Below are 144,179 nucleotides of genomic sequence, written 5' to 3'. Positions count from 1 at the left end.
AAACATGTATGCATTTATTTGCTTTTGATTGATTTAGGAAAGGTTTGCAACTAATTGAAGCTGAAATATTACTATACGGGTACATATTTGGCCTAGAGATTAACATAGCTGCATCCCATTTTGGAGTGACTAAGTTTGGACCTTGGCTCTGGTTCCTCGCTGCAGCTTCTTGCTGATGCAGGTGCTGGGAGTCATGAGTGATGACTAAAGTAACTGAGTTTTCAAGTAATTGAGTTACTCAAGTAATTGTGTTTCCAGCTCCTGGCTTCAGCTTGGCCCACCCTCAGCCGCTCCTGGGGAGTGATTCAGGAGATGAGAGGTCTGTGTCTTCCTGTCTCTCTGTTTCTGCCTCTCAGGCAACAAACAAAGCAAATAATATCCGTTAAAAACATCAAATACATCCAACACTTGGTGACAAATCAAATGCAAGATGTGCAAAACCTCAACACAGAAAAGTACACACCAAACATTACGGAAAACATGGAAAATGAATAAAAAAATGCCATGATGTACCACGTTTATGTATTGGAAGTCTTATTATTTAAAGATATCAGCCACATCCCTCACAATAGTAGATGCAATCAAAATCCTCACAATGTATGTGTGTGTGTGTATAGATTGAAAATTGATTCTAAAATTTATGTGGGAATTCAAAGGGTCAAGAATAGCAAAAACCAATCTTGAGAACAAATCTGGGGGACTTGCACTACAGTATGTCAAGGTTACTAGAGTAAAACTGTGTGCCATTGACACAAATAGTCCAGCAGAACATCAGAATTCATCCAGAATGATACACACATATAAACAATCACATAATTTATAACATAATTTATAACAAAGATTCCAAAGCAATGTTTTGTAGAAAGAGTCATATTTTCAGTATATGGTGCTGGATAAATTGCATATTTGCATGAAAAAAGGTGAAATTTGCAAAATTCTTTAGATTTTGCTGCATCAAGCAGAAATTCAAATTAAATAAAAACAGAGATAAATCTTTTCTCATATCTGACACCATACATAGAAATTAATTAGAGGTGGATTGAAGACTCCTGCCTGCCTGAAGGTAGGTAAAATGGTAAAATAATAAATGTCTTCCCATTCATTGGAGACAATTTTCATGGTTGCAGCATGGATGAGACATCACAGAACGTCTACTTTGTGATTCCATTTATGCAGAGGAGTTCCACCCCCCAATCCCTGCGAAGTAGAACTAATAAATGATGCTAAGAATCACACTAATGATTATTGTGGCTAGGCAATTGCATATTTTCTTAGGTGCTACTCATGTTTTTAATCTCATTGACAATATCATCAAAAAGCCCCCAGATGCCTATGAATAAATCAAATGAAAAAGGTGAGAAATCTCACTAAGTGATTCCAATGTAAAATTTATTAAGAGAAATAAGAAATAGATGGATAAATGAATGCATACAATTTTCAGGAGCTGGAAGATTTACTATTGTGTTTATGTAACGATGAAGACACAGGTAAGCAAAAAAAATAAAGAAATTGGAGTCAAGAGATGTTGTATTTTAATATAAGATGTTTATGTTCTTTGGATCCCCTATCCTATCATCTGCAAAGAGGGATAGTTTGAATTCTTCCTTCCCAATTTGTATCCCTTTAATTTCTTTTTCTTGCCTAATAGCTCTGGCTAAAACTTCCAGAACTATGTTGAATAGCAGTGGTGAGTGTGGGCATCCCTGTCTGGTACCAGATCTCAGTGGAAAAGCTTCCAGCTTTTCCCCATTCAATAGGATGTTGGCCGTGGGTTTTTCATAAATTGCTTTGATTGTATTGAGGAATGTTCCTTCCATACCCAGTTTGCTTAGAGTTTTCATCATGAAAGGGTGTTGTATTTTATCAAATGCTTTCTCGGCATCTATTGAGATAATCATATGGTTTTTCTTCTGCAGTCTGTTAATGTGGTGTATCACATTGATTGTCTTGCGCACATTAAACCATCCCTGCATACCAGGGATAAATCCCACTTGGTCTGGGTGGATGATCTTTCTGATGTGTTGTTGCATTCTATTGGCGAGAATTTTATTGAGGATTTTTGCATCTATGTTCATCAGGGATATTGGTCTGTAATTCTCTTTCAGTGCTGCATCTTTCTCTGGCTTAGGAATTAAGGTGATGCTGGCTTCATAGAAAGAATTTGGGAGGACTCCCTCTTCTTCGATTGTTCTGAATAGTTTGAGAAGAATTGGAGTTAGTTCTTCTTTAAATGTCTGGTAAAATTCAGCAGTGAATCCATCTGGTCCTGGGCTTTTCTTTGTTGGGAGGGCCTTTATTACTGTATATAAAGATAATTGAAAATGAATCTTGATGTGAATGGAATGGGAGAGGGAGTGGGAGATGGGAGGGGTGCGAGTGGGAGGGAAGTTATCGGGGGGAGCCATTGTAATCCATAAACTGTACTTTGGAAATTTATATTTACTAAATAAAAAAAGAATATAAAAAGATGTTTATGTTATATCTAAATAAAAGTAGCACCAAAAAGTAAACATAAATTGTAATTATTCAAAATAAGGAAAAAGAAAAGTATGTTGTACTTGTAGTACATTCTTTTTTTTAAGATTTATTTATTTTTCACTTGAGAGTCAGAGTTACACAGGGAGAGGAGAGGCGGAGAGAGAGAGAGTCTTCCATTCGATGGTTCACTTCCCAATTGGCTGCAATGGCCAGAACAGCACCGAGCTGAAGCCAGGGGCCAGGAGCTTCCCCCAGGTCTTCCATGGGGATGCAGGAGCCCAAGGACTTGGGCCATCCTCCACTGCTATCCCAGGCCATAGCAGAGAGCTGGATTGGAAGTGGAGCAGCCAGGACTAGAACTAGTGCCCATGTGAGTTGTTGGCTCTTCAGGCCAGGGCATTAACCCACTGTGCCACAGTGCCAGCCCCTGCAGTACATTCTTAGTCACCCACGTTGTAAAACATGAGGATGCATGACTATCTGTGGTGCTAATCATTCAATTGCTGGTGTCAAATTTCTCACCTTCTCAAATTGTATAAGCACAGACCTTTTGAGCTTTTATACCAATGACATTCTGGGACATTGTCTTCCTGCTTCTCAGTAATATTTTCAAGTGAACCAGGTGTGTAAAGGATAACTGGCCTGAAATGTACTTGTTTGGTAGTAGAACTGGTAGCAATCTCAATGACAATAGATCACAATGATATGTATACATAGATATCCTCAGGCCTATTGTAATCTGCACCATTACAGTATAAGGTTGGAATGACTGTAGGACATTATTATAGTTTTATTTCAACTAAAATTACACAGCATATGCAGGTCCACATGTGAAGAATTTACCCAATTAGAACAAATGACATCCTAACATAACAATTTAATATTTTTATAATTCCGTGTGATATTTTTTAGAGTTATTGAACAGAAGATTGTGAATCTTCAGTGATAAATAATTCAACTGTTACTTGACACAGAATTCCTCTGACATGTACCTCTAAATGCTGTTTGAACATCTCTAGCTACAGGAATTTAAATATTTTATGGAGAATTTTATTAAACTTATAGACTTCTATTAAATTATGTAATGACTCATGTCATCATGAAAAGTGTTTTGTTATAATTTATATTTAATTTTTAATTCTTTCTTATATGACCACATAGGATGAAAGTTTAATTTCAGGCAAAGTTCTATATATTTTAGATGATTTACATAATAAAATCAAATTGAAAAATAAGCGGATATATTTTGAACTAAGCAATATATTATGTTAAATTACTATTTCTTACATATGTAATTTGATTTATTCATAAGTAAATTTCAAATTGATTTCCATTCTGCACCTTTTTATGCTTTTTCATCCAAAAGTATGTTATCATTATCAATTCAGTTACTAAAGCCAGAAATTCTCGAATCTTCTCTTCCTCTAACCTCCACGTCTACTTCATTAGCAAATCTATTAGCTGTACCTAACTGGTCTGACTGCACATTGGCTTCCTATACTCTATTCTTCACATAGAACTAGTAATTCTTCTGAGTTACAAAATCATGAGATTCTTCAGTAGGCAGTCTTTCAAGATGGCCCACAGGTAATATCCATCTCCTGATATTCATGCTATTTGCAATTTCCTTTCTTTGAGAAGTACATGAACATACTGATTTCTTTATGAATACAACATAGCAAAAATAATGAGATGCCATTTCTGAGCTTATGTTGCAAAAGATGGATTTCCGTCTTGTTCTCTTTCTTTTGCTTGCTCTCTCTCTGCCTCTGCCTCTGTCTCTTTCTCTTTGGCTCTTCCCGTTCCATCCTCTGAAGAAGCAAGCTTCTGTGCTATGAATTGCCTGCCTAATGGAGGGTCCGTGTGGATGGATGACCTCCAGTCAACAGCCAGTGAGACACTGAGGCCCTCAGGTCACTGATACGCAAAGAACTGTACACTGTCAATGCTTACGCAAGTGAGAACGAAAATCCTTCTCAGTTCAAGCCTTAACATGCCTGTCTCCCAAGCCAAACTTGATGGTAACCTCACGAGAAACATTGAACCAGAGGTCTTCAGTAAGCAGGAGTGGATTCCTGAATTTAAAAAAACGTGCAGCAACAAATTTTGTTTTCTTAAGCCTCTAGGATTTGAGGTCATTTGTTAACAGAAACAGAAATCCCTAAAAACTGAAAGCTCTTCAGTCACTTTGAATGGACAACCCACCACCTACTGATCTGCTGCACCTGGTGTGTCCCTGTTGTCTAATCTATTGTGTTCTATCCAGACGGGATTTTTTTCCAGTTCTTGGAATGAGTGCAACTCTTGCCCACGTGAGGCTTCTGTGTGTGTTGCTCTCTCTGGGTTTTGCTTTCATCTCTGCTTCCCATGGCTGCTCTGTTGTTTTTCTTGGGTCCTCCTGGATTGTCTGTATCATAAAGCTCTTCTGCATCCTCTCGTTAGATACATTATCCTTTTTCTGTGTACAGAGTGCTTTTCTAACTTCAGATAATCTCAATTTTTGGCTGTTTCCATGTTTTGCTATGACTTTCTCACTGAGTCCCAGGGAAGCCAAGATTCCTACCAAGATCTTGAGCATCACAAGGTCATGCATTAACACAGTGCCATGTTGTTAACCATATTGGACTATGCTGATTTGTAACATTGTGTAAGATAATGTGCTTGCTATCCAATTTGCTTTATAAGAGATAATCTGAATAGAAAAAAAATGTTTAATAGCATTTAAGGAATAATAAAGAATTGCAATAAAAATACGTCATGGATGGGCTTTTGTCCTAGCACTTAAGACATGCACATCCCATGTCAAGTACCAGGGTTTGAGTCTTAGCTCCACTCCAGGTTCCAGTGTCCTCCTAATGTGCATGCTGGGAGGCAGCAGATGATGACTCACGTGGTTGAGTCCTTGTCATCCACATGAGAGACCTAGATTGAGGTCCTAACTCCTGCTGTTGGCTTCACCCAGCCATTGTGGGGAGTGAACCAGCATATGAGAACTCTCTACCTCTGCCTCAATAATAGTAACAGTAATAATACATCAAAGTCAGTATCGGATGCTAATCCTTTAATTTTCATTATAGAATCTTCATTGTGTCCATATATTGTCTTTGGTATAGTTTTTGTTTCCTTTGAAACTATATTATTAAGAAATGATTTGGGGGCCGGCACTGTGGCTTACTTGGTTAATCCTCCACCTATGGCACCGGCATCTCATATGGGTGCTGGGTTCTAGTCCTAGTTGCCCCTCTTCCAGTCCAGCTCTCTGCTGTGGCCAGGGAGTGCAGTGGAGGATGGCCCAAGTGCTTGGGCCCTGCACCGCATGGGAGATCAGGAAGAAACACCTGGCTCCTGGCTTCAGATCAGCGCAGCGCTGGCCGTGGTGGCCATTTGGGGAGTGAACCAATGGAAGGAAGACCTTTCTCTCTGTCTCTCTCTCTCTCACTGTATATAACTCTACCTGTCAAATAAATTAAAAAAATAAAAAAAGAAATGATTTGGAAAACTGATTTGTTTGAGGGTGAGCTTTGTGGTGTAGCAGCTCAAGCTGCTGTTTGGGACATTAGCATCCTATATCAGTCTTTGGTTTGAGTCCTGACTTCTCTGCACTTCTGATCCAGCTTCCTGCTAATGTACATCCTGGGAGGCAGCAGATGATGGCTCAAGCACTCGAGCCCCTGCCACCCATCTCGGAGACATGGATGGGATTCTGAGCCTCTGGCTTCAGCCTGGCCCAGTCCCAGCTGGGGTGGGCATTTGGGTAGTGACTCCAGCAGGTGGAAGATATCTCTCTCACTCTCCATCTCTGTCATCCCATCTTTCAAAAATAATTAATTAAAAATATAAATAAAGCCATTAAAAAGGCAACTGATTTGTTTTGTGATAGGAAATATGCACTACATTTAAAACTGATCAAAAGATTGAATTATTAAATAATAAAAAGAATATTTTTGTCTGTCATGAGAAATTATGCTTAAAATACATTAGTATCAGCCTTTTTTTTGACAGGCAGAGTGGATAGTGAGAGAGAGAGACAGAGAGAAAGGTCTTCCTTTTGCCGTTGGTTCACCCACCAATGGCTGCCACGGCTGGCGTGCTGCGGCCAGCGCACCGTGCTGATCCGAAGCCAGGAGCCATGTGCTTCTCCTGGTCTCCCATGGGATGCAGAGCCCAAGCACTTGGGCCATCCTCCACTGCCTTCCCGGGCTGCAGCAGAGAGCTGGCCTGGAAGAGGGGCAACCGGGAAAGAATCCGGCGCCCCGACCGGGACTAGAACCGGGTGTGCCGGCGCCACTAAGTGGAGGATTAGCCTATTGAGCTACGGTGCCGGCCAGTATCAATTTTTTTAAAAGAAGTATTTCCATAGTAATATAAATTAAGGAGAGGGGCATCTGGAATGAATAAATATTGAGAAAATATATGAGAGAGTGTATTTTAGGATTGTTTTATCTCTATTTCTTTAACAGTGGTGCACACTGCTCAGACTCAGTGAATATTATATCAAAGTATTTAAAACCCAGGACCAGGAAGATTTCAGTATAATAATTTACAGAAATCTTTTAAAGTAGAAAGATATACTTATTTCTAACTTTTAAAATTCTTTTTTAAAAAATTATTAGATAATGTTGTTTTCGTGTATTGAAGTATGTGGACATTGTGGAAAGGGTAAATTTAGCTAATTTACAAATGCATTACTTCACATAGTTATCACCTTTTTTCCTGGTGAGAGCACTTAATATGTACTCTACATTTCTAAAGAATTGTTACACAACGTTTCAAATTTTTCATTGCTTTCCACTTCAGTGAAACTGAGTAGTACCGAAGACAAGATTCTATCACTTAAGTCTTTACCATGTTGGGTACCCAAGAACCTAGTGCCACTTTCAATGTGGTTTATTAACATGACTGATATTTTAAAATCAGTTCATTCTCAGTTGGTCAGTTTTATTGCCTGATTTATTGAATGGCTTTCCAATCTATAAGGAAGGACAGTCGGTCCTTTCTTTTCTTTGAAAACATTCAAGCTTCTCTCTTTCCTTCTGCTGCTTGCCTCAGGGCCATTTCATGCTTAAGAGCTTTGGATAGATTTCTGTGCCCATTGGTGCTTCCATTTGCCATCTGTTACTTGATAAATTTATGTATTTAGAAACACAGAAAAGATGAACACATGAGAAATTGGGGAAATTTGAATGGATAGGACATGGCAGTTTCTAAACACCTTGTATGAACAATGACCAATTCACAATATGTGGAGAGTTGCAATATGATGTGAGGTTTCAAGATAATTGACTACCTGAAAAAGCACTAAAAAAAGGAAAAAAAAATAGGGTTTTGATAATTTCTGATATCAGAATTTGTAAAGAATGTTACTATGTTCCCTATAAGCTAGAGAGAAAAAAATTATAACCCTTTTTAGTCTCTTGATGTATTTGTTGCTGCCTTGTCAGCAAATGGAACTCCTTAACGGGGTATAATATTCAAGAAAGCAATGAGATTAACTTAGTGAAAATGTTGTGATTTTAAATGCAATTTATGAACTGTGTAAATTAATACTTAGGAAATTTAAAAACACCTATCTGAGAATATCATGAAATTATCTTTCTAGGGTCTTGAAACCTACAAGAAAGTAAGTTGTAGACTCTTATCCTATAAATTATTCTCTGGAGCTTTTAAGACACACACAGACACACACACACAGACACACACACACACAGTTGAACAACCAATGAAAAACATTACTCATTTGTTTCTGTGCCTGGATTTCTTAGCATTCTCTCTCTCTTTTCCTCCTGTCACTGCTTCATAAGCTTGCCTTGTTTTTCTACACTTCCTCTTGGTGGTCCTGTGACTCTGTGCACCTCCTTATGATGGAGCCCAGCCAATATTAACCATTGTTTCCATGATGTTTACTACCTCAATTAAATTAGGCTGCAACTGGACCGTGCTTCCAAGATTTCTCTTCCCACAGAAGTCACCACTCCCACAGAGAATACACTTTCCCAACATGTCAACATCTGGAAAATCTGTGGATGTTTGATCCCCAGCTAGAGTTCTGACATCAGCGAGTACATGAAGCAATGCAGAGGAAGGAACTCAGAACACCAAAAACAATACAGAGTGAGGCTTTGACTCACCCCACCCCTGAATCCCTTGAAGGAATGCCACAAAAGATTAGTCTTTACTTAAGGATCAGTATTTTAAAAGAGGAAAATCAAAATAGAATTATGGGGATTTAAAGCCAAAGGGAACCTTAGAGGTCATGTAACTTATCTGCCCATTGCCACAAGAACAAACACACTTGAGGACTTTTCATTATCTAAATTTTTGTACATGTTTGAAACATGAGTTGGGCTAGGTTTTTACTAACTAGTGTATCTACAAATTGGAAAAATTATGTCTGTAAGTATATGTACAGTATGTATGTGTACATAAATATTTTTACAAACAATGGTTTTGATAATTTTTTTCTATCTACTTACACAGCAGGAACAGGATTGTTTCATGGCTTTTGTAAGCCTTACTCTAACAATAATAATAATAGTATCTTGTGATTGTTATTATTATTAATATATAAATATATGAGATTATGCAATTCATACTGTGACTGGTATTTGACATAAATTTATGGTTTATAGGTGTTTAATGATATATTTATGAATTACAGTTTTGTAATTTTCTTATTTATTTTGATACTAATAAATGTTCCCCAAATCTTAAGCATTATGTCCTTGGAAAATCAGTAAACCTTAGGTAACGTAACTCTATTGTTTCATAAATAAAATAGTTTCAGATATAATATATTAGAAAGTGATCCTAACTAAGAAAGAGAGCTGGATTTATATTTTTCCATTAAATTAAATGTATGTTCTTTGGAAATTACTTTATTTGTATCAATCTTAAAATGATGGAATTAGACCACTTATCTTTATTTTAGCCCCAACTCTAAGATACAGAGTATTTTGAAAACAAAAATATTCAAGTCTTATTTCTTCATGGAGCTATTTGGTCAACTTGCAGTAGACAAAATATTAAATCTGAATAATATCCTACAATTTTTATTGTCCATCTTTTTTTTAAAGATATATTTATTTATTTGAGAGGCAGAGTTACAGACATCGAAAGAGGCAGAGAGAGTTCTCCCATCCACTGGTTCACTCCCCAAATGGCCACAAGACTAGATCTGAGCTATCTGAAGCTAGGAGCCAGGAGTTTCTTCTGTGTTTCTCTTGTGGGTGCAGGGGCCCAAGGAGTTGGGCCATCTTCCCAAGTCTGTCCCAGGCCATCAGCAGGGACCTGGATTGGAAGTGGAGCAACCAGGACTAGAATGGGCACCTATATGGAGTGACAGTGTCACAGGCAGATGTTTATCTTACTAATACACGGAGCCAACCCCTGTCCATCTGTTTTGACTTGTGAGGTTTAACACACAGATTATCTGAAAGATAATCTAATTTTCATTTACAGTTGTATCAATTATTTTCAAAATCTCCCAACCGTAAATGAAAATTAGTGATTTATTATTTATTTATTATCTAATTATTTATTATTTGAATAAATTTAAATGATTTTTAATTTAAATAATTTTAATTTAAATAATTTAAAATAAATATATTTAAAATAATTATAAAATACCCTTATTATTTTAATTTTTTGAAACTTAGATGGTCATTCATTATTGTCAGTTCAAATTCCTAAATATATATATCATGCTCCTTAAGACACTGCCTTTTCTAATCCCATTCTCTTTCTCTAACACCCTCCTCCCACTCAGCTCCTAGCTAACTGCCTGACACTGTGGGCTTCTATTTGTGCTGCAAACACTTTATTCTGCACCCCATCTTAGGACTTTTTAAAAATGTCTACTTGGCCAGCATTGCAGTGTGGCAGGTAAAGCCACCTCCTGTGATGCTGGCATCTCATACGGATGTTGGTTCCTGATCTGGCAGCTTTACTTCCAAATCAGCTCCCTGCTAATGGCCCGGGAAAAGCTGTGCTGGATGATCCAAGTGTTTAGGCCCCTGCCACCCATGTGGGAGACTCAGATAAAGCTCTTGACTCCTGGCTTTGGCCTGGTTCAGCTCTGACTGTTGTGGCCATCTTGGGAATGAACCAATAGATGGAATCTCTCTTTCTCAGTCTCTCTCTCTCTTTGTCTCTCTCTATAACTCTGATTTTCACATAAACAAATAAATATTTTTTTTAAATCTACTTAATCTAGGGTTTTAGAAAAAGTTAAAAATATGCACAGTTCTTTCCTATTTGTAATCAAAAGAAGTTTTGAAAATTATGAAAAAAATTCCTCTACTTAAGGCTTGATCCCCTCCAGAAGTAGACATTATCCTGTATTATATTTCTTCTAATATCATATCCCATATTTAAATACAGCATGATTACACTGTTATTTCTTTAAATTTCTTTTTTAAGGTGGTGTTATTGATTTCCTAATCTGGAAAACAGCTCTCATTAACCTACCTTGTCTCCAATAGTCACACACACACACACACACACACACACACGTACACACAGACCTTATCTCCACTCCTCATCCCAGCAAATGATATCACAATTTGAAAGGTCCAAACTTGATGATTCTGTCTGTACACTCTGTCTACAGTGATGGTTGCATTTTCTGTTAGCTTTTCATTATTTTCTTGTTTTGTGTGTGACTGTGCGTAATGTAGTCCCACATTCTTGTATTAGAAATACAAATTTCCAAAGAGTGTGCTACCATACGTCAGGGAGAATTTTTAAAATTTTGCTTGGAGATTGACCTCCTAGAGGTGCTGCCTTTCCGCTCCAGTGTGGATGGACTGTGCTTGGGGTGTGCCTGCATCATATCCACAGAGCAGCTTCCTTATTCTCAGGTGTATCCTCTACTTCTTAGAGTACACATCTCCTCACCCTACATTTCCTTCTTTGACTTCTGGAACATACACTCGCAGATCTCTGAACAGAATTTTGAGATCTTATTTGTCCAAAATTATCTTTCTTGTGCCTTCATTCATGAGGCATAGTGAAGCTGGATAAGTAGTTCTAGATTACAAGTACTAGTACAAGTATTTCTCCTGAGAGTATAAGTTTCCAGAACTTCTTGTGTACTTTTTACATGTTTCCATTATTTTCATAGTTTTCCCTTCTTATCCCAAGATTCTCTCTCTGGATCTCAGTTATAATTTCTTATTTTCTTGAAAATACTTTTTCTGCTATATTTGATGTTCTTGCTTCTTTAATATTTAAAGCTCTTATTTAAAAACAGGGCTTCAATATAACTATTGCTTATTCTGTTCACTGGAAATTTTTCCTAGGAGGTGGCCTTTATCAGCTGCTTCATTACTGGACCAAAGAAGTTTCTTAAACTAGCTGGTTTTTCCAGAGAGGAATCCTGTCACTTCTCTTCAACTTATAAACCTGCAAGCTTGGGGAAGTGTGTTTAAAAAGATCTAATGTAGCCTTGTGTTTTCTTGTGTAGACTTTCATTTATCCAGTAATTCTTAGGCCATTACCTCATCCTAAATTATTATTAGTGTCCAAGAATCCAAAATGTATGCAGGTCCCTATCAAATAAATAGCTGATTCTTTCAAGGGCTGGTGGAGGCAGTCTATTAGTAGGTCAGATATAGGTAAAGGATTTGCATGTCAGTTCATTTCAATAATTCTTATATTTTCCATCAAAAAGGACCCTCACTTTAATTAGAAGCTAGAACCTGGGGATCCAATCCAGGTCTCCTACATGAGTGGCAGAGATCCACACAATTGCTTCCTACCATGATGTGCGTTAGCAAGAAGGTGGATCAGAAGCAGAGGAGCTGGGACTCACAGCAAGCACTTGGTTACGAAATTTGAGCACTCCAGTGGCAGCTTAACCATTATGCCAAATGCCTACGCAGAGCTCCACTTTAAAATTAGCAATACCTGCAAGCTTGAGAATTTCTTGCATTCTATAGCACAAGTGATTGTGATTTGGAGTTCCTTTACTGTAGGTTTTTGTGTTCCACCATTTTTTGATAGTAAGTAAGGCCAGGCATTGCTTATCCATTGGCTTTTCCAGCTTCCAAGCTAAAGTTACGTTCTCTTCTTCATTTTTTTTGTCTTTTTAAAAAATTTAAAACTTTTTAAACTGTATTTTAAATCGAATTTTTTGGAAATTTGGACTAAATAAATTTTCGGTCAACTGTTACTACTAGCTATCATTCTTTTAGGTAATGTGGGGAAGCTTCTTTATTGGAACTTTAATAAATCGTCACAAAATGAACTAATTGGAAGCAAGTCTACTTCATGTAATAAAGTCTGATAAACATCTAGGGTAAAGAGCTACAAAGAAGTCTTCAATGGTAGAAGATACTGTCATTGCCCAAATTTCAGAATTTTTCTATATTTCTAACGGGTGCTAATACTTATACAGACTAGAGCAGTGCTAGAATATAACACTGGATAGTGCTGCATATACGCAAACATGATTTCTGATAATTGGATATGAATTACCTTCATTCATGACATAGACATTCATTGACATGCGCCTTATGCTTGCCTATTCGCTGAATTAAATATAGTCTCTGCTGTCAAGAAATAATGATTCCTGTGATATAGGATGGTTTATTTAACCTTATTAGTATTTGGAAAACATACAACTATTCATCTTACTGACATCTGGAATAATCTTTCCCCAATGTCTAAATGATAAAAAGTCACTTTAATAGTAGTCATATCTTGTGTAATTTGTCAGATGAATGGCACTAAAGTGTTATCTAGATTAAATTCACTAACAAGAAGTGAAAAGCTATTTTGAATTGTGCCTTGACCCAAGTACCTTTCTTGATGTTATTTACTCGGGGGAAAGTAGAATTATTTCTCTCATGGATAAGAGGAAATAGAATCTCATGCTATCAATTAGTATGGCTCTGCTACTTAATCATAACTTAGTTTAAAACAAAAAGCTCTATTGTGCAGTCATATTGAATGATTAATGGGATTGCCGTTCTCAGGGTCTCTGACTCCACTATCTGGAATACTGCTGATTGTGTTAGAAAGAAAACCAGAATGTACTGAATCTTTTCTTATATGTTATTTCCATCCATGGTCCATTGACTACCACTAGTCATGTGACTCATATTAACTGCTAGGGGGCAAGTGAATGTTCCCCTTCTCAGCCAGAGTAGATATAAATTTGACATAGTAACCAGATGTCATGATTAGTAGGCCCAGAAGGTGCCTCATAACTAGAGCTTAGAAAAGACTGCTCTTTATGGGGCAGATATTCTCTGTTATTCTGAGCTTCATCATCCAATTCAGTATTTCCCAAACACTGTCCTCAAACCCTGCATGATGCCTGCTTGTCAACGTTAGAAATAAGGAACCACACTGCAAAGGGGATTCTGAGAAATTGAGTTCCATTCCTCTTCTCTGGGAGGTACAAGAGGCAGAAGCATATACGTTATTGAAGCCTTATCCATGGACAATGTAGGACAGTCAGGAAGGTTAACTGAAGTGTCTTAAATATCCTTCTATTTACATAGTTCATTAGATGACTTTTTTTTTTTTGCTTAAATGCATTTACTTTAAAAGAAAATTAATGTATAGGGGAGTAAATTTAGAAAAGATCATGATCTTCAATTGAAAATGCTGTCCCCAGAGTGAGAGGAAAGGTTGCAAGAAAATGCAAAAATCAGGAAGCAGGACTAGGGAGTGAACAGGTAAAGAACAAGCAGACACACACCTGGTTCTTGCAATCCTGTAAGAAACAAGAAAGACTGAAGCAAGAAGTTAAAAAAAGAAGCAATGAGAGAAAGTTCTGCTAAGGAAGAGGATGGGAATGGATTGAAATTTGGAATTTAGGGTGTGCGGTGGTTACAAGCTTTTGAGAGATAAGCTGAGTCTAAGGAAGGTGTGCTGGTGTTGAGAGGCAGACAGAGTCTGAGGAAGGGGAACTAAAGACATTTAAGCTGAAACAACATCAGTTGAAGAAAGATGTAAATAACAAGACAAGATCTCTTAAGAGAGAGTGCAAATGATAGCTGTATAAGTTCTGTGACGCACTGGGATGATAAAAATCATATTGAAGTTGGAGTCACAGGACACAGGTCCCATAAGTGGTGTTTGGACAAGTGCTTGCTGTTTGAACTTGAGTCATGCCACCTCACTTTCCTCAGTGTGCTTCATGGTTTCTGCACAAGGCTTCATTACCACTGTCTGGGTCCACGTCTCCTGTGCATATCTGAGAAGAGGCCTGGGACTACATTTCCCAGAATCCCCTCTCCCTCCATGTGGTTTCTGGTTTCTGTTGGACAATAGCAGGCATGCATGCTGCAGTGTTTGACAGTGGTTCTAGGTTGCTTTCAGGGGAGGGAGGCATACAGTGTATGCTGAGCTGAAGGAAAAGGGATGGATTTATGGCTGGGTGGGGCAGCTGAAGCAATGGGAAGCAAGGAAACTGAGATGGGCTAGAAAGATAGGGTCATGTAGCCCATCACAGTAGTCACAGGTAGCGAGAACCTAGCATCTCTACTCTTCTGGGTCAGGGCCTTAAGTCAATACTATTCTTTTAGAATTGGGAAAGGGTAATTGATATGAACACCACAATTCTTCACAGTTCTCTTCCAAATCACCTGGATGCAAGGAGTTAAACAGTGTATAAGGTATGTCTTCTGAGAGGCATTAACTTAAAAACACATACCCTGATACTAAGAGAAATATTTGGTAATAGTTTTATGGTCCTAATAAATAAATGGAAAAAATATTGAGACTCTACCTACATTCTTTCACTTATGTTTTTAGATTTTGTTCCTTAATTTATAGCAATGAAAATCATCAAGGGTTTAATCAGCAGAATGTGAATATGAAGATTATTCAATTTAGTTGATGCACAATGGACATGCATTCTAATTTTTTCAATAAATAATATGGTAGAAAGCGCTTTGGGATTTTAAAATAAAAACCCTGCTATTAATATTATGTTTTTGAGGATAAGAAGGTCTTTTCTTTTCTCTTTTTTATTTCTTCAGGAAGCAAGACTGAAATGAGTACTAAAATCTGGAAAATTTATAACGTTTTTTAGCTTTATGAAGATTGCAAATAGCAAAGCCTTCGGGCCCAGGGCTTTGATGCATCTTGTTTTACCCTGAAAGGCACCTCCTTTGTTAGAAAGCTTGTCCTTTCAACAAAGGAAAGTCACTGGCTGGTAATCTAATCTTTGAAAAAGAGCTTGGATGTTCTGGCAACAAAAGAGAGAAAAGCAGTATTGGAAAAAAAATAATACTTGAAACCAAAAGCTTGAGAGGAAAAGGAAAAGGACTCCTTGAAAATAATTACTACCCAGCAGTTTCATCTGTTAAAATGCTTGATACTGGGTGAAAGAGCTCGGATACTGTGGCATCCTGTCACCAGTTCCAAGTGGAGATCAGCCCAGAGTTCACCAATTGGAGGAAGAGACCCACAAAAGAATTCTCTCTGTAAGGATATTCTTGGTTCCTACTGCTCAAAGAATGAGTTGTTGTTATTTTCTAGGTATATTTTTAGAAATGTGAGCAACAGCAGAACAACATTTTTTATTGCTCCGATATCAAGCAGTCTGTTGGAAATTACCAAGATGTTTAGACTCGTTAATACTAAGGATTGGTTGAATTGTTGTTGTTGTCGCTATTATCACTGTGTGTTACACTGGCAACCTTTAAAAGCCAGATGTGTCGGGAAGTGATGTGGAAAGAAACTTCTCTGAACAAACATGCACAACTGACTTGTAAAGTCTTTCCCAAATGCTTTAAACCTAAAGTTCATACTTTCCGTCTGATGTTGTTTAAATTGCATTTTGGCTGCAGTTTACTCTGCGGAAGTGTGTTTGAGTGACTCTAACAAAATACCGTAGACTTGGTGACATCCACAACGTAAATTTGTTTTCTCACTGTTATGGAGGCTATGAATCCATGGTCAAGTTTCAACCAATTGAGCTTCTGGTGGGGGCGCTCTTCCAGGCTTGCATAAGGCCACTCTTACTGTGTGCTCCCATGACCTCTTCGTGTGTGTGCACAAGGAGAGAGAAATCTCTCTTTTTTTTTCCCTATAAAGCCACCAGTTCTATTGGACCCCATCCTACTGAACCTCAGTTAGTTATCTCCTAAAGGCTGTGTCTCCAAATACCATTACAGGGAGGTTAAAGTTTCCACATGTAAATTTTGCAGGATAACTTCAGTCCATCGCAAATAGTTTACACTAAAAGCGTTAGTGTCATAATAAACACAAAGTGAAGATGTGGGAAATAGTGATTACCTTTATGGTTCTAGGCTGACAATATTTTCAGCGTAGCCTTTCCCACTAATACGCACACACATAGGCAGTGAATGGGTAGATTTCGCCCATGATGGGATCTGAAAATAATATCTTAGTAATGCATTATTATGAAAATCTGGAAGTGACTTTAAAGGGAACATTTGAACTTGAATTTTTAGTCACTATTAAGGTTAAGATATAAAATGGCTAATATTTGGGTTATATTTACTAATATTCCAATACATTTCCAGGTCAAATATTTTGTGTGATCCTTGCAATGCACTTGTGATAGGAAACCTGTTATTAGGCTTTGGCTAAGGAAACTAGGTCACAGCACAGCGGAGACAGCAGTAAGTACACTGAAATTAAAAGATCAGGAGATGAGTTCCAGCTCTTCCCCTGTGATAGGTTAAATTAGTGGTTTGGGATATGGGACCCTCTCTCTAAAATGAGTGTGGAATATTAGATGAAACCATAGCTTTGTCTTGGCTTTAAAACACTGGAGGAAGTGATGGGGAGGGATTGGTTAGTGGGAACTAAGTTAGCAACAGAGAAATATGCTTCTGGTGTTTTATTACAAAGTGGGACGAATATAGATAATGATATTTCATAAAAGCTATAAGAAAGGACTTGGAATGTTTGCACTACTAAGAGAAATGATACTTAGTTGAGGAGACAGATATGATTTGAAAATTGTATATTGAATACATGGTATCAAATATGTACAATTTTATGTCCATTAAAAAGGTTAAGAAAATAAACGTAAGTATGAAGAAATATCTGTTTTTATGAAGCACAAAGAAAAGGAAGAGTTATATTGTCATTCACACAGAAGGTTAATACAAGTTGTTAGGTTTAGAGTTCTGTCTTCTTGACATGAGGCTAATGGGACTTTCAAGAAAGAGACAAGTTTTAGCTCCAGAGTTTCCCATTCAAATTCTGACAACACTGGTGTCTTTTGCTTGACTTACTTCAATGGTAAGAATATATGAAAAAAAAATCTCCCTTTAAGGTTTCATAGGAGAAAATACCTGCTTTATGTCCAATGTAGGGAGCTGTGCTTTTCCTAAGAAAGGAGACAAAAAAATGATGACTGCAGATGTTTAAGAGGGAGGCCATAAATTCAGTGAGTTATAAACAAGAATTGTGATGGGAATAAAGCCCAATGCCCTTATAGGGAAATCCAGACATACAAAGAATTGTACATGCGCCTTGCAGTATGGTTTGGTTTTTTAAGAAGTTTGTGGTGGTGCTAAGGGTTTGCCTGTAAAATGAGACATGAATGATGTCTGGCAGATCTGAAGCACAAAGACTGATCTGAAAGCTCTTGTGTTTACACTTGCACAATGATGGTTGTAAGCAGATCTTTCTAAACAAGGCAGAGCAATTTAGAAGGATTAAGAGATCTGAACTCAGAGTGTGTACCACGATTTTCTTCCTTTCTAAAGCTTCATGAAATTAAGCTCCCTGGGCTGATAAATCTAGAATAAAGGGATTTTGAAAGTTTCTTTTAAGGGATTTGCTCCCTCTGAGATCTTGTTGCTTGTCTCTTGAGTTTAAAATGTCGCTTCTTTTGTTCCTTGAGGCTAATCCTTTTTGGTTATTTTCCATGTAGTAGCAAACAGTTTCAATGAAGCAGCTCCCAGGCTGGGGAAGAGGGCATAGAGATTTTCAGGCTCGTTTTTTGATTTGTTTGTTTGCACATGTTTGGAATATAATGGAAAATGTCCTTCAGTTATAAGTCATCCTCATTTTGTCTCCATCCCAGGATGAATTTAGTTTGGGGGAAATTGCCATACAATGCTCAGTCACTTTTGATTTATGTTAGAATAAAAGAAAAACTCCAAAGCTGGAAACTTTCTTTTTTAATGCTCTCCTGGGACTACACGTCTCAGGGCTGCCTTTCAGGTGAAATCATACCATAATTAGTGCTTTAGCTTTTGCATTGAAGTCGTACTCTAAACTCTGAACTAGCACACTCAACCTGTGTTAGGGAGAAATTTTAGTATGGTACCTTTAGCTGTGTGGGAAGAGCAGATGTTTTGATCCATTAAACCAGAATTTATTAAGATGATAGTCATAAGTCCATGACAAAGCTGTATATGCAGGTAGTGCATCACTGAGTGCTTCAGATTGAAGATACAAAAAAGTATTTCTATGGAGCTGGCATTGTAGCACAATGTGTGTGTGTGTGTGTGTGTGTGTGTGTGTGAGACTTATCATCACTTGAGGTGTTGGCAGAGTGCTGGTTCTAGTCCTGTCTGTTCTGTTTCCAATCCAATTTCCTGCTAATGCACCTGGGAAGGCAGTGAATGGTTGCCTAAGTGTTTGGGTCCCTACCAGTCACATGGGTGACCTGGAAGAAGGCTCTGGCTTATGGCTTTCGCCTTCCTTAACCCTGGTGTTTGAGGCCATGTGAGGAATGAACCAGAGGATGGAGGTCCTCTTCCTCCTCACCCCCTTACTCTGTCTTTTACTTTGCCTTTTAAATAAGCAAATAAATAAAATCTTAAAAAAAATCTCCTGTTCAAAGACACAAGACATATTAACAGGTGCATGCTAGTAGGGAATTTTGGATACAATTACACACAATATTATACTGATTATTATTTTGACCAGACGATTACATTCATCTCACACAATGCTATATTAATACATTATATGATATATAATGTATAATAATGCTATATTATATAGAACATAATGCTGCATTAACACATTATATAGAATAGTAATAATAAAGCTATATTATTAAAAATGTTTATATGGATCTCATTTAATGAACTGATTTTTGAACAAATTTATCAAGTCAGTTCTTGTTGACACTATTGAAGATAAAAAGAAAAGTAACACACCGTTTGGCACATGCTCAATTGGACTTGCCCCAAACGGTAGAGTTAGAAATGTGGCAGGGGATTCCAATTCAATCCCATCAAGGTGGCACGTACCAATGCCATCTCACTAGTCAAAGTGATCAGTTTCAGTTCATAATTGATCATATTTATAGGATTAAGGGTCAAAGGGATCACATAAACAAGACTAGTGTCTGCTAGTACCAACCGATAGAATTAAAAAGGTGAGAATGATCCAACGTGGGAAGCCAGATACACAGCAGACTCATAGCACTCTGGCCTCAGAATCAGCCCTTAAGGCATTTGGATCTGGCTGAAGAGCCCATGAGAGTATTTTAGGCATGGAAAGCCAAGACACTCTGGAAAACAAACAAACAAACAAAAAACCCTAAATGAAAGATCTCTGTGAGTGAGATCCCAGTGGAAAGGACAGGCCATCAAAGAAGGAGGTACCTTTCTCTGAAGAGAGGAGAGAACTTCCACTTTGACTATGACCTTGTCTAAATAAGATTGAAGTTGGTGAACTCAAAAGGCTTCCATAGCCTTGGCAACTCATGACAAGAGCCTAGGGAGATTAGTGATGCCACAAACAAGAGTGTCAATTGTTAAATCAATAACAGGAGTCACTGTGCACTTACTCCCCATGTAGGATCTCTGTCCTTAATGTGTTGTACTATGTGATTTAATGGTATAACTAGTACTCAAACAGTACTTTACACTTTGTGTGTCTGTGTGGGTGAAAACTGTTGAAATCCTTACTTATTATATACTAAATTGATCTTCTGTGTATAAAGATAATTGAGAATGAATCGACGTGAATGGATTGGGAGAGGGAGTGAGAGAGGCGAGGGTTGCAGGTGGGAGAGAGGTTATGGAGGGGGAAAAAGCCACTATAATCCAAAAGCTGTACTTTGGAAATTTATATTTATGAAATAAAAGTTAAAAAAAGTAACACAAAGTTCTTGATTCATCCATAACCTTTTAAATGAAAGAGAGCTGCTGGAACCTCACATTTATAGAGAAAAAAAGGAAAATCAATAGAAAGCGATGAATAGAAATCAATAGAAAGCGATCCCATTAATCTACAATCTGCAATTACATAGTTTGAGTAATGTTGATCAAGAAAAGAAAAAAATATTTTCTTTTTAACCTGGTTATTTTTCATGATGCTAAGCTAACATAAATTTATGTATAAAATCTTACTAAACTCTGTCTTTCCTCCTTTTATTTTGTTTTGCTTTTTGCTTGATAAATTCCTGGCTGACCTCTGGTGTCACAGAGAGTTACACAGGTGAAGTTCAGTTACCGCTGAACAACTAACACAGTTATTTGTGTTAGTTGTTCAGCCTCTAAGTGGCTCAGGGATTTTTTTCAAAATGTTCTGTATCATGGCCCTTCCTAACATGAATACTCCTTAGCACCTATGGAGTAAAATTACTCTTTTCTGTCCTATCTTTGTTTCAGATTTTTCACCAGTCTTTGGTACAAAAGAAATTTTTTTTTCTGAAATGAAAACACCAGCCACATTCACTATGAATGCAGAGGCTTGTTTTGATTTGAAAGAAAAAAGAAAAGGAAACCTCACCCTAATAAAGATAAATTTTATTGAATATAAAGTATCATCAGTATTTTGTATCAATTTTAAGGTTAAAAAATATTCTTGGACTACGTTCTGAGGACTGATGGACAATTGCCTATGAATCCAAGGACCAGAAGCTATTATCATTGACAAGCAAGTTTTAATTGCATGAAGTTTTTTTGGTGGTCTTCCTACTCTATTTTGTGCCTAGAGGGTAGTGATCGCCTGAATATTATTGCTGACAGTGTAAGGTTGTTTATGCACTCCAATTTTCTTCTTTAGATAAAGGAAGACACATGATTTTATGATATAACCATCATCATCTCTCATAATAATTCTTTTTCTCCTTTCTTCCAAGAAAATAGTTCAATAAAAAATTGTGTTGGGGTAGAATGTTGGTTAGAAAGGGAAGGGGATAGAGAAGCAATATAGTTGTTTTTTTCCAGGAAGAAGCATTAGATTCTTTCAAGAAAGACATTTTTGTTAGTGGATCAGGATCTATCTATCTATCGATAGATGTAGGACCTGTTTTAGTTATTTCTTTAAGACAGATTCTGTCCCCATTTTTGTTCTTCGCATTGGAAGATGTCAATTGAAAATTCTTGTCACTGGCACAACTCTGCCACGTTCCTCTTACCAGTCCTCACCTTCTAGAAATCATCTTCTGCTGTTTTTCAAGATTTCTAGAAGGAGCAGAACGTAGAGTGTTCTTACCAACAGGGACTTGCATTCCACACGTTCCGTATCACCCTGTGTTCCCAGTTACCTCAGGGCTTTGACAAGGTGATTACAAAAAGTTGTAGACTCAACTTTATATTAAATGTAAAGATATGATCGCGTCATAATAACACATTTAATTAACCTATGCAATTCTAGCTCACATTTTGTGGAAATTTCTTATTCATATTTTTATCAAGTCTAAATTGAAGTTGTTCATCTTTTCTTTAATAAATTTAACATATTTGAACATATTCTTACATATTAATAAAATAAATAACCATCATAGCTCTCATTGTGCAAGTTGTCCTTTTTTCTTTATTTCACAGTTTTCTCTAAAAAGAGAGTGTCGTAATCAGTTTGGGCTTGTAAAACCAAATACCACAGAGTGAGTAGAAATCACTTATTTCTCACAATTCTGGAGAATTAAAGGTCTAAAATCAAGATGCCGGAAGGTGATTTTTTTTTTTTTTTTTGTTCTGGGAAGGTCCCTCTTTTTAGCTTGTAGACAACTAACTTCTTTCTGTGTACTCACATGATGAAGAGAAAGAAGATTCTCTTCTCTTTTCCATTAAGAACACTACTCTCATCCAGGGGCTTCAACCTCATGACTTCAGCTAAATCTATTTACCCCACCAAAGGGCTCCCTCTAAATACCATCACATTTGGGTTAGGGTTTTAATATATGCATTCAGTGCATAGTAATATTTCTTTTATTTGTGTGGATCACTTTAACAACATGCACTAGTAACAATTTGATAAAGCAAAACATTTTTAAAAGCAGGCATAAAAACTTGTTGAATGGGCCTGCGCCGCGGCTCACTTGGCTAATCCTCTGCCTGCGGCGCCGGCACCCTGGGTTCTAGTCCCGGTTGGGGTGCCAGATTCTGTCCTGGTTGCTCCTCTTCCAGTCCAGCTCTCTGCTGTGGCCTGAGATTGCAGTGGAGGATGGCCCGAGTACTTGGGCCCTGCACCCGCATGGGAGACCAAGGGGAAGCACCTGGCTCCTGGCTTCAGATCGGCACAGCACTCCGGCTGTAGCAGCCATTTGGGAGGTGAACCAATGAAAAAGGAAGACCTTTCTCTCTCTCTCTCTCTCTCTCACTAACTCTGCCTGTCCAAAAAAAAAATTAAAAAAAAAAAAAAAAACTTGTTGAATGAATGAATAGAAATAATTTCCTCATGTGATTAAGATAATATAAAATGAGCTAACTAAATAAATCTCTCTTCTTTAGTATGTGTTTATTATTTGGCTTATTCACCTTAAAAAGTACATTCATACCCCTGTATAAATGTGATTTAGTCCAAAAATTTATTCATCTTCCTTATCTTCCTCCTGATAGTGATGTTTGGTTATTATTTCTAGTTCCTAAGGTGTTAACTTTGTGACCATTATGAACCTTCATTTCTTGTTTTATTAATGACTTCTATATCTTATTTTGAGATAGGAATATCACCTTTCCTATTGTTTCCTCTATCTTGTCTTCCTTCTTCCTCATGGAATCTTCAGTAAGTCAAACATTTACTTTCATTTATTAAGATTTTACAATTTGTCTGGCAATCAAAACCAGCCAATTGCTGAACACTGGGTATCAAAGGACCCAGGTATTTGGAACTGAAGAATAGATTTTAATAGGTTTTGTTAGAAAGTTGCTGTAATTCTATGATTCCCGTCTGGTTTATGTCGAGGAAGTCTGAGTCTCTATCACATGTAGTGACAACAGACAGTAAGAAGGGCTTTGAAGTATGTCTCAGAAGGCCTGGAGGGTGCAAAGCAGGAGGACTGGTTTCTGATGTTTTCCTGAGAGATTTAAGGAATATATATATATATATATTTTGGACAGGCAGATTGGACAGTGAGAGAGAGAGAGAGACAGAGAGAAAGGTCTTCCTTTGCCGTTGATTCACGTTTCAATGGCTGCTGCCGCGGTCGGTGAGCTGCAGCCAGTGCACCATGCTGATCTGAAGGCAGGAGCCAGGTGCTTCTCCTGGTCTCCCATGGGGTGCAGGGCCCAAGCACTTGGGCCATCCTCCACTGCACTCCCAGGCCACAGCAGAGAGCTGGCCTGGAAGAGGGGCAACCGGGATAGAATCCGGTGCCCCGACCGGGACTAGAACCCGGTGTGCCGGCGCCATAGGCGGAGGATTAGCCTATTGAGCTGCGGTGCCGGCCAAGGAATATCTAATGAACTAGGAAGGAAAGTGTTCTGCCCTCTGGGCATAGTGCTAAGGTTGAGTGTTTCCACACTGTAGGTGTAGTACCAGTAGGAGGGCCAGCTGCTGTCACTCCTGCCAAACAGGAATTCCTGGAATACAGTGGACTCCTACAGAGCAAGAGATAAGATTCAATCACCACTGCTTGATCAGAGAAGTTAAAACCAGATGAGCCCAGTAAGGGACCTCCAAGAATTCACAAAAGGATCATTGGGATTAAAAGTATCCTTCAAATATCTACAAGCCTAGAGAGCGTGAGGGTAACTTATACTTATGTCATTCAAGAAAAGGATTCCCTGACCCTCTTTTACCATACCTAGAGCCTTCCAATGCTCTAGTTCTAGAGGTTTCAATAACAAGACATAGGAGTCAGAAAGAAATGAGTGAAAAAGAAAACAGAATCCTAGCCTGCACGTGTTCCTTGGTGCAAGTCTATCTATAGAGGTAGCTCCAACTATTGGGTGATGTGTTGGAAGAGGAGATCTTACCATGGAAAGAAAATTAAAATGCTGATTAACGACATGGATTCAATGTGTCCTCCCAAGACTGGGTGTTGGAAACTTAATACCCAAGGCAAAAGTATTGAGGCAGGGCTATTGTAAGGTCAACCTGTCCCAAGGTTCCTGCTGTCATGAATGGATTAACATCATTATTTTGACAACGTGTTAGTTATCATGGAAGAAGGGTCTTGATTAAGTGATGAGTTTGGTCCCTTCCATTCTCTCTCAAAAAAGTGCTCCTATGATTGTATGCTTTTCAACATTGGGTGGGGCCCCAAGGAGGTCCTTGATGGATGTGGGTTCTCTAAATTTGGGATTTCCAACCTCCAGAACATTAAGAAACAAATTTCTGTTGTTTATTACTTACTCAGTCTCGAGTTTTCTGTTAAAGAAAGACAAAATGAATTAAGTCAATGAGCATTATAATATCTGATCTGAAGTAAGACTCTATTTTGTGATTTAATGACTTAGATTTAATGAGACTTAAGGACCTTTATGACTTTTATGACTTGAGAGTGCTCAAAGCAGTAATAGCACTCTGGTTTTTATTTGGTTGCAAAAATGGCCCATATTTTTATCCAATATTTCAAAAAGGCATTGGAAAAATATTTTGAAGATATAATAAGTTCTATTATAAATGCACTGATTGTAATAAATTTGTTTAGTCCCACTTCAAGAGTCTTACATACAATTTTTTGGTTAAAATTTTTGAAATTTTTTATTTAAAAAATAGAGACAGAACCCAGACCAAGTGGGATTTATCCCTGGTATGCAGGGATGGTTTAATGTGCGCAAGACAATCAATGTGATACACCACATTAACAGACTGCAGAAGAAAAACCATATGATTATCTCAATAGATGCCGAGAAAGCATTTGATAAAATACAACACCCGTTCATGATGAAAACTCTAAGCAAACTGGGTTTGGAAGGAACATTCCTCAATACAATCAAAGCAATCTATGAAAAACCCACAGCCAACATCCTATTGAATGGGGAAAAGTTGGAAGCATTTCCACTGAGATCTGGAACCAGACAGGGATGCCCACTCTCACCACTGCTATTCAATATAGTTCTGGAGGTTCTAGCCAGAGCTATTAGGCAAGAAAATGAAATTAAAGGGATACAAATTGGGAAGGAAGAACTCAAACTATCCCTCTTTGCAGATGACATGATTCTTTATTTAGGGGACCCAAAGAACTCTACTAAGAGACTATTGGAACTCATAGAAGAGTTTGGCAAAGTAGCAGGGTATAAAATCAATACACAAAAATCAACAGCCTTTGTATACACAGACAATGCCATGGCTGAGGAAGAACTTCTAAGATCAATCCCATTCACAATAGCTACAAATACAATCAAATACCTTGGAATAAACTTAACCAAGGACGTTAAAGATCTCTACGATGAAAATTACAAAACCTTAAAGAAAGAAATAGAAGAGGATACCAAGAAATGGAAAAATCTTCCATGCTCATGGATTGGAAGAATCAATATCATCAAAATGTCCATTCTCCCAAAAGCAATTTATAGATTCAATGCAATACCAATCAAGATACCGAAGACCTTCTTCTCAGATCTGGAAAAAATGGTGCTGAAATTTATTTGGAGGCACAAGAGACCTCGAATAGCTAAAGCAATCTTGTACAACAAAAACAAAGCTGGAGGCATCACAATACCAGATTTCAGGACATACTACAGGGCAGTTGTAATCAAAACAGCATGGTACTGGTACAGAAACAGATGGATAGACCAATGGAACAGAATTGAAACACCAGAAATCAACCCAAACATCTACAGCCAACTTATATTTGATCAGGGATCTAAAACTAATTCATGGAGCAAGGACAGTCTATTCAATAAATGGTGCTGGGAAAATTGGATATTCACGTGCAGAATCATGAAGCAAGACCCCTACCTTACACCTTACAAAAAAATCCACTCAACATGGATTAAAGACCTAAATCTACGACCTGACACCATCAAGTTACTAGAGAACATTGGAGAAACCCTTCAAGATATTGGCACAGGCAAAGAATTTCTGGAAAAGACCCGGGAGGCACAGGCAGTCAAAGCCAAAATCAACTATTGGGATTGCATCAAATTGAGAAGTTTCTGTACTGCAAAAGAAACAGTCAGGAGAGTGAAGAGACAACCGACAGAATGGGAAAAAATATTTGCAAACTATGCAACAGATAAAGGGTTAATAACCAGAATCTACAAAGAGATCAAGAAACTCCACAAAAACAAAACCAACAACCCAATTAAGAGATGGGCCAAGGACCTCAATAGACATTTTTCAAAAGAGGAAATCCAAATGGCCAACAGGCACATGAAAAAATGTTCAAGGTCATTAGCAATCAGGGAAATGCAAACCAAAACCACAATGAGGTTTCACCTCACCCCGGTTATAATGGCTCACATTCAGAAATCTACCAACAACAGATGCTGGCGAGGATGTGGGGGAAAAGGGACACTAACCCACTGTTGGTGGGAATGCAAACTGGTCAAGCCACTATGGAAGTCAGTCTGGAGATTCCTCAGAAACCTGAAGATAACCCTACCGTTCGACCCAGCCATCCCACTCCTTGGAATTTACCCAAAGGAATTTAAATTGGCAAACAAAAAAGCGGTCTGCAGCCTAATGTTTATTGCAGCTCAATTCACAATAGCTAAGACCTGGAACCAACCTAAATGCCCATCAACAGTAGACTGGATAAAGAAATTATGGGATATGTACTCTTTAGAATACTATACCGCAGTAAGAAACAACGAAATCCAGTCATTTGCAACAAAATGGAGGAATCTGGAACACATCATGCTGAGTGAAATAAGCCAGTCCCAAAGGGACAAATACCATATGTTCTCCCTGATCGGTGACAACTGACTGAACACCAAAAAGGAAACCTGTTGAAGTGAAATAGACACTATGGGAAACGGTGACTTGATCAGCATAGCCCTGACTGTTAATGAACAACTTAATACATTATCCCTCTTAGTAGTTTTTTTGTCTGTTCTACTTAATATGACTGGTTTAATTCTGTAATTAATACACAGTTATTCTTAAGGGTTGAAATTTAACTGAAATGTGATCCCTGTTAAACATAAGAGTAGGAATAAGAGAGGGAAGAGATGTGCAATTTGGGACATGCTCAAGCTGACTTGCCCCAAATGGTAGAGTTAGAAACATACCAGGGGTCTCCAATTTAATCCCATCAAGGTGGCATGTACCAATGCCATCTCACCAGTCCAAGTGATCAATTTCAGTTCACAATTGATCATAATGAAAGGACTAAGAGTCAAAGGGAGCACATAAACAAGTCTAGTACCTGGTAATACTAACCGATAGAATAAATAAAGGGGAGAGTGATCCAACATGGGAAGTGAGGTACACAGCAGACTCATAGAATGGCAGATGTCCTAAACAGCACTCTGGCCTCAGAATCAGCCCTAAAGGCATTCCTATCTGGCTGAAAAGCCCATGAGAGAAAAAAAAAAAAAAAACAACAACAAAACAAAACAAAACAACAAAACAAAAACCTAAATGAAAGATCTCTGTGAGTGAGATCCCAGTGGAAAGAACAGGTCATCAAAGAAGGAGGTACCTTTCTCTGAAGGGAGGAGAGAACCTCCACTTTGACTATGACCTTATCTAAACAAGATAAGAGTCGGAGAACTCAAAAGGCTTCCATAGCCTTGGAAACTCATGACTGGAGCATAGGGAGATTACTGATGCCATATACAGGAGTGTCAATTTGTAAAGTCAACAACAGGAGTCACTGTGCACTTACTCCTCATGTAGGATCTCTGTCCTTAATGTGCTGTACATTGAGACTTAATGCTATAACGAGTACTCAAACAGTATATTTCGCTTTGTGTTTCTATGGGGGTGCAAACTGTTGAAATCTTTACTTAATGTATACTAAACTGATCTTCTGTAAAAAAAAAAAAAAAAAAGCAGAAATTATTAATTCCCAACTTCCCAGCTTGACTCTCGCTGGGATTAAACATGACAATAGGTCTGATCTGATTTCATCATCATTTAAAAAATCATCTATTATTTTTCACTTTATGTTTGTGTGGGAGCTAACTGTTGAAATCTTTACTTAATGTATGCTAAACTGACCTTCTGTATATAAAGAGAATCGAAAGTGATTCCTCATGTGAATGGAAGGGGAGAGGGAGTGGGAAAGGGGAGGGATGCGGGTGGGAGAGATGTTATGGGGGGGAAGCCATTGTAATCCATAAGCCGTACTTTGGAAATTTATATTCATTAAATAAAAGTTAAAAAAAAAATCTCCAAAAAAAAAAAATAGAGACAGAGAGATATTCCATTCCCTGATTCACTCCTGGAATGTCAGCAACAGCCAGGGCTAGTAAATCCAGGAACTGTGTGAGCACTTACCTACTGCCTCTCAGAGCACACATTAGCAGGCAGTTAGAATCTGGTGAGTAAAGACCTAAACCAGGGGAGTCTAATGTGGGATATTTTCAATTAACTTTGTGCACACCCAATTAACTCTATACTAAGTAAATAATTCAACAAATAATGTGAAAAAAAAAAAAAACTGTTCTTCAACAGTCAAGACAAGGGCTGTTTGAACTCATTGCATTTCAAACTATCAATTTCACTACTATAGATTACCTTTTAGGAGCTCTGTCAGTTACCACAGATCAGGGAAAACAAATGGTATTTGTCATTTTGGGACCAGCTTGTTTCACTAAGCATGGTGTTTTCTAGTTTCATCCATTTTGTTACGAATGAGAAAATTTCATTTTTTACCCCTATGTAGTGTTCCATGATGCACATATCCCATAATTTCTTTATCCAGACTTCAACTGACAGACAGCTGGGTTGATTTCATATCTTAACTATTATGAATTGAGCTACAATAAACATGGGAGTATAGATAACTCTTTCTTATGATGATTTCATTTGTTTTGGATGAATTCCCAGGAGTGGGATGGCTGGTTCATATGGTAGGTCTATATTCAGCTTTCTGAGGTATCTCCATACTGTCTTTCCTAGTGGCTTTACCAGTTTACATCCCCACCAACAATGGATTAGGGTACTTTTTCCTTACATCCTTGCAGGTGTTTGTTGTTTGTTGATTTCTATATGAAAGCCATGCTGATGGGGGTGAGGTAGAACCTCATTGTGGTTCTGATTTGCATTTCCCTGACAGCTAGTGATCCTGAGCAGTTTTCCGTGTCTGTTGGCCATTTGGATTTCTTTTTTTAAAAATGTCTGTTTAAGTCCTTTGCTCATTTTTTAACTGAATTGTTTGTTTTGTTGTTGAGTTTCTTGAGATCTTTATGTATTCTGGTTATTAATCCTTCATCAGTTGCATAGTTTGCAAATAATTTCTCCCATTGTGTCAGTTGTTCCCTCACTTTGGTGAGTGTTCCTTTTGTGTGGCAAAAGCTTCTCGATTTGATGTAATCCTATTTGTCCACTTTGGCTTTAATTGCCTGTGCCTCTGGAGTCTTTTCCAAGAACTCTTTGCCTATGCCAATATCTTGTAGAATTTCCCCAATGTTCTCTAATAAATTGATGGTATCACATTGTAGATTTAGGTCTCTGACCCATTTTGAGTGGAATTTTATGCAAGTTGTAAGATAGGGGTCTTGCTTCATACTTCTATATGGTGGAGATCCAATTTTCCCAGCACCATCAGTTGAAGAGACAGTCCTTGCTCCAGATATTGATTTTAACTCCTCTGTCAATGATAAGTTGGTTGTAGATGTGTTGGTTTATTTCTGGCATTTCTATTCGGGTCAATTGATCTATCAATCTGTTTTTGTGCCAGGAACAGGTTGTTTTGATCATAACTGCCCTGTAGTATGTCTTCAAATCTAGTATTGTGAGGCATCCAGCTTTGTTTTTGTTGTATAATATTGCGTTAGCTATTCAGGGTTTCTTCTGTTTCCATATGGACTTCAGTATTTTTTTTTTTTTTTTGCATTTCATTGGTATCACATTGAATCTGTAAATTGCTTTTGGTCCTATAGACATTTTGATGATATTGATTCTTCAAATCTATGAAAAGGAAAGATTTTTTCCATTTTTTTGTGTCCTCTCCTATTTCTTTCTTTATTGCTTTATAATTCTCATTGTAGAAATCTTTGATATCCTTGGTTAAATTTATCCCAAGGTGTTTCATTTTTTTGTAGCTACTGTGAGCAGGATTGATCTTAAAAGTTCTTTCTCAGCTGTGGCATTGTCTATGTATTTATACAAAGGCTACTGAGCTTTGTGTGTTGATTTTATAAGCTGTTACTTTAGCAAACTCTTCTATGAGTTCCATGAGATAACATGGGGAATGTTATCTTAATGTGTGAATTTTAAATTATTTTAAAATTTTTTAGAGCATTATTTGCCTACATCGTATTTTCAGATGTTTCCAACTGTTCATATATTCCATTATATAAGAATTCCCTTTTGCTTATCAACTCAACTTGTCCTGGAATACTCTGTGCCTTTTTTTTTTTTCATCTGCTCCTGTCTGTACTTGTTGTTCTTTAGTCTGGATATGCTAGTAATATTTTCAGGATTTTCTTTTATTGCTTTTCCAGTTTAGATCCACATTTTTTGAATTCTGTATCTTCTCTTTCCTTAGTTTGCTATCCTATTTATTGGAATATATTCTCAAGTAACTTCTTAGGGATATGTAAATGAGAATAAACTTTCCTATTACCTGCATGTCTGAAAATGTCATATTTGATCTCATTCTCAATAGTTTGGGAAGAGATTGCTTGGTTGAATTAGTCCAGAGAATTCATTTTTTGTTTGTTGTAACAAGCAGTGCACAACCCTTCATGGTTTAGCATATCCATCTATCAGTCTATACATCTTTACTTAAGCTAGTTGGCAAGTTCAGTTAGGAAAGGGAGCTTTGCTCTTTGTGTTCCAATCCAGTGGAGTCTCCATCTCAAGCACTTCCGCAGCTATCATGGCAGATGAAAGAAAGCCTGATGTAGTTTCTCTGAAAAAGTCCACCTGGAAGTGATGACATTCTTTCCATTTATATCTTTATTGACCAAGAAAGCCATATGGTCATATTTCTCATTGGAAGGTGACACATCATGCACCTTCACCTTAAAATGGTACATTATTATAAGGCTACCACCCACATTTCATTGGCTGGCTATTAACAAGAACAGGGACCCTCTATATCTCAGATATACTGAGAGGATTTTGAACCAGATTATTGTGAACAAACAAATTTCAATAGCATGACATGATAAGGCGAGGGATGTGCTCAGTGAAAAGCCACCACAAAACACACCAAACACCCGAGTTACAAGAAAGGTTTATTGTCAGACAATAAGGCGGCCTCTCCAAGCATGAGAGAACAGCAGCCTGTGCTGGGAGAACAGGTCATATATACCTGTGCAGAGATGAGGAAGTGGGAGCAGCGCATCCCATTAGGGTTGGGGTGGAGCTGACACTTGTGGTTAGGCCGTTTGGCCACCTGACTTCTATTAAGCCAGGCTGGGCTTAGGATTGAAGCTTATTGTGCAAAATGGTGATGGGGCCCGAGCTTAAGATGGCACCTGGGCCTTAAGATGGCACCCAACTACCTCTTTTGCTCCATCAAGGGCTGTACAGGCACAATTACTCTATACTCTGATTTCACTCAGATATGCATATACAGATAAGGTAATATGGCACTGGTTTTACTAACATCCCCCCCCCCTTTTTTTATAAAGCAAGTGTTATATGGGGTTACATCAGCTCTAAAAGCCCAGGAGTGGCGGAGGGACGATGATCTTTCTTCTAGAGCTAATTCCTGCTGACATGGAATGTCAACTCACTCTCTGCTGGCAAATTAATATTTCAAGTCATGACCTCCTGGGTGGGAAGCTGAGTATTTCCCTGTAGTAGCATTTGGTTGACAGTCTGGTTGGTGAAGGCTCTGGTTCATTCCATTATCACCTCCTGTAGCACTTAAATAGACAAGGTAATATCAAAGCCAAAGTGAGAATAGCAGCCAGTGGTCCTAGGAGTGGCATTTACCAAGCAGTGAGGGAACTCCATAGGGAAGAAAAGAGGAGAGACTCCCTGGACTCTAGGGCAGACTGTTTAATAGAGGGGCAATTTGTTGGAGTTTTTGCTCTACCTTACCACATTGATTTACATAAGAGCAGCATTGTTCTCCCAGAATAACACAAGTCCTCACTTTTTCAGCTGTTATAAGGTCTAGAGCTCATCTGTTTTGTAATACTACATCCACTAGTAAGGTGACCTAATTTTGAAGGCCCTGAATAGCATCTGTGACCTCCTCTTATATTTGTTGGAGTTGTTCTTGGAGCCAGTTAACAGATATAACATCATGTCCTAGGGCATTTCCTGAGATCACCACCTAAGAGAGGGAGGCTGAAAAGTTGATTCTAAGACTGGGAGAAAGAGCTCTTGTTTTTTTTTTTTTTTTTTTTTTTTTTTTTGCTGGCAGAGGGATTAGTCTATAAAAGGAACTCTGAGTAGTCATATAATATAAAGTTAGGTGCAGGGAAGGATCACCAATACACATGAACCCAGTGTAGTACTGTTGATATAAGTGTATAGGGTAAGATTACAGAGGAATGAAGCCCCAGGTGAGCTACAGAAGGAAGTGATGGAAGTGATGGTTACCCAATACGTTGTATCTTGTACTCCAGATTGTAGAGGAAGGCAATTGGAGATTTCTGTTTTTTTCCTGAGGATTTGGAATCAGGAGTTTGCAGAAGCAGAAACAGTGAGTAGGGTAGTCATGATGAGAGAGTCCCAAAGGGGAGCACATATAAAGCGTTGCTGTTGGTAAAAGGGAGAGGGTAAAATAGAATTGAGTAGTTGGTAAAGTAGGGTTACAGACAGATCAATGAGTTGTAGCCATGTTAAGGGGGGTTTGGCCAGGTTAATTATTAGTTGGGACAGGTGTTTAGAGGATTCCTTTACTGTATTGACCACCACATCTGTTGGGGCTGTTGGGAGCTGGGTGTAAGTCTTAATAATTTTTATGGCTCTGTGGGAATCTTACATGTTAGAATCCACGTATAAAGTGACAGATCCCTAGACTCCTTCTTGCCAAACCTAAAGGTAGGGGTCAGTTATAGTGAAAGTGAAAAGGGGTTGGACCTGATGATCTGTTTTTGAGAGTAGCATCCAACTTATAGTATTTTCATTGAGAGGCACAACCTTGAAGAACTGTCTTCCCTGGGTGGCCATACTTGGGAATGGTATAGTAGTATTTACAGGACCATGATGAGTAACCTTTATGGAAAACATCATTACATGATCCTGTGTTGTCCCTAGTGAGGCAGAGATAATATGGTTCTCTTGGCAAATCCAGGTAAAAAATGTTTAGTTCAACAACTGCATGAGCAGACCTGAGTGAATCAAAGTACAGAGTAATTGAGCCTGTAGAGCCCTTGATGGGACAAAAGGTGGAGATAAGTAATTTAGCTGGAGTGGAAGTGGAAGTGGAGAAAATCTGGAATTGCCATGTATAACGTGTTCCTGGGGCTAGTGTGGATGCGGGACAGACACAAAAAAGTAGGAAGAATGAGATTATCAGGAAATTCATGGTGATGCACTGAAAAAGGAGTGATACAGTAAGAGAAGGTATGGAAAAGTGTAGATCTCAAAGGGAGTGAAGTCTGAGAAGGTTCCTTGGAGGTATAAATCTTCAATATCTGAAAGGAGTTGGGAGGGATGGATGGGCAAGAATTGTGTTTGGTACTCCTCCCACAGAAGCTGTAGGAAGATTTGGTAGCGGTGTAAGAGGGGATCAGTACTTACCTGGTGTTGGAAATGACAGGTGGCTGTATGGAGCCTGGGGCTTAAGATAGCACTCCAGTTAAGGCAGCACTGGTTTTACTAACACTCAGGCTTCCCTTTGGTCTATATTCCATCAGGTGATGCGGAAACAGAGTTCACTGATTTCTTCTCTTCCAACTGGCAAAAAACATGGCTTTTGGGGAATACAGGAGGTAGCTAGTTTTTATTCTGATCTTTTGATCTGTGTCACACATTGTCATTTCTAGCCTAGTTTTATGCTTTTGTAGCTTCTAATGCATATTCTGTGAATTTCCTGATAATCCTTTGGCTTGCTAGTTAGGTTTGAGAATCAAAATGCCGGGGCCAACGCCATGGCTCACTTGGTTAATCCTCTGCCTGCAGTGCCCGCATCCCATATGGGCACCAGGTTCTAGTCCCAGTTGCTCCTCTTCCGGTCCAGCTCTCTGTTGTGGCCTGGGGAGGCAATGGATGATGGCCCAAGTGCTTGGGCCCTGCACCCCATGGGAGACCAGGAGGAAGTACCTGGCTCCTGGCTTTGGATTGTCACAGTGCCAGCCATAGCGGCCATTTGGGGAGTGAACCAATGGAAGGAAGACCTCTCTCTCTCTCTCTCTCTCTCACTATCTATAACTCTACCTGTCAAATAAAAAAAGTTAAAGTTAAAGAAAATAGAAACGCCAACTCAGTAACTTTCTTTCACTTATCTTCTCTTTCTTCCTAGATGTTCCTGTGCCATTATATCTTATTCATTTCTCCTTCAGTGTGACACATCTATTAGAGACACTAAACTGCATACCAGGGACACATGAATATACATTCCCTCAACCACACATGTTTTCCATCATGCCACATATGAACCTTTTCCTAAAAGCATTAACAAACTGGAATTTACCTTGTAGAGCTAAATAAGCTTTTCCTCTAATACCAAATACAACAAATTCTCTAGCTAAAGACTGGGAGGGCCAACATATGGAATTTTGAATATTGAGAATCTCAGAGCTCATAAAATTATTCAGATAAGGGGTGTGAGAAGATTTGATGATGATTCAAGTCACATAGAAGCTGCTGTCATATTGCCTTGTCATCCACAGTTTGGCATTACCTAATGAGCTCTTTCCTTCATTTATCTCTCGCTTGTTAACACACTTTTCATCAGTAGCTCAAGGCACTCAACAGCTTATGTTCTACATACTTTTAAAATTTATTTTGAAAAGCAAATAAAAGAAATGCAACTTTTTTTAAAGATTTATTTTATTTATTTGAAAGACAGAGTTACAGAGAGAAGTAGAGACAGAGAGAAAGGTCTTCCATCCGCTGGTTCACTCCCCAGATGGCCACAATGGTTGAAGCTGCGCCGATCCGAAGCCAGGGTCCAGGAGCTTCTTCCAGGTCTCACACATGGGTGCAGGGGCCCAAAGACTTGGGCCTTCTTCTACTGCTTTCCCAGGCCACAGCAGAGAGCTGGACTGGAACAGGAGCAGCTGGGACTAGAACCAGCACCCATATGGGATGCGGGCACTTCAAGCCAGGGCTTTAAGCTGTTGTGCCACAGCGCTGGTCCCAGAAATTCAACTTAACTTACATTTTTAAAGATATTTTGGAGATTCTTATTGTGGAAAATAAAGTGTCGTGATAATAATCAATAAAAAGGCAGGGCTTCACGTTTACTGATTGAGTAGTTTGTGTAAAGTACTACAGAGAAAGCAGGGAGATTTAAATATGTCCATAGGAGTTCTTAATCTACTAAAATTAATCAATTCAGCATAAAAAAGTACAAGGTAATTGTGGTAGGCAGAATGATGTCTTCCACTTAATTGTCCTCTTGCAATCACTGGGACCTGAAAATATGTTATACTACATGGCAAGGAGAAATGAAGTTTGCAAATGGAACTAAATTTGCTAACACCTGGTTTTAAAAATTCGAAGATTATGCTGGATTATTCTGCTGGTCCAATATAATCACAACGGTTCCTAGAGAGAAAATGAATCTTAATGATTCAAAGTGAGCAACTGCTGACTACAAAGATGGAAGACAACTGCATGAGCCAGGGCATGCAGTAGCCTCTCTATGCTGGAAAGACAAGGAATCAAATTCTCCACCAGGACCTCCAAGAAGAATTCAGTTCTTTCAACATCTTGAGTTCAACCCAGAGAGACCCATACCACGTTTCTGACTCACAGAACTGGAAGATAATAGTTACAAGTCACTAAATTTTTGGTAATATATTATAACAGCAATAAAAATTATTAGAGCATCATATGATTAGTCCTGATGAGAGATTGTACTCAAATAAAAGAGGGAAAGATCACATGTATGAAAGCACTTTTTTGAACTTGAAAGTATCTTGGAATATCACATTCATTTCATACTTTAAAAAATAAAACTAAGGGGCTAATATAAGGTTATAATGAGGATGAAGTGAGGTTATACGTTTAAAGTACTGGGGAGTAATGTCTGACACATATTGTCCCAAATATGTCATGATCATCCCTTGAGTGTACTCCAGTGTAGTTTATTGTATTATAGATCTTTTTTTTCCACAGGCAGAGTTATAGAGATAGAGAGAGAGAGACAGAGAGAAAGGTCATCCTTCCGTTGGAACACTCCCCAAGTGGCTGCTATGGTTGGCACTGTGCAGATCCAAAGCCAGGAGCCAGGTGCTTCCTCCTAGTCTCCCATGTGGGTGCAGGGCCCAAGCACTTGGGCCATCCTCTACTGCCTTCCCGGGCCACAGCAGAGAGTTGGACTGGAAGAGGAGCAACTGGGACAGAATCCCAGCGCCCCAACCGGGACTAGAACCCAGGGTACTGGCACCGCAGGTGGAGGATTAGCCTAGTGAGCTGCGGAGCCGGCTGCATTATAGATCTTAATTTAGGTCTGTATATTTTAGAATACTTCACTTCAGTTCAGGATACTACCAAGATGTGGAATCTTAAACCTGTTTACTTGAAATGAGCTCTGATTCAATCACTTTCTGGCTATATGATATTATTAGTTTTAGGTTTCCAAATACTTTTAGCATAATTCCCCCTGCTCTTGAATATAAAATAAAAATATAATTATATAGTCATGTATATGTCATATATGATATAAATACACATATAAGTATATGTAAGTATATATTGGTCTCCATTAGGAAAGCAGAAACATAATACTGAAGTTGAATTACACAAGTAATGAAAAAACTGAAAAGTGGTAAAAGGGATGTTGAGACACCGTACAGATTAGCAACAGAAGCCATTAAGTCCACCGGGAACTGAACCCAGCAAGAAGATAACTGTCACGTAAGATTAAGAGAAGGATTGTCTCAGCTTTACCTTGGCTTCTACTCTCTAATCTCACATCAGGGCCATCTCTTTGTTGAACTCAGCCAGAGACCAGCTAAAGTGAGTGGGAAATGTAGCCAATCTGCTGAAAGAGAGATCAGGGTGGTGGCAAGGAGGAATGAACCCAAGAGCAAACAACACAAAGGCACATGTGGGTATAAAAACAGTACCTAAAGTATGACCTTGTAAGAATTATACAATCTAAACCATACAAACCACTTAAATGGCACCGTATGCCTAGAATATAGTATGTAAAAATTACAGTTCACTATTGTTATCATTTCTTTAATAATGTAATTAATGAATAAAATTGATGACTAAATTGTTCCCCAAATTCCAGGATTATAAACCATTCTAAAGATTTTCAAATTATTATTGTTTCATGTGAAAAGAGATGATCAGTGTGTTGAACTTTATAGCATAACAATGTTATTAAATTATACATCAGAGAGAAATTGATGAAGGGAACACAAGCTAAGCACGAAGTGTGCAAATGCCACCATATCTTCCCCTTGCTAGGTTATATAGTCTTACTTTGAATGCATGTTGGTGAACTGTGCAAGTAACTCTTAAATAATCTTTTAGAAAAAAATCTCAGAAAGTTTATTTAATAAACTTATCTACTATATTGTTAGCATGGAAAATTTAATATCTTGCCAAGTAAAATATACATACAAGTCTCTGGAAAAGTATTTCATTTCTGTCTTGTTGCACATACAATCAAAGTTCTTCAAAGTTTGTGGGAAATTTATAGTATTAAAATTATGTAAGGATTTAAAATTTTTTGTATCAAAATAATTTGATTTTTAATTCCATTGTTTGAAAACTTTTTGAAGTCCATTCATAAGTGCAGTTTTTGTAAGAAAGAAGACATCTACTTAGAGTTCTTTAATTTCATTCCACTTGTCATCCTTTATAAAACATTGACTGTATACCTGAAATTGTAGCTTATTTTAAGTTGCAAACAAATGTTTTGTTTGTATGCTGAGTATTTTTATCTCTGAATCTCTGCTGAACTCCAAACCTATCCATGGTGTATATGGGTTTTTATACTTTATTTTCTAGTCAAAAATATATCTAAAAGACAACACATCATTGTTAATCTCAAATCTGCTATTGCTCTTATGATTCATATTTTGGTGAATGGAACCATCTTTGTCCTCCCAATATCAGAAATGAAGACTAATAACAATGTGGTCCATTAATTTTTTCTTGGTAATCTTCCCTGGCCATATCTAAATAGTTGCTAAGTTGTGAGTCTGCCTTCTTCAGAGGTCTCCAAGCTACTCTACATCTCTATTCCAAAAACTGCTGTTAGTCCAGTATCATAACACCTTTTACCTGGTTTATTGTCCAAGATTTTTATATGTTCCCCATGACCCTTTTTCTCATCTAAAATCTACTGTATGATATCACAACTTATCCCCTTTTAAATGTATTTATTTCTTCTCCTGGTTTTAACTTAAACTTGCAGCATGGCATGCAATGGAATCTGTTATTTATGAATTCTTTAGCATTATGATCTTCCTGTAGCTTGTATACCAATAATAAAAAATTATTTTCAATGGTGCAAGTTAGCACACCATCCTCGATAATGTCTTTCCTGCAAATGCAACTTTATGTACATACCATATTTTTGGTTAGGCAAATCTTTATCACTGATATTATCATTCAGTGCTCTCCTTGTTTTTCTTTGACTATGAGTTATTTTGGGACCATGTATTACCACTTACCGAATTTTATATTGCAATTGCCTAGAACTGTGGCATCTAACATGACAGCCTCTAGTCATGCATCTATGAGAACTTGAAATGTGGCAGTCCAAATTGAAAGATAATGTAAGCAAAAAACACCCACCAGATTTTGAAGATTTGGCATGAAAAAAAGTAATGGAAAATAATTCACTAATTATTTTTATATTAACTATATGTTAAAATGATAGTTTCAGTAAATTAGAGTAAACGTACATTATTGATAAAATTAATTACATCTGCTCTTTTTGCTTTATTTTAGTGTGCATTCTAGAAAATTTAAATTACCTATGTGGTTCCTAGTAAGTTTCTATTAGATGGTACTAGTGTCAGTATAGGGGCTGGAGTTTTGGAGTAACAGGTGAAGCCTCGACATGCTATACTGGCATCTCATATGGGCACTGGTTCTGGCTGTTTCATTTCTGATCCGGCTCCCTGCTAATGGCTGGGAAAACAAAGGAAGTGTTTGGGTCCCTGCTACCCATGTGAGAGACCTGGAAGAGTCCTGGTTCTTAGCTCAGCTGGCTCAGGTTTGGTCATTGTAGATATCTGGAAGTTAACCACCAGATGGAAGATCTCTGTCTCTCAGGAAATCTGATTTTCAAATAAATAAATACATCTATTAAAAAGATAGTATCAATATCATTAAGAAACACTCACAAGTGAAAGAACATTTTTAAAATAACTTTATGAAGAAACCCTAGGTCATTGTGTGAGATCAGAATATCAAGTGAAATAGAAAAGACAAAGAAAAATAGACCATTCACTCAGCTAAGTGATGGGCCTCAGTTGCCAAGGTAGAGCTGAAAGGTCCATATAAATTTTTAAAAACTATTTGTTTGAAAGCCAGAGTTACAGATGAAGGGGAGACAGTATGTATGTGTGTGTGTGTGTGTGTGTGTGTGTGTGTGTGTGTGTGTGTGTGAGAGAGAGAGAGAGAGAGAGAGAGAGAGAGAGAGAGAGAGAGGAAGAATCTTCTGCTGGCTAACTCCCCAGAATGGCCACAATAAGCCAGAAACCAGAAACTCATTCTGGTTTCCCACATGGGTGGCCGATGCCCAGGTACTTGGACCATCTTCTACTGCTTTCTTAGGCATATTAGCAGAGAGCTAGATTGAAAATGGATAGCTGAGACTTGAATTGGAGCTCATTTAAGATGCCAGCATTGTACGCTGTGTCTTAACCTACTGTGCCACAATACTGGACTTCACATAAATTGTTTAAATCTTACCCACACTGCAACAAGATATAAATTTGAATTCCTGAGAGCAGGAGAATAGTTTTTGAGACAAGTATATACAAATTGGTTAAACATGAGGGAATGTATGCATAAATTGTCCTGTAGTCCCTTATAAAGGCTAAAGAAATAGTAGTAAACTGATTTTTTTGAAAAATAATAAATCTAAAAAAAAAACCAAAAGGAATACAATAGCGATAATATTCTAGAAAAGGAAATCACAGGTAAATGATAAAGTAACAATGTGTAAATAGAAGAATTATCTGAAAAATAAAATTAATACTGTAAGAGGTTATAACCAAGCATGAACAAGGAAGCATTTATTATGAAGCATTTCAGAAAATACAAAGAAATTCTTGGACGTTAAAATTATAGTGATAAAAACGAAAAACTCAGTAGAAGAATTGGAAGGTAACATTGAAGAAATATAGATATTGGAGTAAAAGAATTAGGGATATAAAATAAGATAAAAGGAAAAAATGTATTATTAACAGTTTTGGATTTTTAACACTCCCATGTAGGAGTTGTTTGATGGAAATGTAAACTAATGCACTCATAGTGGAAGACAGTACGGAGATACCTCAGAAATCTGAAGGTAGATCTACAACATGACCCATAAATCTCACTCCTGGGAATTTACCTGAACAAAATGGAATCAGAACATGAAAGAGTTATCTGTACCTTAATGTCCATTGGAGCTCAATTCACAATGGCTAAGATATGGAATCCAGCAAGATGTCTATTAACTGATGACTAGGTAAAGAAGCAACAGCTCATACATACTACGGAATACTACTGGTGGTAAAAAAAAAAAAATGAAATCCTGTCTTTTGATATAAATTGAATGCACTGGAAACCATTATACTTAGAGAAATAAGCCAGTCCCCAAAAGACAAATACCATGTTTTCTCTGATTCGTGGTAACCAATAGAGTACCTAAAAGGTAATATACAGTAGTGAAGTTGACATTTTGAAATTTGATTGTTGTTTACAGTCCTTGTCTCTATTGTTGAAGAATAGTGTTTTTTAAAATTTTTTCCTTAATACCATTTGTTGAACTCTTTATTTAGTCTAGGGTTAACCTTATGTATATAAAGTAAACTGAAAATAGATCTTTGGAAAAATAAACAATGAGAAAAAGAGATGGAGGAAGAAGAAGGGTGGGAGCATTGTAAGAGAGAGGGTGGGGGGAAAGTATCACTGTATTTCTAAATCTCTATATATGGAATACATGCAATTTGTATACTTTAAATAAAATTTTAAAAAGAGGAAGAAGGGAATTATCAAACAAATGTACTTTTAAAATAATTTTTTGCATTAATGAATAATATATTTTTATTACTCCAACTGAAATAACTGAGAGGAGCAACTTAACAGGGAAGAACATTTATTTTGGCTTATAGTTTAGAGTCTCACAGTCCAAGATTGGGTGGCCCCAATAGTCTGGCATCTGGTGGAGGCTGGCAATGGTGGAGCGGGTGTGGAGAACAAGCACATGGCAAGCCAGGAAGCAAAGAGAGCCATGCAGTACACTCAGTTTTTACAACCAGTCCCCTCAGTTGAGAGCTAGGTTCTAAGTATGAGCCCCCAACAACCGAAAGACTTCTAACTTGGCTCACATCCCAGGTGCCATAATTTTATAAATTCTCCACCTTTACTGCATTAACATTAATCCATTATGGTTAACATTAAAACCTTGGGGTTTAAATATTTGCATGAGTTTTAAGAGCCAACCCCTATTCAAACCATAACAATGGGTTTCCTAATTATAAGCATCTTTCCAAGAATCCTATACAATGAATTAAAATAGAACTGAGCTGAGAAATACAACTGTGATTTCAGAGAACTTATAGCATCCAGAAAGTTGTACACAAGAGATAAAATAGCAGAGGGTAACCAAATTCCTTAAGAGCATGGGAAGCCAGAAGACACAGGGGAAATTCTTATAAATTCTTGGCAAAAAATGATCCATCACCAAAGTTGTAAATGAAATGCTTAGTGTGAGTGTAGGGATAAAATTCACAGTAAGTATTTTCCACACCCACAAAACCTTTTCAGGAGGTTTTGTTCTGTTAAAATTGGGAGAAAACCAAGAAACAGGAAGCCACCAGATCCAGCACAAGAGGGAGGCAAAGAAAATTCTTAGGAAGATGGAAAAAGGTCTTCAGACTGTGGTTTTGTCTCAAGGTTAGATCAAATAGTTTCTTCTTGGAGCCCAATAGAATGATTGAGAAAAACTCTGTTAAGAATAAAATTTTAGGACACTTAGTGCATTTGAGAGGAAACTTGCATATTTGAGAAACTTATCTCTAGATAAATTAATGACAACAGCTCTAAATTTAGTAAGCTATATTAAAAATCAAGAGAAATATTAATTTCAGGGAAATAAAACTGTTTTTTAGGAAAAAATTTACTTGCTACATGGCTCAGAAACCTACATATATAGTACACAATACTGCTCTAAACAAAATTACAGAACTGTCAGATTTATCATAGACATAAACACAAAAAATTTCATTTAAAAGATCTTCATATGCATAAAATGGAGAGTAGAAAATATTATTTATTCTTTTTTTCTTTTCTTTAGATAGGCAGAGTTAGACAGTGATAGAGAGAGAAAAACAGAGAGAAAGGTCTTCCTTTTCTGTTGGATAACCCCCAAAATGGCCACTACTACCGGAGCTAGGCAGATCTGAAGCCAGGAGCCAGGTGCTTTATCCTGGTCTCCCATGTGGGTGTAGGGCCCAAGCATTTGGGCCAACCTCCACTGCCTTCCCAGGCCATAGGAGAGAGCTGGACTGGCAGAGGAGCAACCGGAACAGAATCCGGCACCCCAACCGGGACTAGAACCAGGGGTATTGGTGCCACAGGCAAAGGATTAGCCTAGTGAGCTAAAGGATTAGCCTAGTGAGCTGTGGCGCCGGCCTTCTTTCTTTTTTTCTAATAACCAGTCTTATAGAACACCCGGAGTATGAAAAATTACTTAATGTACATCATCAGATATGACTACTTAATAAAGTCTGTGCGTAGCATTGGCAGAAATACCTCACAGTTAGAACACAGAGACAGTTAAGTCAGGACAAAATCTATAGACAATGTTTGGTTCATAGCACACAACAATGGATGCAAGTCCCAATACAGCACATGGTGACAGGAGTCCCTACCTTCAGATTTTAAGGAGAACCCTGGTTTTTCTGTCAAAACTTGATGAGTGGAGTTCAAAACGTTCTCTTTGAGATATACTATAAATAACTGAATATTTTGTGCATGATATTTGTGAATCCTGACTGCTAACAGAGTAGACCTTAAATAAAAATGCTGCAAAGCACTGATTATCAAATAGTAGGGAACATTATCAAATGCGTTATAGGTGTGAGGTGCTGTTACAAACCAATAATATGTATTATTAAATACAAAAGAATAAATAAAATAAATAAATAAAAGCTTTGAAAAACAAATTGAACAAATTAATCAAGAGCAATGCAAAGAATAATACTGAAATGAGAATTCACTTATATGTATTACTATTTTGCAATTGTAGCAGTATCAATGAAGAAATTGTTACACCTCTTAAAATGATTACTGGAGAAAAAGTTGTTGCTTATTTAAAAGATTCAAAGTTCAGAAATGCCAAAGCATGTGGAGATCCTTCGGCAAATTTTACTTGCTGAACTTTAATTTCTTCCTCAATAATCACCCACACACCTCATTCTATTATATAAATAAAAGTTAAGAAAGACTCATTTTTAATTAACTTTATATACGGATGATGAATGCTATTCTAAGATTTCAATAGGTTGCACACACACACACACAAAACATAAAAAGCACTATTTGAGAACAAGTTTTGCAGTTAATTCTCATAGTACAACTAATTAAGAACAGAGGTTTTACATGGAGAGTAAGTGCTCTGTGACTTGTGTTGTTAATTTAACAATTAACAATCTTATTTATGACATCAGTGATCACCTGAAGATCTTGCAATGCACTGACAAGACTATGGAAGCTTTTTGTGACCACAAACTCCTTCAGTTTTGAAAACGCCATAAGCAAAGTGGAAGTTCTCTCCTCCCTTTAGAGAAAAGTGCATCCTTCTTTCCATTGGGGTCTCACTCACAGAAGCCCTTCATGTAGAATATATTTTACCATAGTGTCTTGGCTTTCCATGCCTGAAATGCTTTCATGGGCTTTCAGTCACGTCTGTATGCCTTAAGGGCTGATTGTGACGTCAGAGTGTTATTTAAAGTGATTGTCAGTCTATGAGTCGTGTGTGGACTCCTTCCCATGTTAGACATTTCTTCCTTTTCAATTATATTATTATTACCAGGCAGTTGATGCTATTTACATAATCTCTTTAACACTTAATCTTATCTATATATTCACATTAACACTTAATATGATCACTTTAACTATTAAGATAACATTTTTACCACCAGTTTTAATGGAATTTGGAGTCACATGACAAGTTTTTAAACTGTACCCTTAGAAGTAAGTCTATAGGGCTGTATGCAGAGCTATACAGCTTTACAGTTACAGTCTTCCTCCTCCTTCTCTTATTTCCCCTCTTTTGTTTTACTGAGACCTATTTTCAATTGACTTTATATACATATGATTAAATCTATGTTAAGCAAAGCATTCAACATATAGTATGAAGAAGCAGAAAAAAAACCAAAACTGTTCTTTAACAGTCACGATGAGTACTGATCAAGTCATTGTTTCTCAAAGTGTCAATCTCTTACAACTTTCATTTTAGGTGTGCTATTATTTCTCACAGATCAGGGAGAACATACAGTATTTGTCCCATTGCGACTGGCTTATTTCACAAAGTATGAGTTTTTCCAGGTTGATCCATTTTGTTGAAAATGATAGGATTTCATTTTTTACTGCTATATAGTATTCCATAGTGTACATATCCCATAATTTCTTTATCCAGTTTTTGGTTGATGGGCATTTAGGTTGATTCCATGTCTTAGCTATTGTGAATTGAGCTGCAATAAACTTGGAGGTACAGATAGCTCTCTTGTTTACTAATTTCATTTCCCTTGGGTAAATTCTCAGGAGTGTGATGGCTGGGTCATATTGTAGGTCTATATTCAGATTTTTGAGGTATCTCCATACTGTCTTCCATGGTGGCTTTACAAGTTTACCAGTTTATATTCCCACCAACAGTGGATTAGGACACCATTTTCCCTACATCATTGCCAGCATTTGTTGTTTGTTGATTTTTGTATGAAAGCCATTCTATTGGGGGTGAGGTGAAACCTCATTGTGGTTTTAACTTACAATTCCCTGACAGCTAGTGATCCTGAACATTTTTTCATGTGTCTATTGGCCCTTTGGATTTTCTCTTTTTAAAAATATCTGTTTCATTTCTTCATCCATCTCTTAACTGGGTTGTTTGTTTTGTTGTTTAGAGTTTCTTGATCTCTTTGTAGATTCTGGTTATTAATCCTTCATCAGTAGCATAGTTTGCAAATAATTTCTCTCATTCTGTCAGTTGCCTCTTCATTTTCCTGACTGTTTCTTTCATTGTACAAAAGCTTCTCAATTTGAAGTAATCCCATTTGTTAATTTTGGCTTTGACTGCCCGTGTCTCTAGGGATTTTTCCAGGAATTCTTTGCCTGTGACAATGTCTTGCAGGGTTTCCCCAATGATCTCAATTAATTTTATGGTGTCGGGTCATAGATTTAGATCTTTAATCCATGTTGAGTGGATTTTTGTGTTATATAGGGATCTTGCTTTATACTTCTGCACGTGGAAATCCAGTTTTCCCAGCACCAGTTGTTTAAGAGACTGTCTTTGCTCTAGGAATTTGTTTTAGCTCCTTGGTCTAAAGTATAAGTTGGTTGCAGATGGTTGGATTAGTTTCTGGTGCTTCTATTCTCTTCCATTGGTCTTTCTATCTACTTTTGTACCAGTAGCAGGCTTCTTTGCCTTGTAATATGTCTTCAAAGCTAGCATTATGATGCCTCCAGCTTTGTTTTTTGCTGTATAAGATTGCTTTAGCTATTCAAGGTCTCCTGTGCTTCCATATGAATTTCAACATCATTTTTTTCTGGATCTGAGAAGAATGTCTTTGGTATTTTGATTGATATCACATTGAATCTGTAAATTGCTTTTGAAATAATGGACATGTTGATGATATCCATTCTTCTAACCCATTAACATGGAAAATTTTTTCATTCTTTTGCATCTTCTTGTATTTCTGTCTTTGATGTTTTGTAATTCTTGTCATAGAGATCTTTGACATCCTTGGTTAAATTTATTCCAAGGTATTTGACTTTTTTTGTAGCTGTTGTGAAGGGGATTGAACACAAAAGTTCTTTCCCAGCTGTGGCATTTTGTGTGTATACAAAGGCTGTTGATTTTTTGAATCGACTTTATATCCTACTACTTTACCAAAATCTTTTATGAGTTCTAATAGTACTTAGAGGAGTCCTTTGGAATCATGCCATCTGCAAATAGGGATAGTTTGACTTTCCTCTTCCCTATTGTATCCCTTTGATTTCTTTTTCTTGTGTTATGGCTATAACTTTCAGGACTGTTTCGAATAGCGTTGGTGAGAGTGGGCATCCTTGTCTGATACTAGATCTCAGTCTGAATTCTCCCAACATTTCCCCATTCAATGTGATGCTGGCCATGGCCTTGATCGTGTTGAGGGATTTTCCTTCTAATCCCAGTTTGCTTAGAGTTTTCATCATGAAAGGGTCTTGTATTTTGTCTGCATCTATTGAGATAATCATATCATTTTTGTTCTTCAATTTGTTAATGTGATGTATCACATTGACTGATTTGTGAATGTTGAACCAACCCTGCATACCAAGATACCCACTTGGTCTGGGTGACTGATCTTTCTGATGTGTTGTTGGACTCAACTGGCCAGAATTTTGTTGAGGATTTTTGCATTTACGTTCATCAGGGAAATTGGTTAGTAGTTCTCTTTCTTTATTGTACCTTTGCTGAGTATAGGAATTAAAGAGATGCTGGCTTCATAGAAAGAATTTGGGAGGATTCCCTCCCTTTTAATTGTTTTCAATAATTTGAGAGTTGGAGTTAGGTTTTTTTTTTTTTTTTTTTTGACAGGCAGAGTGGACAGTGAGAGAGAGAGAGAGAGACAGTGAGAAAGGCCTTCCTTTGCCGTGGATTCACCCTCCAGTGGCCGCCACGGCCGGCGCTCTGCGGCCAGCGCACAGCGCTGATCCGATGGCAGGAACCAGGTACTTCTCCTGGTCTCCCATGGGGTACAGGGCCCAAGTACTTGGGCCATCCTCCACTGCACTCCCTGGCCACAGCAGAGAGCTGGCCTGGAAGAGGGGCAACCGGGACAGAATCTGGCACCCCAACCGGGACTAGAACCCTGTGTGCCGGCGCTGCAAGGCAGAGGATTAGCCTAGTGAGCCGCGGCGCCGGCCAGTTCTTCTTTAAATGTCTGGTAGAATTCTGCAGTTAGTCATCTGGTCCTTGGCTTTTCTTTGTAGGGAGGGTCTTTATTCCTGATTCAATTTCTGCTTTGGGTTATGGGTCTATTTAGGTTTTCTATGTCTTCATGGCTCAATTTAGGTAGGTTGTATGTGTCTAGGAATCTATCCATGTCTTCTAGGTTTCCCAGTTTGTTGGCATACAGCTCTTTGTAGTGGTTTCTGATGATTCTTTTTATTTTTGTGGTGTCTGTTGTTACATTTCCTTTTTCATCTCTAATATTATGTTTCGGGTCTTTCTCCTGTTTTTGGTTACTTGGGCCAATGGTGTGTCAGTTTTGTTTAGTTTTTCAAAAAACCATCTCTTAGTTTTGCTGATCTTTTGTATTTTTTTTGTTTCAATTTTGTTGATCTCTTCTCTAGTTTTAATAATTTATTCTCTTCTACTTCTACTAGTTTTAGGTTTTGTTTGCTGTTGTTTTCCTAGATCCTTGAGATGCATAGATAGTTCCTTATTTGATGCCTTCTCAGTTTCTTGATGTAGGCATCAATTACTATAAGCTTTCCTCTTTACACTGCTTTTGCAGTATCTCACAAATTTTGGTATGTCGTTTTGCCATCTTTATTTGATTCCAGAAATTTTTTGATTTTGCTTTTGATTTCTTCTATGACGCACTGTTCATTCAGAAACATGTTGTTCGTTCTCCATGTGTCTGCATGTGATATAGAGATTCTTGAGTTGTTCATTTCCAGCTTCATTGCTTTATGGTCTGAGACGATGCTTGGTATGATTTTGGTTTGTATCCCCTCTGCTCACTATCTATCTGTTTTTCCCAGCATGACTTGGAATGTTTCACTGCTATACTGCTATCTTGGCCCCTCTTTTCCAATAACTAATTTGTTCAATCTGAGTCAAGCCTGTTGAACTAATTGTTATTTAATTTAGAAAGTTTTATATTTTTTTTGTTCAAATACTTCATTTGTGACTAGAAAGTATGTTTTGTGATTAATACATTTTCTTAGATGGCAGTTTCCAAAGAAAAGTTTCAAATTTGAATCTTTCACAAAAATGTATATGACCTGTTGTGGCAAAGTTTTGAATGATAATATACATATTAATATCTATCTATTCAATCTATCATCTTTCTCTATCACACTATCATGTATCTATTCATTCATCTATCTATACTTAATGAAAATTGATAAGGAAAAGTGAGGAACATGAATTCTAGGGCATGGGCACCACGACATATGTCAGTAAGGCCTTGTGTTAGTGCAATATATAGCATTCCTTTCCAGTCTTCTGGAAAACAAGTTATTTTCCTACTTGTTTGCCTTGCATTCCTTAGCACTCAACATTATGCAATACCACATCATTGATAAAGGAATGTTTGGTGCGCTGAAGAAAGCTACTATGACAAGCACTAAAGTATTTCATACTTGAACTAAAAATATACTAAAATATTAATAAATCATTGTTGACCCCCTTCAGTACTAAACAGACCTGAAAAAGGAATACAATTGCATCCCAGAATGTATTCCTCAGAATCTGGACCTCCTGATTGCTTATAGCTTCCAAAGGTTTTGTTAAAAACAATTCGCTGCTACATTTTTTCACATTCTAGACTAGAATCTTATTTTTGTAGATTTTGGGTTTTTTTTAACTTTTTTTCCTTCAGAATGTGGTCCACCAGCCCGTAGATTGGCCCATCCCTTCCTAGTTTTCTTTTCATTAGAAACAATGCAAATAAGTTCCTTTGGGTTTCGAGAAATAAGAAAAGAGCTAATATTGTTATCTCTCCTATTTTCAAGTTTCAGTACAGATTTCCAAATTATGCTTAAAGGTTTTAAGCTCTTTGATTTGTGTTTTTGTTATTTCTTTCCATAACACATCCTTATTTCAGAGTAATTTTGTGATCTCTTGTCTTAATCAGATACTGAATAGCTGAGAAGAAACCTTACCTATAGAATAAAATTAACAGGTAAAGGAAAAGTTTTGATAGAAAGAATAATTATTCAATAAAGGTAGCTGTTCTTAGTTCCCTAGCTTCATCAGTCTGACTTAATTTTGCACCTAATTCATTAAACCTCACAGATTCCTTCTTTTGTATGAACAAAGATGTGAACAACTTCTCAGAGAATGCCATATGGTTAAAAGAATGAACTCTTGTATCCTGAAACGTGAGATAAAAATACATAAAAAAAGAAATAAGTATGTCTAAGCTACAGATGAATCATTAGTGATATGAGTAAACTGTTCTGTCCTCAAAGTAGTTTAAAGCCATTTTTGAGATAAAATTCTCTTCTTATTTATTTCAAAGAGAGACTCAGAGAAAAAGAGAGAGAGAGAAAGAAGGAGATAGAGGAAGAGGGAGAGAGGGAGAGAGAGAGAGAAGGAGAGAGATTGATTCATTAGTGCACTACCCAAATACTGGGAATCTTTAGCCCGGAATTCAATCCATGCCCTCCACATAGGAATGCAGTTACTTGAGTCATCACCACTGCCCCCAAAGGTTTTTATTACCAGGAAGCTGAAGTCAGGAGTCAGTGTCAGGTATTAAATCCAGGTACTCTGACATAGGATTTGACATTTTATCCAGTATCTTAACAACTAGATTAAATGCTCACTTCCCCAATAATTTTTGTTTTGATTTGTTTTAGCATTTTGCTTATTTGAGAGGCAGAGAAAGTGGGAGAGATAGGGAACTCTCATCTGCTGGTTTATTCCCCAAATGGTTGCAATGGGCATAGCCATGCTGAGACCTGAGCCAGGAGTGTGGAAGTCAAATCAAGTCTCCCATGTGGTTGACAGGAACCCAACTAACTGAGCCAGCACTATTGCAAAACAGCTGGAGTCAGGAGCAAAAAGTGGGAATCTACCCTAGGTACTCCTGTGTGGAAAGTAGATGTCTTAATCAGTAGGCTACAGCTTTTATTAAAAATGGATACAAAAAAGCCTTAAAATTTCAGAAAGAATATAAGATACAACAGAGGCTAGCCTTCTGAAAAATGCTCAAGAGAGACATGATCTTATCCTTCTCCCCCACTTTTTCCACTAGCAGTCTTCCCTAGCCTTTGCCTTTTATCAGCAAGGGACTACATATATGTAAATGACATGCTATAACTCATATGGGCTCAAAGGTTGTGAGCATAATTCATCTCAGATTTGTTTTAGATAAATAACAGAATTTTTAAAGACCTCATCCTACATAAAAGGTAAGTCAAGATACATTTTAACAAAGTCAAGTATATTTTTGCTCAGGAGTTTATTTTATTTATACATTTTGTATATTAAAATAGAATCCAACAACATACCTGAAAGCTCATTCACCCTAATAAAGTGGGATTTATCGCTGATATATAAGGATGGTTCAACATATGTGGATCAATAAATGTGATACATCATAGTCACAAATTAATGAATTAAAAACTATATGATTATCTCAACAGGCATAATGTAGAGAAATCATTTGATAAAATATATCATCCTTTCATGATAAAAACCTTAAGGAAATTCTGTATAGCAGGAACATTCCTTTACACAGTCAAGGCAATATATGACAAATCCACAGCCAGTATCATATTGAATAGGGAAAAGTCAGAAGCATTTCCACTAAGATATAGAACCAGACAAGGTTGTTAACACTCACCATTGCTATTCAATATAGTTTTAGTAGATTTATCCAGAACCATTGGACAAGAAGAAAAAATCAAAGGGATAGAAATTTGAAAGGAGGGAGTTAAGTTAGCCCTGTTTGCAGATGGCATGATTCTATATATAGGGGATCAAAAAGACTCCATTGAAAAACTATTAGAACTGATAAAAGGGTTTGGCAAAGTGGCAAGATACAAAATCAACACACAATAATCAATAGTTTTGTATATATACACACAATACCATGGATGAGAAAGAACATTTAAGATTAATTCCAATCACAATAGCTACAAAAAATTAAATACTTTGGAATAAATTTAGCCAAAGATGTCAAAGATTTCTACAATGAAAATTACAAAATACTAAAGAAATAAGTAGAAGAAGACATAAAAAATTGGAAAAATCTTCCATGTTCATGAATTGGAATCAATATCATTAAAATGTCTATACTACTGAAAGTAATTTCAGATTTGATGTGATCCTGATCAAAATACCAATGACATTATTCTCATATATATAGAAAAAAATATTAAAATCTACATGGAAACACTAGAGACTCTGAATAGCTAAAGCAAACATATACAACAAAAACAAAGCCAGAAACACCACAATACCAGATTTGAAGACAAAATATAGGGCAGTTATAATCAAAACAGCCTGATACTGACACAAAACTAGATATGTAGACCAATGGAAGAGTAGAAACCCCAGAAATTATTCCATGCAGCTACAACCAAATAATATGTGAAAAATGAACTAAAATCCATCCCTGGAGAAAGACAGTCTCTTCAAAAAATGGTGCTGGGAAAATTGGATTTTCATGTGCAAAAGCATAAAACAAGACCTTAACAATATACCTTATCACAAATCAACTCTGAATGGATCAAAGATCTTAATCTATGACTTGATATCATCAAATTAGTAGAAATAAACATTGGGGAAAATCTGCAGGACATTGACATATGCAAAGACTTCTTGGAAAAGACACTAGAAGCATAGGTAATAAAAGCAAAAATAGACAAATGGGATTACATCAAGCTAAGAAACTTCTGTACTTGAAACAAAACACTGAATAAAGTCTAAAGGTAACTGACAGAATGAGAGAACATATTTGAAAACTATGCAGCTGAGAAAGGATTAATGTCCAAGATCTATAAAGAGATCAAAAAACTCAGCAACAAGAAAAAAATAGTCCATTCAAAATATGGGTAAAGGATAGGAACAGGAATTTTTCAAAGGATAAAATTCAAATGGCCAACAGACACAAGAAAAAAAATGCTCAGACTAACTAGCCATCAGGGAAATGCAAATGAAAGCCACAATGTTTTACCTCACATGTTAGTATGGTTATCATCCAAAAATCAAAAAATAATTAGTGCTGGTGGGGATGTGGCAGAAAACGTACCCTCATCCACTGTTGGTGGTAATGTCAATTAGTACAACCTTTATGGAAGACAGTATGGAGTTTCCTTAGAAATCTGAACATAGATCATACCCATCCATGCCACTCCTGGAAATTTACCCCCAAAATGAAATCATCTTATGAAAGTTATTTGTAACCACATGTTTAATAACAGCTCAATTCACAATATCTAAGATATGAAATCAACCCAAATGTCTACCAACTGATCACTGGATAAAGAAAATGTGGTAAATATACAATATGGAATACCACTCATCCACAAAAATGAATGAAATCTTCTCCTTTGCAACCAAACAGAAGGAACTGGGAATCTGTTACACTTAATAATATCAGCCAGTCCCCAAAATACAAACATTATGTTTTCCTGATTTGTGGTAGTTAATATACAGATCACAAAAAATGTAATGTATGTGAATGAAATCGACATTTTGAGGAGGAATTATTGCTTGCAGCCTATGTCTACAGTCTGGAGGAACAGTCGTTTTTCTACTTACTACATGCTGAATTCTTTGGTGGAGGATTATGTTTGGTGTTATAAAATAAACTGGAAGTATATCATTATAAAAATTAAAAGAAAATTAAGAAAGGAATTAGAAGGAATGGTGGAAGTGTGGGCCTGAGGGGTGTTATGGTGGGATATATCATTATGCTTTTTTTTAAAGATGTTTTATTTATTTGAAAGGTAGAGTTACAGATAGTGAGGAGAGACAGAGATAAAAGTATTCCCTCTGCTGGTTCACTCCCTAAATGGCCGCAACGGATAGCTTGGCCAATCTGAAGCCAGGAGCCAGGAATTTCTTCCAGGTCTCCCACACATTTGCCGGGGCCCAAGCACTTGGGCTATCTTCTACTGCTTTCCCAGACTATAGCAGAGAGCTGGATTGGAAGAGGAGCAGCTAGGACAATAACCGGTGCCCATACAGGATGCTAGTGCCACAGGTGAAGGATTAACCTACTGTGCCAAAGCTCCTGTGCTCATTATGCTTTTAAATCTGTATATCTGAAATACATGAAGTTTGTTCACCTAATATAAAGATAAAACTTTTTTAAAAATCCCACAGAGACATTCATTAAACATCTTAGTTTTGCTTTCAGATTATAAATTATTCCAGCTGCTTTTTATTGTTTTCTAAAGTACCACAATGGAGTTAACTTACTAGAAACAACCTACCCTTTACAGCCATTCCTTTGAGAACCAAGAACACAAAGGAAATAAAGCTTGTGGTCTCTTTAAGAAAGTTACTTGTGCAAGTTATTTTCTTATATTTTTATCTCAGGAGGGTTTGGAAATCACTGGAAAATTGCTGTGTGGTTTAATGAACAGTGAAAAGCTTTAGTACTTAAGGAAATGAAGAACTGAATTCCAGCTCAACCTCTATCTGGCTTTGTGATTGTTTTCAGTGTGAATGCTGTCATCTGTAATAAGAAGGCAATGGAGCCCTCATAGCTAGGTCCTTCTGAGCATCTTCCAGCAGACAGAATTTGAACTTCACCTGCAGCATCAGTTCTTCCATGGGTCTCAGACATGCAGGTCGATCACTTGCAAATCCTCATAACGACATGAGCCGAATCCTGAAAACTGCATATACTCTCCACATCTTACTGGTCTGTTTCTCTCAGGAAACTTGATTAATATAGATTTGGGAGTAGGACCTCCGATCTTTGAAGGGTCTTAACTAAGCCTTCATTTTCTTACTGTATTCTTCCGTGAGAGGATGACTGCTGCCTTTTCCCCCTTGTTCATTTTCATGTTCTCAGCTTTCATCAGAGAGGTGGGGATGTTGCATGAATGCTAAAACTCACACAAGAGTTAGCTGTCAAGAATGAAGCATAAGAATGATTTCTTGGACAACTGCCAAATGTCTGATTTTTTTTCTTTGGCCTAGAGATTATATTGATTTGCCTATTGATTCGTTGATCTGTTTATTCGTTCGTACACCCAACAGGCACTGTGTGAGTCACTATTATGTGCCAGAGAGTAGGTTACTCATAAAGTACACACAAATGATTCTCTTGTGAAAAGATCCACTCATAAACCATCATGATAGTCATTGTAATTAACACTTGATGAGCTCTTACTAAGTGTTCTGCACTGTGCTAATCCTTGTACATGAATTATATTATTTACACCTCAGAATGTCTTTATGAGATAGATGTTATTATATCATTTTTACAAGTGAGCAAATAATATGCAGAGATTAAGCAAGTCGTTCAAGGTCAAATGGCTGGCTTGTATTACAGCCAAGACTCTGAAGCCTCTGAGCCACTTCCATGTCTTCTGGGGGACATGGGACATCTGAGCAGTTCTAAGTCTAATAAGAGGAATCCAGTTTCACAGATGAGATCATCTCTGAGCTGTAAGCATGGGAGAAAATAAGGAGCAAAGATTAATAGGGCCCAGGTCAGAAAAAGCTTTATTTGCTCTACCTTCTTGTAGGATTAGAAGACATTGCATCTTATTTAAAAGGCAAATTATGTGACCTAATTTGCATTTGATAAAAGTAATTCTGGTAATAATAGAGAAGAATTGGAGAAGAAATAGAGCAGAGACAGGAAAGACAAGGGAGGGAACTCAGAATTGTCTGGGCAAAGTCAATGAGATGGAACTGAGGAGCAGAGCTGGGACGAAGGTTGCATTATGTCAAAAGGAGGGCTGGGTGGCTTGCATGATTTATTGATTCGCCTGGAGAAAGAGAAATTTTGGATGTTGCTCAACAACACCACCCTCCTACTCCCACCATATTTTTCATGTATACTGATGAGAGAAATGATGATTCCATGTTCTGTAATAGTGACTAAGAACAATACAACCTCTGGTATTGGGCATAGGGACAGGAGGATGTGTTTTGCTCTGACTTTGTCACCTTTAAGTAGCCCCTGGGCACTGAGATGAAGAGTATCCTAGTGTGCTGAATATGATGATCCAGACCTTAGAGGAAAGGCTGGGGCTGGGGACAGTCAGCAGAACTTAGGAGGTGATTGAAGCACTTACAGGGGCTATCTGGCCAGGGAGATTGAGGACAGAGTAGAAAGGAGTTATTTAAAGTCAGACCCCTGTCAAACCTTAATATTTTAGGAAGAAGCAACTAACAAAGCAGGTATGAGAAAAAGAGGGGACTTATATCTTACTTTATTTTTAGGACATATTTAGAAAGGCAGAACTATGCAAACTAGAATGCAATTAAAATACTGACAAAAGAGGAAACTAGTTCAGAGGAGATACTAACAATTTCAGGAAGTTGAATGTAGGTAGAAGAGGAAATATGAATGGCACAACATGTCTTCTATGAGAATCCATATTAATTTTCTTTTGCATTTAAATATTAGTTGAATATTAAGAAGGACAATCAGGAGGTTTGGCCACTTCAGTATTTTCTTTTTTCCCTCATGATTATTAATATTCTGAACACTGATATGTGTGACTGCATTTTTATTATGATGATTTATCCATAAAATATCTTGTATTGCTTAGTTGGTGTCTCTGAAATGAAATTTCTGTACATGTAAGTGTGCTAGTAGTTTTATTATACTGGAGAGGTCTGTGAGTTGACATCTTTCTATCAAAAGCTTAAAGACTATTCTCACACTCAGCAGTTTCAATTGACAAAGGAATTTCTTTTCCTCTTAAAAGTTTTCCCAACTGCTCAGGACTTTGGAATGGCTGTGTGCAAGAAACAAGTAACGCTTCTGACACTGAACTTTGAATGGCTTTACTTTCTCACACATTCTTGGACCATGTAGTGTTTTTCTCGTGCAGGACCTGTGACCTACAGATCGCCGTGGCATATTTAATACATTGAAAACAACACAAAGATGTTCATTATTTCATTATTCTACATGTTTCCTTCTCTTCTCATGATATTATTTGACAATGGCTAAATTTAGTGGTCAGCATTTTCCACAAATGCTTGCTAGCTTAGAAGCTTGGCTTACAGAGCTTTATTTCAGCAGAAATGATTTGACAATATCTTTCTCCTCTTGGCAGGCCATAAATTTTAGCACAGCATTGTCACCTATATACCTCAAAGATATTTAAGATAAAAGGTGTTGGAAAAGTTCTAAATTTGAAGATGAAGACATACAACAAAATAATATTTTAATCAAATAAGTGAGAAATCATATCCTTAAAATGTTGACAACTCTAGTAAGCAAGTATAAAACACATTCATATTATTTTAATAGCACTGGGTAAGATCATTTTAATACATACATAGAAATGACTTATTAAAACTGTTCAATTGTGGAACAGAGAAAAATACTTTAAAAAAAAACCTGACATTTTTCAAAAGAGCCAGTATTGAGAGTGCTGTGTTGTCTTTTATATTTTGATAAATGATAAAATATTATATCACTGATATTCATGTGCCTAACACAATATTTCATTCCTGTTGAAAAGTCACCTATAAATTTTAAGCCAAGGATTTTTTAATGATTTTCCCTTGGTTTTGGGATGCATCTTGTCAGCTAAAAGATATGACAGGGAAAGAATGACAGAAAAACTAATTTCCTAATCAGGAGAAATATCGGGAGGTGAAGTAGCAGTTAAAGTCAAGGACTTAGGAGTTCAATAGACAGCTTTAAATCCTAATTTTGACTGAATGATCTTGGGAAGGCTTTAGTTTACCTTTTAAATTTTCCAAGTGTTGCTTTCTTCAACTGAAAATTGCTGTTTTAAAATTCCAAGTACTGAGGTCTACCACCTTAGAAAGTACTCAGTCAGTGGGAGCTTTGGGTCAGATGAAATTTGTCACAGCAGTGGAACTGTGTTCATGGAGCTGCTTGTGATGAGTTCCTAGGACCGGGATACACATGACCTGCTGTGGGAGATAGAAGGGCAGGTGGCACAGAGTGGGGATAAGCACTTGCACAAGACAATCTTTTTTTTTTTTTTTTTTGACAGGCAGAGTTAGACAGTGAGAGAGAGAGAGAGAGAGAAAGAGAGAGAGACAGAGAGAAAGGTCTTCCTTCCATTGGTTCACTCCCCAAATGGATGCTATGGCTGGCACGCTGCCCTGATCCGAAGCCAGGAGCCAGGTGCTTCCTCCTGGTCTCCCATGTGGGTGCAGGGCCCAAGCACTTGGGACACAGTAGAGAGCTGGACTGGAAGAGGAGCAACCGGGACAGAATCCGGCGCCCCAATCGGGACTAGAACCCGGGGTGCTGACGCCGCAGGCGGAGGATTAGCCAAGTGAGCTGAGCCACACAAGACAATCTGTGACTGTGTGGTGATAGGTAGAGAATTGTTAGTGGAGTGCTGATTGTTAGAGAGGCAGCTGTTAAATAGGAAGCTCTTGTCTAGTTCCAATGATCACGAATGCAGAGATGACAGGATGAGTGAAGATGCTAGTATGGGGAGAATAATAAACAGAATATAAAGTGTGGATAAATTATTTGGAATTACTATGGTAATGAAAGCAACTTCCTACTGCATACCATGGGGAAGCAGGTAGGTGTCAACAGCTGTGAGCTTGGCATTTAGAAGTTATGCACTGTAAAAATGTATGTTACAAGTATTGTAATGTGGAGGAATAGAGGAGAATAAGAAGCTTGTGGGTCATCCTTGTGAGAATACAAACTGTGTAGTTTCATAAGATCTTGTATTTAGAAGGATCTGGTGCTTGGTTTAAGTTTGTTTGGAACTCTCACTACTTTTTTGAACAAGAAACCATATGTTTATTTTGCACTGGGTCCCAGATATTTTGTGCCAGTTTTGTGTAGCCTATTTTAGATACATGGTTTTCAACCAGAGTGATTTCATCACTTCCCCCTGGGACAGTTGGCAATGTCTGGGATTGTTTTTTAGAGTTGTGCTAGCTCTCACCTATTAGACAGAGCCCAGGGGAACTGTAGACATTCTACAATGCACAGGTGAACATCTTCATAACACAGAATTGTCTGGTTCAAAATGCCAATAGAACCAAGGCAAAGACACTCTGATTTACTCGGATGGCAGTTTTATACTAAAGAAAGAGTTATCTGTGGATCCCTGGACAGTATTGTTGCTACCTAAATTTGGAAGATGCAAAGTTAAATGGTAAACTTCAGAGGAATTAGACTCTACACCGTGTTGTGTTGCACTTGGTGTGCATTTTGTCCCTGCTAATGAAGGAATATATTTTTATGACTGAGTCAAGGAATCATAAAGCTGAACCAGAATGATGCCAGAGAAGACTCATTGAACTTGGCAGCTATAATTAGCCCACCAGCAGCACCTGTGTAACTCTTACGAGTTTTATTTTTAAAATCTGGCAATGAAAAGATGGATTCTGGCTCAGTGGTCAGAAAAGCTTCATTTCTAAGTGCCAAATCACGCTTCTTGCTATAGTTCACTTCTGGGTCAGTTTCCTGTGAGCTTGGAGAAAACATCTCCTTCTATTACACTCATCGGTTAAAACAGTACCCTGTGTAGTGTGAGGTTTTCTTTTACTGTACTGTGTAAACAGGGCCTTTTCCTCTCTTTGCTCTGTTGTTTTGTTCATTTGTTCTTGTGGATGGTAGAGGCTCAGCCAAGAAGCTTTGCACACTGGAGATAATTTTGCATGGACCAAAATTGCAGGCTTCCTCCCTACGTAAGCGGGATTGCTTTAGCCACAGGGAAAGTATTTTATGGCCACAGATCTATCACCTATGTTTAAAGGTCATGTTAGAAATGTGGACAAGTATGACTAGGAATGTAAAAGGACAACAGATGACGGGAAGTGGATACACTCATCAGAATGACTGGGAAAACAACTTGAAATGCATGCTCGAATTACTTTGGGACAATCACAGTCCATTTGTGTAAAGAGAACCAGAGTGTAGTTTTAAATTTTAATTTTGGACCATGGAGTTTCCCTTTACATTCCTCTCCCAGATGTTTCTTCCCATTTGACATGATAATTCTTTTATCACTTTCCTGGAAAGACTTATGGATTAACTGCAATTAAATTACGTGAATTCTATAGGAAGTTTAAATGTAGTTATGGATTCTAAGTCTCGTGTGTCTGGTTTCAAATTATTTACATATTGCTTGCATGGACTTTGTAATCAAATTTGAATTTTAAAAAGTGATTTCATGATATTATTTTAACTACTATATTTTATGCACAGCCTGAAATTTGAGATCACAGAGAAAGCTGCAAAATCTGGAGTCTCTCAGGCACTTCAACATCTGAAATGTTTAACTTGAGAGAGATTCTACATGTCAAAGACTCTTACCATCCCTGATGAAAATCCTAGAATGTTTATCTTTATATTGGGAGGAGCAAGGGTGTTTTCAAAGTTCATAGGAATGCATATTATAAAAAATGCATAGGTTTCAATTTTTTAAACCAAAGATAAGTTTCTTTTAATTTCAATCATCCATTTTTTTTAATGTACCCTCATATAGTACAAACTAAAAGGGACCTAATCAATCCTGTTAAACAGAGCGAATTTAATGTATTACTTATGTTTTTTCTATGTGGACAAGTGAAAGATTACTTACAAAAATTATTTTACATGTTGATACTTTTAATAGTATTTTTGTCCTACATGTATTAGTAATAACTTACAATATAGTCTATCATATTTTTTCTGAGTTAATTATAACTCGGTCATTCTGGTCCAGAGGAGTTATTCTTCTTTCCTATGAAATTGTTTCTCAAAAAATTGAAAATAATTACAGATATTAAACTGGAAGAATAACTTGTATAAATCATTCCATGTAAGTCAATTAATAGGAAAATATATATTTTCCAAGACATACTATGTATTCATTTGTTTTCTTTCCAGATTCCTATGTTGGAATCCTAACCCTCATGGCTTTGGAATATGATCATGTTTTCTTTTTTTTTTTTAAGATTTATTTTGTTTATTTGAAAGACAGAGTCACAGAGAGAGATAGAGACAAAGAGAGAGGTCTTCCATTGCTGGTTCACCCCTCAGATGGCCGTTAATGGCCGGAGCTGTGCCAATCCGAAGCCAGGAGCCAGGAGCTTCTTTTGGGTCTCCCATAAGGATGCAGGAGACCAATGACTTGTGCCATCCTCCACTGCTTTCCCAGGCTACAGCAGAGAGCTGGATTGGAAGAGGAGCAGCTGGGTCTCCAACTGACGCCCATATGGGATGCCAGTGCTTCAGGCCAGGGCTTTAACTCGCTACACCATAGTGACAGCCCCTGACCATGTTTTCAAGAGGGATTTTTAATGAAGTGATTGAGTTCAAATGGTTTCTTTGTAACATCCATTATGATTGATGCATGCAAAAAAAAAAAAGAGAAGCTTGGGGGTTAGCATTGTGGTGTAGCAAACTGCTGCTGATTGTGATGTAAGCATCCCGTATCAGAGTACTGGTTGGAGTCCTGGCTGCTCTGTTTCTGATGCACCTCTCTACTAATGTTTCTGGGAAAGCAGTAGAAGTGGTCTAAGTCCTTGGGTCCCGGTCACCCTGTGAAAGACGCAGATGGCGTTCCCGGCTTCTGGTTTTGACCTGGCCTAGTCCTAGCTGTTATAGCTATTTGGGGAGTGAACCAGCAGCAGGAAGAGCTCTTGCTCTGTTTCTCACTTTCTTCCTCTGTCACTCTACCTTACAAATGAATGCACATTTTAAAATTTTATTTAAAAAAGAGAGGAGGAGGAGATCAGGACAAAAACACACATGCACTGAACAGACTCAAGGAAAAGATGGCCATCTGCAAGATGAGAAGAAAGGCCTGGGGCTGCAGGGGAAAAGTTCCTCTTGGTTCTCAGGAGAAACCAACTCTATTGGTGCGGGGCAAGAGTGCGGCCACGGTGTAGCTCGCCGGGAAGTAGCGGGACTGGCCCTGGGGAGGGCGGCATGGCCATGGCCCGGTGATGGCGCTGCGCCTGCATCGCGCTGTTGCCCTCATGGGCCTGCACATGCTCAGGGCTCCGGAAGGACTCCCCGAGCTGGTCCCAGGCCTGGAGTTGAGGCCCTTTGAGCGGCGGGCCGGGCAGCCCCGACAGAAGGCAGGCTGCGGGACGCCATCGTCCTGGCCTCTTGGAGCTGCAGATGCTGTGGGCGGTGGCTACTGGGCGAGGCCTGCGGAGAGGACTCCCAATGAGTCCACTCCCTATGCGTTCACTCTCGACCAGAGCTCAGTCTGGGCGCGCGGCCCCCTCCGGGACGAGGGTTAGCTTTTCTGGGGGCCACAAGGCTGCTTAGGGCATGCTTAGAGGAAGTAGCAAAGGGGAGCCGGCGAGCAGCTGCGGTCGCTTTGCAGGGAGTGTAGGACTTGGAGGGCCCGGACCCCTGCCCGCTGTCCTCGGATCGCCTAGCGTCCAGGACACAGTTCACCTCCCCCTTCCCCAACATCGAAGGAGGGCTGTCATCTGAGGAAACGTGGTCCCTTCAGCCATGAAGGCAGAGACAGCGCTCCGGTCCCCGGAGACACCACCCGAGTCCAGCGACAGCCTCTTCTTAGGCACAAGAGGCAATCCAAAGATGGTGCCCAAAGCAAGCAAGGTGGGCAGAACCCAAAGTTGTTTACCACCAAAGCTAACTGGCCTTGCGGCATCAGGGGAGGTGACCATGACTGATGACAAGTGTATAGACGTATGGCTGGTCCTATAAAAGAATTGCCCCGTAAAATGATCTTTTAAGTGATTGGTTTGTCTTTATGCCTGCCCCAATAATCCTGTGGTTTTGTGCTTGAAAAGGCCTTGCTAAGCCCGCAATAAATGGGTTCCTGCTTGACTCGAAGCCCCGCTGCGTCTGATTGTCTCTGGGATCAAGGGAGGCTGGGGAATGGGCAAGTGGCGCACTCACCTTTCCTCGGACCCAGTCCATCCTCGTTCTGGTGGACTAAGACCCCGCATATCGGCACCTTATTTGGACTCCAGTCTCCAGAACTGTGAGAAAATAAATTCATGTTGTGCAGATCATCTAGTCTGTGATGCTTTTTATAGCGGCCCTAGGAAGCTAATACAACATGTAACCACTGTTTGACATGGGCCTTGGCTTTTTCCTTATCTTTGATTTATTTTACCACTTATGGCAGCAGCTTGCAAAACAGTGTATGTCTAATCAACGTCTCTGTTGTTGCACATGGCCATTGGAGTAGGGAGGAGGATGGATTTACTCTTTGAGCATAGGCCACCAGGTGACCAGCAGCAGTTCACATGTCATCTTTCACAGACTGTATGTCTCCTCCAGTCCCCATGCATCTAGGTGAACCATTCTCCTTATCAGAGTATGATACTGAAGGGTTGATAGCTGCCTAGCCTCAGTCAAAGGTGGAGGAAGTAAATGTGTCTTCTCCGTTCTCTTTTCTCTTCTGCCTCCTGAATGTCCCCACATTAATAGCCTCTTACAGAGAGTCACTGTTACTTGAGTGAACAGTAAATTCTGCCTTGTCAATCCACGAAGATCGTGGGTCTCATTTGTTGAATAACTAACATCACCCTTAGTTGTATCAAAATTGGTAAGAGGGGTTTTCAAAAAAATTTACGAAGAATGCCTATTGTGGAAAACTATGCACAGATTTCAAAGATGTTTTGCACCCAGATAAACTTATCTGTTGATTCCATTTGCCAAGAACTTTTAAAGTAGTCATACACGCTGGGTGTTGCTAAAGCAAAAACCCAAAATATATGGCACTGGCATAGTCAGGCAGAAATCAAAGTAGAAACTTATGTTGCAAAGAGAACACATTCTTTAGAGGCAAACATTTGTTAAAATTTTGCCTGCAATGTTGGAAGACTGCTAGTTGTTTACTAAGACAGTAGGGGAAGGAGGGTGGAAAAAGTCAGATATTAATAGCTGATGTTGGTTGTCATTTGCTGAGTTTAGCAAGTTATTGCAAGGAAAGAGCAATAATTGGTATGATTGAGAGCAGACCACGATGAAAATAAAACTGCAGGCATTTGGGACCTTTCAGAGTTGGAAAGATTCCATTGCCAAATTGGAAAGAGATAAGGCCTAAAAAGGTTTTTGTCTCAAAGATCCATTAAGCATTAGGACTCAGCACTGTGTCAAAGATCGTATCATCCATCTGATTGTTACAGTGGCAATGTAGTTACTATAGACTTGAAAGGGAAAGCTAGCGCACCAAGAAATCAGGGAATACATAGAGTATGAGGATACTATATGGAAGATGTTTTTTGGATATTATTAGTGAAACATAGATACAAAGAATTCATGGAAGAGTTGCCAAATTTAGCAAACAAAAATTACAAGACACCAGTTAAATTTGAAATTCAGGTAAGTGACAAATGTTTAATACAAAGATGTCCCACATCTTGCATATTTTATTTACTCTAGAATATATTATAAAGGCTACACTTACACTGAAGAAGTATTTGTTATATAGCTAAAATAAGAATTTGTTTAGGGTATCCTGTATTTTATTGGACAGTCCTCATTGAAGTACCCTTATTCTTTTTAAGAGAATTGTTTTCAACAAAGCCCAGACAAAAATCTTTGTTGGAGTTTTTAAACAACATCTAGTTCCCCCAAATTGCAAAAAATAGGAAGTGGTCTTGCACATCTGAGAAGTCCAGTAGGAAAACATTATTACCTAATGACTGCTTCACATGTGACCATATTTAAGGAAGAACCTTCCAAGGGTTAGGACTGGGGGTGACTGAGAACAGTGGACAAGGACATTATCCCTGGGAGCATAATCAGAGTCTACTCAAACACTCTCATCCTCAGAGCATTTGTACATAAATATGATTTTCCTTTATTTATGTATATGTTGCTTCTGAATATCCTATTTTATCTTGACATGGATGATGCTTTTTTTTGCACCTGTCTCTGCTCCAACATTTTATCTTTTTTTTTTTTATTTGACAGATAGATTTAGACAGTGAGAGAGAGACAGACAGAAAGGTCTTCCTGCCGTTGGTTCACCCCCAAGTGGCCACTACTGCCAGAGCTACGCTGATCCGAAGCCAGGAGCCAGGTGCTTCCTCCTGGTCTCCCATGCTGGTGCAAGGGCCCAAGCACTTGGGCCAACCTCCATTGCCTTCCTGGGCCACAGAAGAGAGCTGGACTGGAAGAGGAATACTGGGACTAGAACTTGGATCCCATATGGGATGCTGGCGCCGCAGGCAGAGGATTAACCAAGTGAGCCACGACGCTGACCCCCCCAACATTTTATCTTAATGAGGACGTGATTGGAAATGAAGAGGTAACTTCTGTTTTATTATTTTCTAGATCATAAGGATCCCTATCTTGACTGGAGGACAGAAATTCTAGACTGTGAGTTCGATATCATAACTGAATAACAGTTAAGGTAAGTCCTTTAGGGATTACTGTAAGGGTGCTCTGTGGAAAGGAGTCTATACATGGCAATTTGGGGAGTAGAAAGGCTGAATATTGCAGCAATCTTGCTTCCAAATCAGGTTTCATACGCATAGTATAGGCAAGTGTCAGCCAAATTCCAAGGAATACACATTTGTTGCTTTGCAGGCCAAGAGGCAAAATAGAAGGCATTATGTAGGCACTTGAATAGCAAGTATTTCAAAATGTAAAGCACAGCCTCAGCTTGCTGGCCATACGAAAATAAGCATCAGGCTGAATTTGACCCAAGACTACTCTGTGACCCTTGACAAGACTGGATTGAAGGAAGCACCTGCCTATCTAGGGATTTTTACTTCTCAGGCTATTTTGCATGTTGGTGGGATCCTGGGTATAGTTGTTACCAAAGGGATATGAGCCACCTAAGTGTGGTCAATTCTGTCATGAAAGCATGTGCCATCTCTGTATTTTCTAATTCCTAAGACAACCTGAAAGACTTATAATTAAGAATGCAGAACAGAAATCAGCTGGGCCTCTAATGAGAGGATGGAGCAGATGTCTACAACCCCAGGAACACGTGCATTGGTGTTTTAGTGAAAAAGTAATAAATTTGTATTACATTAAGCCCAAGGAATCTTGTGTTTTATTCATGACTGCAGCTGGTGTTATTCTAATTAAAACACTGTTTCATAGATATGTTTCAACACTGTGAATGCATATTTAAATGCAATATTTCTCCAAATCCTAGAATTCCTCTCATTTAACAATGTTCTTCACAACATTAATTCTGAGAGAGCCAATGTTCATTATTCTCATCACTCATATACTGGATTTATTTTCAGTCCATTAGGTTAACACTTTATTTTAACCGACTTTAGTTGTAGTTTTTCAAAGCACATATTAAGTTACATATTCAAAAATATTTTAATGATAAAATATTGGCTCAGTTACTATTAAAGGAAGAATTTATGAACTATGCAAATTTTAAGCATTTATTTATTTGAAAGGCAGGGAAAGAGAGAAAGAGAGGAGAGAGAAAGAGATAGACAGACAGAAAGAGAGATATTCTCTATCTGCTGGTTCATTCTCTAAATCCCTGTCACAGCCTGTTTGGGCCAGGCTGAAGCCAGGAACCAAGAACTCAATTCAGATATCCCAGGTGTTTTGTTCCCAGTTAGTTGAGCCATCAAGCGCTGCCTTGCAGCATATGTGGCTTGACCTCAGGTACTCTGAGCTGACATTGTCCAAGGCAATGGATTAGCTGCTACACTAAACACCCACCCCTGTAATGTGCAAACTTCTGAAGCTGCGTTTGGTTCCTTGATTTACATATATTCACCTGATTACTCAAGCACTGAGAAGTTGGTCAGATTAAAATATCACACTGTAAGGTAAGCAGAAAGTATGAAGTTATAAAGCATTAATATTATTTTTCTTTAACTTTATAATTCATACACCGTCGAGTCACTAATTCAGTGAGAGGTGAGGATTTTTTAGTGAAGCATCTATTAACAACCTCTTTTTTCCTTTATAAAGGAAATAAAATCTGATGATTATTTAAATAATCAAATGTTGGTTACAATGATTGGAAGTCATTGAATCTTCAAATGGGTGTAGAACAGACACAGAAAAAAGTAGAACACTGAAGGCAAGGAACTGAGTGCTTGCATTGTCATTTTTCATACTTGTTGTGCCAGTAATCAAAACATACAAAAAATTAAGAAGGTCTTAAGGCTCATTCAGTGCATATGGCAAGATAAGACCCACAAAGAGCTTATAAGTACTCTGTGTTAGAAGTAGTTTCCAGGCCGGCACCGCGGCTCACTGGGCTAATCCTCCGCCTAGCGGCGCCGGCACACCGGGTTCTAGTCCCAGTCGGGGCGCCGGATTCTGTCCCGGTTGCCCCTCTTCCAGGCCAGCTCTCTGCTGTGGCCAGGGAGTGCAGTGGAGGATGGCCCAAGTGCTTGGGCCCTGCACCCCATGGGAGACCAGGAAAAGCACCTGGCTCCTGGCTCCTGCCATCGGATCAGCGCGGTGCGCCGGCCGCAGCGCGCCGGCCGCGGCGGCCATTGGAGGGTGAACCAACGGCAAAGGAAGACCTTTCTCTCTGTCTCTCTCTCTCACTGTCCACTCTGCCTGTCAAAAAATAATAAAAAAAAAATAAAAAAATAAAAATAAAAATAAAAATAAAATAGAAGTAGTTTCCATTCACTTCCTTCAGCTAAAAAATCACCCTCCAATTGCAAAATCAGAGTTTGCTACTTGTAAACATTTAAAATGTAAATTAAAGTTATGATCTTTAAAAATATAATATAGTTGGATGATTCTGCTATATAGAGTAAGTCACAGATTTTGTGTTAAAAATATTTTTCCATCTTCACTAAAAACTATAAACGGATAGATTTTTTTAAAAAATCATGAATACGGGTAGATTATGATTCATAATTATATAGAAATTCATTGATATGATAAATGAGATTAGGTACTTAAATCATATATATCATAACATATTTCTTTTTAAAAAAGATTTATTTGTTTATTTGAAAAATGGAGTTGCAGAGGTAGAGGCAGACTGAGAGAGGTCTTCCATCCACTGGTTTATTCCCCAAATGACTGCAATGGTCAGAGCTGTGCTGATTTGAAGCCAAGGGCCAGGAGCTTCTCCCAGGTCTCTTAGGCCTGTTCAGGGGCCCAAGCACTTGGGCACTTTCTACTACTTTTCCAGTCCACGGCAGAGAGCTGAATCAGAAGTGGAGCACTGGTACTTGAACTGGCACCCAGATAGGATGCCGGTGCTGCAGGAGGCGGCTTTACAGGCCACACCACATGCCAGCCCTCAGTGTATTTCTTAAAAGGTAGGAAAATTCAAACAAAACTTGAACTTGTTACTTCACCACCTCCTCTACCTGCCTGTGACTTCACTTTATTTTTTATTTATATAAAAAGTAGAGAGAAAGAGAAGGGGTGAGAGAGAGAAAGAGAGAGTAAACCACCGATTGGTTCACTTCCCAAACAGTCACAATGGCCAGGACTGGCCCAAGCCAAAAGCAAACCCGAAGTTTGATCTGAGACTCCCACTTGCATGGCAGAAGCCCAATGATTTGGGCCATAATCTGCTGCCTTCCCAAGCACATTAACAGGAAGTTGGATCAGAAGCAGAGCAGCTGGGCCTCCAACTGGCTCTCCAATATGAGATGCTGACATTGTAGGCCATGTAGTTTAGCTCACTTGGCTACAGTGCCAGACTCGGTGACTTCACAGATTCTTTAAGATTGGATTATGGAAGGACACTGTGGGCTCAGCTGTGCACTTTCCATTGTCTGCTAATTCAGACAACATTTGGTCACGGACTTTGCAGTTTCTTAAATTATGTTATTGTTTTATCCTCATTCACTTGTTTTACCTTTTTGGATGTAAAACCTTTTCTTGGGAAAAGAAATGATTGGCCACTTTCAGATTTCAGAGGATTGGAGAACCTACCATTCTAATCTGTAAGTTCAATAGTTCTAACTTCCTTATTTGTGAGTTCATAGTATTCTTAAAAAACAGAATGAGTGGAGTTTGATGTTGAAAACTAGGCTGCGAATGTGGGACACAGTCTACCTTTTATATAAACAATAACAGATCTCTCAGGAGCAAACAGGCTCTGTCCACCAAACAACAGTGGCTAAGTCACTCATGTTATGAAGATAGCATGGGAATGGTTGACAGAATCCTCTCAGGTTTGTTTGTTACAAATAAGTAAAATCTTCTATTGGGAATTCTTTTTTTTTTTTTTTTCAAAAAGTGTTTCATATTGGAAATTTAATCTCATTTCCTGGAATTCAAATCTTGTACCAATTTACTCTAGGGTAGGAATGTACTTTTGTTTTTCTCCTAAGGGGAAACACATGAAAATGTGATTAGACAATTTGTTCTTGGATAGGTTGGATTTGGTGGGATCAGCAAACTTTTTCTCTAAAAATCCAGAAAATTTACTTGGCTTTGTGTGCCATGTGGTCTCTGTTACAACTACTCAGCTCTGTCCTCACTCAAGTGCATCCATAGACAATAGGCAAACAAATAGAATACTTGGGATGCATGGATATAGCTGGATAGGTAAGGCTTCATGTGGACCAGGGATACATTTATTTTCTTTTTTTTTTCTATTTTTTGCCAGGCAGAGTTAGACAGTGAGAGAGAGAGACCGAGAGAGAGTTATAGACAGTGAGAGAGAGACAAAGGTCTTCCTTCCGTTGGTTCACTCACCAGGGATATATTTCAAATGAGACATTTCAATAGCTCAGCAAAGAAAGGAAGCAAATTGTTATTCTTGTGACCATCACTGCAATCCACCAAACAAATATCAGTTCCTGAAAAGTAATTTTTTATAGCTAATTGAGAATTTTTTTTTACCCAAGAGATCCATCCACTGATGTTAAAACACACTTACAACAACTAACTGTATTAGGAGGGACAAAATGAGGAAAAACAGGTTATACTGATGTTTCCTTTGTGTTTTTTTGTTTCATATTTTCTATAAAATAGTCATAGATCATTAGAACTATAGTAGCTTCATGGGATATTGTAAGGCTGGGGATCTCAAACTTTAACATGGATAAGTATCACCAGGAAGGCTTATAAAATTACAGATTGCTGTACAATATTACAAGAGATCTTGATTTGGTACCTCAGGCACAGAGCCTGAGAATTTGCGTTTTCAAGTTTCCGTGAGTTGGTATTTCATCAGGATCATCCGGTGAAATCTTCACTCAACATCTACAGAAGCAGAGTCTAATAAGGTCTGGGTGTAAAAATGACTGAAAGTTTCGATTTACAAGATTCAGTATTCAACTGGATTTGAAATCAGTGGCTAGAATATATAAATGTGTTTTTGCTTCTGGGTACTTTGTAAAATAGCTAATTTTGAAATCTTTCTATCAGTAAATCTGATTCTCTTTTCCACACAGGGTAGTAAGTCATTCGAAATGGATTTCACATAGTGAAATATGTTTATTTGAAAGTTCTCAAACATTGGGCAACTCTCATGACTACAGAATGTGAGACATCTGCCTTTCTTTTTCTATCTTTCATGATTAAGGAAAATTATAAGGAAGCCTGTCTTTTAAGTTCTCTTCTAAGTAGTGATTATGATGGTGATGATGAAGATGAGAATGATTTCAAAAGAAGGAAAAGGACATCTTTCTACATTTGTGTTTACCAACACTCTTTCATCTATTGCAATACTGAGTTCCGGTTAAAATATATCACATGCTAGATTTTAGAATACTGACACTCTGTATTAGAGTTTTTGAGTTCAATATTTTTTTTTCTATGCTAACCTAACTGGGAAGACCAACTATGATTTTAAAGTCAAGTCACAGAGATTGGGTGTTTCATTCAGTAGTTAAAAGGCCTGCATTCCACTTCAAAAATCTGTGGGTTGGATTCCTGGCTCTGGCTCCTAACTCCAGCTTCCTGCTAATGTGGACCCTGGAAGGCTATGGCTACATATTAAATAGTAGGGTTCCTGATATGTATGTGGGGGACGTGGATCAAATTGCTGGCTCCTATCTCTAGCCAATCCTACTCCTTCCCCTGCTGGGTAACGGGGGAATGACTCTCTAGATCAGAGTTCTTTCTCTGTCTCTTATTTTGTCTCTTTGTCTCTCAAATAGTAATAAAAATTATAAAATTCACAGCAAAAAATCACATTCTAATGCCTGTGTAATTATAAGAACTGATAGAACAGTAGAATATTTCATAAGACTGGATTGTGCAATTGCATAATTATTCTTAGAAAACAGCTATAATTCTTTTTTGACTATAAACATCATACAACTTTTAGGGGGCTTTAGAAACTATAAATTATTTTAATGTTATTTTGTAAGTTACATTTTTAGAACAAAATGTTTGGTCTTTTATGAGCAAAGTAATATGTACTTCAGGGAAATTAACTGAAAAGAGCAAAAGCAAGCATTCTACTTGTTCTGTTTTTCCTTCTTAATCACTCTTTTGAATGAGTTTGACTTTTAAATGTTTTATTTGCAGTTCAAAGTTCATTCTTCAAAAAGTTGCCTTTACTTTTTTCCAGCTTATTTTGTCTATGATTCAAATCTGAGTGGAAATAGACAAGTTTTTCTTTTTTGTAGGACTTTTATTTACTTATGGAAAGGCAGAGTTACAGAGAGAGGGAGATACAGGGAGAAAGCGATCTTCCATCTTCTGGTTTACTCATCAAATGGCTACAACAGCTGGACCTGGGCCAAGTCAAAGCCAGGACCCAGGAACTTGGGCCATCTTTTGCTGCTTTCCTAGGCACGTTAGCAGTGAGTTATATTGGAAGAGGAGCAGCTGAGACTAGAATAATTGTCATTTGGGAAACTTATATCACAGGTGGCAGTTTAACCCAGTGTATCCCAATGCCCATACAGGGGGTTTCTATCTACGAGATGCATCGCCTTCTTATCCCTTTGAGTTTGCTCTGGCATTCCAAAGTAGATTTATGAGAATCCCATAAGTAGATTGATGAAAAATGATGAGAAGCTTTTGGAATTTTCATCTAGAAGTTTCTGGTTAGCTCTAACCCTTCCGTATACTGTGACAGGTGGTTGCAAAAGACAATAAGAAAGCACTGTGTGCAAATTACTTAATTATGACTTTCAATGATCATGAGCTGGTATCTTCTAAATTTCTTTTTATTTTATTTTTCTGACAGGCAGAGTGGACAGTGAGAGAAAGAGAGACAGAGAGAAAGGCCTTCCTTTGCTGTTGGTTCACCCTCCAATGGCTGCCGAGGCAGGCGCGCTGCGGTCGGTGTACCACGCTGATCCGAAGGCAGGAGCCAGGTGCTTCTCCTGGTCTCCCATGGGGTGCAGGGCCCAAGCACTTGGGCCATCCTCCCCTGCACTGCCGGGCCACAGCAGAAAGCTGGCCTGGAAGAGGGGCAACCGGGACAGAATCCGGCGCCCCAACCAGGACTAGAACCCGGTGTGCCGGCGCCGCTAGGCGGAGGATTAGTCTAGTGAGCCGCGGCGCCGGCCAGAAGATTTTATTTATTTATTTAAGATGTAGAGCTACAGATAGACAGAAAGAAAGACAGAAAGAAAGGTCTTCCATCCACTGGTTCACTCCCCAAATGGCTACCAGCTGGAACTGGGCTAATCTGAAGCCAGAAGCCAGGAGATTCTTCCAGGTCTTTCACATGGGTGCAGGGGCCCAAGCACTTGGGCCATTTTCTACTGCTTTCTCAGGCCACAGCAGAGAGCTGGATAGGAAAAGGAGCAGTTGTGACAGGAAATAGATGCCATATGGGATGCCAATGCCACTGGAGCCAAAGGTGGAAGTTTAGCTTACTATGCCACACCGCCGGCCCCAAAACCATGTGATTTTCAAGAATGTGGATGAAACTGGCGAACATTAGGCTAAGGGAAGTAACCTGGGTACTGAAAGACAAATGCTGCACAGTCTCACATGTGGACTCTAGAACAGCTCAACTCACAGAATCAGAAAATAGAATGTTGGTCTTCAGGCATGAGAGTGAAAGAAACACTGAGATATTGGGCAGAGAATACAAAGCTTCAGTTAGGAAAGATCAATAAGTTCTGGAGACCTAACATACCACATGATGACTTTTAATCATATTGTATGGCATACTTAAATTTTCCAGGATATGACATTTCAAATATTTTCACAAAAACATAACTATGTGAAGTGATGAATGTATTTATTACGTTGATGTGGTAACAATTTTACAGTGTGTACATATAAAAAAATCCTGCTGTGCATCATAAATATTCTGGATATAATTTTTATTTCTCAATAAAGCCGGATTGGTAAAGCTTTCCAAGAAAAAGAGAAGAAGAAGAAAGGAGAGAGAATTGGATCCAGAGACAAATAACTTGACATAGTCCACAGCAAGCTCATGCACACTAATTACATCCATTTCCTCAACTCTAAATGAATACAATCTCTCATGCATGTTATTGTGGTGATTAAATTCCATAATGTTTTAACGTGCTTAGAATGGCTGTTGTATCATTGAATTCCTGTTTACTCGGATATGCAGAAAAATGTAACTTTTTTTCCCAAATGCTACAATCTGTAGACTACATCTTGTATAGAAAAAGATTTTGTCTAAGTCCTGTTTATCTAAGAGACATGAGTTTTACTACCTACCACAGCACAGAACTGCATGGAATATGGGAGTTATAGAAATAAGGCTATAATATGCATCAATTAAAAGGAGGAAGAAAGAGTAATGGTGTAAAACTTCACTTCCCAGGCAGCTAGAAATGATGAGGGTGATTATATCCATCTGTATAGTTTGCTCCAACAGGGAGTAACTGACTGGTTTCTGCAGACTATATCACTTCACTGTAATGACTAGGAGGCGGTAGGATGTGAGCCACCACCTTCAGAAAGAGATTTACCCTGCTTAGTGTTTGCGAGTCTTGGAGATGTAGATTGACAGTGTTCATCAAATGTAGAAAAGTTTAGCCAATATTTTAAAAAGTACTTTTCTGACTCCTGCCTTTCTCAAAGACTTCAATGACCAAATGCCAATATTTTCCAAAAGCTATTAAGAATATATTCAATTCTATTAGACTCTTGTCTCCCTTGTATCCATATTTTATTTTGGATTGATTCTATTCCTGTTTCTATTTTTAAAATAATTTCTGCTCCTCACTTATGCACCCATTTCCTCTTCTGACTATGCTTCTGTTCTCCTTTTAAATCTGAAGGATTTAAATACACTTATAAAAACTGCTTTGGCCTGCTTGACTGCTAATTACATCATCCCTGACTTTGTTTAAAATTTAGGTTTTATTGTTATTTAGATGGGGAAAGACCAATATGTCCGGATGTGCTTGTAATAGGAAAGATAGGTGGCTGCACTGATAGATCCCCAGAGGAGGAGGGGGTGCCTACCCTGAGAGGCCACATGGGGAGGCTCCAGGTTTGAAGCAGAGGCCTAGGGACCAAGGGGAAAATGTGAAAAGAATTTTTATTGTTTACATAGGAGAAGAATGGGAGAGGCCAGGTAAACAGGTGTAGAATTAGCTAGTTTGAATAATTTCAGTTCTAAGTGGGTCATAAGAGTTGTCCTTGGGTGGGTTTAACCTAGGAGGATTGGGCAGAGGAATAGTGATCCTGAGTCAGGCACTGTGAAAGCCTGATAGGGAAGGCAGTTGGGGTGCTGGCTCTGCAGTGGTCAGTTTGCATGTTTAAGGTGTAATTGTAGGTGAGTCCCATCACTACCTCTAGGAGCTGGCTAGTCCTGGGAGTGGGGGTGCTCTTTGAAGGAATGTGGGAATGCTGAATTTAGAGTGCTGTATGTCTGGATTCTGTTGTGTTTCCTTAACGAGTGTGAAGTTCTGAAAGGCAGTTAAGATATTTTCAGATTAGTTTGTGTAAGGCCACCACAAAACACACCAAATCCCAGAGTTAGAAGAAAGATCTATTGGCATTGTCGGGTCAGGTAAGCCAGCGGGTTGGAGGGAAGGCTTCAAGAAGAAAGAGATCACCTATATGGGAAGCAAGTCCCGTTATCCTTTGTGTGGTGGGGCTTGGGGAGGTGTGGGTTGGGGGGATAGAGGGCATTGGAGTGGAGGGCGGGGCGGGGGGGTGATAACTAGGAGCAGTGAATACCATTAGGGTGGGGGTGGAGCTGACACCTGCGGTTGGGCCATCTGTCACCTGGCTTACAGCAATGGTGGCAGAGGCCAGAGCTTTCAAGGGTATCCAGAGCATAGATGATGCCATGGATAAGACTGTGCCATTTTACTAACAGTTTGGTTCTTTAATATGTGTTTTAAGTACTGCTACAGTGAGTTTAGAATAGACTTCATTGCAGGGATATTTCAGCACTATTTCCCAGGCACACATTTATATTTTTATGGGATCGTTTTTTCCTTCTTATTAATGAATATCATGAATGCTTACAAAACACCAAGAATTGCACTAAAGGTGCGCAATAGAACATGAAAAAGTAGAACCTATACCTAATTCCTCTTTTCTGGTAAGAGGAATTAGGCATGTAAATTGTTTATATTAACTAAGTGGCTTATGAAAAAATATAATACACACAGTTTTGGCAAATAATAAAATATATGAAAGTGATGGTATTAAGTTGCAATAGATTCAAATAGTAGGGTGTGGAAAAGCCTGGTAGACCTTCACGAAAGTGCACATGATTTTCATTTAAGCATATGTATTATGTGCAGCTAGCCTAGCATGTGCTCAGTTGTAGAGATACAGTGGAAAATAAAACACGTCCTTGGTTATGAGGCAATTATCATATCTTGAAGTACAAAGATAAGTAAATGGTGTTTCTAGAAGGACATGCTTTTTTTGCTATAGGAGCAGAGTTATGGAAGATAGTCACTATGCATCAAGGCAACATCCTAACGGAAAGCTGTATAAGCAGATATCAAATGACTACTAAAATTTAGTCAAAAGAGCAAGGGCATTAGGAGAGGGGTTGGAAATGATTCATGGTAGAAGAAAAACTGTGTAAAATTTTAGAGACACAAGAATAGTGATCATTTTTGGAATGAAAATTATAGTAGTTTGCTTCAGTCAGAACATGAAAGAAAGAATGGACCGTAGTTCAGGGGAAGACTATATAATAGACAAGCTATGGCTATATCATGGGGTGCTTGCAATGAAATACTGAAGTGCATAATTTATCTTGAGAGCAGTGGGATGTCTCAAATCTTTTTTTAAAAGATTTTATTTATTTATTTATTTATTTGACAGGTAGAGTTACAGACAGTGAGAGGGAGAGACAGAGAAAGGTCTTCCTTCCGTTGGTTCACTCCCCAGATGGCTGCAATGGCCGGAGCCAAGTGCTGCTTCCTGGTCTCCCACGTGGGTGCAGGGACCCAAGGACTTGGGCCATCTTCCACTACCTTCCCAGGCCATAACAGAGAGCTGGATTTGAAGAGGGGCAGCCGGGACTGGAATCAGCGCCCATATAGGATGCCGGCACTGCAGGTGGAAGATTAACCTACTGTGCCATGGCGCTGGCCCCTCAAATCGTTTTATAGACATGAAGCTCAAAAGAGAGAGAGAGAGGAGTTGGCAGCACCTGCTGGAACTTGAAGGATAAGTAGAAGATTCGTTAGTGTATTATGTTTCTGAGGAGCGAATAACAAACTTGGCGGTTTAATTAATAGAAATCAATAAAAAATAGTTCTGGAAGCTAGAAATCTCAGATTAATTTTCACAAGGATGATTTCTTTTGAGAGCTGGGAGAGCATATCTCTTCCCTTGCTCTTTGCTTGGATTTTTAAATATCTGTCTTCTCCCTGTGTTTTCACATCATGTTTCCTCTGCAAATGTCTGTGCCCACATTTCTTTTTCTATAAGAATACTGGTTATTCTGAATTACAGCCCAGAGAACAATTTCATTTTAACACAACTACTTCTATAAAGAAATATTGCCTCAAAGGGTCAGATTCTAAAGTATAGGTGTTAGGATTTCAACATATGAATTTTGGGTCAACATGATTGAAACCATACATGATGCTTCTAAGAATTAGGCACAAACTTCTTGGAAATAACTAACATTTTACATGGCTTCCACATCTGTTATGGAAATAAAACATAAAAATTGCTATAAGACAAGGCTGACAGTGGCTATAACATAATATGGATTCGTCTTGGCAAAATTATGAAGTTGAAAAATGTTAAATTGAGGCATTGTCTTTGGTTACACTAGAAAATTTAGAGAGTTTAGACTTGTCCACCCATTTTGACTTATAAATCCTCTAAGAAAAATAAATTATGGTCTCAACCCTTGAGGACTTGTTTAATAGGCTATAGAATTACCTATATTTTTTATTATCTTTTTACAAAATAAGAATAATGATCATCTTAATCTTTTTTCTTCCAGCCATTAAGTCAGTGTATGATTAAGTGGAATTCCATGAATAACTTGATCACTATGAAATGAAGTTTACCTCACTATGTTTGGCATTCAGTTAGTTACATCAGATGCTGTTTCAAAAATCTTTTCTCAACAACTATAAAACACACAGGCTTGATATTCCCATTGAGAATAGAACTAATTCTTTTGACCTAAAACTAGAAGTAATGGGAAAATGGTATAAAAATCACACCCATGTTTAAACAGATACATTGCTCTTACCTCTAATAAGACAAATTCTGGAAGCATTATTACAAGTGAAGTAATGTTTTAATATATTTTCAGCTCAACAATTAAGTGCTAGTTTATATCTTCCTTGAATTTGTTGAAAACTATTTTTATAGCTTGAAGTACCCTCCACAAAATCAGAATTCTGGAATTTAACTGAAAATAATACCATTTTGTATATTTTCTTGGTCTTTGGCTTCACTGTATTTTCAAACAGCTGACCAGTTTTCTGCCAAAAACAGGCAAGTCAACATATTTGGGGCCTAAGCAATCTAAACCCACAGGAGGAGAGACTGATTACCTCTGTTTGCGATAGTTCAAAATATTCTAGTTTAGGATTGATACCCACCCTTGAATAAACAATTGTGTACAGGAACAAGATCTTGAAGGAAGGGACTGTTGAGAACGTGACAGTCATTATGGACAAGTTCCTTATGATCATATAATAGAGAACTGATCAAGTATATCAACACTTACATGAACCATATCTATGGGTGCAAAATGTGAGATGGAATATGGAGGAGAGAAGAAATTTCCAGAAAGAAAAAAAGTACCAAGTACATCATTTATTTTTTAAATTTATTATTAAAATTATTAATATGAAAAGAAACAGATTTCATGCATTTCATAGGTAAAATTTGGAGAAGATAGCCATGCTTTCTTTCCTCCCTCTGTTCCTCTCTCAATTCCCCTCCTTCCTTCCTATTTTTTCTTTAATTTTTGTGAAAACGTAATTTCAGTCCACTCTAGAATCACAGGCTTAAGGAACTGCTAACAATAATACTCAGCAAGTAAAGCATGTAAATACCACAGTTCCATAGGAGTATAAATAAAGACTAAAAATAGCAATTAAATCTCAAGATGTCCATTCTGTTCATACACATTTTTTATATTTTTGTTTACTATTATATACAAGAGAAAGTGTGTGATATTTGTCTTTCTGGGCTTACTTCACTAAGTATAATGGTTTCCAATTGAATCTATTTTATTGCAAAAGACAGGATTTCTTTCTTTTTTATAGATGCATAGTATTCCATACTATATATATACCGCCTTTTCTTTATCCACTCATCAGTTGATGGGCATCTGGGTTGATTCCATTTCTTAGCTATTGTGAATTGAATGGCAATAAACATAGGGGTACAAATATAACTCTTTAATATACTGATTTTATTTGTTTTGGGTAAATTCCTAGGAGCAGGATGACTGCATCATATGGTACATATATTTTTAGATATCTGAGGAATCTCCACACTGTCGTCCATAATTGTTTATGCTAGTTCACATTCCCACCAGCAGTGGGTAAAGGTACCTTTTTTCCCCAGATTATTGCCAACATTTATTATTTTTCTTTTTACTTTTGGTAATAGCCATTTTAACGGGGGTGAGATGAAACCTCATTGAATTTTGCATTTCCCTGTTTTTTTTTTTTTTTTTTGCATTGCATGTGTCTGTTGGTCATTTGCATTTCATCCTTGGAAAATATCTGTTCATGTCCTTTGCCCATTTATTTTCTTATTAATATAAAGAGAACATATTTCATGTATTCCATAGGTAAAGTTCCAAGAAAACAACCTCACATACCTCCCTCCCCCTGAAACTCCTTCCTCCTTCTCTTCTTTTCCTTTCATCAGTTTTTGCAGACATAAATTTATTCCACTCATATATTCACACTAACCACAATATTAAACATGTCAAACCTAGGAAGACCAGAGTTCTACAAGAGTGTAAAAAAGGGTTAAAAATGAGAAAAATAATCTCAAAATGTCTGCTATGTTCCTATACATTTTTTTTTGGTATTTTATAGTAATTGCCATGTATCAGAGAAAACACAATATTTGTCTTTTTGAAACTGGCTTACTTAACTGAGCACAATGGTTTCTGGGGGCATCCATTTTGTTGCAAAAGACATGATTTCATTCTTCTTTATGGCTGAGTAGCATTATGTGATGTGTATAAACCACATTTTCTCTATCTGATCATCAGTTGATGGGCATCTGAGTTGGTTCTAAATGTTAGCTCTTGTGAATTGAGCTGCAATAAACATAGGGGTACAAATAACTTTTTCATATGCTCATTTCATATTCTCTGGTCAAACCTCCAGAAGTAAGATGCCTTTGTTGTATGGCACATCTATTTTCATATTTTTGAGAAAATTCCATACTGTCTCCTATAATGGTTGTACTAGTTTACATTCCTACCAATAGTGTTTGAGGGTAACTTTTTCCCCACATCCTGCCGGCATTTAGGGTTTTTGATTTTTGGATGATAGCCATTTTAACTGGAGTAAAGTGAAATATTCTTGTGGTTTTCACTTGAATTTTTCTGATGGCTAGTGATCCTGAGCATTTTTTCTTGTGTCTGTTGGCCATTTGCATTTCATCCTTTGAAAAATGCCTGTTCCTGTCCTTTGCCCTTTTCTTTTTTTTTTTTTTTTTATTTGACAGATAGAGTTAGTGAGAGAGACAGAGAAAAAGGTCTTCCTTCCATTGGTTCACCCCCCAAATGGCTGCTATGGCCAGCGCCCTGTGCCGATCTGAAGCCAGGAGCCTAGTGCTTCCTCCTGGTCCCCCATGCGGGTGCAGGAGCCCAAGCACTTGGGCAATCCTCCACTGCATTCCTGGGCCACAGCAGGGAGCTGGACTGGAAGAGGAGCAATTGGGACATCCCATATGGGATGCTGGCACTGCAGGCAGAGGATTAACCAAATGTGCCACGGGCACTGGTCTCTGCCCATTTCTTAAGTACACTGTTTGTTTTGTTATTGTTGAGCATCTTTAAAGATCCTGGATATTAACCTTTTATCAACTGTATAGTTTGCAAATATTTTCTCCTGTTCTGTTGGGTGCCTCTCCACTTTCTTGAGTGTATCCTTTACAGTGCAGAGGCATATCATCTCATTTATCATTTTTTGCTTTTATTTCCTTTAAAATTTTTAAATATTTTTAAGTTGCTTTATTTAAAATAATTTATTAATACATTAGATTCCAAGGATCACAGGAAATGCATGATAATTAATACAACAGATTCTTGTATTAATGTGAGATTAACAAAGAATGGATTCAATGTAGTTCCTACATAAAATTTTATTATATAATGTTACTTTCCTCCTTTTCTCTCCCTTCCTTCATTCTTCCCCTCTTCTGCCTTCCTTCCTCTTTCTTTCTTTACTAATTTTTGAGATAATATATTCTTAATTTATTTTATACTCAGAGGTGACATAGTCCACTAAATAAAGAGTGCAACAAGTTAAAAGAAAGGGGGATTATAGGTCAGCAGGGATATAGGCAAGGGCTATCATCAGTAACCAAGTGAAAAGATGCCCATATCACTCATGTGCAGTAAATTTTAAAGTAATCACATATCATCAAAACTATCATGGTTTTCTGATTTTCTTATAATGTAATGTACTGAGATTTTAATATAAAAATAGCAAGGTGATGATATTTGTTAGGCAGTCAGCTGACACAATCACCAGTCCTGCAAGAGTTTCTGAAAGAAGCAGAATAAATCCCAGCTGTTAAAAGTAGTAAAAAAAGAACAGTGAGCTAGGAGAGTATCTAGATTTGTGTCTCAGCATGGAAACTTCAGGACAGGGACCATGTCATTTGACAGTAAATTTATCATCAACACAAGCACAGCTGCCACTGGCCAAACCTCCATTTCCTTATCTGCAAGTTGAGGTATGATGAGTACTTATGTACTCATCCATTTTCAATTATCTTCTCCTTTGTTGAAGATGTGAGAGTTATACTATGTTATACCTTTTATTTAGGTGGAGTTGAAGTCACGTGTGACACATGTAGGAAGAGCCATTTAATTGCTGGTCTGGGACCCTAGGTATGTCTTAAGAATTGTACAGGAGTGCATATGATAGTAAGGAAGCAACCCAGATTCCTGGAACACCAGAAGGAGATATGTTGACTGGGAAAGTTATGGTGGCCTTCTTTAAAATTGAAATGAACAGGAAATAAACTAAGCTTTGAACCTTGTAGGCTGGATGATGTTTTGCTACCAGAACATAATTCAGAATTTTGTGATTAATTCATATCTTGTTTCCAGAATTAAAATGGTACCACAAAAAGCCTGTAAGCCATAAGGTGGTTAATTCATTGCTGGGCAGTGTTCAGCTTCTAGGAATACGGTGTCAGATTCTGGAAGTCTGACAAAAGGCTTTATTATTCATGACACAGCCAACAGCATGAACTCTGTGTTTATGCTGGTTTTCTTTATACCCCAGTTCCCTGTGATTCAGAGCGGCCCAAGTGAGTTCTGAACATACAATGAGTTTGCTTTGTACCTGAAGAAGACCAAGTTTAGAAAACCCAGATATTTTTTAATGGGGGGAGGCAAGTAAATCAGTCTGAACTTCTCCCAGAGGGAGGCATTATTTTTATTAGCTAGAAAAAAAAAAAAAAACAATTTGCCTTCTGACCTGTAGGGAGATGCTGTATCTTCCAAGCTTCCAAGCTGCCTATACTTCCAATACTGGCATCCTTGAAAAAATTGTCTGTAACAAAAATAGCCAGTACCTCTGTACATAAAACATATAGATATGTAAAAAACATATGTGGATTATTTTCCAGCACAGTATTTCTGCATCCTTATTCAGTGTTTCATAATCCAACCCAAATTCTATATTACTTACTTGGACTCCACAAGTGAAGTGAATTTCTTCTTAATTTTACTATATTTTGTGGGTTTTTTTTTCTTGTGACATACTGGCTTGTATTTTTTCACTGTTTCTGTATTGCTTTATCACCATATACTCCAAGGATAGAAAATTTCTTGATAAAAGATGTTGATAGGTGTTGTTATATCTTTAGTCAAATCTATCTTTTTTTCCCTTGAAACCATTTTGCCAATATAATCTCACATAGAGTTTTTCTCTATGAGTCAGATAAGCAACAATTCTATAGCAAGAAATGACCAAAGGACCAGATAAAGCAAAACTCCTAAAATGTCTCTTAAGTACAGTTACTCTCCCTTGTGTCATAGGATTACATCTTGATACATTCGTTGTAAATTAGAAATGGTTTTAAAAAAACACATTTAATGCACTTAATCTGCCAAATATCTGACCCATTTTAAGCGGCCCAGAACACTCAATGGAAGCTTACTGATGGCAAAGTCATCTGACATGGATCCTATTTTTTAACTAAAATGTTGAATATCTTATGTTCACTCACAGCTGGGCATTTTATAGATATAATGATATGCAAAAATTGAAAGCAGAATCTTAAAAATAATCCCTGGCACTACAGCACAGCATAGTGCATTGGCTATTTTCACTGAAGATAATGGGGATGATCAAGAGTTGCCACTGCCTAGCATTGTGAGAGAAAATCAGATTGCCAAGCAATTAGTCTAATTTAGATTAGTCTAAAATCACTTTTATGTCATTGTAGAGTCAAAAAAAATCACAAGTCAAGCATCACAGTTTGGAGATTGTCTGTCAAATGGTATCCCAGAAATACTCAATAATAAGGGAAGTTTTTGATTTATAATATCTCTGCAGAAAATCTAGACCACTTTGTAATTATAATGTAATTATAATTAATTGTGTAAGTATTTTTACTATTACTACATTTGCTAATAACAGTTCTATACACTCATTTTGTACTGTTACTTTCTTGAAGGTGCTTATGCTATGGAGTTCTGGGATGTATGTTAAGAACTTCATAATATTTTTGCTTATTATCTTTCAGAATCCAATGATATAGGGATTTTTGTCATTCCAATTTTCAGATGAACAAATGGAAATATCTAGAGTAGCCTGTGCAAATTCACATAGCAAACGAGGGATAGGGTTAAGAATCAAACCCTCTTTTATTTCCGGACCAAAACTCAGTTTTTAATCATTTTATAATCATAATGGTCCAGTTATGAGTTTGTAGAGATTTATCAGTAAGTACACACTCAACCAGCTAGGGAGAATTGCCTCATATTGATTACATCTTTTAAAGACTTATTTATTTATTTTAAAGGCAGAGTTACAGAGAAGCAAAGGCAGAGGCAGAAGCAGAGAGAGGGAGAGCTATTTCATTCACTGGTTCACTTCCCAAAATGGCTGCAAGGGCTGGAGCTGTGCTGATCTGAAGCCAGGAGCCAGGAGTTTCTTTTGGGTCTTCCACATGGGTGTAGGAGTCCAAACACGTGGGCCATCTTCCATTAACTTCCCAGGTGCACCAGCAGGGAGCCGGATCAGAGGTGGAGCTGCCAGGGCTCGAACCGGTGCTCAGATGGGATGCCTGCACTGCTGGCGGTGGCTTTACCCACTATACCACAGGGCCGACCCTAAATGTGTGTGTGTATATATATATATCTATTTTTTTTTTTTTTGGACAGGCAGAGTGGATAGTGAGAGAGAGACAGAGAGAAAGGTCTTCCTTTGCCGTTGGTTCACCCTCCAATGGCCGCCGTGGCCGGCGCGCTGTGGCCAGCGCACCATGCTGATCCGATGGCAGGAGCCAGGTACTTCTCCTGGTCTCCCATGGGGTGCAGGGCCCAAGTACTTGGGCCATCCTCCACTGCACTCCCGGGCCACAGCAGAGAGCTTGCCTGGAAGGGGGGCAACCGGGACAGAATTCGGCGCCCCGACCAGGACTAGAACCCTGTGTGCTGGCGCTGCAAGGCGGAGGATTAGCCTAGTGAGCCGTGTCGCCGGCCCCCTAAGTATATTTTAAAACAAATATTCAAACAACCAAATATTCAATTCAGTTCAAAATACTGCAGTACTGGATTTTATTATCAGCCACTGAGAAAGGAGCTCATAAGATTTGTGAGTATAAATTTCCTTCATGTTTTTGCTGCTTCTAGGAGGGTATATAAAGTAGTAATTTATAAATCTATTGTGAATTAGCAAAGCAGAATAGGAAGTTATTCACTGATTCCCAGAAGCAGTCCAACCTTCTGCTCACAAAGCAATGAATATTTTTGGTAGGTTTTTCCAATTGTGAGTACAGATAATGATGTTTCTAAGGACTTTGATAGGTAAAGTCAGAAATTAGGATGTGAAACAGACATCACAATGATATCTGACTCTCACCTAATGCTCTTGGGAAAAGTCTGTGGAGAAGGTAACTAGAGACCATTTCTTGGTGTGAGGGCTTTTGGGCATCATAACTCAAGTGTTCTGGTTTGTGTGATCACAATCAAAGAATGCTAACCCAAGACTTCTAGTGCATTGCCATTCACAAGATGTTATAAATGGAGATAACCTTCTTTTTAAGTGGAAAAAAACAATTCTGTTCCCTTTCATGTCAAGACATGCTATTTAAATCTGAGTGACTTTTAAAGTATGAGGCAGCTTTTAGTCAGATTTGGCTTTCATTGCATTTTTCCTTCATCAGGATCTCACAGTGCCAAGTTTTGAAGTCTGCATGTTCAGGTTATTGGGGGTTTTGTTTTTCTAAGTCAAATAGAGTTCAAGTTTCTTAAAATAGGGAAAATCACTGCTCCCCCACCAACTTAAAAATGCTTATGGTTCAACACATTTGATTTAGGTTAAGACTAAAAATAAATTCTTTCAATTTGTGGCTAAACAAGGAAAATTTCCCAAAAGTGTTTTTTTTTTTTTAAGTCATAATTGAGTGTAAAGAAGGTGTACAAAGAGTGGCTTTTGCTTTTGAAATTTAATTTTGATAAAATATTGTCTTCTGCAAAATAAATACAAGTCCAAAGTACCAGTGTTATCAGTGAGTCTCATTAAATGTTGCTTTTAGGGGTCAGTGTTGTGGAACAGCAGGTTAAGCTACCACCTGCAGCACTAGCATCCAATATGAGCACCAGTTCTAGATCTGGCTGTCCTACTTCCATTCTTGCTCCCTGCTAATGTGCATTGGCAAACAGTGGAAGATGACTCAAATACTTGGGGCACTGCACCCTTGTGGGAGACCTCAATGAAGGTCCTGACTTCTGATTTCACCTGGCACAACCCTGGTCATTGCAGCCATTTGGGGAGTGGACCAGTGGGTGGTGTATCCCTCCCTTTTTCTCCCCCTTGATTTGTTCATCTGTCTCTGTAATTCTGCCATTCAAATAATTAAATAGATCTTTAGAAAAGATTTTTTAAAATGTGTTTTTGTTGCCAATTTACTAAAACGTCAGTGAATCAGATTTTCATTTGCAAGTATTCAAAATAGGGTATTACTTGCCTTCCATAAATTCCAGAGAAAGTAAGGAATCAAAAAGTGTTGCACAAAGAATACAAAATTCCATTTGCAGACTACAAGACAACACACCTCACCAATAAAAATAGATATAGATGAAAGGATGGAAAAGGTATTCTGTGATAATGGAAAGCAAAAACAAGCTGGGGTAGCTATCCTTACATCAGAAAAAGAAGACTATAACAAAAACTGTTCAAAAGAGACAAAGAAGGACGTTATGTAATAATTAAGGAATCAATTCACTGGGAATATGTGACTATAGTAAATGTGTATGGACCCAGTGACAAGACATCTGACTATTTAAAACAAATGTTAATGGATCTAAAGTAAAACATAGACTCCAATACACTAATAGTGGAAGATTTCAACACCTGACTTTCATCAACGGACAGATCAACTAGACAAAAAATCAACAGAGAAACAATAAAGGTAATGGATCAAATGGACTGTATTGATGTTGATGCATAATACACATTCTTTTTCTCAGGGCAGGAAACTTTCTCTAGCATAAGCCATAAAGCAAATGTCAATAAATTATAAAAAAAATCAAACTCATACTTTGTATTTTCTCTGTTCACAAAGGAATGAAGCTGGAAAACAACTTTAGAAACTCTAGAAAGTTTGCAAACACACGGAGACTGAAAAACATGCTCCCGAATGAACAGCAGTCATAGAAGAAATCAGAAATAAAATTTAAAAAAACCTATAAATGAATGAATATGACAATACAACATATCAAAACTTATGGGGTATAGGAAAAGCAGTGTTAATAGAAAAGGTTATACAAATTAAAACCTACATCAAAAAATTGCAAGGCATCAAATAAATGATCTAATAATGCATCTCATGGGCTTATAAAAGAAAAAAAAGAGAGAAAAAAAAAAACCCTAAATTAGTAGGAGGAAAGGAATCCAAAGGAATACAGATTGGAAGAAGAAAGTCACTTTATTCCTGTATGAGAAAACTTAATCCTATATATATAGGGGAACTGAAACACACCACTAAGAAACAATTGAGGCTCATAAAAAAGTTTGGCGAAGTTGCAACAAAGAAAAGTTCAACAGAAAAATCAGTGAGTACACACAAACAATGCTATGGCTGAGAAAGAACTTGTAAGGTCAGTACAATTCATAATAGCTACAAAAATTTTTCAATATGTTGAAATAAACTTAACCAAGATGTGAAAAAGATATCTACTATGAAAATTGCAAAACATTGAAGAAAGAAATAGAAAAAAGACACAGAAAAGTGGAAGAATCTTCCATGTTTGTGAATTGGAAGAATTAATATCATCCAAATGTCTATACAGGAATCAGGAATCAGAGTCTGGAATTGAATCTAAGTACACTGATGAGGTACCACTATGCTTAATGTCCTCTTCCACCTTGAAATTCTTCACAGTTCTCTTCCTTGTACTTGTGTTTTTGAAGAGAGATTTGATTGCACTATAGAAAATATCTTCCACATTTTCATTTTTCCCCAACTTCCAAAATTTATGTGATTTACTCCAATTGGACCACTCACATCATATATCTGTGATCATTGATCTCTTATGACCATAATTTGTAATATTTTGTTATTGCCACTAGAATATACAAACAGTGTAAATATCATTCAGGCACTAACAACTTTGAAGTTTTTAGCAGTGAGATAAGCATTGACATTTACAGGATGTTAAACGACAAATAGAATATTTTTCTTTCTTGTAAATTGTGGTTAAGCCTATCTTAAAATAATAAATCTTTTATAAAGTTGTGCTGCTAAATATTTGTGCTTTTAAAACTAAAGTTGCAAACTAAGTGTCAGTGGGTCATATCCAACCCGCAGTTAAGATTTGTTTGACCAGTATAGAGACTTAGAGGATTGGAACATGAATGCTTTTAACTGGGGCCCGAAATTCCAGAGGGCCATAGCCCTAAACATTGAATTGTATTTTACAAGAGAGTGTGTTTACTCTTCCTGGTATTTGACCACATCTTTGTTTACAATGCTGAGCTCTAAAATGTAAAGTTCTATGAGTGTTTTCCGAGCTTTAGTGTCAATCTAAATCATTTGGAGAGTTTATTAATAGACAAATTCCAAACTCCACTCCCAGAGTTTCTGGTAGAGAAGATTTAGGATAGGACCTGATTAGTTCTAGTAAGTTCCCAGGTGGTGCTCATGTCATTCATCCAGAAGCCATACTTTGAAAATTATTGGTCTAAAATAGTAATTTAGTTATTTGCTATTAATTATAATAAACTTCACCTAATCAGACATGAATGAGCTTATGAAAATGAGCATGCATACTTTAATTAATTGAATTAGCACTTTAATTAATTGAGAAAGTTAAATGGAAAGTTTAGTTCTAGCAGTACATATTAACTAAAGAAACGAGTTTGTTGTTTTTCTCTACTAAAAGAAGACCATCCTGTAGTTCACTAGTAGTATCACAATTCTATTTCATTTCACTAACATGCTTTACTTTCCCCCCAAATAGTAACATAGCATTTAAATAATCCAATTTAAAATGTTGTGAACTTTTCTCACCCTCAGGAAATATCAAAAGCAATGAGGTAATGGCAAAAGTTTGTTGGGGCTGTTGATGATGGATTCACATTGGACAGGCTCTTATCCTACTGTCAAGCAGTTCTAAGAGCCCTGAGCCCACCATGCCAAGATTTTCCTAGATAGTTAAGCACCAGCAATATTCTTTAGATATGTGCAACTTAAGGCTGGAAACTGTGTGGCTTTAAACATTCCAATGCAATGCAGAGTTCAACCTTGGGTCACTTTCCAACTCAGTCTCCTCTTTGAGACGTAGAGCGTCAAGTCTATCAAGTGGGATTGCCCAGTAATCATCATCAGCCATCATCTTCTCAAACCCACACCTTTTAGAGGATATGTGATACTGGAACATGTGCCTAAACTGGTTTCTGTGAAGCTAATGTGTCCTAAAACCCCTCTTGAGGTCTGCTTTCCATTTATGTAATAACTTCACTTGGGTAATGGAATGGGAGATGGCTTTAAAATAAATTAACATCTTAATTTTACCTTTTTCATTTTTTTTTTTGGTGAAGGGGTAAAGGGGAATTATTAACGTACTTTTTTTTGAAGCACCAGTGGAATTTTCTCTAAAGCTTGCCTTTAATGGCTTCATTAATTTTACTATGCCTTTAACCCCCATCAGGCTTAACAACAGTTCATTTAGTTTTTATATTCAGGCCATCCATTTTCCATAATAATGAGAGATTGCAAAAATGTGGATAAATTAAATCCACAGTCCTGTAATTATGTGCATAGTTCTGTTACCCTCTGAACTGCAAATCACTTGAGTTGGGACTTCATTTATCCTTGTCATACAACAGTGAACCTAAATTTGCTATGTATACTAGTAGATATCCAATAAAGGCAGATCAAATTGAAAGGATCCCTGAAATTCTTTTTGCTTTAGTTTATTTTTTATGAAAGAGGTATAGGCCTGCGCAGCGGCTCACTTGGCTAATCCTCCACCTGTGGCGCTGGCAGCCAGGTTCTTGTCCCAGTTGGGGCACCAGATTCTGTCCTGGCTGCTCCTCTTCTAGTCCAGCTCTCTGCTGTGGCCCGGGAGTGCAGTGGAGGATGGCCCAAGTGCTTGGGCCCTGCACCCGCATGGGAGACCAGGAAGAAGCACCTGGCTCCTGGCTTCGGATCCGTGCAGCGTGCCAGCCTATGGCCATTTGGGGGGGGGGGGGTGAACCAACGGAAAAGGAAGACCTTTCTCTCTGTCTCTCTCTCACTGTCTATCTCTGCCTGTCAAAAAAAAAAAAAAAGAGGTATAATGTTCTATATTGCACAGGTATATCAAAGAGAAATAGTAAAATAATGTCAGTAAAGCACTTAACAGTGTGCAGGCAAAAAAAAATATGTGTATACAAATCATGCTGGATTAATGGATTAAGTTACTGATAGCCCTTACTGACTTTATGGTTACTTTTTGTGTGAAATATCTTAAGCTCTCCTATGGTAAAGGCTGCAGTGACAGTTTCATCTACTGTGCAAATCAAATTGGGATGCTTTCTGTATTCCTTTATTCTGCCTGATGTATTATTAATTCATAATACTTTAGTTCAGACTGATAATAAATCCTGATGTCAAAAAAGCACTAATCTGGACATATCCTTAATACTCAAGGATCTGAAATTACAATAGAGCACATTACAAATTACTATTAGAACACATAGTTGAAAAAAAAGTTGCTGGGGGCCGACACTGTGGCACAGCCAGTGAAAGCCCTGGGCTGCAGTGCCAGCATCCCATATGGGTGCCGATTCAAGTCCCAGCTGCTCTACTTCTGATCAAGCTCCCTGGTAATACACATAGGAAAGCAGTGGGGCAGGCCCATGTCCTTGGGATCCTGCATCCACATGGGAGACTGAGAAGAAGCTTCTGTCTCCTGGCTCTCAGATCTGCTCAGATCTGCTCAGTTGGGGCCATTTGAAGAGTGAACTAGCAAATGGAAGACCTCCCTGTCTCTCTGTCTCTACCTCTCTCTGTAACTCTGTCTTTCCAATAAATAAAAAAGAAGAAAAATAGGCAAATACTCTTCTTATTTAAAAGATAGTTTCTTTGAGATGAGGGAGGGCTCATGGCCATGGGTGGTAGCTGGTCCATGCATATACTGTAGCCTGAAAGAGATTAATATTATGTACACAATCATATTTTAGTCACTTAGGAATAAAAATCTGCAAAGAAAGTAATTTGACATTTATTAATTTATATTAATCCTCATTACATATTTTACTAACATGTGATACTTCATTAACTTTCCTTTTCTCAAAAAGTTTTGCCACAAAATAATGCCAGACCAAGAATAAGATGCCCTGTTTTTTTCTACTCTGGCCTTTTTTTTTTTTTTGGACAGGCAGAGTAAGACAGTGAGAGAGAGACAGTGAGAAAGGTCTTCCTTTTCCGTTGGTTCACCTCCCAATGGCCGCTGTGGCTGGCGCACCGCACTGGTCCGAAGCCAGGAGCCAGGTGCTTCTCCTGGTCTCCCATGCAGGTGCAGGGCCCAGCACTGGGCCATTTTCCATTGCACTCCCAGGCCACAACAGAGAGCTGGCCTGGAAGAGAGGCAATGGAGACAGAATCCGGCGCCCAAGCAGGACTAGAACCCAGTGTGCTGGTGCCGCAGGCAAAGGATTAGCCTATTGAGCCATGGCAACAGCCTACTCTGGCCTTTTTATTGGGCTAGCCATTCAACTTTCTTTGGATTTCATTCATCTCTTGCTTAAACGGAGTAAATCCTGACTTAGAAATGATGCTGGCTGCAGGAACTTAATAACTTCCTTTCCAACACTGCCCAAAAGACTGCCTAGGTTGTGTAACACACAACTTAGGGATGCAGTTCACAAAGATGTACGACAGAGTTGATCATTTCCTTTACCTCTTTTCATCCATATAGGTGTGTTACAAATCCATGTGTTGGATTTATGGGAAGTTATGTTGTCCCTTCCCTGATGTGAGAAACATGGCTTATTACAGAAATTATGTGTGCACATTACCAAAAAACAACCATGAGAACAAGGAAGCAATAACCATATTTAAATGATTTGTTTTCTGTTTTTAACCACTTATTCCTTAAATGGATAGGTTTTGAGTATTCTGTAGAACTGAGGATTGACATGAAGTCATAGAGTCTATTTAGGGCAGGATTATAAAACTAAACATATTATCAAAAATCTCATACATCAAAATATAGTTTTTTTAAGTTTACCTTGACATGCAAATGTATCTAGCAGGTACAAGAAAGCCATATGACTGTTAGCAGCTTGTGAAACCTTGTCTATGGTAGAATATCGAGCTGTGTTACAAACACAAACCTGCACAGCTGTTAGCAATAAGGGGCTAACTATGGAATTCAGTAGTGAGGCCAGCTTTGCCTCTGTAGCACATCTTGTTTTTTTTCTTTTATTTTTTTAAGTTCATGATTCCACATTTCATTTCTGGTTGATTTCATAGAATTCAGAAATTACTACAGAAAAAAATGAAATAATCAACTCTTGCTATTCACTAGAATTGTGCCAATGAAAAATTAATGGAATTTTTTCTCTCTAATTATTGCACAGTCTCAGTTGATGATTTATTGGACACTTGGTGATTTCATTTGAAGAGATCTATATGGTCACAAAACTTGAAATTCCTGAAAGATTTAGGTGTCACCCTGTCTGTATCTTACCTAGTTTGAGCACACATGCTTGCAGCTCTTCCTGGCTCTTTCACCCTCTGAAAAGGGTCTTAAATTTGCCTGCTCTTGCTGAGGCTGGCTCAGTCACCCAAAATGCACCCTAATCTGAACCAACTGCACCCACATGGCCTTTCCTTCTTCCATTCACTTCTGGATTCAGGAGACTCAGCACGGAGTCTAACTTCTGGCTTCCCTAGCAGAGACCTACAGGAACTGGAGAAGAGAAACTGAAAGTATGGGAGATTAACGCTCCTTGGGCCTAACATTCACCAACAAGAAGCACAAAACTCGAGAAAGCTTTCAGGTAGCAGATATAGTCTTCTCTCTGCTCTACATGTTGGATGTTCTGAAATGTAGAGATCTGACATGATTTCCCAGAGACACTTTGGTGCCTAACGAGCACACTGTGATCTTCTTTTAAAACTGTGACCAGTTTAGTGGCTTGTGTTGTGGTCCGGAAGGTTAGGACTCAGCCTGCAAGGCTGTATCCCATCTGAGCACTGCTTGCAAGAACCAGCTGCTCGGCTTTTGATTCAGTTCCCTGCCAATGCACCTGGGAAAGAAGCAGAAGATTGCCCAAGTACATGGACTCCTGCCACCCACGTGGGAGACTTTTGCCTGGCTTAGCCCTGGCCATTGCACGCATTTGTTTGTGAACCAGCAGATGGAAGATCTCCTTCTCTTGCTTTGCCTTTCAAATAAAGAAATAAAATGTGGCCAGTTCAATAACTCACCATTTTTTATTGCTTTCCTTCCCTGTTGGCTTTCCTTCATTTGCATACTTACTGCCTTGAGACTGCATCTTCACTTTGTTCCCAAAATATTAGAGTCTAAGTTTCACAACAGGCTCTATTATTTTCAGATCTCAGACAAGTCTTGTTTTCTACAAAACAGGAAATTGAGATTCAGAACAATTAAATTACTTTTAATTATCAAAGTTTGCAAAATATATTTTTTTAAAAAATTTATTTCCTTTGCTCTCCTTCAAGTACCTGTAATACATGTAGAAGTATGAAAATAGACCCATACCCTACAACTTACACAAAAGTCCACTTAAAATGGATCAAAGACTTAAATCTATGATCCGATACCATCAAATTTCTAAAGGACATTGGGGAAATTCTGCAAGACATTCAGAGACATTTTGGAAAAGACCCAGAAGCATAGGCAATCAAATCCGAAATTGAAAAATGGGTTCACTTCAAGCAAAGAAGCTTCTGCACTGCAAAAGAAACACTCAGCAAAGTGAAGAAGCGGCTCAGAGAATGGAAGAAAATATTTGCAAACTATACAACTGATAAAAGGTCAACATCCAGAATCTATAAAGAGCTCAAGATATTCAACAGCAATAAAACAAACAATCCAGTTAAGAAATGGCAAAGGAGTTGAACAGGCATTTTTCAAAAGAGAAATTCAAATGATCAATAGACACTTGAGAAAATGCTCAGGATCACTAGCCATCAGGGAAATGCAAATAAAAACCATGGTGAGGTGTCACCTCATACCAGTTAGAATGGCTCTCCTACAGAAATCAACAAATGACAAATGCTGGTGAGAATGTGGCAAAAAGGTACCCTGGTCTACTATTTGTGGGAATATAAACTGGTTCAGTATGGAGATATCTCAGAAATCTGAATGTAGACCTACCATATGATCCAGCCATACCACTCTTGGTAAATTACCCAGAGCAAAAGAAATCAGCATATGAAGGGACATCTGCACCCCCATGTACATTGAGGCACAGTTCACAATAGCTAAGATATGTAATCAACTCAGGTGTCCACCAATGTTAACTGGATAAAGAAATTATGGTGAATATACACTATGGAGTATCACTCAGCTGTTACAAAAAAGAGAGATCTTGTCTTTTGCAGCAGGATGGGCACAACTGGAAACCATTCTACTTAATGAAATAAGCCAGTCCCAAAAAGACAGCTCTCATATGTTTTCCCTGATCTGAGGTAAGATTTGTTGAACTATTTATTTAGTGTAGAGTTAACTATACGATCATTAAGTAAACTGAAAATAGATCTTTTTAAAAATCAAGAGTATGAGTGTGAGTGGGAGGAGGAGGAAGGGACAGTGCATGGGCAGACGATAGGGTAGGAAATGTCACTATGTTCCTAAAGCTGAACATATGAGATACATGAAATTTGTACGACTTAAAAATTTTTTTAAAAAAGTTACCTGAATCCCGTTAATAAAGTAACTGTGATAAAGCAACCCTGTTATTAGCATCCAACTTATTCCCTTGGAATATCTTCCTCCTCCTTGTAGGTATCATGCTGAATGCTTTCTTTGTGGAACAAAAGTCACACTTTTTGATTTTGCTCTTATTTGCTTGTTTTTATCTCATGATATCAGATAGCATATGTCTGAAATTCATGTGAGATTCCTTGAGAAGAAAGAATTCGTTTTGAATTGTTTATTTCCCGGAGTTAAGAGTATAGTGAAGGCCCTTTAGGAAGGTTTTATGAAGAGCTTGGCTACAACTGACGAGGAAATTCTCTTTCCAGTCACTGCAGAACATCTGAGAAGTCCTCCACAGGCGCATGTTAGAAATACTAAATGACAAATGTGTCTTGTCCTCTAATCCTCCATCAGGTTTGCAACTTAGCTTCCCCAACATCATTCCATATGTGGTTTTCTTTTTTTCAGACCTGCACTAATTCTCTCCAACAAGGAGAGGAGGAAATTCTATTTAAAAGCCAAATCGTGTAAGAAAACGTTGTTTCTACTGCACCTTTAAGGAAACTTATAAAATCTGGTGCATTGAGGATGCACATTAGATATTAAGGTATATTGAGTACCTTTAATAATTAGAGTGAGTTTTCTCTAGTTTTATAAATAAAAGATAGAGTATAGTAGAAAAATGATTAAGCATTAATGGATTAATTAAAAAAATAAAAGCATTAAGAATGAGTAGTTCATTATTTAAATCTTAACACTATAATAGTAATTATATTTACTGTGATTGATTGTATAAGATTTATTTGCCTGTCTTACAATGTGAGGAAGGTACCTCTTGGACCCAAATCAGAATTTTTTTAAGTAACATAGAACATAGGTACAAACATGTAATTAAATAATTTTGAAGAAAAAAATGAATGTAGTGCTTTCATTCCAAGCATAACTCTCTGAAATGGACAAATAAGGTAGTACCAATTTGAAAGATTATTTTGGAGCATATGACTGTCGAGTTTTTATACCCCTTAAATATGTTACCTCAACAGCAGGACATCAGTCTTCCTTTGTATCTTTGCCTTTGCAGAGTTTTTATGACACTCTCTAGTCATGAATCATGAACTCAGTCAATTATTTTCCTTCTACCATAAAATCTACTAAAGGGAACAAACGTGTTACAGACTATGGCAATAAGATAATGTCATAATTCTGTGACTTCTTTTCAGCTCCAATAATGGATTATTTTTGTTCAGGTTTGGAATTCTATTATGTGTGAACAAAGGAACCAAAAGGACCTTTACTAAGATGAGTGTCCTGTGAGATAGCTCAGGCAGAGAAGTTAGTGTGTATGAATATTGTGTTCTGGATGTATGGAGGCTCAAAATTTCAGTAGCCACTGATACATTCTGGTATATTAACATCTGAAAATCCTCTTTCCCTTTCATTTGGCTGTTCTGTAGTTTAGTTGCGTTATGAGGACATTGCCTGCCCTCAGTATTTCTCTTTCTCCACCGCCCAACCCCCCCAATATTTAGAAGGACAGTAGCTCTGGGTTGATCACCTCCATCACTATTTTCAGTTTAGCACATCCTATCTAAATAACTCCATAAGCTCTTCATAGCCTTGAACTCACCCGGCAAAAGTCAGACTATTAAATTTCATTTGTGCTTATATTTTTTTCCTATGAAAAATTCTCAAATAAAATGGGATACTTCAATGTTTGCCCATATGCAAATTCTCATCCCAAAGTACAGTCTTAAACCATATTCACATGGTTTTGGTCTTAGCCTTTGATGCCACAGTAAGATCTTCTATAGTTTTTGCTTAATGGGGAATAGTACAAATGATCTTCCTAAGGCCTGAAAGAACCCACTGAAATTTAATTTCATGCTACAATTTGGGCACAAATTGTAAGTAAATATAGAACTAAATTATACTTAGGTGAGGTAAGCAGCAGAAAGCAGAATATCATATAAAATAGGTCAAGTACAATTAATGCATTGTTTTAAGACGCTAGAAGTTTGGGGACAGCACTATGGTATAGTAGGCTAGGCTTCCACCTGCAGTGTTGGCATCAAATATGGACATTGGTTCCTGTCCCAGCTGCTTCTCTTCTGATCCAGCTCTCTGTTGATGGCCTGGGAAAGCAGTGGAAGATGGCCCAAGTACTTGGGCCCCTGCATCTACATAGGAGACCCAGAAGAATCTCCCCGCTCCTGGCTTCGGATTGGCCCAGCTCTGGACTTTGTGGTCACTTCAGGAGTGAACCAGTGGATGGAACACCTTTCTCCATGTCTATCCCTCTCTCTGTCTATAACTCTGCCTCTCAAATAAATTAAAACAATAACAACAACAACAAAAAAAGAAACTAGAGGACTAAATATAAGGATTTTCTTGAAGGTTGGTGAATATTTTGCTAAATTTTTTACAGTTTTAAATGGAAAGGAAATGGGCTCAATGATTTTATTCTTAAAGATATAGTAATATAAATTTGAAAAGGTAGCTTAGTAACCAAATAGTTTATTACATATTGCTAGAATTTTGTGCTTTCCTGTTCAAACTCTATATGCTTTAATTTCAGAGATCAATGATTCTCATTTCAAGTATCTATTCAAAAATCACAATTTTTGATATATGCATGTATTGGTGTCTAAATTTGTTGTAATTATTTGAGTGAGATTATATTTTACCTTTTATATCATTTTTAATATAATGGTATTAATTTAAATTTCTAAACATAATAATAATTTATACTTCCTTATTCAATGTTTCTTTTTCCTTTTTCACAGAAATTTCCTGTTTATTATTATCATTAATATTTCAAATGTGAAAATTCAATGACCATATTGGAGAACAGCCATGCTTTTAAAAAAACTTCAACTTTTCAGTATTTTCAAGTTTGATTGAAAATTATATGTTTTTATTTTATTTCAAAGGGAAAGAAAAAGAGAAAGAGATCTTGCACCTGCTGATTTAATTCCCAATTGCCTCCATTTACTTGGTTGTGTCAGGCTGAAGCCATGAGCCCGGAAGTTAAAAAAGGTCTTCCATATGGGTGGCAGTTTTGAGGCATCATCTGTTACCTTCTAGGGTGCACATTAGCAGGAAGCTGGACTCTGAGGCAAAGCCAGATCTTGAACTAGGCACTCTGAAAATAGATACACATGTCTCATATGGCATCTTAATCGCTGCTGCAAGCACCCATCCTTTCAATCTTCAGTTTTTGAGATGAAAGAGTACTGACACTGGAAACAGTTTCTACATCGCTCTAATCTCTGCTTTAAGGAATGAAGCAATATTTTCCTGCCAACTTCCCCACTCCCTACTGCTAAACTAAGCTCATTTCTTTTTCTGGAACACATGAGAATTTCACTGTCCTAATTTTGTTTCAATCCCTAGACTAAGCACAGACATTCTCTTTTCCTAAATGTGTCTTTTCTGATTAGTCTGCATTTACCAGTTCATTTAAATTACTGGCCTAATAGATAAAATGCTGACAATGTAAGAATTCTGTAGAATGATATACAAAAACGATATGATCTCAGACTTGTTTTTTTGTGTATAGATCATCTGTTGTTCTAATCCATGTAATTACAATAATAGCTTTTGAATTTGGGACATTAGTCTTCCCTGATTAAACAAAGAAAATGCATCAATTAAGCCATGAAATAAATATTTCATGTTATTGAGTATCATGGGATTCCATTAATATTCCATAGTTCATAGAGGAAAATATCTGACGTTCACTCCATTAACTTGAATAAAGAGGGAAAAATATAGCATCTGTCATTAAGCCATCAACTAAGTATTTGTGCTTATGTTTTTCATGTTTGAAACAACCTATAACAATAGATAGGAGATTCCTCATAGTTCAGTATTTCACCAGGACAACTGACATTTTTACTAGGTTCTGAACAGCCCTGAATAGTTAACTGATCAACGTTGACTGAAGAAAAAAGAGAGACCATTGGCTTTTATTTTATCTTGATTTGATACTTTGGCCATCTATGGCTATTAACATAAGGTATGACAGATTTCCTGGAATTATTAGCAATAACATTTTGAAAGCATCATATTTATATAGACCAAGTAATCTTTCAAAATCAAATCTGACAAGGATTAATTATAGACTCTTGAGTGAGGTTTGAAAATCTTGATTGAGCTCATTTAGAAAAGGAAGCATTTTAGAAAAATGAGACATTTTGAGTAGCTTTGTTAACCAATTTACCCAATGAATTGAATCAAATGAGAATACATGGATTCTTAATTTAGCTTTCAGTTCCAGAAAAACTTTTTACTGATAACTTGTTTTATATAATGTGTTTACATGTAATCCAAAGGCATTTATACTCAATTCACCAGTTCCTTGATATCATCTGAAATTTAATCAATGTAGAGCTTGTTTCACTTGCTGAATAATTTTGTTTCTTCTTTTCTACATTACATTTATTTGAGCAAGCCTGAAAAATGATCTGTCTGCTCTTTGAATGATTATTTTTAGCCTTTTCAATATATAAACTTCCTACTCCATGATTCTATTCTTGCAATTCATTAAATAAATAGATTCATTTGATCTGTAGGGATTTCCTAAGTCTTGTATTTTCTGATGTATTATGGATAGTCATTAATGCGTCTTCCCATGTTTCCTATAAGCTTCTGGTTAGAGGTAGGTGTGTGGTCAGTTTGGTGACAAGAATCCTCTCTAGGTCATCTTGAGACTTCTATCCAAAGGCACATAATCATTGTTTGGTGATTTTACTCTATTAAAGTTGAACAAAATGATGATTTTTTAATTTCAGTCATCCTTTTTGTTTTTACTAATTGAACCCTTTTTATGAAGACATTTACCCAAAGTTATTAATTAACTGTAGGTACAACTCATAAAGGAAAGAAGGTTGAATATTTATCTTTGCCATTATTGGTCAGTTAGAAGAAGAGTTGGTTCTTGAGAAACTTCAAAATGTGATTAAGCAACTAACAACTGTTTTGCCTGAAATATCATTAAGAACTTACAGACTTTAGCTTGCTTGATGCATTTGATTCCATTTCAATTTTTAATTATATTGACGATCAATTTGACAGTGGAAAATTTAATTGTTTCATTTAAAAAAAATGACAGTTTCTTTGCTTTCTCTTAAGCAAGATGGTGTGGGCTCCCTTGGTGCATTACCTTCCGAAGACTTCAATTAGTTATTTAAAAAAAAATCCATTTTATTATAATGTGAGATTGCTATTAGAGACCACAATCTGGATATAATATAACAAGTTTTAAACTTAGAAATATTTACTGTGAATATACTATTAAGCCAATGTTTTCTGTTTTCCTCTTCGTAGAAAATGGTTCTCTCGGGCCGGCTCAATAGGCTAATCCTCCACCTAGCGGCGCTGGCACACCAGGTTCTAGTCCTGGTCAGGGCGCCGGATTCTCTCCTGGTTGCCCCTCTTCCAGGCCAGCTCTCTGTTGTGGCCAAGGAAGGCAGTGGAGGATGGCCCAAGTGCTTGGGCCCTGCACCCCATGGGAGACCAAGATAAGCACCTGGCTCCTGTCTTCAGATCAGCGCGGTGCGCCGGCCACAGCGCGCCAGCCGTGGCGGCCATTGGAGGGTGAACCAATGGCAAAAAGGAAGACTTTTCTCTCTGTCTCTCTCTCTCACTGTCCACTCTGCCTGTCCAAAAAAAAAAAAAAAAAAAAAAATGGTTCTCTCTGTGCTTTACTATTTAGTTGAGGACATGAGAGTGAAGAATCAATTTAGAGGTTGCTACTGATTGTGACACTAGACATTTTGAGGACAGAATGGTTAAGAAGTATAGAATGTTCCTTGGGCCATACCATTACAGAGAATAGAAATGATATATTCAAAATCAAAACCTGTTGATGAAGTCTTTTTCAATCTGAGTGACCACAAACAACATAGCCACCCCAAATGATCCACATTCATTATATTGTTTACATGATACATAATTCTTTGCTGTCTACACCTCTGAGAGTTTTGAGGAAGAGATAACCATTGCATATCCCTGATGCATACAACATTTTTAAACACAAAATGAATGTTATGTCAATATTACATCTTAGCTTAATTCCCTAGCCTAACATCAACTAATAAAGTTAAATTTCTATTCTCCACCAATGATAATTAATTCTCTCATGACTTGTGGGATATCTGCATTTTTTCCTGACATATGGTTTACTAAATTCTAGTAAAATCACCATAAGTACTGAATGTCTTGATCATTCTCAGCAATTACTGGTTTGAGATTTTTTTCTTCTGGTGCCAGTCTGTGAAATATTTATATGTATATATATATATATATATATACACACACACACACACACATATATATATATATACTTTTTTAAAAAAGATTTATTTTATTTATTTGAAATACAGAGTTACAGAGAGAGGTGGAGACAGAGAGAGAGGTCTTCCATCCACTGGTTCACTCCCCAGATGACCACAACGACCGGAGATACACTGATCCTAAGCAAGGAGATGGGAGCTTCTTACAGGTCTCTCATTTGGGTGCAGGGGCATCTTCTACTGCTATCGCAGACCGTAGCAGAGACCTGTAAAAATACATAGGAAGAAAAAGTAGCGATGTTTTTAAACTCAATATATGATAAATATTCAATTCTTGTTCTATAAAATTGATCTCCAAAGCAGAAAGGATAACTTTTCAATGCTCTTCAACTTAATTTCAGCTTTTTTGTTGTTGTTCAGTCAAGGAATTCTAAACCAAGTAATATAATCAACTCTCAATCCATGGAAACTGAAAATGATACGAAACCTCTTAGAAATCGCTTCTCGGCCTTTTGGCTACGATCAAGTGTGAAACCTCTTACAAGAGTTTGAGATCACAGAGAGTATTCAAAATGAACTTGCTTTCCCTTCCAATTGGGGAAGACCCAGGAAGAAAGAATATCAATACACATTTTAAAAAAATAGATGTAGGGGCTGGCTCTGTAACATAGTGGGTTAAGCAACCACTTGTGGTGCTGGCATCCCATTTGGCGACGGCTTGAGTCTCAGCTGCTCCACTTCAGATCCAGCTCAATGCTGATGGCCTGGGCTGGGAAAGCAGCAGCAGATGGCCCAGGTGCTTGGGCTCCTGTACCCATGTGGGGACCCATAAGAAGCTCCTGGCTTCTGGCTCCTAAATTGGCTCAATACCAGCTGTTGTACCATTTGGGGAGTGAACTAGGGGATAGAAGACCTCTCTCTCTCTCTCTCTCTGTCTGTCTGTAACCCTGCCTCTCAAGTAAATAAATAAATCTTTAAAAAAATTTAAAAATAAAAATGTAATGTGGCATTTTCCCCCAAGTCACAATATGAATATTTATTCTTGTCCCATTGAGATGGATTTCGGAGGTAGAGTAATGGGAGTACCTTAAATGGACCCCAAACCCCATGCCTGGGATGGTAATATCTGTCTGATTGTCTGCAAAACTGATAATTCCATAATACCTGGGCCAAAAGCTTGTATCTTTTTAACATACTCTTGGTGGTTACTAAGAAAGGCCCGTTACTTCAATTTAATGGTTTGGCTGTGAATATTGGAAGACTTTGTAAAATCTTGTTTGGGATTGCTTGAGAGGCTTCTCATGGCTCCTAAGGAAAACAAAAATTTGAATTGAGGACTAGTGAGCAGCAAGCATGAAACTGCAAGTTGTATTGTTAATTAGATTGCATTGTGTGACAATTACAGACAAGTTTCTTGCTAATATTTAGTTCATTGAGGTCTGTTTAATTGTTGTATTCTCTTTGTTTAAAAAGGAAAAAAGCAAATGGAAGTGGCAAATAGACCATTGAAACCTAAAATGGAAAAATGCCTGTAATTGTTATCTCTTTAACTTGCTAATTGCATCATTTAGTTAATTTAAATGTTTAAAAACAAAATATCTGAAGTTGCACTGATTTCTAATAAAATAGTTTCTTTTTTTTAAAGACACAGCTTTGAATTTCATTGACTCTTCCAATGAGGTAGAAACTACAGAAGCTAGTCAGAGTGCTTCCTGGAATGTTTAATCCCTCATTCCTTTATAGCTAATTATATACTTTTTAATATATCCATTTAAAAGCATATTTCCTGATAAAATTTGTGTTATACATTACATTATGTGTTTCCCAATATAATTGAATGCTTTGTAGTCTATTCCAGAAGTCAGCAAACTTTACCCAAAGAGGGCTGGCTTCTTTGTTTTGTAAATAAAGTATTATTGGAACACTATGTTAGTAATTTGCTTCCATACTCTCTATGGCTACTTCCACGCATAGTTGACCAGTTGCCACCATTTTCCTAGTAGCCCACAAGACCTAAAATATCCACAACTTTCCCTTTACAGAAAATGTTTGCAGATTTCTAATGTAGTCCGTAACAGAATATACAATATATTTTACTACCTGTATTACAGACATTACTATTTTCTATATAAAAGACCTTTGTCCTCATCTCTACTCCCCTAGTAGATATAGAAGCACATATATGTATAGAAAGCAAGCAAGAAAGGGTACTTTGTATTTATTTATTTGTCACTTGAATCAATGCCTCTTCTATGTAGAGGATTGTAGTAATAGCCAAGACTGCCAAATAACTGGTGCTGAATTGGGTCCTGCTTTGCCAGTTCCTGAATGGTGTGCAGACGGAGCTTAAGGCAGGTTCCATATGATGTTGCAGAGTCCTCAAGTTGGAAACTTGAATTTCTCTAACCTTCAAATTATATTAACACACTTTGTTTCCATTGAGCAAAACCTGAGCATTGGGGCCAGTGTTGTGACATAGCAGTTGAAGTCTCTGCTTGTGACACTGGCATCCCATGTAGGCAATGGCTCAAGACCTGGCTGCTCCACTTCCCATCTAGCTCCCTACAAATGCACCTGGGAAAGCAGTGGAAGATGGCCCAAGTGCCTGGGCCCTTGTTCTCATGTGGTAGATCTGAAAGAACTCTTGCCTCCTGACTTCAGCCTGGTCCAGCCCAGCTGTTACAGCCACTTGGGGAGTGAACCAGTGAAGGAAAGATCTCTCTTTTTGTCTTTGCTCCTCTTCCTGTAACTTTGCCTTTCAAATAAATTAAAAAAACAAATCTTAAAAATCCTGACCATTAAAATAATATATTGAACTTGAAATCACTGTTCTATATTTGTTGAGTATATAAGTATAAATATATATGATAAACATATAATACAAACTTTACTTGGCATCCAAAGAGGATTGCTTGTGAGTGGCCCATGGATATCAAAACCTGACGATGCTTTATACAGTGTCATAGTATTTGGATATAACATATGCACACCCTAGTATTTGAATGGCCTTTACATTGCTTCACATATGTAATACAGTGCAAATGCTATGCAAATAGTTGTTATAATTATTTTACTTTAATTTTTAAAATTTCATTTGAAAGGCAAAGAGAGAGAAGAGAGAGCTCCCAACCACTAGTTATTTCATCAAATTCCCATGAGCACCAGGGCTTAGCCACACTGAAGCTGGCTGTTAGAAACTTAATCCAGATCTCTCACATGAGTGGCAGGGACTCAATTACTTAAAACATCTTCTGCTGCTCCCCTGGGTTTCCATTAGCAGGAAACTGGAATCTGGAGTGGAGCTTGGACTCAAACGTAGCCACTTGCATGTGGAAAGCAGCCATCCTAACTAACAGCTTAATCACAAGACCAAATGTCTACCTTTGTTGTACGACACTGTTTAGGGACAAACAGCAAGAAAAAAAATAACTGTGCATATCTAGCACCTATATATGTTTTTCTGAATAACTAACAGCTATGGAATGCCAACTGTATATCAGTAAAAATTAAAAATTAGAAAATATATAAATATAAATTACAAACATATTAATTTTAGTTTAAAAATACCAACAAGGCATTTCTGTTAGGAATTTTAGACTATAGCAACATATTAGAAAAGTGATCCGTCCGAAGAAAATATTTATATGGCACCAACTATGAATGCGATTCTTTACGTGAAAATTACATAAAGCAGTTTTCAGTTGGGTGGTGGGAGTTGTGTTAGAGAAACTGATCTCAATTGAGATGGTTGTTTTGGAGGGGAGAGCCTTGTGGTGTGTGGTCATTATAAGAGAAGAAGCAAATGTTTTAGATGTAATTCCAGGAAAAGTCACAATTGTGAAGGTCAACCAGTTCTGTGGGCAGGTCATTCCATCCAGGAATGCAGTCAGTGTGTGTGAGGTCAGGATTCTGGGAGGTCTGTCCAAGCAGGAAAAGAAAGCCAACCAGTAGGTTTGAACAGGCGAAATATTGGCCCTGGGTGGTACTTGGAAAGGAAGAGTCAAATTATATATCCAAGCATTGGTTTCTCATCACATGGACTGGGCCTGGGGCAGGACTCCAGCCTACAGAGGGATCAGCATACATAGGGAATGGCAGTCTTTCGAATTCCAAAGAGAATACAAAAGCATTTAACCTGAACCTTCAGGAAGTTAAGGAATGACTGTGGAATGAAGAGTAACCCCAGACAGCCAGCCCAGGGCTGAAGGGCAGTGAAGTGCAGAGATATTTGAGGGAAAGTGTGCTTGTTTCTAACTTCTAGAGGTAGTATATGAAATTCTCTCTTCCTCTGAAGGTTGACAAGTTCTTCTCAGAGAACAGGTTTGTCACTGTAGCTGGTCTAAGTTTTGGAGCTGATCAGAAAACATGGCAGGACCTGATCCTCATGGGGTTTCCTTTGGGACCATCAAACTCAAGCCAGTTCTAATTGAACTTAATCCACTCAGTTTGAGAAAGAGAGGGTGATGGGGATAGTTCTTTGACAAATTCCCAAATATACTTTTGACCAAGAAGTAGTAGCTAAAAGGTCCTACCATGAGATTATTTTTGTCTTCCTCAGATTGGAGTCAGAAATTGTAAAATCCCCATAATGACTATTTTGTCAGTCTGATGTTTATTTCCTGTGTTTGAGATTTTAATTCCTTCTTACTGCATCTCCTTCATACCAGACTGATTTCAGAGTATCTGACACCAGCATGGTAACCCTCAGATTATCCTAGGAACAGACAGTTTGGTATGTGTTCCTGACCTGTGGTGTTCTTTGGCTCCAATTAACTTGCTTTAGTGACTCAGCTGGAAAGACTCAAATCCCTTCCGCATGCAAAATGATGACTGTGCTATTTCTTCATGGTATTTTGTTCTGCATGAACAAACTGGGTCTGGCTGCGTTACTGCCAAATAGCATGCCAATGCCACCTTGAATAGAGGATTTGCTTAGATGAAAGGTGTCGAGAATATTTGTTTATTGAATTATGATCACAACCAAAATCTTTTAACAATTATTATTAGACTAACATATCATACTAGGAAATTATAGTAAGAGCATGAGCTCTATCTATAGCTATCTCTCCATTTATATCTAACTACATACATAGATGGTTAGAGAGAGATCCTTATTTGTAATTCTGAGAATTTATTTATTTATTTAATACTGTCTATACGTATTTTAAAACAAGTAAAATAGCTTTCTAGAGGATGAAAAATTAATTGTATTTGCTTATTTTATTTATTTGAAAGAGAGAGAAAAAGTTAAAAAGGCAGAAAGATCTCCCATCTGCTGGTTTACTACCCAAATTCCCACAACTGCTAGGGCTGTGCCAGGTTGAAGACAGGAGCTAGGAAGTCAATGCAGGTCTCCACATGAGTTTTCAGGAACCCAAATACTCAGTCATCAGCTGCTTCCATCCAGGGTGCACATTCATGGGAATTTGATATTTACATCAGAGCCAGTGCTCCATCCAGGTACTCCAATATGGCATATGGGCATCCCAAGTGATGACTGAACCTCTATGTCAAATGCTCACCCTAGAGTTTGGTGAAACTTTGACCGGAAGAGAAAGAGAAAGAGAGAGAGAGAGAGAGAGAGAGAATGAGAGAGAAATCAATTTATTCCCCATTGGATTAATCTCTAGGTGCCTACAATAGTCAAACTGGGCCAGGTAGAAGCCTGGAATAGGGAACTCAACCCATGCCTCCTATGTAGGTATCAGGGGTCAAATTAATTGAGTCATCACCACTGCCTGTCTGGTTCTGTATTAGTTTGAAGTTAGAACCGAGAGCCTGAGTTGAGATTTGGAGAAAAAAGGCACTTCCAGTGTGTGACATGGAGGTCTTCACTGGCATCTAAACTGCTAGGCCAAATGCTCACCCCAGAAATGTAGTTATGAATGCCTTAAAATGAGAAATTAATGAGGTTGGTGTTAGCAGTGGCTTATACACTCCTGTTTCAAATTGAAAAAAAGCTACTGAGTATAATAGATGAATACCACTTCTCATAGCCTTATTTAAGATAGTTGTATCTCTTGCAAAATGTTGAGGAAACATAGACACTTGCTTGCTTTTAGATTTACATTTGACTTGTCAAAACACAAGCTAAACAAGTCTGTTGAATTTAATTTTTCCTGAAATCATAAAGTCACCAATTTTGAAAATAAAGACTGATCTGAAGCATTATAGAAAAGCTGGAGATATGTGGCTACTGCAAGAGAAATCATACAAGGGGATAGTTTGGGAAGGAATAAAATAAGTAAAATGAGATCAGATAGTTCTTCTCTGCATAATAAAATTACAAAACATTTTTCAAAGCCTGAGTAAAAAACAATGTCAACGTAATTGACAGAAGAGAGACAAAAATACCCCTGAAGGATGGTTGTTCAGTTTCAACTTGGAAGGATGATTGAGTTCCAACTTGATCACAGTAAAGCTCTATATCTAAACTTTGCAGAAGAATAAGCTAAATTTGGCCTCACATTTTCAGATTTTTTTAGTTTTTTGATAACTCTGTGACACTAGATCCTTACATAAGTGACTAATGATGGATTTGGTGCTTTAGCAGCTAGTTCTTAGGATGATTAAAGATATATTGGTGAGCATCACAAAATTTTTAGTTACATAGTAAATCTGAATTTGTAAATTACAGCTGGTATTTACAAATTGTGATTTAGGTTGTTACCCAAAATATTTTTTTTATTTTTATTTTGCCATAACTTATATAAGTTAAAATGTGAGAGTGAAGTGAAAGTGAAATGTTAAATATATAATAAATTGTAGTAGCATGTTAAATATATAACAGATCATGGTGAAATATCTGTATGTGATGTGAAATTAACCATTGTTTTGGATGCCCTAAGAACGTCAATGAGACAAGAACTTTTCCGGGACTGAAATGCTCCCATTCACCAAGGGGATACTTGTTTCCTGATTAAGACATCTGTGCAGCAAAACTGGACATCAGACTTGATTTGGAGGCACAGATTCAACAGTGAAGTATTTGGTTAGTTTTGAAAAGCCCCTCAGCGAGGTCATTTAAACTCTGAAATCCACTCGAGAACACGGTGAGCAGGCTCTATGATGTTGCAGCTACCATGGATAGTTATAACTTTCAAGAGTTCCCTGCATTACCGAGAGATGGTTTTTATAAAAGGCTCATTCTTTAGGCGTCTAGAGCAGGTCCTACGATGTTAAGATGAACATTACTAGAGAAAATGCTGTTTGTGTTAACTTCTAAGGAGGACAAAAGCTTTGGGCAGACAGCACTGCCTCTGAGGGAGGAGCGGCCAAGCAGTGCAATCCCGACAGGAAATACCTGATTTCAGTCCATGGAAGGCACTTCTGCAGAGTATGAAATAAGGTCCTATGCCATTTCCTCTCTCATTTCTTAACTCTCTGCTTCCTAGTCTGTAAAATAAAGTGCAGAGTTTCTGAGAAGAGGAAACAAAATAAAGTCACATGGCGAGCACTCAATAATAATATTATGGTTATTTGCCTTGAGAAGCTGGTCATGTTTTTTTGGTGAGAAGGGTGATTGTGAAATTGAAAAAACCATGGTACTTGAAGGGACATGTGGGGAATGTGGGCAGCGTTAAGTATAGACCTGAAATCACTCAGAGGGAAAACATTCTTTCCACTGTGGCACACGGGCAGGAGCGGCCGCTGTGGAGTAATAACAGAAGTCCTGGAAGCAGCAACATTGCCTGGCAGGGAAATGATGACAAGAAGGTGAGTGAGGAATACCTTGAACTTCTAGTAGTGTCTGGGACAGAAAGAACCGGTGACTTACTCTCCAGTATGTGACCTTTTGCTTTTTAATTTTATTTATTTTTCAAATTTATTTGAAAGGCAGAGTGGAGGGAGGGAAGAAGGGAGGAAGGAAAGAGAGTGAGAGAGAGAGATCTTTTTATCCTCTGGTTCACTCCCCAAATACCCCCAGCAGCCCAGGCTGGACCAAATCAGAGCCACGAGCCAGGAATGCGATCTGAGTCTCATGTATGTGGCAGGGACGAAATCACTTGAACGATCACCTGCTGCCTTCCAGGGTGTACATTAACAGGAAACTGGATTTGGAGTGAAGCCGGGATTGATCCCAGGAACTCCAATATGGAATGCAAACATTCCAGGAGGTATGCTAACCACAGTGCAAGATGCCTGACCCAACACAGGGTCTGGAGGGCAGTGTAACATGATGAAATTAATGGTAGATTCTGAACTTCAATAGTTTCAACGCTGCTCATGAGGCCTTGGGCAAGTCATTAAATTGCCGGCAAAGTTCTCTTGTCTGTCAGGAGGAGGCTGCTGTGGATGTCTCCCTCAGGGTCCTGCTGAGTACTTAAATCAGAAATCCAGATAAAGTGCTCCATCCAGTAAAGACCAACTCAGAAAGAAAACACAACACATTTTAAAACACACTAAAACAAAATCTCGGTTTGGTCAGTACATGCTACTTAAAGTTCTTGAAATATCACACTCCATAAATATGCACAGTTATTATATGCTAATAAAAATGTACAAAATCCTCAAAGAATGCAAAAAAATGAACATTACAAACAAAAAAAAGCAAAGCACCTGGATCTCCTGGACGACAGAATGGATTTTTGTAACTGGATCATTAGTCTTGAGTCTTTTTTTTTTAAGATGTATTTATTTATTTGAAAATCAGAGTTAGAGAGAGAGAGAGAGAGAAAGAGAGAGCGATCTTCCATCTGCTGGTTCATTCCCCATATGGCTGCGATGACCAAGAGTGGATGAAGACAAAGCCAGGAGCCAGGAGCAAAGAGCCAGGAGCTGGTGCCCATATGGAATGCCAACATAATGTGGCTGCATTACCTGCTATGCCACAAGGCCGGCCCATGTCCTGAGTTTTGACTTGCACACTGCAAATTCATGATAGCATCTACATAATGTGTGTGCTTTCTGTTTTCATTCCAAAGCAATATGTTCATTTTGATTTTGACGTTTGCTATAAAAAACAGCTGATGTCTGCTGACCACATTTAAGATTATTAATTTTCCACTTTTGGAGTATCCTTTGTTACAATGTCAGCGAATTCTATCTCTTTCAGAATAAAAATGAGCAGCTTTCCTTCTTAAAATTTGAAATAGAGTGTCATTTATTTCAAGGGAATTAGCGACAAGCTGTTTATGAAAATATCTACCCAAGCCTATTTTTCAATGTTTATTTATTTAGTTTGATCTACTTGCAAGCAGAGCTGTTTGGGTTGGGGGAGAGAGAAAGAGAAAGAGAAAGAGAGAAAGAGAGAGAGAGAGAGAGAGGTCTCCCACGCGGGTGGTAGGGGTCCAAGCAGTTGAGCTGTCATCTGCTTCCTCCTAGGATGCATGACCATGAACCTGGAATAGAGGCAGAGATGCTGGACTTCAACCAGCGCTCTGATATAGGCATCCCAAGTGGTGACTCATATGCTTTGGTGCAATGCACACCCTTGCACTAGCCTATTTATTGCGATGCTCAATGGCAATGGGTGTATGTATGAGCTGCTCAGAAATGTTTTAATTTGAAAGCTCTGTGCGCTGGGGAGAGGCCACTGGGATGACACTGAGCTATCTGAAGAATGACTTCACTAGGAGCCCGATGCCAAGATCATGGCCATGGGTTTGATTCTCACCACAAAAAGGGGTGAATTGTTCAGGTAATGGATATGTTAATTATTAATTAATACCATGTCTATGGCATAGACATGGATCAAAACATACTATTGCACCCCCCTACATACACAATTGTTACTTGCAAATCAAAAATAAGCACACACACACACACGCACACACGAGCACACAGCAGACTGTTCCTCACTGTTTACTTGAAGGAAGGTTATAAATGAGAATTTTCCCATACTGAGGTCCTCATGGAACAAATAAGCGATGCTGAAATGTTGACACATCAGGGGTGTGTACCAAAATTATAATTTTTCTGTTTCTGTTTCTAGATTCTTAAATATTGAATTATGGTATTTTCAATGTAAAAATTAATCCTTTGGTTATGAATGACAAATTTGACTTCAAGAGTACAAAGACAACCAGAAAAAGGAATAAGTCAACTAAAAAAGAATTAATACATGAATATGTTAGTGTAATTGGCTTTTTTAAATTTATTTATTGACAGGCAGAGTTAGTGAGAGAGAGAGAGAGAGAGAGAGAGAGAGAGAGAAAAGTCTTCCTTTTCTGTTGGTTCAGCCCCCAAATGGCCGCTATGGCAGGCGTGCTGTGCCGATCCGAAGCCAGGAGCCTGGTGCTTCCTCGAGGTCTCCCATGCGGGTGCAGGGCCCAAGCACTTGGGCCATCCTCCACTGCCTTCCGGGCCACAACAGAGAGCTGGACTGGCAGAGGGGCAACTGGGACAGAACTGGCGCCCCAACTGGGACTAGAACCCCGGGGTGCCGGCGCCGCAGGCTGAGGATCAGCCTAGTGAGCCGAGGTGCTGGCTGTAATTGGCTTTTTTAGAAAATCATTTTTAATCATGATACATATCCAAGTGATACACAAATATTTATGAAAATTGTAGGCTCTCCTTTTTTACATTTGTTAACTCTGCTGTCACTGAAATTACTATCCAAAAGGATGCTTTAAGCCTTGAGGATATGATGCAACAGTATTTTCTAGTTCACATCATTCTCTCATTCATTAATGACACAATAAATGAAAGTTCATTCCGAGGTTAAATAGACAAAAAAATACATTCATCAGTATTCTCCAGAAAAAGATGCTTCAAAAATCATGGGACATGGAATAATATCTGTGCATTAAGAAATGGGAAAGATAAATGCTACCACTGTGAATTGGTGTTGTGACACAGCAGGGGAAGCCACTGTCCAGGATGTTGGCTTTCCATATGAGCACCAGTCCCAGTCCTGGCTGCTCTACTTCCAGTCTAGCTTCCCTGGGAAGTCAGCAGAAGGTGATCTCAGTGTTTTGGGCCCATGCTATCCACACAAGAGAACTGATGGAGTTCTGCACTCCTGGCTTCAGCCTGGTCCAGCCCTAACCATGGTGGCTATGTGGGGAGTGATCCATGGATGGAACATATCTCTCTTTTGTCTTTCTTTCTGTGGCTCTGCCTTTCAAATAAATAAATATATTTAAAACATAATATTTAATAAGTTTTAATACATAAATCTTTCAAACTAACTGGAAAGGTAAGAATGAACTTTCTGAAGGTCCTGAAACACTATTCAATGGCAAGAACCAAAGCAACTTTTGGCTTCACATGGCCTCTGTTCCAGCAAGACCTATTACTTGCTAACCTTTGAGACTTTGATCAAGTAACATAGTATCCTGCATCTTTATATCCTCACTTCTCAAAAAGTAATAATAATAATAGAATAATGAAGTAATAATACTTCATTGCTTAGAGATATAAAGTAAATCACCAGGTAGAAAGTGCTTAAAACATTACATGATAGTCAACTCTACTTGACTGTTAGTGATCATTATCTGAGAACAGCCAGATTGTAAATTAGACATTTGTGCTCATGTTTCCCTTGTCTAAACTTGTTTTCTGACATTGTAATTCTGAGACTACAGTTTTGCTTATGGCCTCCTTCCAATGGTATACACATTTGTAAAGATGCAGAGCTGTCTTGGCCGCCAGCTATGACACCTGGCTCTAGTGGTTGAGGAAACAGATGCAACTTTGACGACATGGAATTTTTAAAAGATTTTATGGATTAGATATACAAGAACTACTGACTTCTGAAACAAATTCTGAAAGTTTATATACTTGGGATAAAAATAGCTAAGGATGTTTAAATGTGGACATTTCAGAGGTAATCCTTTTTAATTGTGCCCTTCCTATAATGTAACAAAATAAAATATTGAGACTAATTTAATTTTGATAGCCTATATTTCTGTGCTGTTTTAAATATAGCTTAAGCAAAGCTTGTTAAGGACATCTGTGGTGTAATGGAAAGTTGATTGAATTTGGAATTGGAATAATGCTTTCCAAACCATTGTCTGTAGGAAACTGGTCATACAAGATGTTTCCAAGTGTTCCCTGCAGACAGATTTTTCTTCAGCCAAATAAAGAGAAACATGTTAAATCTGCAAACCTGAGTTCAGAGTTCCATTCTGACATTTAAATGATACCCAAGTTAGAAGAAGTTACAAGTTTTCCAAATTCCAGTTGTGAGAAACCAAAAATGGAATCTCACAAGTTTGTAGAATTTTTTTATAGAATAAGATAATGTATATAAAGCACCCAGTATATATTGATGGACTCAGATTTTAGAATCCACAATGACATAAACTTGAAAATGGACATCATTTTCGTATAATTAAGATTAAAGTTTATAGAGAAAATGTGCATAATAACTAGAAACATTATCTAGCAGACAGGAAGAGTTTTAGCTGCTATTTCAAATTCAGATAAAAGTGGAGAAATTTATGTTCTTAAAGTTTTAGGAATATTGTTTGTTGCAAGGGCATATTTGTCTTTGATACTCTTATTCATATAGTATTTCTATAACATATTACAAATATTTAAAACAAAAACACAAGGAGAAAGGAAAAACAACAGACTGGTATTTAGATAATATCTACAAAAATATCTAACACTTTGTGATGTTAAACCATGAGTTAAGACTACATTCAGTTGTAAAAATAACTTAAGTGTCTAAAGGTATGAAAAGCTGCTAAATATGGTAGTTGGGAAACGACCATGTGTTTAGAAAAATCTGAAAAGTAGTGACTGAAAAACTACTGTTCCTCTTAAAGACCAATGCAGATAACACCATGTATTGGAAAGAGTATAGAACAAGCAGGTGTCTCAAATAGTGCTGATGGGAACCTACAGAGATACAGCCATTTTGAAAAAGTATTTGGGAGTACACACAGAGGCTAGATGTAGGTACGCCTAATACATAACATATGCATTAGAATCTTAAGAGAAATTTACAATATCCCCAAAGTCATAAATTATTCAAATGGCCATAAACAGTTATAATGGAGCAATAGGTTATGGTTGGCTCATGCAATGGAATATTACGGAGCAAGAAAATGATCAACCTATAATTTCAAGCCATAATGCAAGTGCATCTCAGAAACTTGTGAGTGAAATCCTCTTTACCAAAAATAGTACATCTTGCATGATTTTCTTTATGCATATTATTTGATCAAATATAGAGGCATAATCTATATTTTGAAATATTCTCAAAGTATGAGAGGTTAGAGTATAAATAACTTTAGGAAAGCAATGACTGAAAGAGTAGGCAGAACACCTGTTTTGGAAATGAAATTGATTTCTTCCCTGATCTGCTGAAATGGGTGTGATCCATTCGTAAAAATGTATTAAGCTACAAACAGGCTATGCATACTTTTCTATGTTTATTTTACTTCAGTAAAAAATAAACAGGGGAATTATTATTTTTAAAGATTTATTTGTTGTATTTGAAAGGTAGAGTTAGAGAGAGGGAGAGAGGCAGAGACAGACAGATCTATCCACTGATTCTCTCCCCAAATAGCCACAATTGCCAAGGCTGGGCAAGGCTGAAGCCATGAGTCAGAAGCTTCTTCAGGGTCTCCCAAGTACCTGGACCATTTTCTATTGCTTTCCTAGCCACATTATCAGGAAACTGAATCAGAAGTGGAGCAGGGAGATTCAAACCAGTGCCCAGCTGGGATGTCCGTGTTGTCGGTGGCAGCTTTACCTGCTACAGCCCAATGCCAGCCTCAAGAAATTTGTGTTAAATATTCTAGCCTTAGACTGTATTTCCAGCTTCAAAAGTAAAAGTTATTTCTTGGTGTTGTCTGAGACACTCAGTATGATTGGTTTCTGCTTCACAAAAGTTGCTTATGTTTTATTTATTTGAGAGAAAGGGAGAGGGAGACAGGTAGAGGCAGGCAGACAGACACACACAGTGGGAGAGAGAGAGAGAGAGAGAGAGAGAGAGAGCAAGTTCCCATCCACAGGTTCCCTCCCCAAATGCCTGCCAACAAAGAGGCTGGAAGGAGAGCATGAGTGCGACAAAAGCTGGTGCCTGGAACCCAGTCTGTATCTCCCATGTGGGTGGCAGGGATCCTGTCACAGCATTACAGCTGCCCACCCAGGGTGCACATTAGCAGGAAGCTGGAGTCAGGGGCCTGAGCCAGGATGCCCACCTAGGCATTGTGATGTACGACATTGTCATCTTAATGGGTAGGCTGGATGCCTGTCCCAAGATGCTTATTTTTTGTTTCTGTTCAGCATTAATTTTTAAGGTGATATACAAAAATTACACATATTTATAGGGTAGATATTTATGGAGTTATCCTTCAATATGTATATAGATTGTGCATTATTCAAATCAGGGTAAATTTATTTCCTCAAACATTTATATTTTCTTTATGATGGAAACATTCTAAATTTTTTCTTACAGCTCTTCAACATTTATTATACTTATTGTTTGCCTCCTTGTTCACTGGTATATGCTTAACATCTACGATGACCACGAAGACAGTAGCATGAGCTCCATAAATATTTGTTGAATAATGAAGGTAATTATCCAAATATTCTTCTGCATGCATGCATAACTTTAAGGCTATCTCTTGTGCTAAGTAGTAGAGTTGGTAAGGAAATTAAGGTGTCATACTGATGAATGAGAGATTAAAGTTCACCGGATCTAGTATTAGCAGAATTAAAAAAAAAAAAAAACAAAAACAAAAACAAAAAACAAAACAAAAAACACCACACAAGGTCTTTTTTATCACTTGAAAACCATCTAGCAATTCCAATTCCTTTCTTCATGATTTTCATATTATAGTTTTTGGTTCTGTGTTCAGGAACAAGTTCATTTTGGAGTGACAGATGCTGTCCATCCTTTGAAGTGGGGCAAGATCCTCAGTAGAGTGGTAAGAGAGTGGTCAGTGATTTTTAGAGAGAATGCAAATATAGTTTTGATGCTGTTGGAAATCAGTTCTGAGAAAATTTGTTTGAACAGTTTTTGTAGTCCCAGTCATACTTGTATGAGGATTAGCAGGGTGGCAGCTTGCAGCGGCAGCTACAAGAACTGGCTGGTACCCCAGCTGCTGTTGAGATCCATTTGAAGTCTGGCAGGAAAATCAAAGTCCGGTTCTTTCATCCCCTTTCTTCTGCTGCTTGTTTGCTTTGGAAATTTGCACTACACTCATTAATAAGTGTTAACAAGACCTTTTAAAAGGAACAAGTAGTAAGGAGAAAAATAATAAGAGAGAAGGACGAAGTCAAACAAGAAGGATGAATGGAATGGAAAGCAAAACAGAAAGGAGTAATTGAAAAACTTTCCAAGTGATTGTACTCGGATAGAGATGTATATGATGACCAGGTTCTTGGCCAAGCCACGGAAATAGCATCTTCCAAAAACCCATCATTTCCTTTAATGTAATTTCCCCAAGGTGCAAGTTACTGAAAGTGAAGTCACAGAATCATAAATGTAATAAAAAACCGGATTCAGTTACCCAATAGTGGATTCATCCTGACTGGTAGCATCATTGAAATGACTGGAACGATGACCTTCTCATCATTTTTATTTTCTTAAAAATACAAATAACACTGTTATTTGAAGCACTTCATGTTAGTGACTAAAAATTTACAAGCAGTCAAATGTTTGGTTTATTTTATGTGGCTATCGTTGGAATAAACAGTTATTAGAAAACACATGCACTTTTTATTTGGGTTCCACTTAAAATCCTGAATAATGATTCACCGAATATGTTTAAGTGACCTGAATGAGGTTAAATAGTTATGTAAGAATCTAATTTAATTCTAGGACATAGTTCGTGCATTAGGTAATGATTAGGTGAGAACTAAGAAGTTAATTAAGGGGTCGGTGTTGTGGCATAGAGGTTTAAGTTGCCATCTGCAATGTCAGCATCCCATATGGGCACTGGTTCTTATACCAGCTGCTCCACTTCTGATCCAGCTTCCTGCTCATACAACTGGGAAAGCAGCAGAGGATGGCCCAAGTCCTTGGGCCCCTGCACCGAATTGGGAGAACTGCAGGAAGGTCTAGGCTCCTGGCTTTGGCTTGGCCCAGCCCTGACTACTACAACCATCCAAAGAGTGAACTAGCAGAGGGAAGATCTCTCTCTCTCTCTTTCTCTCTCTGTAACTCTGCCTTTCAAATAAAAAAAATCTTTAAAAGAAGAAGTTAATTTTTTAAAAAATCCTCCTCACTTGCTCATTAATTTAAATAACATTTATTGAACAACTTCCATTTGCCAAGCACATTTAAGGTACTTGGGATAGCGCCAGTCAGCTTTTACTAGGGCAGTTTTGCAAAATACCAAGTGGGTTAGTTCTCGCTCACTGGCCTGTGAGCTGACTAAAGCTCTGATTATGGATGTAGATTTGTGTAGAATGTAGAGTCTATCATCTTAGGCATATGCTCAGGGAATAGCAACTGCTTTGGATGTGTTCTTTTCTTGAGAGACAGCTTCCATTTGAAAACGGTACATTGACCTTTCTTCTCACATTGTGTTGACCACAGCAAGTGACAGAGCCATGTAAAGTGTACTTTTCCTATGGAGAAGGAACAGCACATATTTACCAAACAGTTTGAAAATATAAAGAAAGTTATGGAAGTATAGTAATAGAAGCTGGCATTATGCCTCTTCAGATTAACCTGCTATGTTGCTGGAATGCTATACAGAGTACTTATTTGAGTCTGGCTTCTATGCTTCTGATCCAGCTGCCTGATGATGTGCCAGCAGTGAATGGTGACCCAAATACATGGGCACTGCCACTCATTGCCGGCGGGGAGGTTGGTGGAATGGAGTTCCTGCCTCCTGGCTGCAGCCTGGCTCAGTCCTAACCTTGTGGCCATTTGGAAAGTGAATCAGTGTATGGATGATCTCTTTCCCTCTCTCTCTCTTACTATACCTTTCAAATAATTAAAAAAAAATGGTAATGAACTAAATATGTATCTAAAATGCATGTATTCAATTTTGTTTACATTATGTGGGGATAAATAATAATAATCAATCAACAGAATAAATACTATATTAATTATCAGAAGATACAAATTTAAATAAAATGGTGAGCATAGCATTCCTCAAAACTGTGAACTTTAAGCCAAGATGTAAGAAAAGGATGCATTTAGCCATGAGAACATTTAGAAGAAAGTCATTTCAGGTGGACGGGATAGCCTTTGTTCATACCTAAGCTGATAGTGTGCCTGGCATGTCAGAGGAAGAGCAAGGAGCCAAAGTGGCAGCAATGAAGTAGACTAGGCTGTAGAAGCAGTGGATGAGGTTAGAGAGATAATGGGGGTAGGAGTCCCGAGGGATTTGTTAAGTAGGTACTTCAAGGCCATTAGAAGGACTTTAACTTTCATTCTGAGTTAGAGAGCCATTGAGACAGAGAGCTTAGATCCTGAGATAAGCATTCCTTGGAGTCTAATGGTATTTGAAGTCATGGGACAGATGAAATTACTAAGGAGCTAGTGTGCATCCTAAGGAGTGAAGGCTGCATACAGAGCCATACGGTACACAATATTCCTGCAAAATTAGTTTCCCTTCTTCCTTCCTTCCTTCTTCCCTTCCTTTTATCCTTCCTTCCTTTTTTCCTTCCTTCCTTTTTTCCTTCCTTCCTTTTTTCCTTCCTTCCTTTTTTCCTTCCTTCCTTCCTTCCTTCCTTCCTTCCTTCCTTCCCTCCCTCCCTCCCTCCCTCCCTCCTTCTCTCTTCTCTTCTCTTCTCTTCTCTTCTCTTCTCTTCTCTTCTCTTCTCTTCTCTTCTCTTCTCTTCTCTTCCCTTCCCTCCCCTTCCCTCCCCTCCCCTCCCCTCCCCTCCCCTCCCCTCCTCTCCTCTCCTCTCCTCTCCTCTCCTCTTCTCTTCTCCTCTTTTCTTTTCTTTTCTTTTCTTTTCTTTGAAAGTCAGAGTAATACAGAGAGAGGAGAGGCAGAGAGAGAGAGAGATCTTCTGTCCGCTGGTTCACTCCCCAATTGGCCGCAACGGCCAGAGATGTGCCAATCTGAATCCAGGAACCAGGAGCTTCTTTTGGGTCTCCCATTCAGGTGCAGGGGCCCAAGGACTTGGGCCATCCATCCCCTATTGCTTTTCAACACCATAGCAGAGAGCTGGATGGGAAGTGGAGCAGACAGGATTCAAACTGGTGCCTATATGGGATGTTTACACTGCAGGTGGCAGCAGAACCCGCTACACACAGAGCTGGCCCCAGAATTATTATTATTTTATTAATTTGATTATAAAAGTTTCCTTTTATGGAATGTGGCTTAATCATAATAGGCAAATTATATAAAACACTCAAAATAATAGTTACTACCATGAAAATAAATAATAGAATACTTTGGTTTTTTGAACATTGCTTTATTGTGCTTCACAGACATTGTACTTCTTACAAGTTGAACACTGTAGGCTCTTGTTTCTTGTAAGTATATTGGCATCATTCTTTCCAATAAATAGCATGTGATCACTTCCTTTCTCTGTGTCATATTGTGACATACAAAATTTAAAATTTTTCCATTTTTATTTTATTTGTTATGGTGATGTCTGATCAGACATCTTTGATGTTATTTTGCAACTCTTTTGGTGTACTGTAAATTTTGGGCATATATGATAGTGAAGTCAACCCATGAATGTTGTGTATGCTCTAATTGCTCAACTAAATACCTATTCCTCTTTCTCTTTCCCTCTCCTTGTGCCTCCCTTTTCCTGAGACAAAACAATATTGAAATTATATTGATTATCAACACAACAATGGCCTCTAAGTGAGAGGCAGAATAATATTTTAAGTCAAAAGCACAGTTAATTAATTAGCAATTTAATTAGGAAAGCATGTCAAAAGCTGAGATAGTCCCCTTACAACAAATCATGAGATAAATTTTGAGTGTAAAGAAAAAGTTCTGAAAGGAAATTAAAAGTGTTCCTCCAGTGAACACAAGAATATGGTAGGAGCAAGTTTTAATAGCATGGATAGAACATCACACCTGACACACAATTTCCTAAAGCCAAAGCCTAAACCAGAATCATGCCATAACTCTTCTTCAATTCCTTGAAAGCTGAGAGAGGTAAGGAAGCTGTAGAAGAAAATGTTAAAGCTAGTTGAGGTTGATTCATGAGGATTAAGAAAAGAACCCATCTCTATTACATAAAAGTACAAGGTGAAGTTTCAAATGCTAATGCAGAAGCTACAGTTATCCAGAGCTAGCTCTGCTAATTAAGGAAGGTGATCACACCAAACAACAGACTTTAAGTGTAGATAGAACTATCTGGTACTGGAAGATGATGCCAGCTAGAACTTTTCCGGTGAGAGAAGACAAGTCAATGCCTGGCTTCAAAGTTTCAGAGGACAGGCTTGATTCTATTTTTAGGGTTTAAGGCAGCTGGTGAGTTCACATTACACTGAATGTTCATTTATCATTTGGAAATTCTTAAGGCCTTTGAGAATATACAAAATCTACACAGACATTGCATTACAATTACAATTGGGACAAAATCTGGAAGACAGCACGTCTGCTTTTTTTTTTTTTTTTTTTTGACAGACAGAGTTAGCCAGTGAGAGAGAGACAGAGAGAAAGGTCTTCCTTCCATTGGTTCACCCCCAAAATTGCCACCATGGCCGGCATGCAGTGCCGATCCAAAGCCAGGAGCCAGGAGCTTCTTCCTGGTCTCCCATGCGGGTGCAGGGCCCAAGAACCTGGGCCATCCTCCACTGCCCTCCTGGGCCACAGCAGAGAGCTGGACTAGAAGAGGAGCAACCGGGACAGAATCCAGTGCCCCAACCGGGACTAGAATCCAGAGTACCGGCACCGCAGGTGGAGGATTAGCCAAGTGAGCCATGGCGCTGTCCTGACAGCATGTCTGTTTACCACACGGATTACCAATATTTCAAGCTTACTTCTTAGAAAAAAAGATTATTTTCAAAATACTGTTGTTCATTGATGATTCACCTCATCATCAATGAGCTCTCATGGAAATCTGCAATGAGATTAAAGTTTTCATAAAACACAAAATCCATTAGGCAGCTCATGGTCAAACTAATGTTTACCTTCAAGTCTTTTTTACAAAATACATTTTATAAAGCTGTATCTGTCATAGACAGTGATTCTGCTGGTGGATCTGGGCAACATAGATTAAAAATATTTTGGAAAGAATTCACCATTTCAGATGCTTCTAAGAATATTCATGACTGATGGAAAAAGTTCAAAACATCAACATGAATAGCAGTTTGGAGTAAGTTGATTTCAATCATTATGTATGAGGTGTTCAAGTCTTTGATGGAAGAAGTAAACATGTTGTGGAAACTGAAAAAGAACTAGAATTAGGAGAGGGGTTTAATGATGTGACTGGATTTCTACAGTCTTGTGATAAAATTTTAGGATGACTTGAATCTTAGGGATGAGAAACAAAAGTAATTTCTTGAAATGGACTCTATTCCTGGTGAAGATGCTATGAACATCCTTAAAACAACAAGAAACGATTTAGAATATTACATAAAATTAGTCGATAAAGCAGCAACAGAGTTTGAAAGGACTGGCTTCCATTTTCAGATGAGTTCTACCGCGGGTAAAATGTTATCAAATAGCATTGCACACTACAGGAAATCTTGAGATAGGAAGAGTTCATCAACATGGTGAACTTCTTTGTCTTATTTTAAGAAACCACAAGGCATCTCCATCTGCAGAAAATTCTCTTCTGACTAGTCAGCAGCCACTGACATTAAGACAAGCCCCTCTACCAGCACAAAGATTACAACTCTCAGAAGGATAAAATGATCATTAGCATGTTTTAGCAAAAGCATATTTCAAACTTAAGAAATTTACATTATAGACATGATGCTATTGCTCATGTATTAATTAGCAATAATTGTAAATATAACTTTTATATGTACTGAGAAGTTGACAAAATTATATGATTCTATGTTGGTATTTGCATTATTGTGGTGGCCCAGAACTTAAGTCACAATATATTTTTTTATTTTTTACTTTTTAAAAGAAGAATTTTAACAGCCTTATTATATTTCATTTTTTTAAAAAAGATTTATTTATTTATTTGAAAGAAGAGTTACACAGAGAAAGGGAAAGACACACAGGTAGAACCTCCATCCACTGGTTCACTTCCCAAATGGCTGTGCTGGCTATAGGTGAGCTAGTCTGAAGCCAGGAGCCAGGAGCTTCCTCTGGGTCTCCCACATGGGTGCAGGGGCCCAAGTCCTTGGATTGTCCTCCATTGCTTTCCCATTAACTTGGCTGCATGAGACTGCAGTCAGGAACTTGGACTTGTCCTGTGAACAATAGTGTTATCTCAAACTTTCAAAGCAGAGGGGAAATCTAAATATCTGTGAATTTAGAGATATCTCTACCAGTTTTATCAAAAGTTACAAAGTGCCATAAAAATGTATGAAATAAATATCTATCTTTAAAAATGTTAAGTTTTGAGTTTTTTTTCATTTAGTAAGGAGTTCTTTTCATTTTGTAAGTTAAAAAACAAAACTGTTCTAATCTATATCTCATACTTAAAATTATCATCTGGATGACAACACTCTGACTGTGTAGACCAAGGATCTTTGTGACCTGTCTATCGGCTAGTGTATTAGACAGTAGAAGTGTGACTATTGGCAAATGAGAAAATTAGCAATGCCTCCCGGAGGCTGAGACTTTCAAACCAGGGCAGAGAACGTGCAAAGCCTTGAGAACTGAGAACCTCAACATTTAACATGTTTAGATTAGAGGCCTAGTGTAAGTGGAGGTTGAGGAGGGATCCAACTTGGGAGTGCCTTGTCTATCTTCCCACACTTAAATAGATCCCAGTCAATAAATCTCAGCCATAATGCAAGCTTGGGTATCAAATGAAATCCCACTGATCTGATACTGATCCTGTTAGCAAACTAAATAAAGAAATAAATGAATAACATTTTTTTAAAAAAGTTTAATTCTTTACTTATGCAGTAAATGTCAACATTAAAGAAAAAAAAATCCCTTCAGTTTGAGGTTGTTGCTAAAACCACCAGCCCAATCTCTCACTTTCGTAGTTATTTCTTACTTTGAAAGGCAAATTTACAAATGACAGGGAAACTTACAGGATTAGCTAATTTTATTTTTATTTTCTTGGGTCTACCTTTTCAGACACCCACACTAAATGCTTGGATCGTACGCTGGCAAAAGAGAGTAAAATGTTCATATTCAATGGGAGTTATAGGTAGAAAAGAAGAATGTTGAGAAATGTTTGAGCATTTAGTTTCCTTTTCCAAGATATTATTTCAGATACTCATTTATTAGGAAAGGCAGTTACTAATGTCTTAGCTACCACTACAGACTTCTGACTTTCAGTTCACAGAGGACAAGTATTTAAATATAGACTCCTGGGCAGGGACAAAGTGCCTTAGAGAGAAGTCATTCATTTTTCCTTGTGGTAACTTACCCTTCTTGTACTTTTCCAACTGAGTAGTACATAGCAGTAGTCCATGATTGCTGGACACTGTGCCCAGCAAGCTGTACTCAGGAATGTTTGCTAAGTTTACTTTGTGAGTGTTAAGGTTAGCTCTATTTTCATTTAATTTTTAGAAAAAAAAATTGCAAGACCATGTAACTTCCTCTAGCAATGAAAAATCAATGTTTTCTCTATCAAATGAGTGTGAGAGAAAGTTACATGGGAAGTAATCAAATATCCTTTTTTCATCTTTTTTTAAGCTTTCCTTCCATACTGAATTGGAATTTAAATGTGTTTATATTAGTAAACACATTGATTTTTGATGCTATTAACTACACATTCACATTTTTTTAAAGATTTATTTATTTATTTATTTATTTGAAAGGCAGAGTTACAGAGAGGCAGAGAGAGAGAGAGAGAGAGAGGTCTTCCATCTGCTGGTTTACTCCCCAGGTGGCCACAACGGCCGGAGCTGGGCTGATCCAAGGCCAGGAGCCAGGAGATTCTTCCAGGTCTCCCACCAGGGTGCAGGGGCCCAAGGACTTGGGCCATCCTCCACTGCTTTCCCTGGCCACAGCAGAGAGCTGGATCAGAAGTAGAGCAGCAAGGGCTCAAACTGGTGCTCATATGGGATGCCAGCACTGCAAGTGACAGCCCTACCCGCTACACTAAAACACCGGCCACCACATTCACTTTTCTTCCTCTACTTTTCTCTTCGAAAGTTGGTTTCTCCAGTTCTCCATTTTACAATATTTTCTCTCCAATGCTAATCTTATTTCTCCAATAACCTGTAACTAAGAGTTTAAAATTTAGGCACAAGGAGGGCACTTAACCATGGGCATAGAATATGAAACCACATCTTGCTTGAACTTTCTTTACAGAGGTTGTGGAAAACTTATCTCATGCCACTGTACTAAAAGGGGGACAGACCACGATGGATAAGGAAAGCTCCAAGGAGCCAGAATGAGTCAGACTGTTGACTACACAATGTATGAAGATGTGTATTGCACCTTGAAGGGGTTTCCTAGATCCTGGATACTTGCCTAATTCTTACAGCCTTGGCAAGCAGCTTCTTAGGAAAGTAGTTTCTTTAGGGAACCCCACCTTCCTCCAGTATGCTTTACTTGTCATAACACAATAAAGTTTCCTTTAAGCAACTCCTGCATGTGACCATTTCACAGCACCCCAAGAGTGAATTGTGCACTCCCCATATTTTGTCACAAAACCATAGTTATCAATTTGGCTAACTCTTTTTTTTGTTTGTTTTTAAAGACTTATGTATTTATTTGAAAAGCAGACTCAGAGAGTCACAGAGAGAGATGGAAAGACAGAGAGAAAGAGATCTTCCCTCTACTGGTTTTCTTCCCAAATGGCCTCAAGGGTCAGACTGAGCCAGACCAATGCCAGGAGCCAGGAACTCCATACATGTCTCCTACATCGTGGAAGGGACCCAGATACTTGGTTATCCTCAATTGTCTTCTTGGGCACCTTAGCAGGCAGCTGAATCAGAAGTGGAGCAGCTGGAAATTGTACCAGTGCTCATACCACTGCACTACAACCATGGCCCCAGAATTGCCTAATTCTTATGTGAAGTTTGTGTTTCTTATTGTTCTGTACAAACTTGCCACATACTTAGTGGTATAAAATAGCACAAGTATATTATCTTATGATTCTGAAAGTCAGAAATGCATAATTCAAGGTGTCTGCAAGAGTTGTGTTCTAGATAGAGCTTCTAGGGAAAAATTGGTCCTTCTGCCTCCTCTACATTCTAGAGCCTTCTTCCACAGTCAGGGGTGACTGTATAGGATCTTCAGTCTCTCTATGATCTCTGTGTTATGCTCTGATACTATTGCTTCTGTATTTCCCTATAAGCACATTATGATTATGTGTTGCCACACTGATAATCCAAGACGACCTCATCTTAAAATCCATTACACCAGCAGAAACCCAACTGGCATAGAAAGAAGTCTAGTCACAGCTTTGAGAGGTCTCTAAAGAGCAGGGGTTAGTCTGCCTAGCCCAGTGACAACTCTCAGCCCCTGTCTCTAGCCACAAACTCTCACTTGGTTTTCTAACTACATGTGTGGACACATGTGTACCATACACAAAGGCCCAAGGATGAATGTTTCTTTTTGTTCCCAAAATTGATTGCTTCAACATCATTTTGTTCACCATGGATATAACTGGAGATTGTCCTAAATTCAGCATTTTGCTCCTAACCACCATATCTATATTTTTCCAATTCCTTCTGTTTTGTGAGTCTTTGCATTACCCCAAAATTCACGTCCTGAAATGTAGTCCCCTGTTGTTGCATTGAGAGGTGAGGCCTTTGGGTGGTTATGGGATCAAGAAGGTGGAGTCATAAATGAAACTAACACTCCTAGAACAAAAGCCCCACAAGAGTTTGCATGCCTCTTCTACCATGTGAAGCTACAATGAAAAGGAGCCATAATTGGAGCCGAGAGTAAACTCTCAGCAGACATTGACTCTGCTAGAAACTTGATCCTGAACTTCCTGATCTCCAGACGTGTAAATAACAACTTTGTGTTGTTTATAAATTGCTTAGTGTAAGGTATTTTGTTATAGCAGCCCATGTAATCACACAACTCCGAAATTTTTTCAAATGCATGTCATCCACTTCATTCTTTCTATCTCTTTCCTGGCTCAGAAACTGGGCCTGTACTCTCAGTCCTCAGACCTGCTCCCTCAAATAGATTCCCTAGAGTTCCATCTAAAATGCAAATACTCATATGTTCCTACTGTTGAGCCCTTTGAAGTCCTCCCATTGCCTATTGCAACATACATGCCTCAACCTTGCACGTGAAACTCTCCCTGATCTTGTGTCCAATCATCTGTTCAGCTGTGTGTTTCACAACTTCCTGTTACACATTATGGGACTCTTTCTCCTGTTTGTGGTTCTTTGTGTACTCACTGTTGTTGTTCAGCTATCTGTTTCTTCCATTATAAGCCTGGTTATGCCTTGGTAATAACATCTGTTGCACTTTGCTCTAATCATCTGTGGAAGTGTTATTCTAAACTATTAGTTTCTAGAGGATATTTCTTATTTGGTTTTATTTCCCCATCATTCAGCTGAGTCCTTAACACGATGTGCATTTGTTACTATGAAGTCTGTTTTTGTTTTGTGGTTCTGTAAATGCATGAGCAAAAGACAGTTAAACCCCTTCAAACTACAAAAGAAAATTAATTAAAATGTTCTGGTAGATTTAATAATTCATGTGATTTTTTTGATCTAATGCGTTCTGTTTGGAGAATGTGGGAAAGTTGAGAAGTATTGAGTTTTTGAACAAAGCAGGAATTTATGTTGACTACCTGCAAAATATGTGAACTTTTGGCGTAAGAAATATGTAAATACACTTTAAATAAAATAGCATTATCTAAATATCCGTGTGCTTGAAATGTACGTCATGTTAGTCTCTGTCTCTATTTGTCTTAATTTTCTTTATTTTCGCTTCTTCTATTTTTCAACAATGCACTTTACAAACACTGTAAGTCACTATTATAATCAATGGAATGTTCTGGGTGATTTCTGGGACAAGAATCTGGTTCTAAAAGATCCCTTTACACTCTTTCTCACTTTTCCTTCTTCCTCAACCTGGATTTAGCATAACTGTGACCTAAACAATTTTCAGCTGCAGCTCTGCTGGCATCCCTCACATAAACTTTTTTTTTCTCCTTCAAATGTTAAAATGTGGGTTATTCAGTTAGGTAGAGGGTGATCCAAAATATCTTACTAACTTTAGTTTTATTTGGGTAAAGAATTTATACAATTTATGAAACAATTGCCTCTGACAGTTAGGTTTCTTCCAGGTTATTTAATATAGAGAGGAAACAAAAATTGTTGGGTCGGGAGCTATGGCATAGCTGGTAAAATCGCCACCTGCAGTGCCGGCATCCCATATGGGCACCAGTTCGAGTCTCTCTGCTGTGGCCTGGGAAAGGAGTAGAGGATGGCCCAAGTGCTTGGGCCCCGCATGGGAGGCCTGGAGGAAGCTCCCAGATCCTGGCAGATGGAAGACCTCTCTCTCTTTCTCCGTGCCTCTGACTCTCTGTAACTGTGCCTTTCAAATAAATAAAACTGAATCTAAAAAAAAAACTTGTTCACTAGTGGAGAGCCTGTAAAATAGTTCTTACCTTAAGCAGTCCCTGCTGTTTGTATATACATATATATATTTACTTGTATAAGTGTACAGTCTTGCTATGTGTATTTAAACCAAGAAATCATGTTAGATGGTTTTGAATACAAACAATATTTTCACTGGTATATATATATATATATAATATATATATAATAGTTTCACTAATATTTCACTAATATAAAAATACACAGATTTTCACTAATATCAATGTGCTATCTCATATAAGATCCATTAGATGTCAAGTCCTTATGCTAGCCAGTGGCTACTATGAAAATAGAGGCCCTTGTCTTTCTTTCACTCATCATATTCTCACCTGAGAAGTGTACTGTACTTGATCCATGGCTCCCCATCTCTCTCTTTTTCTCTTTCTCTCCCTCTCTCTCTTTCTCTCTCCAATTCTGCCTTTCAATTAACTAAAATAAATCTTTTTTAAAAAAATAAATTTTTTGTTCCCAAATAAACTTACTTTTTAATTCCCTTTCCCCACAAATTTTTTGAAGTACACTTGTAGTGACAAAAAATCAGTAGAACTGTGTTTTGAAGTAATACAGAAATTTTTCCCTGATTTTTGGTTGAAGGAAAGGTCAGAGAGATTTGAAGCACAGATCTGATGTGCTGTTGACTGTGCAGTGATGGACGGGGCCACATGTCAGGACCATTGGAAGTCTTATATTCATTACAGACTAGATGTTGGTTTCTTCCACAGCCTTACTTCTGGGGTTATAAAGAGAGTTCTCTTCTCCCTTTATCTTTTCATGGTCTTTTCTGTATACATGTCTTTATCTAGATTCCCCCTTCTTTTGAGCACCTAAGTCATGTTGGATTAGGGCATGCCATTATGACCTCATTTTACTGTAATTCCTTTTTAAAGACCTTATCTTCAAATGCAGTTACATTTTGAAATACTCTGAGTAAGCACCTCAACATGTACATTTTTTTAGGATAAAACTCATTTTAATAACAAATGTCTGGTTGCTAAGAGCAGCCTTTAGATAAGAGTTTTTAAGAACATGAGGGTGTCAGTCACATAACTACAGCAAACAGGATTCTAGTCTAACAAGCTGAGTAAGGTCATAGGAAGTTGTTTTCCTCATAGCCTCCTGGTAAATGTTCAAGTTGCCCAATACTTTGATTTTGGCAGCCTTCCTGGCATTTTGACTTACAGAATTGGTAATTACAAATTATCAAGTAAGTGATAATTTGTTATAACAGCATAAATCTTATACAGTCACAAAACGTTGGTGGCCACAAAAAATTTCTTAAAACAAAGCCAAAAAATCATGCAATAGAAAGGTTGTCTTATACAACTATGTTCCCTAGCACCTTCGTTGATCCCAGCATCCTAATTTTCCTCTTCCAATCATCAACTCTGGACTTCTGTGCCCTCCGACAATACTTTCTTTATATAATTTACTTTCTTAAAGGATTGGGCAAGAAATCCAGCCAAGAGTAGGCAAGTATAGAGGACATGATTCCCATGACACTACCTCTGATTCACTCTCTTCCCTTTGCTCATATCACTAAACTTTAGGGGATTGAGAAGTTCAGGTGGAAAAGAAGAGGGCTCTCCATCAATGGATAGATGGAGAAAGAAAAGACACAGACCAGCTGAATGGTTGGCCAGCTCAGTTTGTTGGTAGAGGCCAAACAGACACCACAGATTTGAACTGAATGGTCATACGCCCTTCCCCAAATCCTATGTTGAAATCTAAATGTGATAGCACTAGAAGGGGAAACCTTTGAGTGATGATTAGGATTGGATAAGTCTTGATGGTGGAGTCCCAGGATAAGATTCATATCATTATAAGGAAAGGAAGAGACCTGGGAAGTTTGTCTCTCCATCACAAGAGGCTACAATAGAAAAATATGTGACAGCAAGACAGGGAGAGGGCTGTAACCAAGAAATGAATCTAATGGCACTTTGAGCTTGGAACTTCCAGCTTTCAAAGCTGTTAAGGCTAAGTCACTGTTACAATGAGTGAATCCTAGGCCAAGTGTCCAAGGTCACAAGTATTTCCTATGAATTTAGTCCCTTGGCCCAAGGTCATGTTATGCTGCTATACAGAATCCCATAATTTTCATTTGTCTTTGTTTCTTTTTTAAAAGATTTATTTATTTATTTGAAATCCAGAGTTACACAGAGAGAGGAGAGGCAGAGAGAGAAAGAGAGGTCTTCCATCTGATGGTTCATTCCCCAACTGAGCACAATGGTTGGAAATGCGCGATCTGAAGCCAGGAGCTTCTTCCGGGTCTTCCACATGGGTGCAGGGGCCCAAGCACTTGGGCCATATTCCACTGCTATCCCAGGCCATAGCAGAGAGCTGGGTTGGAGGTGGAGCAGCCACCTCTAACAGGCGCCCACATAGGATGCCAGCGCTTCACGCCAAGGCATTAACCCACCACACCACAGCGCTGGCCCCCTTCATTTGTCTTTGAATTTTGATTTTGGCCAAGGTAGTATAAGCATAAAAGGCAAATCCATATCCAGATCAAATCAGTCCTTTTAATGGCAAATTTCTTTTCCCCGCATCCTCAGGTTGAAGTATTCAAACATTTTCTGTCTAACATCACCACTTACCAGAGAGGACTAGTTGTCCTCTTCAAAGGTTGGTGTTACTATCCTGGATTTTTGTTAGTCTTCTTTTGTAGATTGAACACTTAGTAACAATAGTAAGTGCTTGGTAAAAAGGATTCTATGTGGGCCCTGCATGCCTTCCATCTTTTTCATCTGATGAATGAAGAGCTGATTAATGAAGAACCAATTTTATAAACATTGGGGTGCCTGATAACAAGTTTTATCAGACTGTGGGTCATACTGCTCACTGTTTTTCTAGTGCCTTCCACGTTTTTCTGCTTCTAAGCACCTGGCTTTGTCATCAGCTATTAATCACTGCTCAGAATTTTATGTATATCCTCAATTGAGGCTGCTACTCTTTCAATGTGAAGTTCATGGTCACATGAACTTTTCAAAATTCGGCTCACTGGCGGTTTTCCCCTTAATCAATATCTTTCAGGGCTACTAACTAAGGCTGTAGTATCCAGTTTTTGACTCTAAACAATCCATTGTATGGATCAAAGCAACATACTGAATTTCTGTTCATGCATCTGAACCAGATTTCCCACATTCTGTTTCACCTGGGGATGGAGAACCTCCCCTCCCCCAACACACAATACTATAGACATAAACTGAAGAATGGGTGTCAGATAAAGAACTGTAAGGGGCTGGCGCTGTGGTGCAATGGTTAAAGCCTGGCCTGAAGCATCAGCATCCCATATGGGTGCTGGTTCTAATCCCGGCTGCTCCTCTTCCGATCCAGCTCTCTGCTATAGCATGGGATAGCAGTAGAAGATGGCCCAAATCCGTGGGCCCCTGCACTCACTTGGGAGACCAGGAAGAAGTTCCTAGCTCCTGGCTTTGGATCGGCGCAGCCAATTGCGGCCATCTGGGGAGTGAACCATCAGATGGAAGACCTCTCTCTCTGTCTCTACCTCTGTCTATAACTTTGTCTTTCAAAGAAATAAAATAAATCTTTAAAAAAAGAAAGAAGCAGAAATTAAAAAAGAGATGCAGGTGACATGAAGTCAACCACCTATTTGTGTAATATATGTTCTCAAGAATTTATCAGATCCAATACCAAATGTGCTACTTCTATTGTATAACAAATCTTTCTGTGCTGGACCTAATTTGTGTTTGGTGCATCTAACAGCGTCTAGTCCATAATGGATATGTCTTATAATCTGTCACTCAGCAGTCTATGTTCTAGCACTTAGTCTTTGGCGGGACCCAGGATCATATAAAGAGCTACTTTTCAAATGGTGACTACCTCTTTAGACAGTATCCTTTTCTAGCAAAATGGTACCCAACATCATGAGATCTGCTAAATCATTTGAACCCAGTGGTGGAGTTACTGAAATTACTGAAGAACATTGAGCTCTTGGCCACATTATAAACGGGCAGCCATGCAAGTCACTCATTACATGGAAGAAAGCCATAGCATCAAATGTAGAATGCTGTTTCCAGAATTGAAATGAGTCAACACACTCATCATCAATCTGCCTGCAACAGCTGTAGTAGATTGAATACAAATGAGAGGCAATGCATTGGTTTGTAAAAGTGCCCCATATGGAAATATTTGAGGTGAAAAATAATAATAAAGTTTGTGAAATCAGTTAGCTGCTATTATAGCCATGCAAACTCTGAAGGAAGAAATATTGGCTATCAAATAAGGTTACAGAGTGAAAGATAGAAGCTCTTTGCAGCATTTAAAGGGGCTTACATTTCCTTCATATGAGGAAAATAAGGCTTATGATTTTACAATAAGAGAGTTAGACTGAAAAAAAAAAAGGTTGAATTCATATTTCCTGCAAATTCTTCTACCCAGGATTTTAGCTTTGACAGTGGAGAAGTGGAATAACTGAGACTGGCTGGAAACATTAGGCAGGATGAACTTGAGAATATTGATCACCATGATTCAGCAGGAATCATAGTACCTTGCTCCTTCTTGACAGAAGGAATAAGTTGCCCATTGCCTAACACAAAGCAAGAAATTTACCCAAGACGGGTCCCTGGTAAGTGATATTTAATCATCTCACTGTCTGCTCCTACTTCCCCTAATTGCTAGTCTCAGGAAGCCCCAACCAGGAAAATAATGATCCAGATTTGGGAAGAAAGGGAGTATTCAACATAGACCTATAAGCCTGGCTAATATGTCAGATGGGAACTGGACAAATCTTCCTAGCAATGGATATAAATGGTGCTGGGTTGTGGAGTACAGAATAAAAGCCTGGAGACTGGTGTTTATATTTCCTCTCTCTTAATACATTTGTGCTACTCTTGTGGCAAAGACCCTGGGGAATGTGGCAGGGGCTGCTCTACTTAGGTTGAAAACAACTGGCTAGAGGCAAAAATGATATAGGCTTTCAATCAGGGGTTTTTCCAGAATAGGGGGATGTAGGGATTTTTCTGAGAAATGCCACAATTCAACTAAGTCAACTGAAGTGATACAGCTAGGTCAACTGCAGCGATTTGGTTGCATGCATGTTTGACTTTGTGTAATGGTTGTGTGGGAAGTACTATAGAACTAAAATATCCAATCAAAAGATGTCTAACCAAGTATATATTAGGAAACTTACAGTTGTTTGTACTAGGGTATATAAGACAGCCCCCTTCCTTGTTCGAGTCCCAGAATTTGACCTGTGGGTCAGCCAGCAGAATAGAGCTTTTCTTCCTGCTATGAGCGTTGGTGTGTCCTACCTCTCTGAGTTTTCTGCTACACTATAACAAAATACCATAGATGGGGTAATGTATAACTTACAGGGATTTTTTGCTCATGTTCTGAAGACTGAGCAACCCAAGATCCAGGTATCATCAAACTTGGTGCCTGGTGAGAGCTTTCTTCTTTGTAGGTGGGACCTTCTCACTGTAACGTCACAGGGTAGGGTCAAGAAGAATACCTCATGCATCTTTTCTAAGGGCACTAATCCCATTCATGATAGCAGAGCTTTTATGATCTGATCACCTCCCCAAACCCTTACCTCTTAATATGATCTCCTTGAGGTTGGGTTTCAACATACAAATTTAGGGGTGACAAAAATATTCACATCACTGCAACCAAAATCATGAATAAAAGTACTGCTCCATTAAGTCTGCAAAGTTTTTGTTTTTAATCTGGTGTGTGTTTATGCACGCATGTGTAAATGCACACGTGTGTCAATTTCCCCCTAAATTTCATGTTTGCCTTCGTGCAAGAATATAAATCATTTATGACTCAGGATACAATTGTGGATGACCTGTTTTATTTGTTCTACATGTGTATTGAATAAACAATATAGGAGTCACACACAATAAAGCAGTAAGCACTGGAAAGTAGTATGGTATTATGATAAGCATGTCATTGATTCTGATTTGCACCAGTTATGTCTGAAAGTAAATGTTTTGCATTATGAGCTAGTTTTTTACAGGGTAACTGTAATGAGATTCTGGAAGGGATGATTACATTCAAGTTGATTTATAGTTTTGGTTGGTGATGACAAAGATTTCATTAAACTTAGAAGTTTCATCTCATATTGTAAGAATGTCAGATGATCAAAGAGGGTGGGTGCTAACTGAACTACATGCTAGTAGAGTGTCACAGTTGAAAAATAAGGAAAATACTCCTGGATTCTAGAAATAATTGACAACTTGGCAAAATTCACAAGGCCAGCTAGCTTTCTTCATTTTGCAAACATGAGCAGCATATTTTCACTATAAACTTACAGCCAAAACGTAAACTTATGCAGAATCCAAAGACTAAACTCTCAGCTGCCTGTAATCACTTGTGTGGGCAGAGACTGCTATGATTGGCTGGATTTCAGATTTCACCGTCTATGTGGACAGATCCATATCCAAAATATTAGATCAGACCCAATCTCCTCACACACCTCAGAGGGACCCTGAATTGTGGGGTTACATGTTTCTTCATTTGGTTACACTATCGAGCCTTCTTCCCAATGGAAGCCACAGTACTTGACTTCAGAGACCCCCTACTCATGAATAAGAACAGATACTCCCCAAGAGCCTCACAGAAAAAGAGAAAGAATTGCAACCTATGGAATAATGCCCATTTAGTCGTGGGTGGGAACTGCACTATTTTTCAGGAAGCTTTATTCATTTTCTTTGTTCTCACAATTTCTCATCTTGCTAAATCAGCTCTTTAGAAAACCTTACCAGTTAAATTCTAGTTTTCATGTAGAGTAACACCCACGTATTTCTCCTCTCTCTTTCTCTCTCTCTCTCTCTCTCTCTCTCTCTCGTTTTCTCTCTCCCTCTTACTCTTTCCCTTTAAAATTTTTGTTATGCGTCCATGAAAGATTGTTTCCAAGACTTCCCATGGATATCCCATGGATATCTGCAGATGCTTTAGAGCTATAAATAAAGTGACAAAGTATTTGCCTATAAACTATACACATCCTCCAGTACACTTAAGTCACTTATAATATCAAACACAATGTAGCCACTATAGTTGTTATCTTGTATCATTTAGAGAATAATAACAAGAGAAGTACATGTTCTATATAGATGCAGCTGTTTTTTCCTGAATACTTTCCATGTGCAGTTGGTTGAATCCACAGGTGCAGATCTCATGGTTATGGAGAGCTGACTGTGTGTGTGTGTGTGCATGCGCGCCCATGTCCCATGTACATGTGTGTGAGTATGCTTTCCCTATCAGTATGTCTTCTGCAAATCCAAATTAACAAATGGAAGGAAGCAAAGCATTCTGTTTCTTAAGCTTGCTTTATCTTTTAAGGTATTTATATACCTGAATCTGAACTGGAGCCACATATCATTAGCGGAAAAGAAAAAAAAAAACAGAATCAGCCTTTAGACTGTGAAAGACAAATCAAAAAATACACCTTATTGTGCTGTTTTCTTTAAAAAAATTATTATAGCATGATCTGATGCTAAAATATAAGTGCAACACAGACTGTTATTTTTAATTTGTTTTAAACTTGTTTGAGATATTGTGTGGTCTGAATTCTTGCTCAGTCACTTCTGTCCTGGTCCTGGCTCACCTGAAACCCAGCCTCCACCTACTCCCAGCCCTTCTAAGCAGGTCCTGAGGGTAACGTCACACAGGAAAAACAAGATTTTGAAGAGGCTACATTTTAAGTGTTCCTTAAACAAGCCCCTAACTAGAGACTTCTACCTTTATTGGGTGTTTTGTGGTCACTTTGTATCACTTAATGGACTCTTGCTACTTTTTTTTTTTTTAACAGGCAGAGTGGACAGTGAAAGAGAGACTGAGAGAAAGGTCTTCCTTTGCCGTTGGTTCACCCTCCAATGGCCGCTGCAGCCAGTGCGCTGCGGCTGGCGCACTGCGCTGATCCAATCGTAGGAGCCAGGTGCTTATCCTGGTCTCCCATGGGGTGCAGGGCCCAAGCACTTGGGCCATCCTCCACTGCACTCCCTGGCCACAGCAGAGAGCTGACCTGGAAGAGGGGCAACCGGGAAAGAATCCGGCGCCCCGACCTGGACTAGAACCCTGTGTGCCGGCGCTGCAAGGCGGAGGATTAGCCTAGTGAGCCGCGGCGCTGGCCTGCTACTTTTCTTAAAGAAAAATTACAGTATCTAAATAAAAAATTCCCACTTTTGTTGCACAGCTTGTGATGTCACTAAAATCTATTATATTTTTATTCCCCCATAACTTAGTCCACATACATTTTTCTCTTCCTCTCCTCTGAGAGTTTGTTTATACCTGACTCCAGAATTATTTCCATCGGGGAAATGCAATGTCATTTTTATGTTGTTAAAAATAAACGTTTCTCCCATTTCATACAGGACCTCTTTCAAATATAAAAACCTTAAATATGGGCTCTTTCTACTGAGTAATTCAAATAGACAATTGAAACCTTTGGCTGACTTTTTGTTTTATCATTTAAATGTTGAAATTCTCAAAATAGAACTTCAGTGCTTAAAAAGAGGAAACACAAACTCTTTAATCAGGAGTGACATGATCTGTCACTGTCAGAGATGATATAAAAGTAAATTAGGAAATGTACAATGCCACTGTATAAAACATCTCCTTATTAGAATTAACATGATATGAACTTGATATTCAGATTCTATTCCATTTAAACATTTGAAGCAGTTTGAAAATAAAAATTGTTAAAGATTTATTATATTTATTTGAAGGAGTGATAGAGGAAGAGATAGAGGAGACATACACGCACATAAACAAACAGAAAGAGAGAGAGAGAGAGAGGGAGGGAGAGAGAGAGAAAAAAAAATCGAAGATATCCACTGGTTCACTCCCTAAATGGTAGCAATAGATGGTGCTGGGCCAGGTTGAAGCTAGGAGCAAGAAACTCAATCCAGGTCTCCCATCACGGGTAGCAGGGACCCAGTACTTGGGCCATTATCTGCTGCATTAACAGAGAGCTGGATCAGAAGGGGAGCAGCCGGGTGACCAGCCAACGCTCCAATACAGGATGCTGGCACTGCAAGCAGTGACTTAACTCACTAAACCAAAATGCTGGCCACTAAAATAAATTTTAACTATCTCAACTGATGTTTTTTCCAGATCTCGCCACTATAAACGGAAGTCAATCGTAGTTTTATTAGAGATGAATTCATCTCAGTAGAACTTTGGTTCTCCTCCTTTGAATGGCTTGTTCGTATTAAAATAAAAGATATTGTAATTATTTAAAGGTCATTTTTGAATTAGTTTTTGTCTTAAAATAAAACTTAGGTTTTACATAAGTACATGTGAGAAAACTGAAATCCAATAGTTCCACAGTATCACCATAGAATTCAGAAACAATCTCTCTTAATGGAAATAAAGAATTGGTTAAAAGTGCTTTCACTAAATCCTATAAAATTACAATGGTTTGGATGTTTGTTCCCACTCCCAAATTCATGTTGAGACTTCGTCACCAATATAGCATACAACACCACTGTTTTTGACCTTCTTTCACTTTGTAAAGATAACAGCTTCCATTTTGGAAGCTGAGACTAGATTTTCCCAGATACCAAAACTACTGCTGCCTTGATCCTGGGCTTTCAGACTCCAGAACCGTGTAAGTTAATTTCCATTCTTTATAAATTACCAAGTCTGAGGTGTATTGCTATGGTGGCAAGGATGCACTCAGACAATAATTATAAGAAATCATGTGTCTTTGTCAGGCAATGAAAGAACATGGTTGAGGACTCTATGTAATTAATAACTTCATATTTACTGACAAAATATTTTTTATTAGTGGGACCTATGTGGAGCATTTTTTAAAGGCAGGTTAAATAACACTATGCCATAGTAAGTAACATTTGAGTAATTTTCTAAAGCTTAACATGTCTGACACAAAAACAAGTAGATGGACTCATCTAATCCTAAGTGAAAAATAGAGGAAGAAAGAATCTGACCCTTGGAAGTTTGCAAGTTAGAGAAAACCTGAGACTAGCAAGTTTAACAGAGTCTGGTCTATTTTTCCTGGGCTGTACAAAGCTACATATGGAAAACACACATTCAGTAGCATGGTCTCACTTACATAAAGTAGGATGAGAGCTTTCAAAGTGTAACATAATACAGTTGGCAATGAGGGAGGATATGGTTTCTCCTTCATGATTGACTATGCCAGGATGCTGATGCCAGAGTCCCAGAGGAATGGCCAGTTATCTGGTTCATACATAATTGGGCACTGCCCTCCTTGGACCATATACATAAAAGTTAAGTCACTAGAGGGATAAGATCTCATATCAGTTTATAAGGATGATAACTAAGGTAACCCTACAGTCAGTGTTCTGAAGGTAGATTTCTTTATTGTTTTAAAGATTCATTTATTTATTTCACGCAGAGTTATAGACACAGAGAGAGAAAGAGAGAAAGGTCTTCTATTCATTGGTTCACTCCCCAAATGGCCACAATGGCCAGAACAGGACTGATCTGAAGCCAAGAGACAGTAACTTTTTCCAGGTCTCCCAACTGGGTGCAGGGGCCCAAGTACTTGGACCATCTTCTACTGCTTTCCCAGGCCATAAGCAGAGAACTGGATCAGAAGAGGAGCAGCTGGGAGATGAACCAGCACCCATATGGGATATTGGTGCCTCAGGCGGAGGCTTAGCCTACTACTCCACAGCGCCAGCCTCAGATTTACTTTTTATATGATGTTTTCCAGCCACTCTGTTTATAAGAATTCAAATTAATGCTAAAATAGTAAGTCATAGCAGATTTCAGGAAATGAACTTAATTTCTGCCAAAAGAAGCCCTGGAGCTCCTAAAATGGCCAGATTTCATGTGGAATACTAACTCCCTCCATCTCTCAATTTAAATGAATCACTCCTAGGACTTGCACTGAAAATTTCTATCTTCCATTCAGGATTGCTTAATTAGCCTATTTTTACTTACAATTCTCTTTTTTGTTAAAAAATAAAAGCTAAAATATTAAATTACAAAACTAAGTGAATTTAGAACATTTGGTAGATGCTCATTGGTTGATTAAATTTACAGTTTCATCATAAATCTATTCACTAGGGACTCTAAAAATGAAATACTAAATCTACCTAGGAATTTGTTTCTCACAAACCTGCACTTCTTTGCTCTTTCTAGTGTCACCTGTGTTGTCGTTGCCTTCATGGTACCTGAGTTGAGTGACTACAGCACGAAGCTGCTGCCTACGTACATGAAACTCCCCTAATGGCATCTCTATGTCATCTGAATCATATCAGTGTACACATGTACACATCTCTCATTGATCTAGGTACACATTGATCTAGGTAGTTTTCCTCCTGAATCAGAAGTACAAGAGACATTTACCCCAAATAAACCTTGAAGATTTGTACATCATCCTTTTTGATTATACCACTCACATCAGCATCTTTTTAGCTTGTTTAATGTTTCTTTGGATTTTTTAAGATTATTTATTTGAAATGCAGAGTTACACAGAGAGAGAGGTAAAGAGAGAGAGAGAGAGAGATCTTGCATCTGCAGGTTTACCCCTAAGTGGCCACAATGCCTAGGATATGGTCAGGATGAAACTAGGAGCCAGAAGCCACATCCAGGTTTCCCCTGTGGGTGGTAGGGGCCTAATTCATTGGGCCATGTTACGCTGCTTCCCCAGGAGCTTTAGCAGGGAGCTGGATCAGATGTGAAGCAGCTGGGACTCAAACTGATACTCATATGGGACGTTAGCATCAAGGCAGCAGCTTAACCTGCTCTGCCACAATGCCAACCCCAGTTTGGGCTTTTTTTTTTAAACTTTTATTTAATGAATATAAATTTCCAAAGTACAGCTTATGGATTACAATGGCTTCCCCCCAATAATGTCCCTCCCACCCACAACCCTCCCCTTTCCCACTCCCTCTCCCCTTCCATTCACATCAAGATTCATTTTCATTTCTCTTTATATACAGAAGATCAGTTTAGCATACATTAAGTAAAGATTTCAACAGTTTGCTCCCACACAGAAACATAAAGAGAAAAATACTGTTTGAGTACTAGTTATAGCATTAGATCTCAATGTACAGCACACTAAGGACAAAGATCCTACATGAGGAGCAAGTGCACAGTGACTCCTGTTGTTGACTTAACAAATTGACACTCTTGTTTATGGCCTCAGTAATCACCCTAGGATCTTGTCATGAGCTGCCAAGGCTATGAAAGCCCCCTGAGTTCACTGACTCTGATCATATTTAGACAAGGCCATGGTCAAAGTGGAAGTTCTCTCCTCCCTTCAGAGAAAGGTAGCTCCTTCTTTGATGACCTGTTCTTTCCACTGGAATCTCACTCGTGGAGATCTTTCATTTAGTTTTTTTTTTTTTTTTTTTTTCCCAGAGTGTCTTGGCTTTCCATGCCTGAAATACTCTCATGGGCTTTTCAGCCAGATCCACATGCCTTAAGGGCTGATTCTGAGGCCAGAGTGCTGTTTAGGACATCTGCCATTCTATGGGTCTGCTGTGTATCTCACTTCCCATGTTGGATCATTATCTCCCTTTTTTATTCTATCAGCTAGTATTTGCAGACACTATTCTTGTTTATGTGATCTCTTTGGTTCTTAGTCCTATCATTATGATTAATTGTGAACAGAAATTGATCACTGGGACTAGTGAGATGGCATTGGTACATGCCACCTTGATGGGATTGAATTGGAATCCCCTGGTATGTTTCTAACTCTACTGTTTGAGGTAAGTCAGCTTGAGCATGTCCCCAATTGCACATCTCTTCCCCCTCTTATTCCCACTCTTATATTTAACAGCGATCACTTTTCAGTTAAATTTCAGCACTTAAGAAGTATTGTGTATTGATTACAGTATTCAACCAAAAGTATTAAGTAGAACAAACAAAAAAAATACTAAGAGGGATAACATATCAAGTTGCTCATCAACAGTCAGGGTGAGGGCTGATCAAGTCACCGTTTCTCCTAGTGTTCATTTCACTTTAACAGGTTTCCTTTTTGGTGCTCAGTTAGTTGTCACCTATCAAGGAGAACAAGTGGTATTTGTCCCTTTGGGATTGGCTTATTTCACTCAACATAATGTTTTCCAAATTCCTAACAGGGATCACTTTTCAGTTAAAATTTAAACACCTAAGAATAATTGTGTGTTAATTACAGAGTTCAACCAATGGTACTAGAACAAAAAAAAAATACTAAAATGGATAAAGTATTACATGGTACATCAACCGTCAGGACAAGAGCTGAAGCAAGACCCCTACCTTTCACCTTACACAAAAATTCACTCAACATGGATTAAAGACTTAAATCTACGACCTGACACCATCAAATTATTAGAGAGCATTGGAAAAACCCTGCAAGATATAGGTACCTGCAATGACTTCTTGCAAAACACCCCAGAAGCACAGGCAGTCAAAGCCAAAATTAACATTTGGGATTGCATCAAATTGAGAAGTTTCTGTACTGCAAAAGAAACAGTCAGGAAAGTGAAGAGACAACCGTCAGAATGGGAAAATATATTTGCAAATTATGCAACTGATAAAGGGTTGATAACCAGAATCTACAAAGAAATCAAGAAACTACACAACATCAAAACAAACAACCCACTTAAGAGATGGGCCAAGGACCTCAATAGACATTTTACAAAAGAGGAAATCCAAATGGTCAACAGACACATGAAAAAATGTTCACGATCCCTAGCAATCAGGGAAATGCAAATCAAAACCACAATGAGGTTTCACCTCACCCTGGTTAGAATGGCTCACATTCAGAAATCTACCAACAATAGATGCTGGAGAGGATGTGGGGAAAAAGGGACACTAACCCACTGTTGGTGGGAATGCAAACTGGTCAAGCCACTATGGAAGTCAGTCTGGAGATTCCTCAGAAACCTGAATATAACCCTACCATTCAACCCAGCCATCCCACTCCTTGGAATTTACCCAAAGGAAATGAAATTGGCAAACAAACAAGCTGTCTGCACATTGATGTTTATTGCAGCTCAATTCACAATAGCTAAGACCTGGAACCAACCCAAATGCCCATCAACAGTAGACTGGATAAAGAAATTATGGGACATGTACTCTATTGAATACTATACAGCAGTCAAAAACAAGGAAACCCGGTCATTTGCAACAAGATGGAGTAATTTGGAAAACATCATGTTGAGTGAATTAAGCCAGTCCCAAAGGGACAAATATCATATGTTCTCCCTGATCGGCAACAACTAACTGAGCACCAAAGGGGAAACTTGTTGAAATGAAATGGACACTATGAGAAACAGTGACTTGATCAGCTCTTGTCCTGACGGTTGATGTACAATGTAATACTTTATCCATTTTAGTATTTTTTTTTTGTCCTAGTACCATTGGTTGAACTCTGTAATTAACAGTTTGGGCTTTTTTAAACACGGAATCCCTTCATACAGTTGGTGATGAAGATAAACTTTTAAACAGTATTGTAATCAACACTTAGGGGTTCATTGCAATGTTTTAACTCATAACTTAGCATACATTTTTAATGAATTGAGGTCTAATAACTCTAGATTTCAGATTCTAGAATAATTTTGGTCTAGTTACTACTATTCATCTCTCCTTTCTATACTGTCTAATTCAGAAGTCACTTTCTATAAAAATCATAGTGCTAAGTATGATTATTTAATATTTTCAAAGAGGTAGGGAAGTCTTATTTGTAGCTGTCATCAGGATTGCTTTACAAAAAGAAAATATATTTGCTCAGGGAAAATTAAATATGAATAACTACAATGTATTGCCAAAATGATTGACAATAGAAGATTTCATTTACAAGGAAGTTGATAGAAACGTTCTAGGTATAAATACAACATATTTATTAATCTTATTAATCTAGAGAGAGGAAGAAGGGGGTGCAGGTAGTAAGATGGTAGAAGACTTTATAAAGGAGCTGCAAAAATTCATATGCACATTAGTGTTGTGGTGCAATGGGTTAAGGTGCTACACTGACACTGGTGTTCATATTGGAGTACTGTATTTTTTAAGATTTATTTTTATTTTAAAAGCAGAGTTGCACAGAGAGAGAGAGAGAGAGAGATGGGGGAGAGAGAGAGAGAGAGAGAGAGAGGGGAAGGGACAGAGAGAGCAATCTTCCATCCTCTGGTTCACTCCCCAAATGGCTACAATGGATGGGGCTGGGCCAGAGTGAAGCCAGGAGCCAAGAGATTCTTTCAGGTCTCCCACGTGGGTGCAGGGTCCCAAATACTTTAGCCATGTTCTGCTTCTTTTCCCAGGCATTATCAGAGAGCTGGGTCAGAAGTGGAGCAACAGGGACTCAAACCAGGGTCCATATGGGATACCAGTGTCAGAGGCAGTGGCTTTACTTGCTACACCACAACGCTGTCCTCTGGAATGCTGCTTAAGTTCCAGCTACTCTGCTTAACTTACTGCTAATGTGCCTAGGGGGACAGAAGAAGATGGTACAAATACCTGGGCCACCCACATGGGATCTAGTCTGGAGTTCCTGACTTCTAGATTTGGCCTGGCCCAGACCTGGCTGTTGCAGCCATTGGAGAGTGAACCAGTACATGGAACATCTCTCTCTCTCTCTCTCTCTCTCTCTCTCTCCTTTTCCTGTCTCTTCATCCTCTTTCTTTTGCTCTGCCTTTCAAATAGAAAAATTGAGGTGAGAGAGAGAGAGAGAGAAACAGTTCATAATGGGCCAGGAGTTTTGGCATATTGGGTTAAGCCATTGTTTTGGACACAGGTCTCTTATATTAGAGTGCTGATTTGAGTCCTGGCTGCTATACATCTGACCCAGTTTCATGCCATTGCACCCTGGGACATGGCAGATGATGTCTAAAATGCCTGGGTCCCTGTAACACATATGTAAATTCTGGATGGCATTCCAGGGTCCTGGCTTTCTCCTTGTCCAACCTAACTCTGTCTCTCTCTCTTTGCTTTTTAAGTGTACAAAAAATAAAAACATAAAAAAATTCATTATTATATTTAAAAGAAAATAAAATTGAAATAATAATTCCCTTTTCCATGGGGATAGGAGACTGACCTAGAGGTAAAGATTCCCATGTCCCCAATCAGAGTACCTGGCTTTGAGCCTAAGTTCAGCTCCCAATTCTGGCTTCCTGCTGTTGACTTAAATGGGGCCTATAAAGTCACCCAGGATGCTGTCAATGTTGTGAAAAAGCCTTGAAGTTTGTTGCCAGATAAAATAACCTTTCAACAACCCTCTGCTGAGAGAGATCTTCTATCTGCTGGTTCACTCTACAGCTGGCCAGATCTGCCAGAGCTTGGTCCATCCAAAGCCAGGATGACCTCTCTGTCTCTCCTTCTCTCCCTCTCTCTAACTTTGCCTTTCAATTAAATTAAATATATATTTTTAAAGAAGACAACATATGCATAAAAATTTGTGTTGTGTTTTAAAATAATTTGTTGTGAAAAAAATTAGTTTTATAGGGATTATATATGGTATAACATTCAGATATGATGTTTAATGTATGTGCTATTAAATATGATTGTATGCATGTATATTCAGAATAACTCTGCTGTGAAGAATACGTTATTTCATTCATCCTAGTACCCACATTATATTAGAGTACAAGATCTTATTTAGAGGCAGGTGTTGTGGTCCAGCTGGTAAAGCTGCTGCCTGTAATGTAGGCATCCCCTGTGGGAGCCAATTTGTGTTCTGGCTGCTCTGTTCCTGGAGCTCGGCTTCCGCCTGGCACAGTCCCGGTTATTGTGGCAATCTAGGGAGTGAAACAGGACATGGAAGTGCCCTCTCTCTCTCTCTCTGACCTTCACATAAATAAATAAATATTTGTAAATATTTTTTGAAAAAATCCTATTTATACTTTTACAGGTAAAAATCTTAAATTCCTTCAGTGTTGTGGTGCAGTGGGTGAAGCTGCCACTTTGGATTGTGACATCCCATATCAGAATGCTGGTTCTTGTGTTTTGGCTGCTCTGCTACTGATCCAGGTTCCTGCTAATGCGTCTGGGTAGGCAGCAGATGATGGCTTCCTGACACCCATGTAGGTGACCTGGATGGAGCCTCAGGTTCCTGGTTTCAGCCTGGACCAACCCTGGCTCTTGCATTCATTAAGAAGTCAAGCAGCGTGTGGAAGATTTCTGTGCTTCCAACGGGGCACTCTGCTATGCACTAGAGATGTCTCAAGCAGCAGCTTGATTTTCTGTGCCACAACACTTGCTAAAAATATATTTTATGATCCTAAATAGTCAAGGAGAAATCAGGGTTAAAAGGAAAGAGGAAACTGGTTATGGAAATATATATATATATATATATATATATATATATGGCATGACTCATTAATTAATCAAACAAGAATTTGCCAATAGCA

Source organism: Oryctolagus cuniculus, chromosome 4, assembly GCF_051225735.1.
Source record: "Oryctolagus cuniculus isolate XC-2025 breed Fujian yellow rabbit chromosome 4, ASM5122573v1, whole genome shotgun sequence".
Lineage (NCBI taxonomy): Eukaryota > Metazoa > Chordata > Mammalia > Lagomorpha > Leporidae > Oryctolagus > Oryctolagus cuniculus.
Note: the sequence above shows the minus strand (reverse complement) of the source record.